The 121,896-nt window shown below is 41.8% G+C and overlaps 2 protein-coding genes across 3 annotated transcripts; one reads left to right on the top strand and one right to left on the bottom strand.

The window, feature by feature from the left end:
• Window positions 1-14,776: 14,776 nt before the first annotated feature.
• On the bottom strand, window positions 14,777-33,492 carry LOC106848803 (histone H2B 5-like). 2 transcript variants are annotated; one of them, XM_088165784.1, is made up of 2 exons: window positions 33,305-33,492; window positions 14,777-19,403 (listed from the first exon to the last, which is right to left on the bottom strand). In XM_088165784.1, the coding sequence occupies exon 2, from the start codon at window positions 19,372-19,374 to the stop codon at window positions 18,994-18,996; it is 381 nt and encodes a 126-aa protein (XP_088021910.1). In that variant the 5' UTR covers window positions 19,375-19,403; window positions 33,305-33,492; the 3' UTR covers window positions 14,777-18,993. The 2 variants fall into 2 exon arrangements, with proteins under 2 accessions (XP_088021910.1, XP_088021911.1); XM_088165785.1 differs by lacking the exon at window positions 33,305-33,492 and adding an exon at window positions 29,729-29,854.
• A 262-nt stretch (window positions 33,493-33,754) lies between these two features.
• GRAMD4 (GRAM domain containing 4) lies at window positions 33,755-109,050 on the top strand. Its single transcript, XM_014868954.2, has 19 exons — window positions 33,755-33,895; window positions 57,651-57,861; window positions 66,062-66,182; window positions 78,840-78,960; window positions 86,427-86,488; window positions 88,375-88,507; window positions 88,991-89,016; window positions 90,852-90,943; window positions 92,485-92,576; window positions 93,506-93,554; window positions 94,384-94,455; window positions 95,753-95,796; window positions 95,892-96,001; window positions 97,221-97,375; window positions 101,074-101,221; window positions 101,661-101,754; window positions 102,804-102,888; window positions 104,531-104,599; window positions 105,160-109,050. Exons 1-19 carry the CDS (start codon window positions 33,867-33,869, stop codon window positions 105,259-105,261), a joined length of 1,815 nt encoding a protein of 604 aa, XP_014724440.1. The 5' UTR covers window positions 33,755-33,866; the 3' UTR covers window positions 105,262-109,050.
• Window positions 109,051-121,896: the final 12,846 nt, after the last annotated feature.

Below are 121,896 nucleotides of genomic sequence, written 5' to 3'. Positions count from 1 at the left end.
CCCAACTGCATGCTGTAAAAAACCTGCAGATGCCAGAGATGTGTGAACATTTGGGTTGCTGAAGACATATTGCTCTGTATCTCTGTTCTACAGCCAATACTGTTTCCTGTCCTAATCCATGATCTCCAACTATTGTATGGCTATTGATCTCCAACTATTGAGGCAAGGCTCTCTTGGAAAGGCCTTGCCTTTTTCATATACTGTAACTTTTGATCAGATGGTTTGTCCAGCCTCAAGGCATCATTTTTCTAAAATACAGAAGTGGTTAGCCTTGCTAACCCATTGGTAGGAACTTTGTGGCTATTAGAGTTCTTTCAGTGAAACATCTCTTCTCAGGTGAGTCCTGCAGTGTTGCTCCCCTGGTCTTGTGCAATGGAGTGCAAAATGAGCTATGGGTGTCATCCCAGGCTGCACTAAGCAAAGTATTCCCAGGAGGAGATGTCAGGAGGATCCTGCCCCTCTGCTCAGCACTGGGGAGCCTGGAGTGCTGGGTCCTCTTCTGTGCTCCCCTGTACAGGAGAGACATGGACATACTGGAGATGGCTCAGGAAGGGCCATGGACATGGTGAAAGGGTTGGAGCACACTTCTGTGAGGAAAGGCTGAGGGAGCTGGGATTGTTCAGCCTGGAGAAGAGAAGGCTCAGGGGGATCTCATCAGGTTATACAGATACCTGAAGGGAGGGTGCAGAGAAGAAGGAGCCAGGCTCTTCTCAGCAGTACCCACTGACAGAGTCAGAGGCAATGTGCACAAACTGAAACATGGGAGGTTCCCTCTGAACAACACGGAAACACCTCACTGAGAGGGTGAATGAACACGGGCACAGGCTGCCCAGAAGTCTCCATCTTGTGGAGTCTCTGTCGTTGGAGATACTCAAAGGCCATCTCACTATAGGCCTGGCCAACCAGCTTGATTGGTAGATGACCTTATTTGAAAAGAGGCTTGGACAGATACTTCCGGAGTTCCTTTCCAAATTCAACCATTCTGTGGCTGAAAATAGGACAGCAAACGGGAAAAAAGCAGGATAAAACTGGGCAAGGAAGACAGCATGAGACAAATTACTGAGGCAGAACAGAAGAGAAGGATGCAACTGCCAGGAGGGAGCATCAATTAGTGTTCCCTCTCTTCTGGCCCCATCTGAAACCAATATCTTAGGACTTACTGAGACATAATGCTGCAGAAGAAAGTGGTTGCAAAGTGGAAAATCACAATAATCTCATAATTTGGCAGGCTTCCTACCTGGTACTGAACTTCTCAGGATGGTTGTCATGGATTGCAATTGAGCTGTGCCAAGCCATCCCATCCTCCTGTCGCACTGAGCCAGTGAAACCTGGAACTGCCAGAAGAGCTGCCCAGCGTCAGCACTGTCACTGTCATCACCCAGGTACCGAGGCTTCCTTTGGATCTGCAGAGGCAATGGCAGGGTGATCCAAGAGACATGGCTGCTCCTAATCAAGCATTTTTCTGTGGTTTTCCCTCTCCCTTAGAGTCTGAATCCCAGCAACTAGAACTTCCTGGGACATGAGCTTGCAGTACTTCAGTGGTCAATCAGAAGCAGATGGCACATCAAACACATGGAGTGCTAAGTGGACCTTCCTGGCAGCCCTCATTGGTGGTGTTCATCTAGATTGTCCTGTTATCCACTGACAGTTTTGCTAATTGAAATGTGCTGGGATGGGGTAGGCACATCTGCTGCGATGTCTGCTGGCAGGTCTTTGCTCGAGTTGGATTGCCTCTGTATTACTATAGCTAGCAGTTTCATTGCAAGGGTTTATCTGGTGCCATTGCCTTATCTGAAAGCCACACAGACTTGTTCTCTTCCTCTTGGTGTTGCTTGAGGTTGGCTGTGCAGTGAAGCCCGGCAGTTCCTTCCCTTCAGATGCAGGAGCTGGAGCTTTTCAGGCCTGAGTGTGTTGTTGTCCACTGGCAGAAGCAGTGAGATGCCGAGGCAAGAGTGAGCAGAGGAGAGCAGCGCCTTCGAGCTCAAGGGTGGAATGGCGAGGCAAGAGGGAGCCTGAAGGGCAGCAGGTTGGAGCTGAAGGGGGTGAGAGAGGCCCTCTGGGCAAAGGGCATTGCTGGCATGGCCAGTGCTGCAGCTGGCTTTGCGCTGGGCAGCCATCCCTGTAAGCAGGGCTTGGTCTTTGCTGTCATTGCCTTTTGTCATTGTGCTCCTTTGGCTGCCCGGAGAGAGGGGCAACCCTGTAAGGAGGGTGAGAGCCCCTGTCTCCACACCTGAGGGGGGGAAATGGAGCTCTGCCAGTCCCAGCCTGGCCTGTAAGCAGGCCAGGGCTTTTTCCCAGCCCAGCGGGCTTTCTGCCTGCTGCTGGCAGCTGGGCAGCATGATCCCCTCTAGTCGGGGAAGGAGGAGCTCTGTGTAGCCATTGGGCAGTCCCCAAAACTGCCCGTGTGGAGAAACAGCCTGGCCTCGCCCCTGCTTTGAGGCTCTTCTGGCTAGCTGTCTCCATTCCTGTTACAGACACTGTAGATGAGTCCTGCTGAGGTTTGAAATGTCATCTAGTGGGAGATGAGATGTGTTCCAGCAAATGCTTAGCAGCCTTCGGTGTTTTTCTTCAAATGTGGAATGTAATGGATATAAATGATACCAAAATATCAAGAATAAACAGACCAAAGAGCTTCTTGGCTTGTGACCCTGTCTCTAGCAGTGACAGGTCCTGCAGGCAGAGCAAAAGGAGATGAAAAAGAAAGTGCTGATGTTTCACGGAAGTGCTTGCAGACTGCATCTGCTTGTGGTCGAAAGACTTCCTGACCAGAAATAACACCTTCATTTTTAATAGTGTCAAATGGATTTTTCTTCCAGGAATTTGGCTGATGGCTGATTCCTTTCTGAACTTTGGCATCCTCCCACAAACTGCTGTGAAACTTCAGCAGTTATTGTTTATTTATTTATTTATTCCTTCCATATAGCATCTGCCACCTGCTTGGGATTGCAAATACCCTCAGACAATGTTCTCTGCTCCCGTTCTTCATCCTGCTCAAGATTTCATGCACACAGTTCCCACCCCCATCCCCTCCAGTTATTTATTTTCAGGGTTAATGGCTGCAGCTTTTTCTGTAACATATTTTCACATTTATATTTGCCTTGAAATGGGGCCCCAAAACTCTGCATCTTGTTTTGATTTGCAATAACTTGTTCAGGTTTTATCTCTGTACATTGGAACCTACAATTGGGTTTGCTAACAGGTTTGACTTAAACTACTATGTCTTGCATCTGCAATTTCACCTGCCATTTTATTGCCCAGTTTCTGTGTATTCTGAAACCCTTTTGCAACTGCTGAAGTAACTTTTGTCCTCATTATTTTGGGCAGCTGCATGTAGCTGACTGACTACTCAATATCCCAGAAAGTCCATTATTCACCTTCATTTATAGATTTTGTAGAAACTGATTGCTCAGAGGAGCTGCAGCATATGTCAGTGTAGAACTCCAGCTGGGACTCCCCTTCCCTGTGAATAATGCTGGTGTATTCCTGGGTTTTGCCAATTGCTTGCTCACATGAAAACACTCTCTCTTAATCCATGCCAGCTATTTCACAAACTGCTGTTGAAGGATTTCCCCAATGCCTTTTGAAAATTGAATTGACTGTATCTTTTGGGTTTTGCTTGTCTGTTAACACCAGTTTGTTGATGGTTTCAAAGGAATCTTACAGGTGAGTCATGACTGTTGATGCTAACTGTGATGAATGTCCCTTATTTATTCACATATCCACACGGACAGTCCTTTCCAATAGTAATTTGACCCAACTGTGGAGTGGGGAAAAAAGATGAGCCCTCAGATAGTACAAGTTTAGTGCTTTTCATGTTTATATATATATCCTTATCCAAAAATACTGCCCGCCTGCAACCAAATCAAACTCTGGGAATCCTGCAATTCATCTTCCAGCCACCAGGTAGAGGCAAAAGCCATTGCAAAAGAGCCAGCCTGGTGATAAAACGCCTATTTCCAAAATAGCAGTCTGATTGACATCAAAAGAAAGCTTCTGACCAATCTGCCTTCATGGTTCTTAAAATAGGTCTGGCCAAATTCATACATAAAAATTAATTTTGAATTTCATTAGCTCGGCAGTCATCTGCCTAATTAGAAAGCCACTGCAGTCAATTGGTGTGAAGCACACTCTAATTATCCCTTTCTACTCAATACATGAAAAATTAATCATGCTAGAATTGCTCTACCTTTTAATACAATGATAACCTTTGAATAATTGTTTGGTCTCTCAAAGAGTATCCAATGAAGCTCTTTAGAAGGAGCGGTTTTGTTTGGTTGGTTTTGGGGGATTTGTTTTTTTTAAGGAAAATTTAATAATTTGCCTGCAGTGTTTTCTAAATGACAGATTTTTCATTTGTGGCCTTACAGAAAGAATAATTTAAAAAGGGGCTAAATCTTGACACAATATACAAAAGTATTAAACCTTAGATATACACAACAGTAAATATATTAATGATCTTTTAATGAGTTTTTATCAGTTTTACTTACATGGAGCAGAAACATTAGCAAATGTAAGTTAATGGAAAACTGAGGACAAAGTTTACATATATCATTTACTCTCTGTACAGGAACAGCATCAGCCCTGAACTTTCAAAGATATAAATCTTTTCTGAACCTTACATAACAGCTGTACCTATTATCATTCATATTGCAGCAGCTCTTGTGGATCAGGACCCCAGTACACCACAGACCATGAACATATAAGCTTGAATAAGAGCACTGAGAATACACGTCTGTCTTGGCAGAGCAAGGCTGTAGATATTCAGCTGCTCCCCGTAATTACAGCATAAAGAACTGCTCATTCACCAGTGGAAAAAAAAAAAAGTCAAAGCAAACCAAAAACTCAAACCACACACCCTGGAACCCAAAGGGGGTGGTCCCACATCTGAACGGTGCTGTGGACACTCTGGGATCACTCTGACTGTGCCTTGCAGGGTGAGACCAGCTGGCCAGTCACTCCTCCCAGTGTTCTCACTGTGAGGTCTTTGGACCAGTGATGTACTGTCTTGAAGCTTTTTTGTAATCTGAAAGCTACACAAGAAAAGCAGAGACTTCTTTTTTGTCTGATTCATTAGTGGGAACAAACCAGAGAAGGGCAGGATGATCCAGCACTTACAGGCTTTGGCAAAAGAAGATACAGGCTAAATCTGTCTTTACAGATGAAGGAGAGAGGTGAACACATGATGATGAGGAGGAGGACAAGGAGGAGAAGAGCTGATGGGGAGTAGGAGCCATTTTTGGGACAGCCTGGGAGGCAGAGGAGAGTGCTCAAGGTCCTTGACAGCTGAGGAGTGAGTTGAAGGAGTGGGAGCCTGTGAGGCTGGTTCTGGCTCCCAGGGAATTTGAGCAATGATGCTTGTGAGGGGTGGGATCCTAGAGGAAAAATTGTAGAATAATAGCGATGTACAGGAAAGGCAGCCTGGAGGAAAGACCTAAACTTATTTTTTTTTTAATTTTCTGAAACTTTGAAATCTTACCTAAGTGATCAGAAGTATTGATTGTACACATAAATCCTTTAGATGTAAATCATTGACCAATTTTGGTACTAAGTCTGGATCCAGCCATCCCTAAAGTCTGTCAAAATAGGAATTTAGAATGCAAGAGGGTCATTTCTGAACCTAAGGACTCAAGAGGAGAGTGTCCCTGACAGTTTTATCTTACTCCGTCTTCTATGCAGCAAATAACCAAGTGTACCTTGCCATCGAGTTTGTTAAATCACTGTTGCATTTACTATCAAACTTTTAAAAATTGATGCTTTATATCAATAAAAATATTGATACTTCTTCATGGGAAGTGCACCACTCCATCTTCAACAAGGTGTGTCCAAGTTCTTCACTGTACTGAAAATAAAGTGCATGTTTTCACATTACAAGCCTGTATAGCCTTCCTGTCCAAAAATCAGCATGGATTTTATTTCTGTGCCCATTTTGCTCTGAGAGCAGGTGGTGTTGAAGCTGTCAGAGGGATGGAGGAGGAAAGCTGGAAGGAGCTGGGCACTCCTCCCTTGGTACACACATTAAAGAGAACAAATATTTGTCATTAACTTGTGACTCTTCAGCCTGAGTATGAGGAACATTTATACTACTCAAAGAACGGAGACATTAAGTGCTTCTAATCCACCAAACTTCCACTGTAGTAGGATCATGTTAGTTTTAGGGAAAGATGCAGAATGTCAGATTTTGTTCCCACAGCTACCTCATGAAGTAAACTGCAGTGCATGTGATTTGACTTGCAAGAAGAATCAAAGGAACCTAAATCTCTAGGATCTAAACACAGTTTGCTCTGCTGCATGAGGAAAGCACTGTGCTCTGCTAGCTAGATCCTGGCTCCTTCAGCGTCAGGAAAACAGACAGGCTTCAAAAATCTGTCCCTAATCCCCCTGCTGCCTCTGCAAGTGTAGAGGTTTGTCTGCCTCAGGGCATCTCCAAAGCAGGGTAGAGGAGAGAATCTGCAGTTACACCTTCAAAATTTTGGCACTGGATGAAGCTAACACCCACTTCATGGAAACAAAATTCTGCTGCAGAATATGCCCATGGGAGATAGGAGCACCATGGATTTGACCAGTGCTGTTAGGCAGAAGGAACACTGGAGGGAGAGCAGAGATGGCCGAATACAATGCTTGTTCAGTCTGTGACAATAGTTAACCACTCTCCATAAGCTTCAGGAATCTGTGCTCTCCTTACTCCTTTTCTTGTGAGTGGCAGGGTAAGAGGAAGGATAATTTTCCTGTTTTGTTTCTAACTAGAAGATGAAAGGATATATGTAGGCCATTCCATGCCCACTGTCACTGGATATGAGCTGGTCCCTGAGAAGGTGTTAGTTGAATTTGCCCAGCCTTGTGCTGCTCATGTGGCTCAGTGCAGGAGAAACCCTGCCAGATGGCTCAGTGACTTCCTTAGGGTGCCAGCCCCACGCAGTAAGCAGGTAAAGCTGAAGCTCCTGAAGTCCAAGACTGTTCTCAGGCTGCTGTGCCCACAGTCTTCAAACAACAGAGGGACAACTTCTTCCAGGACAGATATGGGAATGGCAAAAAACTTCTGGCAGCAGCTGCAGGCAGGGCAGAGGTGTGCAACTGATGTCAGGTGCTTGCAAAAGCTGTCTGCAAAACTTGCACACTCTCTTTCTTCTTCTTTTTTTTTTCCCTGCAGATGGATTTATCTTGCACTTTGTGGGATCCAGAAAGAGTCACTGAGTTTTCTCTTTCAGTGGAAAGGCTTCCTGTGGGGAAGGCAAGGCAGCTGTGCCTTGAACAGGTGAGTGAGAACAGATCTACAGGATAATCTTCTCAAGGGGCTCTCCAATTTTCCAACAAGTCATGACCCAAGTCCTTGACATCCTGCTTTCAGATAAACCCTGCTGAGAGGTGACTCAGGCAGAGTTTCTGCCCTTAACTACCCTATACACAAAGATGGTAAATGGAAGCCTGAAAGGGCTGGAAGGGGTTTTGGCTGTCCCTGTGAGTGTCAGGTCTGTGGAGAGGACATGTCTTTGCCAGCCTGAGCTGAATGAGCTTCATGCTGAGCTGAATCAGATGTTGTTCAGCATCTCTCAGCCCAGCAGCTTACCATGGCAAACAGTTAATAGCTTACACAACACTGCTGGTGGGAAGGTCAGGAATGTGACATCCTGTGGGATACACAGCCACCAGACACTGCTGTATGGACTCTTCATGATCTGTGTTCCCCCTTAGCCATGTCTTACCTACTATACCCTTGCTTAATTTCAAATATTGTTCTTCAAGGAAGGTTTTCCGGCTCCTTCCATTGTAAAAGGACAGAAGTGTGTACTCCTGGGGTATAGGTCACTTCCTCCTAGTGCATATCAGTCGGCTCACAGAATGGAAATTGCTCTTTATGGCAGTGATGAGAGATACCAGCACATCAGATACCAGGCAGAGAGGAGAAAAGGAAAATGATATTCCTTTATCCATGCTGGGTTTTTGCAGATGACAGCGTGTGTGGGGACTACAACTCTTCCCTCAAGAGTGAAAACTTACCTCCTCCATGTGGTGGCATGATGAGCAATCTTTTGAGGCCTTTTCATCTGTAGATTGTGGTTAGGGGGCTTTGAAATAGATAACCACTTAATTTCTTGAAGTTTAATCCATTTCTGGAGACAGGAGCTCAGAGGGAGAAGAGCTGGTACAGAGCTGGTACCTCCTTGCCTGTTAGGGAACAGCTAGCCAAAGCCACGTGCAGCGAAGAGCAGAAGAAAGAGGGGGATGCTTGAGCAAAGTGCTGGTGAGGGGAGGGTAGCAGAGCCAGGAACAAGCCCTTGCCTGCAGGGCACCTGGCAGCATCCCTTGGCACTCCTCCTGGCCGTGCCTTGCCATCCTGCCAGCCTGTCCTATGCCTGGGAGCAGTCTCTCTGGAAGAGAAGCTCTTTTCTTTGGTGTTGAGACTTGTTCTCCTTTTAATTATTTTAGCATTGCTAAGACAAAAATAAAATATTTGTGGTGAAACCTTTCAGGTTTATTTCAGCCCTGACACAAGTTGGCTGAGTTTCAGTTAACTGATTTATACCACATACTGCTCTGCCATACCCACAGCTTACATTTATCTATGAGAATGAAAACTGTCAGCAGCAGGTTCAAGCCAGCATATACAGGAGCTGCTGGAAGGAGCTGTGTGTATTGCCTTTCAGGGTCAAGGCTTTGGACTGGACTGCTGGAGAGTGTGTTTGCTGTGTCCAAGGCCTCTTCCTCTCTGGCTGTCTCAGTGACTCAGCTTGTCAGTATGTCACGAATGCTGTTTCAGCTCAGGGCTCAAAACCCAGATGATATCACCCTCATTCCTGCAAGGACAAGGTGGTACCATCTTCAGCTGTGTGACTCAGCACACTGGTGGAAGTGTCTTGGCTGGCTGACTTGAAGGAGAGAACTAAATCTTAGATGATGGAAAAGGACTTTCTTCACCTTGCTAGAAATAATTTAAGTTCTTAATGAAATCTCACTTAATTATAGCCTGAGAATCCAACTAGGATCTTTCACTGGAGCTTACTGAGCACAGCAACTGGGCCTCTAGCAAGACACACAGGATATAAGACATGAAATGGTTTAGTCTGTGCATGTCCACAGCTGAAATCTCAATTGTGAGGGCTCACAAAAGCAAGGGAGATACCAGCACAGGAAAAGAGTAGCCCTGCACAGTGAAATGCAACCTGACATGCTGTACCATGAAATCCCACAAGTGACCACAGATGTCAGCTTAACCACATGCCTTCCAATAAATTTTTTATAGCACCCAGTCAAACCTTGTCCCTGGCTGACTCCAGGGGCCAGAGAACACTGCCTGATCTGGCTGCTACCTCTTCTGGGTCATCATCTGACAAGTGCAGAAATGTGACATAACCACAAAACGGAGAGGACACCATTTTCAGTGCTTTCAGAAACAGTTTCACTGTCAAACTGTCTTCAAGAACAGGCAAAAGACCTTTTATGAAGGTTGATAACAGGAACAAGAGATGCAAGCACTACTACTAGTACTTGGATCAGACTCAGCTAATGTACCTGTTTGGAAACTAGAATGAGAAGCAGAGGTTGGATTTTCATCCATCGCAGGCACTTAGCTGTGGTAAAGAGATGTGTGAGAGATTTAAATAGTGGTATTCTTGTGTCTAATTCCCAAGGAGTTCTCACCCTTGGCTGCCTCCTAAACTGATCTCTTGTCCAAAAATATTAGAAAGCACAAGTGCACTTGATAGGAAGCCTGGAAGAGATGACGCTCACTGGGGAATGGATTTCTGCTCCAAGTCACACGCACTTCCTCACTAATAATCTATGTTATAAAAACAGTTTCTAGGGTACTGATCTGTTATCCTTTGCTTCAGAAATGCTTGCTTCTTCCTACATGTATTTCTTTTTCCAAATAGCAGCCCAGCCTCAGCAGGGGGCTAGAAGGGTGTGCCCCAGGTTAGGAATACGAATAATGGCAGGGCTAGGGATCATGTGTTGGGAAGCAGTTGGCTGCAGCCAGCATTTCCTCTGTTGCTAGCAGATAAGAGTCTTGTTTCCCACACAGACAACCAGATGGAAGAAATCAGGGTGCTTTTTTTCTCCCCTGAGCTATAGCACTGAATGAGCAAGCAGTGGCTCCCTGCTCCTGCATTTCCTAAGACAGCTTGATAGAGACAAACAGGAAGAACATCAGTAGAAAGTTGTTCAGCCCTGTACAGCACAGATGCTTTGGCATCTTTGCTCCCAGAAGCAAAACTGCTGATACTGAGGTTGTCTTCACATTTTCCCCAGCCACTTCCAGACCTATTGCCCGCTTAGGTCTTGACAGTTTGTGTAGCTGAGTGTAAAAGTTACCCACAGCCAGGTTAAACCCCAAAGAAAATATGAATATTTTATCAAAATGGTAAATTATAAACAAAACAAACAAATAAAAACAAAAGCAAAATCAACAGCAAAAGAAGCAGAAACAAAAAACCGAAACAATAAAAAGAGGAAAAATTTCCAAAATCGGAGTATTTCTTTCTGAGCAGTCTGAACTGACTATTCTTTCCTCACTCTCATGTAGTAGCTAGGACATAATTTTCTGTTTTACCTTTACCTGGGGAAGTCTCCTTGCCTGGACCAGCAGGTCTGGGCTATTTCTACGGATGCTGCAAGTCCCGCAGCAGCTGGCAGGGTGGGATAAGACTTCTTCTTGCACTTTCTTTGTATCTAGTGTAACTTTCCCATAAAGCAGAGAGCTACCGTTGCTTACAAACTTGCATCTATTTAGCCTTTTGTTATGAAAATCCTTCACACCGTCTCACTTCTAATCCCTTTAAAATATGGCTGAGCTTTTGGTTGCTGTGATACGTTCCCTTCGGCATGGAGGACCCCTTGGCTCACACTTCGAGGCAGCTGCTCAGTACCCTGAGCTGTCTGATGCTGCAGTTCAGGGCAGTTCAGGGATGCTCAGTGCCCTGGGCTCTCTGTGCTGCAGTTCAGGGCAGTTCAGGGATGCTCAGTGCCCTGGGCTCTCTGTGCTGCAGTTCAGGGATGCTCAGTGCCCTGCCCTGCAGCCTCAAGGTATCACTGCAAGTGTCCGATCAGACAGCCTGGGGCAGACGCTGCCTCTGAAAGAGAGACGGTGCATGCAATCCTGAACTCTATCTTTTCCATTTAAAGACACTTAAATGCCAGAAAGGGCATTTCAGGCGTATGTTCAGGGAGTTGACGGAATCAGGGGCTTGTAAGAACTTTTGTCCCCTTGTATTTAGAACCTGAGACGAGGCGTGATGCGGAGAGGCGCGGGATGCCTGCTGCTGAGCTAGAAAGGCTCCTTTGTGCTGAATCATCCGGGCTAGAAAGAGCTCGGGCTCTCCTGCTAAGTGGTCAGCGACTGCCTGCGAACCCCACTGAGACAGCTTTTGTTAGCCAAGATCAGCTGCAGCGTGAGGTGTCTCGGACCTTTCACCACAAAACAGGCTGCAAAAGGCACTGAGGGATGAATTCCGATTTTCTTTTGCTCTACCGTGGAGTTTTCCACTTAAAGCTGCAGTTGTTTGGCTCTAACCCAGGGCCAGAGTGCAAGTCAGTATGGGAGCAGCATGGACTCAGTGTGAGTATATGCGGATGTAGCATTTGCAGGGTGTGTGTGGAAGAGATGGGAGGATTCTGCATCTCTGAAGTCAATGCTCAGATGTGACTTTTTATTACCTTGATGGCAGGAGAAATTAGTTGTGAGATACATGTTCATCCCAAAAAAGTAACCTCCCATCAAAGCAACCCTCTTCCTCTCAACATGCTCAGGCAGCCCTTACTGTGGTAGGCTTCCCACTTTGCTATAGCTTAGTCATGCCTCAGAAAGCTTTGTGCACGGGTAGGTTTTATTGGGGTGGAGCAGTTCAATAGCCTGTTTCCATATGTGCCTGCAAGACCAGGCTTCCTTGAATCCCTTGAATACTATGGGAATTCAAACAAACCAAAAGCCTATTAAAAAAAAAAAAAAAGTGTGAATTACAATGCCCTCACAATTCCTTCACTTTAGAAAAATTCGGTGTGGTGCACTTATGTTCCCTCATTTTTTGTTTTTTCTTCCAGGCAGTCTCAGGCAAAGATTGGATATTGGGTGCTTGTATCAACTGCAGTCATCGCTCTCCCATCTGGAGTGAGTTTTTCAGAGGCAGGCATGGTACTCACCAGAATGTGTTGAGTCCATGGGGCAGATTAGGTCAGCAACATATCCTGGTTTATTTGAAAAGTTGTGCTGGACATTTTTCTGAGTCTTGGCAAATACGGATGTACTCTGTATAAAGAATGCTTTCCACACCTGATTATGAGGAAGTTTAATGGTCCATAAATGGGAGCAGCACCCAGAAGATGAGATGGGTGCCCTGAAGATGAGACAGTTTTCCTGCCCCAAGGCTGGATGTACCCAAATGATTGATGAGCAGCCACAGTGTATCAAACTGAACACAAATCCCTATAGGAGGGTGACTTCGTTGCCTTATGGGCAGAAGTTATGAAGATTTTTTACAGCAACACCCTCATGAGATGGCTGTGTCCAAGCTGTCTGACCAGCACACAGGATATGTGTGTCCAACTTTGCAATTGCTTTGAGCATGAGGGATGTTGCCCTCATGTCTACACCACATTTCCTTTGCTGTTCTTGAATTGGTGTCACGTGCTGGCTCTGGATATGCCTTTTGTACCTTTTCTGGTAGCAATTATACTGCCCATCCCGCTCCACTCCGGGAGTTACCAGGATTCACTCCCTGCCCTTCATTTCCTGTCTCCCAAACAGCAGCACGCTGTGTGTGCTGGCATCTTGGTGAGCTCCTCAGCCAGTTCCCACCAGCATCTGTCACTCTTGCAGCATTCACTTACAGTCTCCTGCCTCTGGTCCCTTCTGGTGCCTCACACCCACCCACTGCCATTACTTTCTCATTCCTACCAATCTTCCCATTTCTATTACTATTAGAATATTCTTCTTTTATTAGAAGACAATTAAATCTGTAAGATTTTTTTTTTCTGAATGAATTTCTGTAAGAGATTTTTTTTTGCCAAGGGATGGAATTAGCATTATGGACATTTAAAGGCAGGAAATGGTGTAACTGCTTTTTAAAAGCAGCTGCTTCAAGGGAGAAAATGAGAAATGTTTTTGAGAACAGCTTTCCATTATATGAGAAAGCAGAAGCACCATTTCTCATTCTCACACCATCTGTGTTTATTAATCCTAACAATTTTAGAAACAAAACATCTCTTACATCTTTCATGTAAGCCAGGGTAACAGAATCCACATAACCGTCAAAGCAAGTGCAGGAGCCACACAGGAAAGCCAAGTAAAAAACTTTCTGTTGTGCTTAGTTCTAAGCTCCATAGGCCTAAGAAAACTGCCTGAAACTCTCTACAGTTCAGGTGTGTATGGAGACAACCTGGATCAGTTCTTTGGTGCATTCAACCCAAAATCTTGTTTCCAGCTGTGGCTGTGACAGAATAGGCAAGAAAGACTGTAGGAATCAGACAGACAGATAAAGTAATTTCCTTTCTGTATTCTCTCAGCCTGTAATACTTTTTCAGCATAGCTTTTAAGTGTTTAGTAAAACTTAAAGAAATTTTCTCCCACTAGTTTGTCCTTGAGCCAATTCAAACATCTTCAACAGCCATTGGCAAAGTCTCTACAGGTGGACTACTCATTGCATGAATCTTAATTCAAACCTCATCCTCTCATAATTTCTTTTGATGTTCCTGAGTTCTTCTACCTAGTTCTGCCAATAGCCATATTCATCTGGCATCTGAGTCCAACTAATGGTCTTTGAATAACCAGTCAGTAAGTAGTAGATAATAACTGGATATTTAAAAATAAACAAAATGATCTCCTAGCATCCTGGAGAAGCATGACCTATGCTCTCCCTTTTATAACCTGGTTTGGTTTTTCCTGACACCTGTTTTGAAAGTGCACTGTGGGTGTGTCTCTGGAAAGGGGCATCAAAATGGAAATCAGTACAAGTAGCAAAGTTTATTTCCTTGGAAATAAATACTTCAGATCAGTTAGTTGTAAGTTGGGATTTTTTTCTCTAAATACTGATTTTCCCAATTATGTTAAGCTTGTATTTTTTTTGAAACACTAGAAACTTTTTTAGCTCAGATTTCTATCTGAAATTCTTAACTAGTTTCTCCAGCAGTGTCCAGCATGGCACATGCATTTCCCTCTCCAGTGAACGCATTATGATGATGATGTCCTGCAGGTAAGTGTTTCACTGAAGTGTATTTACCAATCATTCTTCAAAGGAAAGATCTTTTCCTTTCTGAGGTTTTCAGATGTTACATCTCATTCCATGTTTGTTGCCTAAAACTTCTTAAGACTCCAAGAAAAGATGTTTCTAGCATTAGCAGTTGTTAATTCAGATCAACATAAATTGTGAATGTGCATAAAACACTTCTTCAGCCACAGAATCTCACATTGCTCTGTTCAAACTGCTCCTGCCTGGCAGTAAATGATGGGTGTCAGGCAGAGCACAACCCAAGCAGGAGTGTGGCAAGGACAGGTTGCAGGCTCAGCTCTGTCTGGGACAAGATCATTGGAAGGGCTTGAGAAAAACACGTTTATGTTGCACTCATGTTTCGGGTGAGTGACTCCCCATGAGGACTCACAGTGGCAGCCTGTGGTATCCCTTCAGTGTGGGGCTCCTCTGGTTTTTGACTGCCCTTCTGTCAGGACCAGCTGTGCTCCATCTGCTGGAAGGGTCACCCCAGGTCTGGAGGAAATATGGAGAAGGAGAAATGCAGGGCTTGGGGGAACACAAGTGATAAGGGCAGAAGCAAAGACACCCCAACAGCTGGGTACCATTGACTTCCAACAGATTGGAAGTTACATTTTATTTAGACATTTAACAGAAAGCAGGTAATTAGCACTAAGGTCATAACCCAGCAGCAATATAACATGAATCATACTTGATGTAACACTTATTGTCAGAAAAACTCTGTGTACATAAGCCCACGAGATACCATGCATGGACTAAGCATGAAAGATTGCTCCCCAGGTGGTGGTCCCAGGAAACTCTCCAAATTCTGTCAGTAAGTGATTTTTATTATTCAGTTTCCATTCTTCCTTTCCTTGTAAACAAGTTGATCTGGATGTAAACCGTCAGGAAATTCTATGATGGAAGAAACTCTCAGGGCTGTGCAAAGGCCATGCCAAACTCTGCTCCAGGGGTGGCAGGACTTGTGTCTATCCATATGGCTGCCTGTCACCAGAGTGAAGGGTGCACAGGCCACACAACTCCACTGGGCAGGACTCTTCAGTGTCCCTTTGTGGGACACAGAGTTGTGTCCAGGACAGGCACTTGTCCTCCACACTTGTTTTTTCCTTGTTTTCCCCATGCTTGACTAAAAACCTGTCTGTCCTGAACACGAGCAAGCCTCCATGCAGGTTCAGTTCCTCAGTTCCTCTATAGATTGAACTCTGCTGTGAAAGGCAGGTGGACTTTAGGCCCTTCTAGGGAAGCAGGGAGGAAAATCAGAAGATCTAGAGCAGCTTGCTTTCTCTTTTAAATTGTACATGAAAACAAATAACTCAGTGCAGTGATATCCTTGGGGTTAACAAGAAGTTAATATCAAGGCTTTATTACCTTTTTCATCTTCCTTTCCAACTTTCAATCTATAGTTGATTTAATTTTTTAAAATTTGCCTGGCAAAACACATGCATAGACCAGAGATGCTTGTGGGACTGCAGCAGAAATCAGGTAGGGACAGTGGGGCTTGGTATATTACTTTCAGTTTCAAAACATTTTCTCAATTTCAGAGCTGGAAATATGTATTCTTTAAAAGCACAGATGCTGTAGTGCAGAATTCATCTTCTGCAGCAAACCTCCTTACCAAGAAACTGAAGTATGTCACACCTCAGATTATTTAGGGGACAATCAATCCTTGAACTTTTAGACCACCTGCTATTGCCTCTAATATTAAGGCTCAGGCCAAGCTCATCACATTCAAACTAATTCCCATTTAACTGCTGTGGATGGTGTCATGTACATTAACTTTCCAAATGCTTTGTGTGTCAGTCCTAGCTTATACCAGCCTTGCCTTTCCTAGACCATCCCTTCCCTTTGCTGGCACAAATGTCTGTACAACAATGACAGAACAATGCAGCCATCAGAACAGGGTTAAAAACAAACCTTGAGAGAAAGGAAAAAACCAAAAAAGGTTTGTTCTAACATGGATCAGTTCCTCAATCCTGTGCTTCATACTGTCAGGAGTGAGTGAAAAAAAAATACAGACAGTGAAGAGAAAATGGTGCATAAAAGGACAACCTAAACTATAAATGCATGGACATGATCAGTCTCAGTCACTTGGCTTTAGACAATATAAAAATCTTCTTTAAGCCTTCAAGTATTTTTGTAGGTTTAAATCACTGGTTCTCCTCTCTCTGAAACAATCTCCAAAAATGGAGAATGACAACATGGCAGAAGAAAACAGGACCAGTACTCTGAGTATGGAGTGAGCAGCTCTAGTCTGCCCAGCCTCATTCTTGGCTCCCTGAGCTGGCCAGGAGACCCTGGAGGGCCAATACCTCATTTTATTTTCCTGATTTCTTGAAGCCTGTGGAGACTAAAGTGGGAGTCTGCTCTGCACAAAGAAGTGAGAATCTAGGGGCTGTGCCAGGTAATCCAGGGAGATGTGTGTCCTGGCTCATACATACTACTTGGACTGGAGCAGGTTCATTCCACTCTGAATTACTGCCTTCAAGAGGACTCCTCAAGGAGATGAATTCTGACCTGCAGCTCATAAAGACAGAAGAAGAAAGCTCTAGCACTGCCATCCAGCCCTTCACTCCCAACAGTCCCTCTGATGCATCATCCACTGCCTGGATTTCTTGTGGTGGAGGTGTCAAGGATGGTGGCTCTAGGCCCACTGCAGGTACATGTTAATCTTTGGTATCTGATTTTGACTATTTGATTGAAAACAAAAGGAAGCACTAAGCTGTAACCTGCAAAGTGTCCTGGCCAAGAGGCCCAGGTTACCAATGCTACTGATACTGAATACAGGTGCTGCTGCAGGGATCAGCTCCTTGTGGGTGCTGGCACCCAGGGAGCTGAGTTTTGCTCTTTCTGAGAGCTCTCAGCAGAGACTCCTGCTGGTATTAGGCTATGAAACAGCTGTGTGGTATCGATGAGCAGAGCATGGGAGGAAAGCCCCTTTTCAAGTATGGGGTGCTCATACCTAAAGCAGGGGTGTGGGAGCAGCCCATAAACAAACTGACCTTCGCTCTTGCACAGAGACCACACGAGACTCCAGGCTGCTCTCAGGTTTTTGAGCAGGGCTATACAGTCCTTTCCTCAGATCAGCTGGAAAAATGACTGCAATGCAAATCTTCTGGAGCTGCAGTCCTACAGCTCCAAATGCAACATAAATTTGTCAAAGGTCCCAATCACTCTCAAAGTGTAGAGAAACAGGATAGAGTTAAATGCAGGGGAAAGACAGAAATGTACTGCATGACTGCTATTTTGGGATATAAATTTACCTTAATGAAGTCTTGAAGCTTAGGGAGAATCTGCACTTAGTTCTGGATCCTGTATCTTTGCTGCTCCTTTTATTTACAGATTAAGTTGCAGAAAGCTGTTGTTATTTTAGACATGAATATTTTTTATTTGAGTGTTACTGCCTACCAGAGACATTGATTTTTTTAAAAAATGTTGGCTAATTTTGTGTTTTGAGTAGGAAGCTTCAACTTCACACCAGTTCTACACAGGCCCTTCTGCCATCCAGCAGTCTGGGCAAGATAAACCTGTAACCAAGACATTCCTCCCTTAACCTCTATGGCTTTATCATGATTTTATTATTGCTCACCTTAGTGTGGACTTTGAAAAGATATGGAGAGTATCTGAAGTAGTTTAAAACTATTTAATCTTTTAAATATCTGGGATGCAGGCAAGTGTCCCTATATATCCACCCAGCCCCCAGTTTTGCTTTTGCTTTCTAACTGCTGAATGAATTAGGGAGGGCAGGGCCAGGCAAGCTGCCTGCAGTGACCTCTGCGGGGAGCCAGCTCCCTCCCACCCCTCAAAATGCACTAACCACCTCTGCTCCCACACTAGATCCTCAGTCCCTGCCCAAAACATCTGTGCTGTTTGTCCTGCACCACCCTATTGCTCACAGGAGAGGGGACCCCCATGGACACCACCCCATCTGGCCCACACTTACGGTAGAAGGGAGCACCCAGGCAGCATCAAGGCAGGAAAAGTCTCTGAAAAGTAGCAGAATTAGCAATGTCTTGCATGCCAAAGCAAGTCCTAAGGCAGGCAAAGCAGCAGCCAGGAAAATAGAGACCAATTCCCAACATCCCACCTTGTCCATCCCTCCACCTCAGCACAAGGTGGGAGGCAGTGGGCAGCTCCAGCACCAGCACCCTCATCTTGCTCCATGGCTCATCCATCAGGAGCAAGAAGGAGGATTAGTGCTTGGTATCAACGTGGGCATCTGCCTGCCTGCCAGGCTTGCTCTTTAAAACAGGCTGTCAAACACAGATAGCTGTTGAATCAATATGTGCCTAGTAGCTGTTGATGCCACTCCTGCCAGCACAGGGTGGGCTGAGCCACTGCACACCAGGAGAGATTCAGGCTCTGAGAGTGAGGATGCAGCGCTGACTCTTCAGTACCCATATCAGATGACTGTGAGAAAGCAGTCAAACAGGAAGACTTCAGTGATGGTGTCTCTGTGCTGCTGCTGACAGCCCTCCCTCCCAGTGCCAAACATGAATGTTTGCCAAGCACAGAGGAGACTGGATATATTATGGTTGGTCAGTTCTTTGAATGAGATGTGAAAGCAGGGGCCTCCACTACCAGCCTCGACAAATCCTTTCCACATCCTGAACGGACTATGAAAATCAGCTGACATCCAGATCATTGTCTCCTCTTCCTCTGGGCAGCTTCTCATGCCCATTCCCAGGTTGCAAATTGCTGTGGATAATAGCAGTGACCATTCGTCCAGACCATGGCTGCCTACTCGTGCTTGTGTGGAGGGCCCGGTGCTCGATGGTCCCATTGCAGAGGGGACGTCGGGCTATTTGGAGCTGGTGTACTTGGTGACAGCCTTGGTGCCCTCTGAGACCGCGTGCTTGGCCAGCTCTCCTGGGAGCAGCAGGCGCACGGCGGTCTGGATCTCCCGGGATGTGATGGTGGAACGCTTGTTGTAGTGGGCCAGGCGGGAGGCTTCTCCAGCAATGCGCTCAAAGATGTCGTTGACGAAGGAGTTCATGATGCCCATGGCCTTGGAGGAGATGCCCGTGTCAGGATGGACCTGCTTCAGCACCTTGTAGACATAGATGGAGTAGCTCTCTTTCCTGCTTTTGTGACGCTTTTTATCACCCTTCTTCTGGGTCTTTGTCACAGCTTTCTTGGAGCCCTTTTTGGGGGCTGAGGTTGACTTTGCTGGCTCTGGCATCCTGAGAGCTCTTTTGCTGAGTCTTGGAGCTGCTTGGAGAGAACATCAAAAAAATCTAATTTTTTTTTGACCTTCTACAGAATAATTGTACTGCAAGATGAGAGTCTGAGTTGGAGGCAAGCAACAGCTCAGAATGTGAGACAAATACCCCATGACCCCGCACGCGCATTTTTGATCTGCCAGCAAGAATTTCTCTGTTTTGTGTATGGCTTTTTGTTGTTTTCTGCTTAAATATCTACAGCACTGGCCTTGTCAACATCTCTGAACACAAACCTAATTGGCGTCTACTTAGCAAATATGAGATGCAGCCAGAACATCTTTCTGAGAACACTGCAGTTCCACAGCAAACACTAACTGCAGCATGGATTAAATCAAATCTTGCTGGAATGGGCCCAAGACTGTTGCAACGTATCACTGCAGATACCTTTATATGAGACTGGTCAAAATTATTTTATGTGGTTTACAATCTCCAATAAACCCTTTTTTATTTGCATGTAGATAGAAGTTTGAGTGTGCTTGCATTTCTGTGGCTATTGTTTGACACGTTTTCCAGTGAAATATAAAAAGTAATATAGTTTTAAGCTAGCTAGCTAAGCTACAGGAATATATCAGTATTCATATTTGCTATCAAAAAATACCAGAGAGTAGAAAAACTTAGAGGAGGTGGCAGGAATTACTTGGCCGAGAAACAGAAATGTGGATAGGAGTCAAAAAACAAAGTGCTTTTGAGCTACATGTTGATGGAAAAAATTGTTTCCTGCTATTTGATGCTTTTTGCTTTCAAGAGAACAAGCTTTTGCTGGACAGTTTACACCAAATATACCTGATCCTCTCTCTGAGCTTTTCTTCATTAGGTCACAACGTGCAGAGTCATGACCTGCAGCTGACTGCTCTCATCCAGAAGTGCAGTAACAAAAAACCAGTATGTAAACCCATTAAAAAACTATGTGCCTCCCCTACACTACAAATTTACGTATGCTTTACTTCATGGGTCAAGGGGAATAACTGTGTTGCAACCTGGTAAATAGTTTTGTGTTACAGAGAACACTTCAAATGCTCCCTTGAAAGGCAAGGCTCCTCCAGGTTTTGCTGGCGGATATGTTTACAGCATCACCCCAGCGCTTGCATTTTACTGCTCTGCATGTCCTTTGAAGATGACCTAGGAATTACAGTCTGCTGGCCAAGAGAGACTAGTAGAGAAAAAAGAGCTTCAGGGATGATGGCACATGGGAAAATGGATAGAAGTAAACAGAAGAGAGAAAGCTGGGATGTAACATATGGTCTGCACACTCTGAGTATCAGAGAAGGACCTAAACAGTGCCTGTGCCAAGGCAATGGCTGCATGCTCAGCCCTGCCTCTCCTCCTTGGGAAGCAGTGAGTGAGATTAAGATTCTGCAATCAGAGCCAGATGCAGCAGCACTGCTACAACAAAGTCTATATGAAGTTCCCGGCTGCTCCCTGTGGGAGAAAACATCTTTGATCCTGAGAGTGGACTTACGTGCCCACCCCACACCTCAGTGGATACCAGCTCCTGCTTCCGAATCATGGAGAAACCTCCACGGCTCCAGATCAGCCTGCGTGATGCTGCCTCCTCCCTGCAGAGAGCACCAGGCACTGCTGGCTGCTCTGCCCAACGAGGCACCAGGGCTGGGCTCCGGGACACACATGGTCTGGTCTGGAAGCCACTGGGCAAGGGCAACATGGGCATCTTGAGCAGGGCTATGCCCACCTGCAAGGGTAGGTTGGCACTGCTCGGGATGCTGTGGAGGGCGGAGGAAGGGTCTCCACCACAGCCCTCCAAAACACTCTCCTGTCTAGAAGCTGAAGTCAGCACAAGAATCCTTAGAGTTGAGTTTCTGCTCCAGAAAAGCAGTTTATTCTCCAAAGACATGATTTTCACGTGCTAAGTTTTTGACTCTGCCACCTCATGTCCTTTCTTATTTTCTCCTGGCATTGTTTCCAGTGGTGGCATTGGAAGGGCAAGTTCTGGACTGCCCCAAAAGCTCTGGACACCTTTCAAAACTGACACCTGCCCCCTTAAACACCGCATTTTCTTCTTCTGGTGAAATTACAAATTTTCTCCCTTTTTTCCTCTATTTGGGAAGCAGTATTGGGAAAATAAATCCCCTACTTCTCTGTTTGTAGACTTGAAAATATGTAGTTTCAATGGAAAATGATTTTTCTATGAGAAGAAATAACTGTGCACTTGCTTCTTTTTCTTTTGAGCTCATTTCCTGACTGAAAAACACCATAACCAAAAAACGAAAATGAGTATTTCTTAGGCTTTTTGAAAAGTACGTCCTTCTAAAATATGTATTAATTCTTGAGTGCACTTCCACTGCAGCTTTTAAAAAATGAATAGAGAGCCCAACAGGCACCAGAGTGATTTCATAGGGCTCCAGAACAGGTCACATCTACAGGACATCTCCATGCATTTGATCAGCTAATACCCTTGGGTAGCACGGCCTGGATCATGTGTGGCTGCAATGGGGGAAGCAATGATCTGAAGTTCAGAGATTAGCACAAAAACTTGTGCTTCTCTCCACCCATTTCTTTGCAGCTGACTGTTTAACAGGTAAATAACACCTTCTTTGAAAACAGGTTGTGTTCTTCGTGGTTTATTCAGGCAGTGCCTAGCATGCAGAGCCCGAGTGCATTTGTCAGGTGCTAAATAAATAATGTTAATAATGGTCAACAGCATCACCAATCTTTCTGTCAACGGTGCAACACAACCCACAGCACGTGCTGCTATAGTACAGAGACAGAAGCAGTGGGATTATTCTCAAAGTGTCCATGTAGCCAGTTTTTGAGGAAAAAAAAAAAGTGACCTTTAAAAAAATGTTTTCTTTATAAAAATAGTTGCATATCTTTGCTTCCTTAAGGAAAAAAAAAATAGAGTTGGAGAGAGAACCTGAAGAGGTTAATAATTACTGATTTTTATTTTGGAAGTGTTACCAGCATGTTTGACTTCTCTACTGTGATGCAGACCAAGCATTGGGTACAGGTTGCTCAGAGAGGTTGCAGGATCTCCATCCTTGAAGATACTAAAAATCTAACTGGACATGCCTCTAAGAAACCCACAGTGGCTGATCCTGCTCTGAGCATGGACTGGACTAGATGTTTGCCAGAGGCACCTCCAAACTCATCCATTCTGTGACTTTTGGAGACTGAAATGGGGTAGAACATGCTTTATGAGCTGTGTTCCCTTGATTGACATTTCCCATGGGATACTGCAGCCCAAGATTCCCACATGGACCCCTAAGAAAAGATGGTGTCCATTTCCAGGTCCAAGGCACTGAGGTCCCTCAGGGCTCCCCACAGGGTATGGCCATGCCAAGTCACTTTCAAGCAGCACATTTGGAAAGTTTCAGGTTTTTGAGGAAAATCTCTGGGAAAATTTTTTTCTTTATGACTTTGTATGCTCTGAGTTAAATCAGTTATCAGTGCTGGCAGTTTTTTCCTTCCTTAGAAAACCAACAATAAAACCAACCATAGAAATTTTTCCAGCCAGTTCCAAGCAGCAGCCTGACTGCTGCCAGAAAGCAGAGTGGTGCAGAGTGACAGATACATCTTCCTTTGTGTTGACGCTCCTTTCTTCAGCATCATTAAAAGGAAAGTGAATGGAAAAACATATTCAAGGATACAAATCACCACAGTCTCTCAGATCTGAAATGGGAGAGGAGCCCTGCTGAGAAATCCCACGTGGAACATGATGCTGTCTCTTTTCCCCAGGCTTGATATATCAATGGAAAAAGACAGGCAGGGAAGCTCCTGCAAGATTTTTGTTAATTTTTGGCCTTGCTGCTGAGTCTGTAGGACCAGTGCCAAGCTGCTGCCAGCAGTGTGCATAGGTGACCGTGGGTGGACTGTGAGATGGCCTTTTGGACCATGAGATGGCCTTTTGGACCTCTCCTCCTGCAGGGTTGGAAACAGCACTTGGATTTTTTACTTTGTTTTTTCTTTTGAAAGCTGTCCTTGCTATGATGAGCTCGGGGGCATTCCCTGTAAATTCCCATGCTATTTCTGTAATTTCCTAGTCAACAATGAAAGTTACATTTCTAGAATCAGCATTTTGTTCTTAGGAGGTTTTAGTGACAAATTAAACATTTGCAGAAAAACTCAAGCTCTCATCCTTTGGACATTTGAAATTCTGATATCTGTTGATCTTCTGATGTTCTACCTTAATCCGTGCTACAGCACATGAGAGCCAATGGGCACCTACTGATAGTTCTGCCCCTTAAATAGGAATGTCCTGGCCCTTCTGTATAACTATTGCCCCTTTCCTCATTTTCTCCTACTATATAAAAGAAAGAATACTTGGCTTTATTCCTGCATGCCAAAAAATACTAAACAAAATTTGCTGCTGCTTTTTATTTTGTCTGAAACACAAAACACAACAAACAAGAGAATGTTTCCACCAAAAGGAAAAGGCTTTCTAATGGATTCACCTGCTCTGAAATGCTTGTAAGATCTGGTAAATATAACTTATGAATTACCAGGTGCCAACAAATGACTGTTATTGAAAAAGAGAATTTCTGCAAACTGCAAATCCCCTTCCTTTTATTATGTATGGCCATCTACTATTATACAATAATTTGTTCATCTGTCAGGAGTCATTATATAGTAATAGTTGAGAAAACAAACAATATTTGTGATTATTTGGTACCAAGCTCTGCCTCAGGTATAAAGCAGATCAGAAGCACGATGAGTCATTGTGAGACGTTGGTGATGTTGCCTCGTGCAAAAACTGATAGTCATATTTTGGTCTGGAAAGAATTTTTCCCTTGGTATGTTGTCTAGCATGTGATGATGAGGTAATATTTGCTTTGAAATAAGGAGGAGGAGAATTTCCTAGAATAAGGTAAACTAATATAAAATGCCTGATTTCTTCCAATGGTTGAGGAGTGCAGAAAACTGCTTTGAGATCCTAGGTTTCCTCCCAAGTAATCCAGTACCAATACTAAGACCTCATCCTCAGTTCTACATCCTCTGGTGCACTTTGTATCTCTGTTCCTGTAAAGTTTTCATTTAAATGGCTTTCAAACTTGGATATGCACATGCAGTTTTCCAGTGAACAGGGAACTGTGACTATAGGTTAAAACTGAAGATGACCCCTACTTTCCTTGTGTTAACCCATTGCTTGGGAGTTCTGCACAGAATACTACAGGAATCTTTTCTCTTCTATAATTTCAATTTATGATTAGAAAACACACTTTTAATCACCAGTAACAGCTGTAATCTTTTGCGCTACTTCTGCCCAAGCTGCAAGTGCTTCTCAGGGCTGTAGGGGGATCAATCAGAGATTATATATTATTATTACCTACAAGGTAAGGAGCAGGACCCTACATCAGCGCTCTCTGCTGAGAAGATACATTGAAATTTTAAAGAAAATAAAACCTTACCCATTAATCAAGTAAGGCAACAGAGAGACAATGTTGCAAGAAGAATGACTGTCAGAAGACTAAATACTGCAGTCCTTATGCTGATTAAAAAGACTCTGAAGTCAATGGGGATTTAACACAGGTCTGAAAGCACAAGTACAATGTTTAGAGATGCTTAGTACCAACAGCTGACATTGATTTCCACTGGAATCCAAAAGGCTCAGTACTTAACAAATATTAGACTTCATATTTTATCAAGGTTTTGTTACTGTTAATAAACGAGTATTTTAAAAAGCTTTATTATCTGGTCTTTGTAAGAGTACTCATTGTATACTTGCCTTGGGATAGCTGCTATCTACATGCTTGACCAAGTATCCAATAAATACAAAAAGGAGAATGTTGTTTTCTATGGATAAATACCTGTCAAATATATGTGGGGTACACCCAGTACCAGCATCTGCTATAACTACACTCCAGTCAGCTTTCCAACAGTGTCAGGGTTTCAGAGAAACCTGTAGGAGTTAGATTTGATGACCCTTATGGGTCCCTTCCAACTTGGAATATTCCATGATCTGTATTACCACAACCATCCTCAGGAAGCCCAACAGAATCCAACAGAAAATACAAGCAGGCTCACTTCCTTCCTGGAGATTTATCAATAACTCAAAATGTCATGTATAAAATGCAGCATGAGCTTCCTCTCCAAGTTTTAGAATCATCAGGATTTTCTGTTTCTGCCACAAATCCTTTCCTCTAGCAACAGCCTTCTTTTCCCTTCATATCCCACTTCAACTCAAATGGATACACTGGGAGCCAACCTGTCAGCAGCAGCCCTGTGCCCAATTGTGGGGTTTAGCTCCAATCCTTAGACTAACTCAGCAAAATTGCTCTGGAGGCAGGGAGAGGTCAGAGCCTGCTAACCATGTAAGGGCAGCTGATATCCAGCTGACCTGGGACAATCCTGCTGGGCTGAAGGAGTAAGACATCACAGCAGCTCCACTTCTCAGAAGCATCACAAGCTCTATGTATCTTCTAGGTGGTTTGCAAAGTACAGACTATTGGCATTGTGAGAACCAAAATCATAGATGACTGGGGTCTGTAATACCAATGGAAGAAAGGTGCTTTACATGACACCCTATGCTATTGAAAATAAAAAGTGCAGATTTGAAATAAATTGCTCTGTGCTATATTATCAAAAATGAAAATCACTTGCTCTTTATCCACATCATTTCAATTTCTCTGGAAAAGAAGAGCAAAAACTCACCAAGGCTACTATATCTAAATAACTCCTTCTGCAGAGGAGCCATGGTCTCTAAACTAGTAATGACAATAAATCTAAAGAACTGCCATCACATTTAAGCAAACCATTTTTATGCATTTTATGGAGTAATGGAAAATTATCAAAATTCTAGACTATTTTCATAAGTGCTGAAAAATGCATCCATTAAAAATGTGCTAATTCAGCCATTCAGCCAAAAATAGGAGAGAAGCTACAGCCCAACACCTGCACACCGTAGGGGAGAGTGGGTGGGAGAGGGAGAAGAAGCTTCCCCAAGAGATGAAAGCTGCTCCTAGTTAAGGTAGGAGTTATGTGGGAGCCAAAGCAGACACATGCAGCACCTCTTCCTCCTACACACCCCACACCCAGGTTTTTAGCGGGTTCCTGTAACCCTTTTCCAGCACAGATAATTTATGTAGCAAAAAGAAACAAAAGCTGAGATTGTACCCCAAAATGTGTACTTTGGCCAAACCATACTGACTGGGAATAATAATTTGGACATAAACCCACACTGAAGTGGAAAGCTATGTGCCCATATTAGCCTGAAGACCAGACCTAGGTCATTAAGGCTTTTATGAGTGATGTGATAGGTACATCACAATGTAGGTGTTACCACATATTCTCAATGCCATGGATAAAATAAACCCAGCAAAACCTTTTAACAACCTTCAAGGTATGTATATGGGTCTAAGGGTGTATGCTCAACAGACCTGGATGTTACCACCATTAACTCTCCCCCTATATGGGGAGAAAGTGTCAGGCAAGGGCATAATGTGTGCAGCTGTAATCAATCATGACCAACACTCCTTCCAAATGAGAGTCTCTCACTTCAATCATCACTTCCCGGTTACATTACTCACATTTCAGCAAGTCCTGAAAATGGTTTCAGAAAAAATAGCACAAAGCATTCCATCAAAAAAGTCAGGGATATGTAGAAAGCTGCTTTATCATGGTGGTAAAGCCTGGGTGCCTGGGAACACAGAGTGTAAACACAGGAGGTGGGGGTTACCAGACAGGTATATCCTAAAGGACTGTGTGCCATGCCTCAAGCTAAAGGACAGCAAGTGGCACAGCATCTGATTTCATTGCTACAGGGTACTGAAAATATTGTAATGTGTGAATTAATAATTAATTCGGCATGGTAAATGCAATTTTACTGTAAAATAGAGACGTGTGACTATTACTGTAGGGAAACAAAGATAAATGTCCTTCCCCAGATTTTGCATCATTCAATAACTGGATTGGGAACATCATCCAAGACTGCTGACACTTTTTTCTCCTGCTGCCACCAGATCACATTACCACAGGCAGAAAGTCCTCTGAGCATTAGAGGTCATCTTCTGTAGGAAACAGGAAAATGGAGAGTCTGTAGATAGAAGGAGAGGAGAGAAGCATGGCTGGGACAGCCAGCTGTGCCAAAGCTCCCCTGAAGAGGCAAGCTGGCTTTTCTCCAGAAACAGATAGGGGTGAGCACTAAAGACACAAGAGTTATCGAAGGTAAAAGTAAACTCAGAAACAAGAACTGACAATAAACCACTTTAAAATGTTCATGAATAAATTTACACTGGAGATGAGAGGGAACCTCACTTTCATCCTTACTTGGAAGTGGGAAGATAAAGGCAAAGGAGGAGGGGAGAAAGACAAAGAAATCCATTCCTTCCACATTTCAAAGACAAAACTTGATATTATAAAAATTCTAGGAAATGGCTCCAGTATAGCAAGTAACTGCTCTACATTAACCAGGCAACCTTTTTCTATGGTGCTGTGCTACTGAAGAATTGTTATCAAAATGCACAGATGTCCTTCACTTTGTACTTCTCTTTCCTTTATTCTTTTATTTATTGTTCCTTCCTTCTTTTTCTCACATCCATTACAAGTGCCAGGAGTTTCAAAGCCCCAGCAGGTTTGCTGCCACTTGGTACTGTCTCACATGTGGTATTTGTACAGACCAACACACTACTTTGAACAACCGCAGGGTTGAAAAACTGGCAACTCTCCAGAAACTTTAAAAGAAATGGTTGTCAGGTTAGCCCATGCCCAAATTCCACATGGTACAAACTGCTTGTGCATAGTGTTTTAATTTACCTCTAATTTGTGATAGCATCATTACGACATGGATTTAGTGTGCTAATCACTATGCTGATGCAAGCTAAAAAACACCATCTCCCTTCCAGAGAAATCAAGGCATAGCTGGGGACACAACAGTATTTGCATCAGGTAAGGGTGCAAAGAGCAATATGCTGAAGACTTGGTTGCAACAACTAGACCAGCAGTGAAGAAAATGGGGGCTGCTGGACAAAATGACAGTGGTCCTGGATGGCAGTAGCAATTAGAACAACTACATGTAAAGCTTGCTTTTGAAAACTCAGAACGGTTTTCAAAGGGAGTAGGTTTAAAATGCCAGTGGAATACCATATTAGATGTACAATACTGTTATTTTTAATCATCCTTGGCTCCATCCTCTCATATTCACCTTCCTCCTGAGCTTTCCATGACCTCAGTCTCCCCACTGCTTTAGTCCAGTAGTCTCCCAAGCTATTTCCTCCTGAGATGAAATGGTCACCCTTTGCTCCTCTCTCTCCCTGCTGGTGCCTCTTCCAGCACACTCCTTCCACAGAGGTCATTAATGCCTCTGCTTCCAGAACCATATCTTTGCAGGTGACTGCAAAGTTCTTGAGTTGTGTCTCAGTTATCAGGCAGCTACAGTTGATAAGGAGGATGACTGGAGCTGGGCTAAGTACCCACAGCGCAGGAGAGGAGAGAAGATGGGGTTAATTCTGGCATGTGAGAAAGAGGAGGGTGGTACTGGAAGGTCAAGATAGCTGCAGTCTCCGTATCTTCAGGGCAGAGCTGCTACACCTCCAGTGCATTTTAAGACAAACACATCAAGAATGAAAACAACCTATATTTATATTAGGTATGGACAGACAGCTCCTTCTGGACAGGATGTTCTCTGTCTCCCGTCTTGTAGCACCCCACTTGTTACTCAGTCAATCTCCAGGTCCCCCAGAGGACCCAAAGAGGACTTCTGCCTTCTGTCAACATGGAAGCATGTTCCCTACGCTTCCTTCACTGATATTTACCAATGGTACACTTCAGCCCTTTTAGTTTCCCCCCTTCCTTCCTTGTTCCTTGCTTCTACCTGCTTTTGTGATGGAGAAATGAGGAGACTCTTACCAAATGCTTTCCCTGGCCTTCCTTCACACTAGGTTTTAAGTGCTGAGCTCCAGGGTACCTTCCTTTCTGCCCTTCCCCTATGTCATTTCAAGAACTCCTTCAGAAAAAAATGTCACGTTTTTCTGCTCCAGCTTTCTAGCATAACTCATGTCCTCTTTGTAACTCCCAACAACCTGGGGTGGTTCTGTTCTACCCTTTCTTCCATCGCCTCCTGTACACACTACCTATTGCAAAGCCACCTCTGTATTGTTTTCATTTTTACCTTGCAGTCTTTTTTCATTCAGTATTTTCTGCTTGACAAGTATCAGTCTACTTCATATGATCTCTCTCCCCACAAGAGGCGGTCACATAGGTTATAAGGAGAGATCTGCTGTGCCCAAAAGCATGTCTGTCTTTCCTGACTCTGTCTAATATAGACACTGCCTCTGACAAACTTTGCCCACTTACATCCTTGATCATTGTGGCTAAAAGCCCACAGTTTCCCCCACCTCAGCATACCCCACCTGCAGTGATTACCTGGGGGATCGTCCTCTACCTTCAGCTGATGGATTTCAACTCTCCAGGTGACATCTCGTGTCAGAGATGTGTTCTCTGCACATGGAAACTCTCTCTTCTATGGTCCTCAGGTAAAGGCTATTTTTTAGAAAAATAACACAGAAAACCTTGCTGCATTGGACCACCTACATACTTTCACCAAATTCAGGAAAAAGCCCTCACTTATTTTATAGGAAGTTTTAAGGCTGGTTTGAAAGGTAAAGAATTCCTACTCCAAGAAGGTCGATGAAATAATATGACAAGGGTGGTGATTAAGTCTCACCACAAAGGAAAATGTTGAGTTGATGTAGGTGGCATATAAAACCCCCCACTCTCTTTATGAGTCAGGTAAGCTGCCAGAAAGCGGAGGTGGAATCTGTGGGATGGAGCTGTTTTCATTCCAGCCAGTTAGTAGTAAGCTCTTTGAACAACAAAAAAAAAGTAGTTTAAATAATAAATTATATATTTTAAAACTCAGACTTTTATCTAAATAGCAGGTTCTAACAACTGCCCTTGATCCCCAATGATGGTGTTTGTAGCCAGTGACAAACAAGGGAAAAAATTATTAAACAACTCTTCCCCCCACCCTCTGAGGCTAATGTAGCATTTTTGGATTATGCCTCTATTCTTCCATCTCCCACCCAATGCATATGATCCTGCAGTCATAGCTCTCTCCTCTCCCTCTGGCTCCAGAAGAAATGGAGGCTGACAAGCTGGAGTCCCAATCTCACCCCACATAGAGCCCTTTTCAGAGGAAGACATTAGCTTTGCTGAGGTGAAAGCATTTATCTTCCAATAGGTGCACAAAAGTAGCTTAACAAATGCATAAAACAAAACAATTGGGGGGGAAAAAAGGAAAATGTTTTGTGAGGTCTTATTTTGGGTCAGTCCAGCATTCAAGAGATATTCCAAAGATATGGCAGTGTCCCTCATTTAAAATTAAAGTCTTTTCATTTACAAAAAACCCTCAAATTGAGAAATGTAAAATAATGTAATTAGGTCCTTGAGCTCAAGGGGCTCCTCTGGTACTGTCAGTGGGAACACAACATCTGTTCACAGTCCAGCCTGAGCAAGATACTCTCTTAAGTATACATCTGAATTTAGGAACATTTACCACATACTTAATTCTTCAGTCTACCCAATACATATGTTTGAGGATGGGCAGTAACACTGTATTTCAGGTGCTAAGAAAGGGATGAAATAGGATCAGACCATTAGCATGAGTAATTTCTTGTTTTCAGCTGGAGAGTGAAAGATGTGGAGTGTAAATATATGTATACATTTATATATGTAGTATTTAAGTAAAATATATGTAAATGTAAGGGAGGAAAAGGACAGTAACCAAAGGAACAGCTTGGAAAAGAAATGTCAAGAGGAAAGTAGAGTTAGGCAGTAGACAGAAGTGAGATGTCAGAAAGGAAAGTGCAAGAGAGGGTATAAAAAGAATGACAAAGAGGGGGAAAAAGAGATGTAAGAAGAAGATGTATGAAAGAGGACAAAAATGAGAGAAAAGACGTGAGTGGACAAAAAACAGAGAGAGGAGGAAGGTAAACTAATGAGCACAAAGGCAGAAATACTGATGTATAAATAAGACACAGAAGAGACTCATAAGAAGGGTCACAAGAAGAAAAAAAGACTTGTGCAGCAAAGAAGATGTAAAATAAGCAGTGGGAAAAAAAAACACCTGCTAGGACAGCACTTCTCAGAGTCATGGGTGAGAGGTGCTGCTGTCCCAACAAGGGACAGAGGCAAACCCTAGGAAGTGACAGGCTAAACCCAAGAAGAACAAAGGATGACGCTGGGAGAAGATAACGATACCCTTGTACTAGGTTGCTGCCTTTTGTCTGAAACGGAAATCACAAAGGTCATTGAAATTGCTGCTTAAATCTTACATCTGATACTTGAAAAAAACCTCTTTCCCAATACAATCATTCTACCTTCTCTCTCAACACTGTATTAAATTAATTACCGTACATGCCACAGTTGTACCTCCCTGCTGGGGAAGAAAACCCCAGACACCATTTTGCTCAAAATAGACCTTCTTCTCTGGCTCCCTTTGCCTATAGAGGCTTCTGTAGAAATCTTTCAGTAGACAAAGGTAAATTTCCTGCAGCTCCAAAATCACCATGATGGATTTGGCTATCATTAGTAAAATGAGGAAAGAAAGAGGAAAGAAACAGGGGTAAGTGAGCACTCAGGGAAAAAAAAAAAGTCTTTTTTGTTATTATAATTAGGAAATTTAAGCAGTACAGAGGGAAAGAAATTGCTGCCTGTAAATAAACTGTCACTCTTTTGCACATCAAATAATAGGAACAAGAGGGAGTGTGTGGGAAGTACAGTTCACATTATCAAATTATTTCTGATATTAACGTGTTCAATATAATGAAAACACAATCAGAAAAATAACATATTGTAACACAAATACTATGGAGGCTATTGAGAAAAAAACCCAGGAAGACCAGTGTTCCCAGGGTACCTCCAATCTGAGAAACCAGAGCGTTATTAGTAGTAACATATGGAGATGAATGAAACCATGTTTGTAAATGTGATATGCAATTGCACACTCTCACTTGGCTTTCCTTTTTCACGATCTGACTCAGCCTCCACACTCCCCCATCTTTTGATTCATAAATTCTTGATATCAAAAAATAAAGGAGTTACAAAGCCAGCATGCAAAAGGGCATGAGATGACGTGAAAGACAAGGATGCTGGTGAGCACAGAACGTGCCATCAATCTCCACCCTGCAAATGGACAAATCTGCTGGAGATAAGCAGTGGGGACAGGGCCACCCTCTCCAGGGGCTCGCCGGAGGATGCCGAGCAGCAAACCACAGCTCATCCCCCTTGCGCTAGAGGCGCATGCTGAGGTAGACAAATCTATTACAAAATCGTATAATATTGCTTACGCTGCACAGCAGCCCCTGCATCACCAAACCCGTGAGACTGGAGGTGAGAGGAACGAGAAATTTTCTTATGGCATATACTCTCTGTTTTTTTAAGCTATAGAAAAAAGATCAGGGTTAACCACAAGAAACACAAAACACAACAATGCATGAGCAAGGGTTTACGGCCCTATACGCTTACTAAATAATGAACAACCTCACTGAGTGGAGGTCTGTACACTGGATGATCCCTTCCTTCCCTGAGGGCTATCTGGGCTCCTCAGCATGTGTGCGGTCCGGCTGCAGACGGCCAGCCCAGCCCGTGGGCAGCGCTGGCCCACTGCAGGCAGTGCCCAGCCACGGCCGTGTCCGGCCCAGCCTTCGCCTTCAGCCCCCGGTTAACCGGAGCGCACTGAGCTCCGCCAATACGATTCCTACGATCGCAGCACCGGCAAGGCTGACACCGTTTCGGTGCATTCGCCAAGCCCGGAGAATGACGAAGCCCCGACTCCGCGGGGCTCAGGGTCCAGCCCAAGGCGGGGCAGGGCTGCCCTCACACCGCATCGCGGTACAGCGGTGCGGCAGCTCGCATGCTCGGGCAGCGCAGCCCCGCTGCGGCCACTGCGGTGCCCACCGCTGCCGCACCGCAGGCAGCCAGCGCAGGGGAGGGTCTTGCCTGCTGGGCGTCTGGACTCCTCCGCAGGCGAGCTCCGGGCGCCGGCGTGGCGCGGGGCAGGTGCGCGCGGCGGGGCTGGGGGGTTGCTCGCTGCCGCTCCGCGCAGATCCGGCGGGCTCCGCGCCGGGTGGGCCGCGGGACCGGGACCCGCCTCCGGTCCCGACCAGGCTGCGACCGCCGGGGCGCCTCGCTGTGCGCCGCCGCCGCTGCGGCCCGGACCGTGCCGCACCGCCCATAGCCCGCCCGCCGGCTCCGCCCGCCCCCGCCTCTGCGGGCTCCCGCCGCGGGGCCGCCGGGGGCGGGGCGGGCGCGCAGCGCGGCCCCGGCGAGCGGCTCGGGCGCTGCTGCGGTGGCGGCGGCGGCTGCGCGGGGCGCTCGGCACGGCCGCGGCGGCGGACGGGCACCTGCTGCCGCCTCGCCCGCACGGGGCTGCGCTTTGTCCGGGCTGAGCGGGCGCGCCCGGCCCCGGCGGCCCCCCCCGCCCGGCCCGGCTCAGCACAGCGGCCGGCGGCTCTCGGGGCGTCGCCAGCCTCCGGAGGCCTGGGCACGGCGGGGAGCGTGAATGAGAGTTTGCTCCGATTTCCGAGCAGGGTGAGTGCCGCGCTGGACGTCTCGGGGGAATAATAATAATAATGCTAATAATAATAATATCGTATTTTTTGTGTGTGTCCATACCTTTACATACTAGCCCGGTGCCACCTCCCTGGGGCAAGGTTGCGTTCGGGGCGCGGTGTCTCTCGCCGCCTTCGAACGAGGAACCCCTGCTGTCTTTTGGTCCCCCCGTTCCCTTTTGTTCGGCTCTCCCAGAGCTGGGGGCGGACCGGGAGGCTGGGGGCGAGCCAACGGAGCTCGGGGCCGGTGGCCCAGCTGCCCGGGCGGTTGCGGCAGCCAGGACGCTGTCCCCGTGCGCAGGGGGTGTCCGGCAGTCCCCTCCCTGATTCCCGGGCGGAGCACTGGCCCTCTTCTCCTTCCCGCGCCCCTCTGGCACGGAGGAGCCGCCCTGGGCTGCGGGGACAAGGCGGTGGCATCGCCGCCACCAGCCAGGAGGCACCGGCTGTAGTAAACACAGAGCATGGGGCGGCGGTGAACCCGGTAAAGGTCATATCCTTGTGTGCACACGCAGCCCGACCTATCTGGGCTCCCCAGCTGTTGTCTTGGGGACGGTGTGGTGGCTGCCGGTGGCTGTGGCTGCCGGAGCCCGCTCCCGGCCCTTGGCTCCCTTGGCCGCCTGGGCTGTGCTCGGCGGTGTTCCCCGGCAGGGGCAGGGATCTCCCTTGGCGAGGAGCAGCAGCGCGAGCTGCGTCACACCCTGCTTCACCTCCTCCCGCCCCCGGCCGGGATGGCAGCTGGGTGGCATCCGATTTAGCAATAAGAGCTGGGAATGCAGGTTCTGCTGTGAGGTTTGATTCCTGAGCGGTAGCTGTGCCTAGCCGAGTTCAGGGCTAGCCACGCGTTCATGGTAAATAGCAGCCACCGATGTGCTGATTCCTCAGAGCATGCAGTGTGTGGATGCATCTTGGTGTGGAGCAGTGAGGCACGGGAGTGTTGGAACAGTGGAAGCAGAGGAATGCTGCTGGAGAGCTTACTCGCAAGGAGAGGATGGCTTGGTAAATGGCTGTTTTGCAATTCAGGCTGTCAGCCTGGACTCCTTCAGACAGGTCAATAGGTATGTGTAGATTTTGTGGCCTTCTGCGTGCTCCTGTGGGTCATCATTGGGCATTTGTGCGCAAATGGGGCAAATGGGAAATGACAGCTTTTTGTCATGTTTTGTCATGTCTTGCCTTTTTGCTGCAGGTCAGGAGTTTTAGATGGGTAGATGTGGTGCTGTTAAGCTTGCGTGGTTATGGAATGAATGATGGAGAAGTTCTCAGTATCACATTTCCAGTGGTGGTTGAGACGTGGGTGGGGAGAGGAAATATTTAGTAAAGTAGGGCTCTCAGGTCCCTGTGCTTTGCATTATCTGGCAGTATCCTGCCTTTGCTTTTAACATGTGATAGTTTCATTCCACTGAATTAGAAGTGTGAGCTTAACTACTTTTTTTAATGCTGTATTTAGTTATCAAATACCACATGTAGTTATTCAGAAAGGGAGGGCTTTTTTTAGTCCTGGTCTGTGTTCTTTGGAGACTGACAGTTAAACTACTCGCTCTGTAACTGATAAAATACAAAATTGGTGTTGTTATGGCACTGAATTTATGCAAAATTCCATGAAAGCCTGAGTTATGTTTCACTCCTTTTCATATGGTGGCCACAAGAATGTTTGGCTCATCCATCTGCCCTAATAAAGGTGTTTTTGGGCTGAGATGCCAGACTGAACTGAAATGAGCCATGTCGTGCATCCTGCTCTGCAGGTAAGCTCTTGGAGCTGGTTTCAGATGGTGGTAGGTGGGGTGGGTTTGGTTTTGTTTTTTTTCCTCATTTAACTGTGGCACTTATTGAGTCTTGATCTGCTCAGCATGTCGTTGGTCAGGGGGTGGCTCTCAAGCAGCCTGGGGTTGTCTGCTTTGGATGTATGTTTGCCACTCCTTGGCATGCTACAGCTTCTGCTCTGGGTGAAGGCATCACCCAGGCTTTGACCTCCTGCCTGATGCCTTGCCAGCATTGCTATGTCCTGGTGACCTGACATCAGTATCTGTGGGGGGTAAGGAATTAAGGGCAGCAACTGGGGAAAGCCTGTCCTGGCTCTGCCCTTTCAGGGGACCCGGTTTTAAAGAGACTGATAGAAGGGCGATCCCAAATGAAGAGAAAAAATCAGGGGGCTGACTGGCAGCCCTGCTGTCTTTCCAGCTGGAAACTAATTCTCAGTGATTTACAGCAGAAACTGTTCCCTGCCCCTACCCCTTCTCTTCCCGTGAGAGATACTGAAAGGTTATAAGAATAGAAGTTCATTATAAGAATGAATGGCTGGAGCAGTATTATGTGCCAAAGAGATTCAGTGTTGTTTGAAACCTGGGGGAAAAAACGCCAGCTGTAATACTTTATTTTGTCAAGGGAACCCTTGCAGTGTCTGAGAAGTGATTAGTGCTGCTGTTAAGGGTCAGGAATAGGTCCTGGGTATGAAACATTGTCTGTGGATACATAGGAAGCACATACATGTGATACTACATATATGTGATGTGTTTTCAGCGTCATTCTGGTACTTGGGTATTCAATCCGTAATACAGGGACTTCAAAGCTAGGGAGAGGCATTAACTGTTTAACCCCCAAAGTGATGGCAGACCTGTTGGAAGAATAACAAAGATCCAATTTCTCCTTATTTTGTCTGCTGAAAATTCACATTTTATTTTTTGACCGTATCACCACCAAATCTATAGGGACTCTTGAACAACAGTGTTTTGTATAACATATGGTCCCATTAACAATTTTACAGTGAATAATTTTTTTATTTAAGGAGTAATAGATCACATTTCCTGATATTTTGTTTTTTATGGTTGTGGGTAATAAATACTGTTCAGGAAGGCTTGAGTCAAGGGCAGCATATACCTCACTGATTTTTTTGGGTTAAAGTTATGTAGCTATTCAGTGGTTTGTTGTGGTCTCTTCCTCTCTCTCATTACCACCAGTATTTATCAGGCTTAGCAGCGATATTCTCTAACTTAAAGGTCCTGCAAGCCCTGGCTATAACCAAAATACTCCACTATTATATTCAGAGAATTCTGTCCTCTTGAATTGGAGGCTCTCTTGTCCAAACCTATGTCAGGCCAAAATAAAGTACACAATTCTTTAGCTTTATCCTGTGTCACTCGTTTTGTTTCTTTCCTACATAGATTTTTCACAACTTAAGATTATCTGTATCCGTGCTATCCATCCTCCTAAGAAGTGATCACTTTCTCTCATGTGATATTTTTATGACACAGAGTTTGATCAGAGGAAAAGCTTTGGACAGTAAGTGCTATCAGGGTTTTTCAAAGCAGATTTTCTTTCTGCCCACTGCCGTTAACCTGGCAGGTTAATCCATGAAATAATCAGTACACAGAAATACAGACAACAAATACAGTGCTTCAGTAGTAATGTTGGGTGCTTTGAGGTTTTTATGTGTTTTGGACTTTGAAGTTTCTGAACATGCAAGTTTCCTCTTTGTGCCTTGTGTTCCTTGCCGTTGCTATAGGACACATGCTCACAAACCAAAGAAATTAGGCCTTTTCCTAGAGGTCAGAATTTACTAAAAGTTATAGTTTAGTTGTGAACTCCCCTTAAAATTTAATGACTTAGTACTGCTTCTTGTTATGACACAAGAAAATGAAGCAAAGAGTCTTTGAAGTGACTTCAGACTTCATAAATATTAACAGGCTCTGCAATCTTCAGAGAGAGTAGGTTCTGGATGTTTTTCTTCACCTTAATAGTATGGTTTCATTTGCACAGTGTATCTTCTTGTCTTGACTAAACTGAAAGAGCAGTTATCAGATGCAAATCAGAAATACTGTATTTGTGGGTAGGAGCACTCTTGCTGTGTTTCCCCTTCCCTCTTGAACACTCAATCCTTTCTCATGGTGCATGCTCTGCCATTCCATGGCTTACAAGATCAGAGCTTCAAAGATGCTTAAGTGATTGAAAATGCAGGGTTTTTTTTTGCTTCTGAGGAAAATGGAAGATAAAGATTCACAGCTTGTTCACTTGCATTGAAAAATTTGCATCTTGGGTCACTATATATGTTTAATATTTGCCTGTATGAATGAGGAAAAATACCCCACAGGAAGTATTCTCTAAACATGCCTTGAGAATACTTAGATTGTCTCTGTTTGAAAACTAATTTGCATTTTAATAAGAACTGAAATTCCGTTTAGTTGCAGCTTCCTATAAATCCCAGGTTCATGCAGAAAGTTTTCTGTGATGGTCCGTAAAGAGCACTTCACCTATAGGTACGTGTTAGATGAAGTTTGAGTATTCTTTTAAAATTTGTTCTAGGTTTCTTATCAGTAATTGAAGAAAACTTGTCTTTTTATTTCACAGAATCATGGAATGACTGAGATTAGAAGGGATCTCTGGAGATACCTGATGCAGCCCTTGGCTCAAGCAGAGCCAGCCAGTTCAGGTTGCTCAGGGACAAATCCAGATGGTTTTTGAATATCTCTAAGGATGTGGACTCCACAGGCTTCCTGGGCAGCCTGTGCAAATTCTCAGTCACCCCCACAGTAAAAAAAGTGTTTTCTAATGTTCAGAGAGAACTTCCTGTGTTTCAGTTTGTGCTTGTTACCTCTGCTTCTGTCACTGGGCACCACCGAGCAGAACCCAGCTCTGTCATCTCTATACCCTCCCTTCAGATTTTTATATACATTTATAAAATCCTCCCCTTGAGCGTTTTCTTCTCCAAGCTGAACAGCTCTCCCAGCCTCTCCTCACAAGAGAGATGCTCCAGTCCCTTTGGATTATCTGTGCTGGGGCCCTCAGAACTGGGCACAATACTACAGTTGTGGCCTCATGTTTCCCAGTATACTTGAAAAATAGGAAACTTCTCAAGTAAATTGTATATTTTTTTTTTGTGGTTTTTTTTTTTTGGATGCAGGTCCAAGAGGTCACTTTGGTCCTGTAAATCACTGATGCACCTTCTGAGTACTTTGACCCTTCCATAGGAGCTAATGTTCCTTGTTTAAAACACTTCAGCATTTTCCTGATCCCATCAGTGCAGGCTTTGACATCTCTTTTGACCTGTGATTAAGGGATTTTAGACTAGGTTTGCTGGCTATGCATGCCGAATAAGTGTAACCATTGGATGCTGAGTCACATGGGGACGTGTTTTCGGGGTGTGTTGATACAGACTCGTGTCTGAACGAGAGCTCGTTGCAGCTTATAATGAATGTGCTCACATTTGTGAGGCACATTCCTGCTGTGGACTGGTTTGTTCTCCAGCAGCCACCCTCATACTCTGCTGGGGCTGACCTGCCTGGCCTGTGGGCACCTCCTGCATTTCCGCAGAGATGAGCCTGGAGGTGAGCAGCTGTCTGTAGGCTAAACCGAGGGAAGCCAGGATGCTGTGTGCATATATGGGTAATTCCGTAGTTGATGTTAAATACAGAATTCGTAAACTTTTGTAAATTTGTAAATTTTTTGGGGGTTTATTTTTAGGTCAACAGGGTTTCTATTATTAGTTGAACACTTCTAGGTGGAGAATAAAGATTTTGGTGTAATGCTGCTAACACATGGACAGGAGGGAGAAAGAAGAACAAGAAAAAGGCATGAAGCACAAAATATCACTTTATCCTTGGGTTTTGCATCAAATGCCTTGAGAGAGGATGCTTATTTCTTTACCATTAAGTGTCCCCTCCTGTTAATGTAGGTATGAGTTGCTGGTTAAGATAGTATCTTTTGAAGGTTCTTTAAGGATACAGTAAAATCTTGTGGAAAAAGCAGTTGGGAGCTGCTTGCCTTCTCTGTGTCCAAATACAATGGTTAATAGGCACCTTTCAAATTTTCTTAGTATCCCCCCAAAAGTAACTTCACAACATGAGAGGGCTGTACTTACCTTAATTGGAAAGAACAAAACCATACACTTCATGCTGGCCTGAGGCATGCAATTAATGACTGAGTGCAGTTAGTTTCCAGCTGCTAAAACTGTCTTAACCACATCTCTTGACAGGACTATCAGCAGTTTGTATTGGTATCTCCCATTACTAGTGCTTGGCATTTTACCATGTAGTAAAAGCCACTTGTCCATCAATATTCATGTCAGGTATCAGGGTTACTGACATTGAGAATACATCGAATTCACTGGTTTGGAAACTGACCAATTTTCAGAGATCGAAAATTGGTACCAGGTTTTTCAGTGAAGAATACACAAGCATCTTTAGATGCTCTCAAAGCAGGGTTTAATTCATAAACTAAAACTTATCAGTGGGTTAAATTTTGAAAACTGACTTCTTAAGTTAGAAAAGTGTATGAAAAATATTACTTCTTAAGAGAATTTTAGCTTTGGAGATACCTTCAGAAAAAAGTCCTCCAGCCTCTCACTGTGTATTTTACTACCTCAGGCTCCACATTCCTTCTACATTCAGAAAATGGTTTGCATGTTTTTATTTTTTTCTCTCTGGGTCTGTTTTCTGCATTCCCAGGTGTGCACAATAACTGCTTTAAAATACCTTGCTGCACTTCTCAAGGTTAAAAGCGTGTTATAATTCCTAGGGAAGTGTCACAGGGCTGCAGAGAGGTGTGCAGATTTCTAACTGTCAGCAGTTCTCCAGCAGTGTCACAGCCATAGGGGTGGGGAAATATGAGGTGTCTGGAGAAGGATCTCTTAAAATGTAGGCGTTTTTTGGACTTCACCTTGAGTAGTCGCTGCTGCTGTGTTGCAAGCCTGATGAGGATATCTTTTTTTTTTCCATGTTGTTTTTTAGAGCTTGGTGATGTCTGTAGCTGTACAGGTTCAGGGACCCACCTAGTTATGTTAGGACTGATGAAGGTGTCTAAATCCTGTAACTTATTGTAATTTACTCCAGATCAGAATCCAGGGAACTGTATGGTTGTGTGCTTTGGATAAGGCTGCTTCCCATGACACTGCTGTAGTAGTGGGACCACTACCAGTGTCAGATTTTGTTCCAGGGATAACCCAGAAAATGGGTGAATTTATGCTTTCTGCATTGTCTGGAAAGAATGGGATGTCCAATTTGAGCCTTAGAGATCTTAGCAGCAGAGACCAGTCTGAAAATACCTGTAACCCCATTCTGGGAGTGCAGGGAACAGTAGCCTGGGCTCTTGAGCGTTTTGTGAAATGCACAGGTATTGCAAGGAGATACCAGGTTGGAACAGGAAAAAAAACCAAAACTTTTTAAGTGCCTAAAGGTGAAATGCTGTGTGCCTTCAATGTGCTACTCCTTGCAGTTACATAGCCCCTGATGAATACAACATTTCCCTGATTCAAATAAAGTGCAAGATTATCTATAATCCACAATCCTATCTCTGAACTAATTTTTGTGTTAGGAGCTTTCTTCATCTTCTCTCTTGCTCACCTTTTCCCTTGTGAGACAGGGAGTAATGCTGAAGGAGTCAGCTGTCTGTAGCTGAGATGTTTGATTTCCAGCTGCTGCCGTCCTGTTTGTGTGGAGCAAAGATAGCTGTGAAGTGTGGAACTTGGAAGCAGCTAAACATCCTCAGGAGACTTACACTAGGTTGTCTTTGGACTGACGGGGTGGTCAGATAATAGTAGAAACCATCTCTGTAGACTGCTGTCTTGCATCACCCTGCAAGGATCACTGGAAGGAGTAGGAAAAAGGGCAATCTGTCTGAATATATTCTTTATGTAGTCTGACTTTTCAAAGCATTAAACCACTTGCAGGTGTTATTAGATTAAGTTTACAATTCTTTGCACTTCTGCAGTGCTTTTATCCAATATCTCAGGCTCCTTTAAAAGCTAATCTACAAAGTAACCCAGAAGATACCTCCAAGTGTCAGAGATCACTATTTGTACAAAAATGTAGTGTGGCTTGATTTTGTGTAAAACCCTGCATGGTCTCAGCAGCTCTGTGGGATCACCTGTGATTGTGCAGTGGGGAATGCCTTTCCCAACAAGCCCTGAACAGTGTGGTTGGACATGTTGATCCTTTAGAACTGCCAGCTGTTACAAGGTGTCCCTGCAAGATTTTCGTCAGATGCAAGAGCTTCCTGGAAACTTGCAGTAAATAAAACTAATGTTAGGAGTTTTCAAAACACTGCAGAAATGAGAATTCTGTTCCCTTCCAGATTATCTGGAGCAGGCCCTTTTCTATTTGGAAGAAATGTTCTGCATACAAAAGCTTTTGATATGTAAGAAGAAGGGTCTTGGCCTATTTTGAAAAACTTGGTCTTCCCTCCCTGGCAGAGTTGCTTATGGGACTGATGATTGTGCATGCATTCAACAGCTCTTTTTACTTTCAGTCATGGGAATAAGCAGCCAAAGGGGGATAGTTCTGACTTCCCCAGAAAACTATATTAGACAATATTTTTACAGCAAATATGCTTTTTGTAAATCTACTTCTGCTTCTTTCCTGTTTCTTCCAGTAGCAATCTTTCCCTAGTCTGAGGGCTCTGCCAACAAAGATTCCCTCTAATGCTGGATCACTTATCCCTCTTGAAAATAACTGAAGCATAAATACCATTTCAATATTTTACAGGAGGAATGTGGAGTTTACTTTGTTTAGCAGTTTGAATTTGCTTGGCAGTTTGAATTTGAAGCTCTCTGGCCCTTGCAGTCCTCTGTTAAAGGAGAGCAGAGACAGTATTGCTTTTTGAGTACAAAACCATGGCTGATGTTTTCAGTCTGGTTTTGCTGGTGCAGTGCAAGCCTGGCTGTGTCCAGTGCCCACTCTGAGTTTCTCTTGGATGCATAGAGCTAACCTGGTTTGTGACACTACAGGAATCTATTCAAAGCTCATTTTATGTTTTGTTGTTAATACTTTGAAATTGCATAAATATTTTTTTTCTTTAGCAATAAGCTCTAAGTATTAAGCTGTTGTCTGTGACTCATTAGTCTGTTGTTGGTGACAGTTAAATCATGGAAAATCCTTCCATGCAGTTTGTATTCCTTATTGTCTGAAGCAAACTATAGCTGTTTGTTTTACCCTGAAGGAGGCTTTCTTCTCATCTGGCTAAAAGTTCATAATAACATCTGAGAGCTAATATGAAAGTACAGCAGACCTCATTCATTGAACGAAATATTTCATGTGTATATTTGCACACGAAATATTTGCATCTGTTGAACAATTGTGTTAGATGAGTTTTGAAACCACTACATAGACTGACACAAAAACCAATGTCTGTTTCCATGGTTTTTTTAGTTCCTATTTTTATTTCAAAAGCTCCAGCAAAGCTAAGTGTTGATAGTTACACAGAGTGATGTTTTCTAGAACTTTTTTAATCAATGGTTTAGTTGCTATGGGTTAATACTGCATTCTTGTAAAAGTCAGAAGAAAAGTTGGTTAAAGACACATATACTTTCTGGAAACACTAGGAAGGGATTTGACCTTAAAGATGACTGAACGACCACAGATTGCTCATTATCTGAAATGGGACATGGGAAATTGTGTTTAGAAAACCAATGCATTGCTGATGTTTCTGAACCACAGAGGAAGCACCAAACTTAAGTTCTTGAGGTAGATTAGCTACAATCATGCAGGTTTTCTTTCTTACAAGTTGAAATTTGAATAGCTTACTTGTATTTTTAAATAAGGACTTATTAGTAGATTCAACTTTTAAAGTAAAAATTGTTTTGAAAAATGCAATCATAGCTAGCCATGTGATTATAGTCCAGTGTGCACACTTGTGTAAGAATGCCAGTGTGAAGTGGTCCGACCTCCTCTGTAGGCTTGTTAACTATATACCAAATCCAAAGACTCTTTTTTCTGTAAATATGTGAGCTCTTGTTCAAAGTTCTTAGTGCTGGTTATGTACAAATTGGACCCAGCTTTCTGATCCCAATGTCAGTTGTGATTCCTGGGTGCTCAGAAACCTTTGCAGTTACTACAAAACAGTCTTCTAATTCGGAAAAACTTGCTTTCATGTCTGGATTGTGTGCCTGCCCCTTCTGAAGGAAGGGTTTTAGTGAGGAGAGGTTTTTATTTTGCTTATTGCAATGCATCTTTTGAAAAGCCTGATGCCCCTGGTATGCTATGGGGGCATCAAAGGTGAGTGCAGCAGTTAAAAGCTAGAACAGTCCCTGATTAAAACTACTGTTTAGTTTCTAAGGCTTTTGTACTATCCAATAAATAAAAAAGTTTGGCAGGAGAACCCATAGGAGATGAACTATCCTTTCATTGTGTATTTACAGCTTTTCTTTTCACCCTAAAGACAGCCGGTCCCTGTTACTTGTCAGCTCTTCTTCCAAGTCTAAGGTGTGGTTTGGAGCAAACTCCCATTTCCAGCCATCCAAGCCCCTGCTCAAGTTTAGTCCCTCTGCCTAGATCCTGCAGCTGGATGGAGGCTCCAGATGTCTACAACAAAGAAATCCAAAGATATCATCTTTCTTTTCCTTTCTTTCCCTTCCCCAAATCTGCTGTTTTGTATTTTTCTTTTGGGCGTATTTTGCTCTGGAGATCCCTAAAATATTCAAGAATAATGTGGTGTAACTTTCTCATTTTTCATTTTTTTTTTTTTTATTTTTTAACTTTTATGCTAATCATGTAAGCAAATCAGAGGTTAGTGGGAGTTCAGTGCTAGCTGCTGGTTCCATCATATTCTGCAATCTTGAGTATACTTCTGACATTAATGCAAAAAGTCTCAAATTTCCAAGTTTCCATGACTTTGAGAGACTGTATCTGTTAAAACATTTTTGTAGTGTAAAGAAAAGGCTTGGTATCCCTATACTGGAATTTGAGCCTGACTTGTAATTCAACTTTTGGGATCCTTCTTGTGAAAGTGAAATCTATGGTTTAAGTTTTAAAATTCCAAGATTTAAATATGTGAATATTATTTAAGTAATTGGGAATAAATTAGAACTGGAAGAAATCCCAATTAAGAAACTGACAGAAGGACCAAAAATGTCACTCTCTGCCTTCATTTATCCTCCATGCCCACATGCTTTATGGAGTTTTCTGCGTTTGGAGGTCTGTGGGTGGTCTCTGGTTTCAGCTGGTGACCTGGCCTCTCAGTTTTAACATGTGGCACCACTTGCTTCTCTCTGGCTTTGCTTTGGAAAAACACATCATTTTGTGAGAGTGGTTAGATGAACAAGGGTGGGATCTCTGCAGAAATCTCCTTTGTGGACTGAGGAAGCTCTGAAATGGGCACAGGTAAAGTGGTTTTAAGATGCAGGTGGGTGGATGAGTGCACGGACTATGGCTCCCTGCTCCTTGCATCCCCACCCCAGACATGACTGCTTGGAAAGATACACTGGTGTACACGGCTTCTGCCTCACAGTACTTTGACCTTTGGACCTTTATCATTGCCAGCTGGAGTGTCAGCATGGCATAAATAAGTCAGATCAAGGAGTGTAATTCTGGCCCTCATCCCAGCCTCAGAGGCAGATGGAAATGCCGTCCTCTAGCTGGCTTTTAACTTGTTTGGTCTGATTGAAATGATGACTGGTATAATCTCATTTCTTCTCCCTTGATTTCTTCACTTTGTTACTAAACTCTTTCCTGCTATCTTTGTGTTAATTTAAATCTATTTTGAGCCTGAAGGCTCAACATGTGCCAGGTTGCTATTTGCTGTCATTGGATTTGGATTATCTTAGCAGCCTGACAGGCTTTGCGTTGTATCTGTGACATTTTGAGACAAGAAAGTACTGGAGTTTTTTTTGTAATAGAGCATGCAAAAAGGTTGGTAATTTTGAATGCCTTTACAGGCTTGGTTAATAAACCAAAAAGCTGATCTGTGAAGCACAGACCCCATTGGATTCATGTGTTACCCCATGTTTGGGATCAAACGGACCAATCTGGCAGTGATTTATTTTTCCTTTTCCATGTGTTAAGTACATCTCATGTTGAAACTTGCTAATACAGCTGTGTCAAGAGAGGAGCTGGCTTCTCTTGGGAGAAATGCTAATTAGCATATGTGTATAGTTTGGTGATCATGCTAACAGCAGGCTCCCCCTTTGCTAAGAAGCTGGGTTTGTTGATAAGCCTTGCTTTATTTAAAGACTTTCTCTAAGATAATCTTCTTCCAGTTGTTTCAAGCAGCTTCAGAAATGTGGTTGTTAACTCCTATGCATAACTTTTTGTCATCTGCAGTTATGAGGCAATAGAATCTAAGAGGCACCCTTAAAACATTGATTTTTTACAAATATGGCCAATAGTATGAACTGGGCAAGCTTATGGTAATCATCTCAGTTGTTTGGTTTATTGTCTGGAAGAGGCTTTGTATCTTCCTTACAGAATTATGTAAAGCATAATTTCTGTGTTTCCTTGAAGTTTTGGAATTTTTTCTTTAGTTTTCCTTGACTCTATTCATGCTTTATGGAAGCCTCAAAAATGCTTGTAGAATGTGGCTGCACATCTCCATCTTTTGTCCCTATGCCTGCATCCGCCATGTGTGTGTGCCAGGCTGCTGAAGGTGGGGAGCTGAGCTGCTCTGTGTGTGTGTGTGTGTGTGTGTGTGTGTGTGTGTGTGTGTGTGTGAAGATGAGTGGGTTATCATTGCTGGCTAGAGCTCGTTTCCAGCACTATTGAGTGTCTTGAGTGATGAGTTATTTTGGTTTTGTTTGCAAAATGAAGTAGGTTCTGTCAGATAATAGAATTTGGGAGAAAATACAAGAATGCATGGGAAAGTTGAGTAATGTCTTTTTTTTTTTATTTCCCCTCCGTTCTCCATCATTCTTTCTGAGGTTATTCTACTTCCTCATAGGCTGTGGTCCCCGTCTGTATCTGTTGGTGGGGTGAGGGGATGTACTTTGCTCAGCCTCACCTTTGTACTTCTCCATCAGTTGCTCGTTTAACTCTCACTGCTACTAAGCATGTATGGCAGCCTTTTCCTGGGCTGGACTGGTGTCCATCTTCAATCCTCTTCTTAGAGCAGTTAGTGGTATCACCCAAATTGGCTTTTTTGAGAGCAGTTGATACTACAGGCAGAGGTTGTTGGGAAAGAGCGTGGAGGAGATATCCAGACAACAGCTGCTTCTTGAGAGAATCAGATTTAATAGTGAAGCTTTCTACTGAGTTTTGCTGTTCAAAGCATGTTAAAAGACAATGTGTGAAATGAAAGATCTGCGGTTATGGCAGAAGACCTGAGCAGTTTACTGAACAAAAGAGTTACTTTCAGGATTGTGGTTCTATTCCTTAGGGATCTAATTTCTCACAGGACTGTACCCTCTGCTCCCTGGTATGACTATACTAGCTGTTTTTTTGTTGTTGTTGTTGTTTTTGTTTTTTTTTAATTTAGGATTTCTCTTGTAAGCATGGGGACAAAGACCAGATATTCTGGCTACTGTGGGAATCATGCAGTTTGAAATGTGAGAGAATAGGGGTTTGGTCCTGTAAGGAAGATTACCTTGAGCAGCAGGGCCTTTCAGTCTGGAGCCTGCCATTTCACTAGGTTAATTATTTAAACAAGTAATTGCAGTTCAGATATCAAAACGGTATTTCGGTACAGTGATTTCTTTCTTTTTACAGCCAGTGTACCAGCAGTGCAGTTGGACTTACATAAAGGGTTGGAGTCAGAAGAAATGCAGGAGGGGTCTGTGATAACTAGAGACCAAGTTCAGTGCTTTCCTGTGTCACACAACTTCCTCTGCTGTTTCCTAACTCTTCTGTGTGGAGTAAAATATCTCTCTCATCTTTTGACAAGCTGCGTGGGTGGAATGAAGGAGGTTCTTTTCCAGAGTGCTGCTTTCTGTCAGTCTGGTGGGAACTTGACCTTGACTTTTTTACTCAGTGGTAAGATTTCAAGGAATAGTTTACATGGCTTTTACAAGTGACTGTGTAGTACAGACAGTGCCAGAAATTAAGCTGATGCCTGAAGCCAGACTTGCTGTATAAAACTTGATCTTTCTGTGTTATTCCTTTGTTTAATTAATCTGGGAAATACCATCTTTGTGTATTGTGTCTGTCCTTTTACATATTATTTATGCAAGTTTTTACACAATATATTATGTCCCTTCATTTAGAGATTGACATGATGAGCAATTATAATACTGCAAACTTGTGTAATCCATGATATGTTAACTTTTTTCCTCCCCCTTCCTTCGCTTGTGTTTTGTAGAACCATCTTCAGAAGCATTTTAAGGTTTTTGTTAGGAGAAAGGGAAAAGGAATAGAATGAACAGCAGTTCTGCTTCTTGCATGGAAATGTCTGATTTGGGGATTATATACATTTTTGTAAACTCAGGGCCAGTATATAGGAAGGAAATAAAAGATTCTGAATTATAGTGGTGGTTGTAAATTGGCATGTGCTAGCTATGTCTTTGTAGTTCTTCATGGAACAGCAATGTTATATTTAACCACAAGGGGAGAAGTTAAAATCTTTAATGCATTAGCATTATTTTTATAACTTTGTCGCAGTTGGAGAGCTACTGGTGTTTGGTAAAATGCTCGGTTCTCTTCCTCAGCCATGTCTGTCTTTTCATTTTTGTAGTCAGCCAAACTGAAACACTTGATTTTTTTGCAACATTCACATTTCAGAAGGTTAATGAATTCTCAGATCAGCAGTAGGATAGTTAAAACTTGGAGAAACGGGTTACAAATTGTTGTACACAAAATTACTGCATCTTGGGAATCTTTTCAGTGAACACTTGCATCTGGATGGTTTCATGTTAACTAAATACTCACAAAGTTCTAGTGTCAGCTTCTACCGAATTGTCTCCCTAAATGGAGGGAAGACCATCAGAATAGACCATCTTGCTGTACTCTGGCCCTTAGTCTTGTTCTTGGTGAGGTACCCTGACAGGTAGTGATTTGGAAAGTATGAACCTGGCTCTGTGGTTTCTTAGTGTCAGAAAGGTAAGGAGGTTCATTTTATCACTGCATATGTAACACAGCAGTTGTAGGTCTGTGGTCTTTTGCCAATTAGCTTGAAGGATTCCTTCTGTATGGCCTTGTCATAAGTAACATGGTAATGCACAGGAGGCTTGGCACTGTTGCTCAGGGGAAGTTATTCAGATGTGCGAGGTGCAGAGGTTGGTGAGGGCTGGGGCAGGCTTCTCTTCAGCACTGGGTTGTGCTCTTGGCTGTGCCTGTGTGTGTACATGCACAGTGGAGATTAGTTCAGGCTGTGAGCTGTGTCCTGCTTCACATGGGCACATCTTTGTTTATAGACATAACAAACAAAAAAGGAATGCATAGACATTCTTCAAAAGTAGATGATGCTATGTACCTTTGCTCTGTTTTCATGAGTTGCTGATTGAGCTGTGGTCAGACACCCTGAGCTGATGAGGTATTTGCTTCTGAGAGTCCTCTCGAAGAAATACCTGCTAGGACCAAGCCAGTCTGTGTAGACCTTGCAAGGCTGTTTTCAAAGAATCTTTTTTAAGCTTGGATTGCAGCTCATTTCTATGGTGTCTTTTTTTCTTAGCAGTACCTTCATTCTCTGATTTATCCGTAGTTACCCTCTGAAGATGATGAACATGCCATTGAGATGATGAAAAGCTTGGCATCAAAAAGGTCTCCAATAACTTGCCCTTTTTTAACTCGAAGGGATAGGATCAAAATTCTTCAGGGCTGGCAGGCCTCACACTTTTTCTAAAATGTCAGTGATTACCTTCTTAATAAACTTACTGGTCTACATAAGATACTCCTGCCATCATATGTACTTCTGACTTTAAATATTTATTTTAAAGTAGACTGTAAAAGACCAGCATTATTCTGAGTGTTGTCAAGTTAGACTTCTTACAGTTTCCTTACAGTGACAGCTTAATCTTACCCTGTGTTAGTTGTGTCCTGTGCTTCTCCCCCATTTGTCACCCCTGTATTTCTGTTTTTACTGGCAGAAGTTGTGCTTGCTTAGGGCAGCACTTCTGTGCCCCAGCTTCTTACCTGTTGGAAGCCCATCCAGTTCTGAGCTGCCTGAACCTTCTCGTATGCAGAGGCTCTTGCTAAGCTCATGCTTAGCAAGGTCTTCCTGTCTTCACCCTCAGTTCTCCCCTGACTAGTAGATAAAATTGAGAGCAAGGAAGCAGAAAAAAGCCTTTTGTCAATGCCAAGCTGTGACTAACTCTTCCCTGTCCTTCAGAGTAGGGACTGAAGCTCTGGTGTCCAGTTTCTGAAATGTGCCTTGTGGCAGCTTCATAAACACTGTCTTTAGGGTGAAGCTTTGCAGTTGTTTAACCTCATTTGAGTGCAGGTGGCTGCTGCTGTACAAGGATGCTTTCTCCCTCTGCTCACCACGACAAACATTTTCTGTGTGGGAGTAGCAAAATCTCCAATAGTCTGTGCTTCCCCGAGTCAGACTGCATCCCTGTCTGCTCTGATTGGACTGACCTTGCCAGAAAACAAACACAAAAAATTAGTTGCTCAGCAGTGAGCTGATAAATTGCATGAGTGATCAAATTACATAAATACTGTGGCAGAAATGAATGGGGTTGCTCCCTTTGCCTGTGATCTAGTGGGCTTCAGGCTTGGCTGGGCTCCTCTGGGATTGGGATAGGAACACAGCAGGGGAGAAAGGAGAACGCAGTGGGTGACCAGGAAGGGAGAAGTTCATGTCAGCAATAGCCTTTATCACGACATGCTAACCTTTTCACAGGATATCTGCCGTGGCTTGAGCTGGTGGCTTCTCCACTCCATGCATGCTGCTGGAGGTCCTCTCTTCAGGCAGTCTTCATGCAAGGCTTTTTGTGCAGCTCTTCTGGTGGCATCATCAGTGTCTCACTTTTATTTTCTCCCACACAGGTGTCCTGAGGAAAAATGAGTTTTATCTTCCTGTTAGGGAGTTGGAGTTCTCAATTTACAGACAATTTAACTAAGCTTGCTAATTTTAGGTTTCACAACGAGAGACAGAGGTTTCACTGATGACAGACAGAAGTGTGTATGATGGCTCTGTGTTAGTGGAAGGTGTGTTAGGGTAAGTGGGGAGTTAAGGACAAAGTGCAACTCCCACAGATACTCAGTGGAAGCAATTACTGCCTTTTGTTCCTTGACACAGTGGGGTGCGACCTGGATAGGTGCATGTGTGTGGTTTGGGTTTGGGTTTTGTGGTTTTTTTTGTTGTTGTTGTTTTTTGGTTTTTTGGGGGTTTTTTTGTGTTGTTTTTTTTTTTTTTTTTTTTTTTTTGTTTGTTTGTTTGTTTGTTGTTGTTGTTGTTTGTTTGGGTTTTTTTGTTTTTTTTTGGTGAACCAGTCCACCCACAATTTTCCAGTGGTGGAAAGCCAAGGCCCCCAGTTTCAGCTGTCTTGGACGCTGAGCAGCAGCTCCCCCTATTCCATCCTTCTGTGAGGGTCACTGGTGCTGCTGCCTCTGGCTGACTGAAGGGTCAGTCCCCAGGTGCTTGGGGGATTAAGGTCTGCAACTCCACAGGAACTGAGCATCTCATTTTGGTAATGTCTTAACATTTTTGCCAAATATGTGGGAAAGACTGTCTGAGGAAGGTACAGAAGAGAGCCCTACAGCCGCAAGCCACCATGTTCTGTGTCTCCCCTCTTCCCCCAACCCTTTTGTTTGAAGCAGCCAAAATAAAGGTTTTGAAGACAAGTCACTTTTACTGTGCAGTCCTGATTTGTCTCCCAGGGAGCTTCATGTTGTGAGCTGAATGACACATTACTCTCTTTTAGGGAAAAAAAGAGATTTTAGTGTAATGCATATTCATGAAGCTGCATTATGGTTGCTGTGACAACTTCACCAGTGGCAGTCGAGATCTGTATGTTGAACTTTGTTTCCAGTCCCCATATTGAACCATAGAATATGTTACACAACTTTCTACTTTTTTCTTCCTCCTCCCAGTCAGTGAATAATTTAAATTGAGTTGCTTAATTAATGCATCTGTTTTAGTCTGCAACACCAAAGCACTACTTCCTATTGGTTTCCAGACTGTGTAACTGAGTGTTGGTTCTGCTGGGAGTCTGTAACACAGAGGAAGTGATTGTGGTGGGATTTTGTTGTTCATCTCCTTTTAAACTTAAAGGCAGAGTAATCCTGAGTTACTAAGCATAATGTTTCTTCAAAGGTAGCCTGATAACTTCACCTATCATGGAAAAAATACCACCAGAGTCCATCCCCCTAATCTATCCCTGTCTAGTCTACTTTGTTCCTAGAGTTTTAAGGACTCCTGACCATGAAAGGTAGATGTTACTCAAAACCAGAAAGGAGTTTGTTCTGGGTATGTTATGACCTTGAAACCAAGGGTTATGCAAGTGGAAGAAGGCCTGACAAGACCTTGACGCTGAGGCAGTGAATATTATTTCAGGATGAACCTGTTGTGATGAGTGTGGAGGGAGCTCAGTTTCAAGATTTGTTTGCATGTTTGTTGATGTCAGAAATTGAGGGCACTTGCACAATGCCTGTAATTTTCAGAGTGTTTGTAAGCTGCTCTTGGCCAATCCAACTGAATGTTTGGCCCAAAGTACTGCAGTCTTGGTTTCCGATGACAAGTGATGACATCATTCTATACTGAGAACGTGAGATACTGTATTGTCCTGGATGAGCTCAATCTCATGTTGGTGTTGTTCATGAAAGGGCCACATTGAGTGTTTGTTGTGCCCCTTCTGTGTGCTAAATGTCTTTGTTGAGTTGAGCTTAAAGTTTTCTTGAAAGGTGCCAACTTCACTTTACCAAACCACTCCCTGTTGTTCAAGAAGAGATGCTGTGGGTAAAGTTTGGTTTTCTCAACAGATGTGAGCCTTCTGGAGAGTAGTTTGGGAGAAGTCTGTGCACAGGGGGAAGAAAAGTGTCCTTTTCTTTTATCCTGTCCTCTAGGATGATCCTGCTTGAGTAGGGAAGTTGGACCAGGTGACCCTCTGTGGTCCCTTCCACTCTGACCCATTCTGTGATTCTGTGAAAAGCTGAGCAGACAAGGAGCTCTATAGTGCACTTGATCTTTCTCTGGTTACTTTCTTAAAATATTAATAAGTACAAAACGTTCAGAAATTGACTGGAAATGAGATTCCATTCATTAAAATGAGACATTGAGGGGAAAAATCATGTAACAAGAGGGAACTTTTCGCACAGAATATTATACAGAGGACTCTGAATCTGTATTAGGCTTAGATATACTCACTGTTCCTTCTAGTTTTAGTTAGACATGTCTAGAAAAGAATACACCAAGCTTAATTTTCAGTGTATGTGGATGGATTGGATTTGTCTTGTGTTACTACTCTCCTGTCAACTCTCAGATATTATTCAGGTGTTTTTCAGTGTAGAAGTAATAAATACCAAATTCAATCCTGATACTTTCCACTCTCTTAGTTTGCACATCCCTTCCTCATGATAAGACCAAAATGTCCTGGTGTTGACAACAATGTCTGTATTTGTTAATCCACACACAGCCTGGCTTTTCTTGAATACCAGGGCTCTTACACTGGACTTTTGCAGAAATGTATTTTGAGAATGAAAGGAGAATATGAAGGAGATGGAATATAGTGATGAGAACTAGGGGTATGCTAGATTTGCAGGTCATCTTCAGCTTTCTGAAAAGCTGTTTTTCTAGCAAAAGGAACATGGATGCTTTGAAGGTTACTGTACTGTGTCATAGTCTTAATGTAGGGCCTTTTTGACCTGGGATGAAATTCATCCAGGATATTTTAAGTGGTTTCTTTGTTTGTTTTCCCTCAGGCTCCAGACTAACACTTGCTGAGGCAGTGCTGTTGGACTTTGTGTAGCAGGTTTGTGTTTTGTTAACAGCTAAGGAAAACCGTCTGAACCCTCTGTTGTGAAGCAGAGCCCTTTCTCTGAAAAGTGCACATGAAGATTTAGCTGCTCAATCCCTGCCGGGTCTGCCAGGCCACAGACAATACTCGTGTAAAAACTAAATACAACAACAGAAAAGCAGAACAAAAAAAAAAAAAAGCAAACTTCTTGTAGGAGACTCTGGGGTGAGTTCAGGGAGGTTTCTGACAGCAGTCGTACATTGGGTTCTGCATTTCCCTGAGTTCCCTCTGCATCCCAACCTCTTCCATGTTGATGCAGGAGTAGAAATGGGGTAGCAGTGGCACGAAGGGGTGGGAGGGTTGTCCATAGGAGCACGTTTCATAAACAAGTCCCTCCACATGGCAGGGGTGCCTGTCAGTATTCCCTGGAAGCTGGTTGTCTGCTTACTGAAGCCTCTCTATAAATGCAGGCTGAAAAATTTCTTGTACATCTGCTTATGATTTTTATGTGAAAGTGTGGAAGAACTTGATTTTTCTTTTCTTAGTATAAATTGGGAATGTGAGTGTATGTTGGTTTTAGTTTTTGAGTCTTGATATATTCATTTAAAATAAAGGTCTGAGAGTTGTTTGAGGGGTTTAGATATTAGGTCAAAATAAAGGCATCTCTTCCCTGGCCCTCTGTAAAAGAAATAAAGTTTCAGGCTTGAAGGATTTGCATTAGCTGGTAGATATTAATGGCAATTAAAAAGAAAAAAACCTTTAAAGATTATTTTAGCTAGGGGTTTTTTTAAGCATGGAAAAAATATTGTCACATGTATGACAGTGTTGGGAAATGGCAGTGTTTAAAATGCAGAATTGAGTAAAAATACTTATATTTTTCTTAGAGTGTTATAGTATTTGTTAATGGTTAGTTTGAATGCAGAGTGAGATGTGAGTGCCTTTGCACTCTGAGCTCCTCTTGTACAGATTTGCATGGTGGTTTTGATGTAGTGGGTATGGAGAGAAACAGCCTGAAACTTACAGCTGAACCAGCTGAGCTCAGAAAGGATGTTTGGGTAGGGAAGAGTCCAGGAGAGGTAGCTGGGAGAAGGTGAGGGATTAATAGCCATGATGGTAAAGAGAGTGTTTTTATATTTAGTTATTTAGTTATTGTATTTTACAATAAATCTAATTCTAGATCAAATTCTGGTCTATCATTTTACAAAAAGCTCCCTCAAGCTTATCTAAATTTGACTCAAGTCAGTTGGAATACGGAATCTCCAAGAATCTTTTTTCCTAGTGAAACTGCTGAAATGTCACCATAAAAAAAAGTTGCTGGTTGCAGAAGCAGGCTGCTGACATAAAAAGCCTGTCTTAGATCGAGCATTTGGATGGAGGCCGGATAATGAGTTTTCATAGGAGCTTGTTGGCAAGCTTACATTTCTGCTTAAGTTAATGTAATGTAACTGTAAGTAATTTGGGAACCTGGTACATGCAAAACAATTTTTAGACAAAATGGTCTTATTATTTTTAAATTTTAACTGAGAAGATATTTTTATAAACCATCTTCTTGTACTTCAAGCACTTTAGAAATGCCTTGGAGTGTGGTTCTTTACTGTGTCCTCTTTTAACCTACTGCATAATTCTTTAAAAATATTGACCCTCATGACATATCTGTCAAATCAGAGTTTATGCTGAACTTCATTCAGTGGAGTGATTTAAAGAAAGGTTTGCATTTTTAAAGGGCTAGGTGGTAACATAGGTAGGGGTAACTCATCAGTTTTGTGAGTAAAACAATACCTTAAATGTGTTCATGGGTAATCTGTTGGCCAGGTTATTCTGTGACCTAGGGCAGAAGTGCATGAACTATAGGATGAGAATGGAGCTCAATTTCCCAAAATGGTGCCTGTCCCTGGCAGTGATGCCAGTGGCCCTTTTCACTGTCCTTGTGGCTTTTTCAGTCTTCATTCAAGGCTTGATGGTAAGGGTTGGAGATTACTTTGTCTCAAGATGTTTTTTGATGCTTCTCATTTCTTACGTGTGATAAGTGAATATGAATTTATGCAAAGGGGAAAGAAAGCTGAATTCTGATCTTGAACCATCAGTGGAACTGTTGGATATGCTGGGCTATAAAAGATGTTCAGATCCAGCCCTGGCCTTTGAGGAGCGGTGGATAAATGTGGTTTTCACAGGAGAGTGCTGAGGACTCCTGTTTCTGTCCAGGACAACAATGCTCATCTGCAGTAGCTGCTCCATCTTTAAAAGGGATAGAGAAGGCATGGGATGCATGCTTGTCCTCCATCATTAGGGGCTGATGGCTGCCCAGCCACTCCAGAAAAGGAGTAACAGTCTACCATACTTTATTATTTCCATGCATTGCTGTATCATTAGCAGTGAAAGTGTGGATGATGAACAGACAGGATTTGGTTTACAGCTGCTTTGCTTTAGGTCTCTAATGGTATGGTTGAACATAGATGGAGATCATTGTGATGGGAGAGAGAGCAATACAATTGTGCTGGAGCTTATCAGAGGTTTAAACTTCCCTCATACCATTTGTTCCCTAGTTGCTATTAATAGGACCTAGAGATATTTCTGGATGTGATAGCTGACAAGTTTCTTCATCAAATAGTCAATGAATGAGCAAGAAGTGTTTCTATTTTAAACATAGCTCTGACAAGTGAAAGAACTTCAAAGAAAAGCTGTTCTTAGAAAATAACCTTGGTGTGAGTTACCACAAGTGTTTCTCTATAAGTGATAGATTAAACACAGGGTTGCAACTTTAAGCATCTCTGATAAAAAGACTTTCATGGGGGGGGTTTTTGCCAGCTGTACTGTAAGAGATTTGTACTAGTTTAAAACTTCTATGTTTAATTGAAAGGTGCTAATAAACCTTGGCAGAGATGTGAACTAAGACATATTTGAAGGGAATGATCTGAGTTAAACTTGGTGTGAGTAGTCACTGCCAAAGTGTTGGGGTAAGTGGAGAATCCATAGGGAAAGCTGAAGAGCTCTGTTGAAAAGGGATTTGTCCTAGGAGGTGAGAATTGCCTTAGGTGCAAAGACTGTGGTAGCAAAAGGTTTTTCTGTTTTGCTCTTTATTTTTACTTCTAAAGTAACGTGTGTCTGAATTTGCCTTTGAACTTTAATCTCATACCGGGGTCTGGGATGATGTGCCATGAAGTCAAGCATGACTTCTAATGAAGAGGATGGCAGTGCTGACCATGGAGGGCAAAAGGGTAGTACCAGGAACAAGTGCCTCAAAATAAATTTTTAAAAATCCATGTGCTAGAGCATGGCATCATCCTCCAGATGAATTTCTGTGTGTTGAGATAATTGTGGCTGTTTTGTTATAAACTGACAAAGCTTGCTGGAATGACAGGATCAAGGAACTAACTGTTGGGTTTGGCTTTTTCTTTTTAAAGATGAAGCTTTGGTACAGAGTGTGATTCATTGAATGGGACCAGTTTGGCAAGTCTGGTTTAAATCAGAAATTATACAGTGCAGTGTCTTGAAAAGCTGCCATTACAATGAGTTTACTCACATAAATTAAGCTTTCTTCTGTTGTCTTTTAAAAAGCAAAATGCTTCTCCTAGTATAATTTCAGGGGTATACAAGATTGTCAGTTGTGGTAATTTTAAGGATTTTGGCAGTGTATTTGAATATGATTTGTTGTCTGTTTCAGCTGTCTAATTTTTGGTGAAATCTTCTGCATAGATCTGTCTATGGCTCTTTTTAGTAAACCCTTGGTACTTCCTGTTTTTGTTAGGTCGTAAGTGAGATATGATAGCATCCTTACTCTTTTGCTCCAGTTTGGGAATTTAAAAGTTGGTTGTGAAGCTTGTTGGATTTGCCTGTCTTTGATTAGAAGCATCAAATTGAAGAATGTGGACTTATCAGCTAAACTTTTTTTTTTGTATCAAGTAACCTGTTAGGAACTGACTTCTAATCTTTATTTGGAGAGCAGATTGTTACTTTCTGCCTATTCTGACTTGCTTTAAAAACTGCCAGGAGAGGGAGGCCGTGATAGTCTGGGAAGAAGGTAAATGATCAACTACTGCAAACCAAACTATGCATCTGTTACACTGTGGAAAAAGCCCCTGTTAAAAAGCTAAGCACGTTTTTCCTCCAGTGGCAGGAAGGCACTTGAAAGATGGTTGGGAGTAGTTAGAGATAAGAATGTGCGTATTTAGTTTTATTGCAAGCTTTCTAAAATACTCTCGATTTCTTGATCTTGCAGAGACTCCAACCGTCATGTTAAGGTAAAGCAGAAAAGTGCAGTGCTGAACATGCTAAAGAAGTTGGACAAAATAAGGTTCAGAGGTCACAAGAGAGATGAGTTCCTTGATTTAGCAGAGTCTCCAAATGCTTCAGACACTGAATGTGGAGATGAAATCCCGGTGAAGATACCTCGAACGTCAGCTCGAGACAATGAGGAGCTGAGAGACCCTGTAAGTACTCAATTTAGGTATTGTCATGTTTTATAGTTTTCAGGCAGAAAAATAACAGAAATGATTAGTTCTTTATCCTTATATTTTGATTGTAACACTTGGAGATTTTTGGGCTAGGAAGAAGCTTCCCAACAATAGGCTTGCATTTTGTGGAAAGATCAATTAAATTCTCAAATATTAGAGTTCCCCGTCCCTACTTCTAATTTTAGATACTGTGAGTTGACAAGTTTGCTAACTTTGGATGGACTTCTGAATGTTCTCTGGTTTTTATTTGTTTTGTTGAATTACTAATGCACACGTGGAAAAGAAATGGCAACTTTTCAGTCTGAGTAGCTCAGATCTGCTCAAATGACACTGTCCAGGACTTTAAGGATAAGATTTCTGCTTACTTCATTAGTGTTAGAGAGTCACCCCATCTCCTTCTCCACTGCAGTGTTGTAACCAGTAGTGCTTCCATGCAATTAGAGCTGGTTTAAACCTGTGAAGGTGGTGCTAAAATGTTTTGATGCTTGTAAGCAGAAGCACCAAAGCAGACCTACCTTTTTCAAAGACACTGCTTCGGGAAAAGTTAAATATGGGTTAAAAAAGTAAAATAAAATCCTTCTTTAACTGTTAAAAAATGGCTGTGCATCCATGAGCTTGGAGTGCTACAGTCTTAATTTAGATTTATCTATATAATTGTATTGTAGAAGTGGCTTGGAATTCAGAATTTATATTACCCTGTGAAAACTTACTGTGCAGTTTTTATCCCCAAAATGTGATCAGACTGTTGTCTGAAGGCTCATTTCTAGGAATGTGGGGCTTGCTACAGCAAGCTGTAACCTAAAAGATTTAAAACTGTTTATGCTTATGCATGTCCTTTGAGGTTGGCAGCTTATATCCAGTTCTGTAGCTATTAACTTTTTAAAATTTAAGTGGGCTTTCATGATACTACAGACATTCCTGCTTATGGAAAGTTTATTTTGCCACAATGTTTTTCCTGTGATCATGGAACAAACAGGTGATAATGACAGAGCATGTTTTGGTCACAAAAAGTCTGTTATATGTAAATCCTCAAGCTTCTCAGACAAGGAAGTCTGTTAAAAGCTATTCCTTTGCTCTTATTCTACTGAAGACACTTGTTATTTGTTCAAATGTGAGTATTGTGTATACTGGGACTAATCTCTGCTGCTGCCCTTCCAACATGGTATTTTGTGAGTTATTTATAGGGAAATACTGGCTTATTTTCATTAAACTTAAGGCTTTGTGTGTTTTTGTGGGTATGTATTAGATGCCTTTTGTATTTAATCAGAAGTATCTGGATGGCAAAGCTAGAGGCTACAAAAAGATCTGCCTTAAACTCCAGGTACTATTTTCTGTATTTCTTCAGGGGAATAGTAGCTCCTGGGTGGTATGGAGGGTAGCTGAGGGCACAGCAAGGTAAACTTGTAATTTTGAATAGTTTACAAAGCCTTAATAGCTACACATCTGCAGGGATGGTCTCTGTTTTCTCAAAATGTTGAGCTCTGTGTGGTGAGAAGGGAGCTTACAGAAACACCTTGTTTTCTGGCTGATTATGTAGTGCACTAAGCTCTTGTGGTCCAAGTCTTTGGGGTACAGTTGAGGGCAGTTCTTTAAAATCAGGGAGAAAGAGAGAGAGGAAAGCAGAAATGGCATCAAACTTGTTTTGCCCCACTCCTGATGTTTGGGAGCTTCAAACCCAGTGTGGTGCTGGAACAGCAGCAGCTGTGTTACAGATATGGGCAACATAAACGTATTGGTATGAGGAAAAAGGTCTGACGTATGAGGGATACATTTCAGATGGGAATTTTGAGGAGTTAACGGTTGGCCCTTGCAGGCATCTGCACACTAAGCACTGCTGCCCATCCATAAAATGAAGGGAGAAGAAATAATCCCCTGTGCTGCAGAGGTGCCAAGAGTAAAGAAAATAGTGCTTATGTATTTAAATCAATATTAAAGTAGTGGTGTCTGAGGTTGTGTGAACAGTGCAATTCTGAATTATTTGTCTGTTTCTTATTGAGATGATATAGATGAGTTGTGCCTGAATTGGTTTTAATTCAGTGTCTAAAACTCATAATTTAAATTGCTTGTACAGAGTGTTTTTCTGTTATAGGCTCTGTAAACAACTTAGTATTTTACTTGTATTACACTGATCATGGCAAGATCAAGTCTTTTTGGTTTCTTCCTATTTAATACCTTTGGGAAACTGTTGAAAGCACACAAAAACCAATGCAAGTCTTCTGTGCAAATGGAAGTTCGGCTACCTGTCTTCTCAGATAGATGTGAGCTTTACTGTGCTTCCACTTCTGTTCCTTCATTGTTTCTATTGAAATCTGGGTACAGACCCATGGTCTTGAAAGAGCAAGATTGGTGGCTTGGAACTGAACACAGGCATGCAGAATTAGAGTCCTAGTCCCCTTATCTGCATCTTCACTGTCAACCATTCCCTAGACAAAGACTTCATCTCTGCCCCTCTCTACTCCCCTTCCCTTGACCCTGTCTGGTGTATTAATCATTACGGAGTTATTAAGGAAAGATCTCTGTCTTTTAGAGCAGCACAATGCAGTCATATGAATGAAGGATCCTTCTGTGCTTCACAGATTTACAGTACACTTAAAAATGTGCCTCTTCTTTAGGTATGCCTCTGAATTTGACAAACGTGTGCAAAAACTTAATACGAATGGAGGTTGCAGAGTGAAAAGCCTTGTCATAAAAGCTTGTCATAAAGCCTTGTCATATGTGAATGCATAGCCCTGACCATCTGCCAGAAAGAGCATCATCCTCTGTTGCACTTACAGCAAATGAAGTGAATGTTCAGTCCCAGGCCACAGATTGCACAGTAGCACTTAGTCCCAATACTTCACATGCCTTACTGAAGTTGCACATATAAAATTTACTCACTGTGAAAAGAGAAAGGACGGCCAGATGAGGTCATTTAGTATTCTTTATCTTTAAACTGAGCTTTACCTATTTAATTCAATAATAAACATCCTAACCTGTGTTTGGGTAAAGTGCACAGCTAGCTCCTGGTCGCAGGACTCTGGAGATGGAGGGATTTATATTTTCCTTTGAATTCTCAGTGGCTTCTGAGAGTTTTTGTTCAAAAGAAAAAAAAAATTGTCTTAATTTGAACTAGTTTGGATTCAGCTTACAGGCTTGCTGCTAGCTTGTGTGGGTTTCCCCCTCTCATTTCAGTGCCTCAGCTACCAGATATGCCTTGAATAGGAGATACTTTCTTAGGTCCCTGTGATCAGATCATTAGCAAGACAGAAGTGCTAGTTAACAAATTTAACTCTCTGCTAAACATCTCTTTCAATTCCTGAATCACTTCCTGGATTTCTTCCTTTGTTCCCTCTTTACCATAGCTGGTTACGTGGCTTTTTTTAAGGGAAGGGCATTAGACACTGCATGCAGCACTGCTATTTCTGCATTGTTTTGTAAAAACACCACAATTGCAAAATAGGTAGAGGGAATAACCCGGTCCTTTCCAAATCAATTAGCATTTGATTTGTTGTGACATTAGAAATTGAGGTAATGTTGCTTGCTCAGTAATTAAAGTCCCCTTTATTCAGGGCTACCCTTCCTATTTGTCAGAAGGGGAGACAAGATCCAGTTCTACATGCAGGTATTTGAGTGAATGTGGTGCAGAGATCACATCCCCTTCACAGAGTGGAGAAAGAGCAAACTGTGTTTAAACCTGTAGAGGCTGGCACTAACCTGGCAGTGAGAATTGCTAGTAAAGCTCTCTTGTTTCTGGCATATTGTACTGAAAGCAGCTTGATCTACTTATACAAGTTCTCTGCCAGTGTGCTAGGACTAAATCTGAGTTATTGTGGTACAGAAAACATTACTTGCTCTTGCAGTACAGCTTGGATTTTCCTGACACATGTCACTTAAAACTTTAAATGCTACTCTGTTGGTCATCTCATTTACAGTGATTGGAAAGTATAAAGCATGATGCAAAGATTGCATTTAAGAAAAAGTCTCTAAGCCTGGCTAGCACTAGTTTTTTAAAAATTTATGTAGAATATAGCTGTGTTTTAGGAGCATGCCAATATGAGTATGCTTCCAAGAATAGCTTCTAAGGATTAACTATTCATGCAGATACTTTCATTCTTAAGCAATGTTGTTGAGTTTTTCCTTTTCTTGCAGCAGGTAATTGCAGCATTCATGGGAAGCCCTTTCATAATTTGAAGTAAGAAAATGCACACGAAGTGTCAGATGAAAAATTCAGGAGGCTAGAATTTCACAAGACAAGCTGTGTAGTTTGTTGTATTGTGGAAGACTTCCCCCCTCCTCTTTTTTTCCTCAAATGAAAGCAAGTTGAAATTTTCGGTTTTAAACTACCTCTTCCCTGTATTGTGTCCCAACCACTTTCTGGGCTCTGAGGAGTGGCATGAGTGGATAGTTTTGCCCTTGGGGTTGGCATATTGTGTCCTCACTGCTCCCCATCCTTCATGCTTGAGAACAGCTCTTCTCCAAGTTAATGACAAACTCGGAAATCAGACCATCATTTTGTTAGATATTCCTAGAGAAAAATCATCCACATACATATGGTGTTGTGGAAGGAAATCAGAAGCATAGGGTTGGGCAGCTGTGTTTCTGTGTGATACTGAAGATGAGCTGTGCTGCAGATGGAGGGGACAGATCCACAGCCGCTCAGTTGGGAAGTGACCTGGACCCTTTCTGTGGCTGTGCAGCGGCAGTGGCAGCACACAGGACAAAATCCCAGGGCCTTCAAGGATGAAGGGGTTTTGGAGAGGGAGGGCAGAGAAGTCTTGGGCTGGGAAGTGCTCTTACAAAAAGCCTGAACTGCAGATGGCTTGAAAAACACTTTTGTGGGGAGATGTGGGTTTCAGATATGGAGCTGGATGTGGTTTGGACAAGCAACCCTGAGTTCTGCTAATGGGTTACAGGCAGTCTGTCCACATCAGAAATATTCCTTTAACCTCTCTGTCTCTACCTTCACCTCGGGCATTTCTCTGTCTTCCTTGGCACTGCCAGGCTTTGCTCATGGTCTTGGCTAAGTAATAACAATTTAACAGCATTTTAAGAGGGCTCCTGTGTCAAACACCGTCAAAGCTAGAGAGGCAGAAGGAAAAGCAGAAATCTGTGGAAGCCTTCAAGGCTTTTACTGTGAGTCAGAAACCAGAAAGGACATCTGTACAGTGCAGTGTAGTTAATCCAGCCTGAGTCCCAGCACTGTCCTACAGAGACAGCAGAGAAGAGAAACCTTTACCCAGATAAAACTGGAATTAATGCAAGTGTTTTTTTAATTTGTGACTGAGCCAGATATGCTGTCTTCAGACAGAGGGACTTTTTTGAATACAGAGGCAGGCAGTTGACCTTCAGCAAATGTAGAGACCTTATTTCTTGTTTTCTTAGGTATGTTGGTGTGGAGAAAAAACTTCTGTGACAGAGACATCTGCTTAAATGTTTTTCGCATATCACTGTCCTGGGCGTCCTCAGTTTTTATGAATCTTTTTAAATGGTAGTCATAAAACGTTGTGGTGATGTTAATATTGGAAATTGCGTGCACCACCAGATTTGTGTCACTGTGTATCTTAATAAACTGTTTTATTATTACATATTGATTACATGATCTTGCTCCTAGTATTCTAGCGAGCAGCCTTATGTTTTAACTCAATGGTTTTTTTTTTCTCTTTTTTCTCCTCTCTTAAGTTAGGAAGTCATTGTAACCTTTTGTAGCTAGTTTAAAGATGTGTACCTTCTGATTTTTTAACCTATCATTGGATGTCAGGCTACTTGGATCCAATGCTTTAGCAGATAAAAATATTTGGACACTCTAAGAATGAGTCATATTAACTGGTATCACTCTCCCCAGTGCTATGCACCTCTTGCTCTTTCCTTCTTCTTTAGAGGCACAATTAAGATATCTTGGGCTTTAATTATTGACTCAACATCTCTGAAGAAGCAAAAGCAGAGCTGGTTCTCCATAGAGATTTCTGAAATGTAGCACATCTTTGGGTAAAATACCTTGAGTATCTTCAATGAGGATGAAAATGAATATGCTTAGGTACTTGCTAGCCCCTTTCTTTTTCCTGTCCTCCCTCACCTGGGGTAGGAGCCACCTGCTGTCTAAGCACGGGGCTGATGCCCAGAGTCCAGGCCCATTCCTTTTGCGTACAGCACTTTGTTCTTTGTCCTGTATGTGATTTTATTTATTTATCAATAAAATATTTAAGCAGTGGCACTGTTTCTTCAGACTGTTTCTTCCCTGTGAACTCCTGCATGCTGGGAGCAGAGATTGTCCCTATGTGCTAGATGTTGGTATACAATACAGAAAGTTGTGCATTAACACCTGGGCAGCAGTGTGTATTTTAATGTGCCTGCCCATGGAGTGTGTTGTAAAGGTGCTGCTTTTCAGCTTCAGCCACACCATCCTCCTTGGGCCTCTCCTAATGTCTGGCAAGTGATAGCACTAGATCTTGCAATGTAAGTAGATACAACCCAGCTCTGTAGATAAGAGATCTACACAGAGGTTAACTCACATCCTGTGCTCATCTGAAAACAGCCTCTGATAATCTTCTGCAGTGGCTGGAGCAGCTGCAAATGGCATCTCTCACTGCACCTGCCTGTCAATGGCAATGTGGGGCATGGTGAGGAGGATGCTGTGCTGCAGCTCCCCGTGTGAGGACTGCCCTGGGGTCTGTTCCTCTCTGCTGTGGTGTGATTCGTGCCGGCTCCAAAATGGGAAGTAGCCCAAGGCTGCTGCTGAGCCATCAGCTTCTGCTCCTCGTCAGGGCCAGCAGTGCTGACAGAGTGCTGTGTGGGTGGGTGCTGCTTAGGGGACTGGAAATAGCATCTCTCCTTGGCACTGTATTGAGCAAGCCCAGGTGGGGAGTTGGTGCTAGGTAAATACTGGGCAGTAACTGCCTCCAGAGTGCTAATATGCCTGTATCGACAAATTCTGGGGCTTAAACTCAGCATCAGTTCAAACAAGAAAACAGATGTTTAATATGTATTTCCACACTGTTTTATCTTGAAAGTGCAAATCAGTCCTAACTGTGAAAATGCCTTGCTATCAGTAGCTTTCTGCACATCTTTCCTAAAACATAGAAAATGTCTTAATTTAATGTCTCCTGTAGATTACTTGAATTTATATATGTATGTAATTTAAGCTGTCATGGTTAAATGTATGCAAGCTGGTGTTTTCAGAGTTCAAACAAGGAGTGGGGAATAGTCAGAATAGATAAATAAATTCCTTTTTGTCTTGAGATAATTTCTGACTGTAGGCTTCTGTAATCTATCACTTTGTTTTTGAGTATAAGCTGGTAGAGAAACTCCTGTAGTTCTCATTGACAGATTTTTCATACCTGGGGGGACTGTACACAAGTGCTGAGCAACCATTACCCAGGAGATGCCCTCACCCACCTTTTTCCCTGCTGTCTGAAAATGCCCACTCTTTGAAAGAAGGCATCACCTGCTGTGTGGACTTGGGGTTTTTCTGTGTTTACTTCATGGAGGTGGTAGTTGTCAGTGGTCTCACTAACTAATCAAATTGCTTTTTAATTCCTGCTTTGTGCAGTATTTTCAGTATTCTGCTGAGTTCATTCAAGGGGTGCTGGTAAATCAATTTTCTGATTTCCTGCTCTCGTGGCCTGCCAGGATGAGCTCCTGGGCATCAACAACATCCTCCTGCAGTAACTGGGGTATGGGGGAGTGGGGAACCCCTTCCTTGCTTGAGAGACTGTGGTCTTGAAAATTACATATTCCATAAATGAATATTAAAATATACAATATGTGTTTCCCAATAGCTCAGTAATTATCTAGAAAAATATTACTTTTGTTGGCTTCACAATTTTATGTTTAAAGTGTGTAACAGTGGCCATTCATTCCATGGGAAGAGGAGAGGGGTAGTATAAATAAGGCTTTTCAATCAGCAGAAGAAGGGCTTAAATGATGATGCAGTAGAACTGCTAAGGGTGGTGGTGGGAAATACTTGTTTTCTGTAGCTTCCCAAGGTTTGTAGAAGTGTGTTCTGTAAACTCACATTTGATTAACTATCCTTCACTTATTTTGGTAATCTGATGCTGAAAGAGGCATGTCGAGTTGTTGATACTTGGATGTTTCTCACAGACTTGTTTCTTTACTGCCCCAGAAATCAGTTGATACATTTAAATGACACAAAAGAAAAAAAAATCTTCTGAACTTCCAGTATGTTCTGGCTTTCTTATAGGCTGGTCCAGGGACCATCATCATGGCATCAGGAGTCCAGGATTTTAACAGAACAGAGTCTGACAGACTGAATGAGATCAAAGGTCACCTGGAAATAGCCTTACTGGAAAAACACTTTTTACGTAAGTATAAAATGCTCTGTGGAGAGGATTAGGTGGTTTAGGCTTCTGTAATAATGTTTCTCTAACTGTGGAAGTTGGCATCAGAATTTTGAAATGTGCTGATGTGCAGATAGTACATGGGTTTATGCTTCCCTAAGAAGCACTGAAAAGCATTCCCAGGGTTTCTGGGTCACTTGGGTATTTTTTTCCTCATAGCATTCCTCTCAACATATTCACTATGTGACAAAAGCTGCGCAGTTGAAATCTTGATGTTGACATCTGCAGGTTGTCTTAGAACTAAGTCAACCCTAATGTGCCTGCAGTAGGTGTTTTTCTTTCTAGTAGTAATTGCTAAGAAGAGAACCAGTTCATTTTTGTAGCAGCTGTTTCAACAAATTATGCATCTTAAAACACGTCTCTTAACATTATATGTATTATTGTAAGAAATACAGAGAAGAATGTCTGTAGATTTCAAGTGTTAGTTGTTTGGATTTATGCTTATCTATATGTACATATGCATGTATAATGAGAAAAAGTTGTCATTCATGGCTAGAGGCAGCTGCAAGATTTTGGGGATTTTATCTCAACAAGTCTGAACTGTTGAATTTTAAGGCAGGATAGTTAAAAACAGAAAAATGGAAAACAAAATAACTTGATAGAAGTAGAGATCTCTGTAATAAACCAATGAGAATTCTTGCTCAGTTGCTTCCCAAAATGACCGTTTTAATATTTTGGTTTTGAACTTCAGAGTATTAAGGTGGTTTTCATCTGTTCAAAGCTTGTTAGATATTTTCTAAGAAATAACAAGACTATAGATGCTGTTCAATTTCTAGACTATAATCCAATGACAAGACTTAGATTTTATCTTCAGCATGTTCTCAAGGATTTGTCATTAATTTTCTGTGACTTGTTTTTCACTTAGCAATGTTTCTTTGATGCATTTTCCCCCCGATGTGAGGGAGGCCTAATAAAGGAGACTGGGCAGGAATTTATAACTTCCATTGATACCTGGAAGAGGTATCATGACTGGAATGTCAAAAGCATTATTAGAAAGCAAAATTAGAAAGATCTGTTTGACTTGCCTTATTAGTTTCAGTAATTTACCAGATTTTTATTTAACTATTCGGTACAGAGTTACCATAAACTCCTTCCATCCCCAGAGATACATTGCTTAAGCTCCTGTTATATAATGGCTTTTTAAACTAGATGGGACACACATGATTTCTTCATGCAATCTAATGTGCAACAGAAACTGTAGAACTTAGCAGAACTGATTTCTGATTTGAAGTAGGATGTGCTTTTTGATGTAAAAACAGGATAGGGCTCCCAGGCACTTCCATGGCTGGTGAATTCATTCTCCTCCTTAGTATGTTCTTACAGTCGCTATATGGGGCACACAGATTTGTGAATATTGGTAGTCTTCAGGTTCTTGCTCTAATTTGAAAACCTTCTGATCGACTGTTACTTGTAGCTGAATCATTTTTCCTTTGCACAGAGCCTTGTAGTAAACTCCAAGGTGGAAGATAAAGTTCACCCTTTTGTGTAAACTTGGAGCAGATGTTTGGGGGTTCAGGCCAGTGGGGTGGTTCAGCTGGCTTGAGTCAGCCAGGGGTGTCTCCAGCCCTCACCTCTTCACCAAAGCCTGATGTTTGCTATGGCTGGAATTATAGCATTGTCCTGGCAAATTGTTTGTAACTCTGTACATAAAAAACAACAGTAAGAATCATAAACTTGAGGAACAAGTGAGAAAAAGCTTATCCTTTATTTGGCCACTTTCTATTCAAAATTTTGGGATGAAATAGGTCACCATGTTTGTCAGTTGGAGTGAAGTAGGAGTTCAGCTTTTGCATATGGCTCCTAAGTTCTTACCTTTCCTTTTTCCTTCTCTTTTGAGTTATTTGGGGATTTTTTGATACTAAAAATGCTTCATTATTGTTTTCTTCCCCAGAGTGAACTAATGGTGTGCAGAAAAACATTATTGAAATGTGCAGTTTGTTCACTTCAGTTTGCCCTTGGAAGAAAGCCTGACCATGATTTTTTAAAAATCCTGTTGCTGCAGTAGGTGTTTTTTAGAAAGGCTAGTTGCTCTGCAGCATTTCCATACTATTTTTAACTATGGAATCCCTTAAGGACACCTTGCTATAATTGTGGTTTTGCATAAACCGTTTGCCACATCCATGAACTCTGTTTCCTCCAGCTGGGCATGCAAAAATCAAAGCAATTGCTAGGTAGTGAAGGAAATAGCTAATGTTTCATGCATTTGCTTTTTTATGTGCTGTGGTTCTTCTTGTTATCAGCTTGATTCTGGCTTTTTTTTGGCCTCTTCTATACTTCTATTTGTATTGGTGTTGTTAGCCAGGAGGTTTAAGGAGGAGAGATTTCCTCTCAGGTGTACATCGTGTGCAATGTACACATACATTACGCAGCTGCAAGTCAATGTGGGTCTGTAATTTAAGGAACCTGGATAAAGTTTTTTCTCTAAACGCCATTCAACCATTAGTAGGCACAAGCAATGGGTGGAGTTTGGCTGAGTAGTACATGTTCAGTAAAACACATCCCAAACCTAACTGTAGCCTCTACAAACTGCAGGGGAAATCCAGAGCAAGCAGGTGTGGAGCCAGGCTGTTGTCTCTAAGGGGAAAATATCTTCATCTGAGATGCCTGTCTTCTTTAGCAAAGTGATAATCTGCACTCCCAGAGATGTGAAGATGGAGAGGAATTGTTTAGCATGTGCAGAGCTGTAAATGCAAATAAAACGTGTCTGGAAATGCAAGGGATTTAAGCTGCGGACTGATGGGAGGATGAGGCATGCAGAGAAAGGGATCTTGGATAATGTCTTAAGCAAGGGGGAGGGATCATCTGATTCTCCCAGCCAAAGGGGCTAAAGTTGCTTTTGCTGTCTGTGTGGGAATGGTCTTAATGTCTTTGATCTAATGGCTCATTCTGAGCCTTATTATAGGAATGCTGAAAATGTGCCTGTTGGGTTTGTGATATTGGCGTGGGTTCCTTCAGAAAAAGTCTTGGAACACCAGCTGAAGGAAAAGTGCAAAGGGTTTATTCTGCTGGGGTTTCTAGTACATGTGGTTGGAAAAAGCTTTGTCTTGGAGCTGGGACAATCAGAACCATTTATTTCTAAAGGACTTTCTGTTATTATAACCTAGTTTTTAATACAAGTGAATACTGCCTTGGGCTAGATGAGGACTTAGTTTGGGAAGGCATCTACTGACCCAAGGCAGTTAGATTGATATGCTAAGATCAGTAGTGGTTTTAGTGTTTCCATTTCAAAACCTAGTTGTAGCTTAACAAAAAAACAAAATTATGATTGCTGCTCTTGCATTTGAAAGACAAAACAACCAACAAAACCATCTTTCTGCTTTTGCATCTTTTTTGCTTGAGGTAAACACCGTGTTTCCTGTTACTTCCTGTGCCTGCTTATAGAGGGCAGTTTTGGAGATATCAGCACTCTTGTCCTGGTGCCACAAGGTGCTTGTAAACACATGTAAACACACATGAATCCTGTGGTTGACATTAAGTATTAGCTAATTCCAATTCAAGGGTGTTCAAGCCCTTGCAATGCGGAATTCAGCAGCTCAGGAAAGAGGAGTTAGTAGCACCGAGGTGGTAGCTGAGAGTGAATGAACCAGGTGACTCTTAGACAAGAGGGTTAGTCATGAACTGGTAAATCAAAGGAACCTCACATGAGAATGAGGAGTACTAGAAGCATATGTAATCCTCTCCCACAAGGGTTTTTGCATTACACTCCATACAGCAGTCTGTGGCAGGAGCCTTTAAGGTGTTTCCAAATCAGTGGTTTCAGTCATGATGTTTATACCACATGACAACAGTCCTAGTAATTGTATGCAACAAATAGGCAGTGAAGCTGTGCCAGAGTCCAATTACCAACTGTGTCAGAATACCTTTGGTGTAATTTCTCCTAATGTGAGGGTACACCAGGTGCAGTAGACACAGCAGACCTAGAGAAGAGCAGAAGAATAGATTGACTACATTGGTTTTGCTGTTTTCTTACTGATCTAGCAGCCTGTAATCTGAACCTTAGGTTCAGAAATCTTGAAGCAGAATCTAGAGCTAATTTGAGCTGATTTGCTATGTAGATGAAGACCCTGGCAAAAGAGTAAGCAGCTGTTGTGTTTATCTGAGAGACCTAAATACCAGCTGGGTATACCACAATACCCATTCCTTGCTACATGGTCAGCCCTTGGCCAAGGGGTCCCAGTGTTGCACCATGGGCTCTGAAATAAAGTGTGCCCATGCTGATGAGTGCTGAGGGTGCTGTGGCACTGGCACTTACCCTGGGTTTCTCACATCCTTTACTCCTTCCTCTAAACTTCCTTTTCTTCAGTTTAAAATCCTGGATTCCCTAGCACTAAAAATGTGTCGCTGGGAGATTTATATATCTGTTTTGAGATTGTAGAGTTTGTCTGATGAAGACTGGTTTGCCTGTGGTGACTGGTGGGAAATTTTGAATGTTTATCCTGGGCACCCAGAGATGACACAATAAAAATGTGAAAATCCAGGCTTTGCTATAGAGCTGTCTCTTCATCAGAGTGCTCTCATTTGCTTACTAACAAAGTTAAAAATTTTTCTAGGTCTGATTTCTGAACTGGGAGACTTCTCAAAAACTACAGGAAGTTTCGTAAGAGATATAGGAAAGATTTTACTTATACCCAAAGATACTTATATAATATACTGTGTATGTTGAGTTAATTTCTAGCTTTCCTGGGCAAAAAAAAAAAAAGCCCTCCAAAACTCTGGCTTTGTTTTCCTGGAAACACTATTGGAAGAGGCAGTCGTGAACAGTGTAGAGCATTTGTCAGGGGGTCAAGAGGCCTCAGTACAGAATAATGAGCATTTTGATCTCCAAGGACTCTGCTCTTACTGGTGGAGGAGATAGGTTGGGCTTTTGCTTGCTCTCAACTTGGCTTCCAAGAGTATGAAGTTCCTAAGAGCAGGGGAGAGGGAAAGGATGTGACTCTATCCCAATGCAGCAGCAGGCTGGAATCCTGAGCTAATCCTTGGTCTGAGCCTGGCTTGTGCAATCTGCCCTTGTCATTGGACAAAGCATGTACTTGATGATGTAAGTGATGATGCTGTACATGAAGATGCCCAAATCCTGGAGGATCTTGTATTGTCACTGCCTTTTCATGAATCTGATGAACCAAAATGCAGCACAGTGCTCAGAGAGATGTATTGTTTGAGCTCCTCCAGTGCCTTGAACAGATACCACCTACACACTGTGTAATGTACATGGGCTTTGCCTGTTTCTGCCTTTTTTTTTGTGTGCCCAGCTTGGCTTTGTGAATTGCAGAGAAGGTGTGAAAATCCAGGCAGGGCAATGGTCAGTACTGTTGTGCCTCTCCCTTTTGTATAACTGGGACAGAGATTTTGGGAACCCCATGTGGAACCTGCATTTCCCTGCTCAGCTTAGTAGCACAAAAGCCTTGGAAGAGCCTGCTGCTATTCCTAAGCCAGACATTATTTCAACATTTATAGACTGTTTCACTTCTGCCAAAACCACAGAGTGAAAACTATTCCTGCAATAATGACGGCATTTTTGCAGCTCTGTTTATTTTAGGTGGTTTTGCAACACTTCTGGCATTTTTATTCTCTGAAATTCCTGAAAATTCATAGAGCAGCAGTATTTTTCATTACTTTTATGGCTGACCTTTTAAGTGTATCTAGCAATACAAACCTTTCCACTTGATGTTTTGAGAAGGGGGTCTGTCTCAATAAGCTATATTTTCAGGAAATGTAATTTAAAATCCTTCCCTAATGAAGGGGAAATGATCCAGGCCTGTGTCTAATACAACATGATAAAGCTCCACTGAAACCACTGAATGTAAATGTAAAGTTACTAATTGGTAGTTAGCATGAATATTTTGTACAAACCTTAGCAATGGCATCTTGGTTCTTTCTAACCTCACCCACTCCAAGTAGGATGTAACAGGAATGGTGAGAGAGGAGGCTGGAACAGTTTGCACAGAGGAAGAAGACTTAGTCAAATATGATGTGCTCTGTAAATCAGTCTTCCTCATCACATGAAAGAGAACGCAGTTTATATCAAACTCTTGCTGTTCAGGTGGGGAGAATAGTAGCAGTGAATATTAACTGATTGTGAGAGGATGATGGTTCAGACTTGGCCTTCCCTCCACTCTCTGGGTCAGAGTTGGCTTATTTCCTATCAGCAGAGCAGGAGCCCACGCTGCCCCCCGCCCTGTAGGCGTATGCAAAGAGGCTCAAAAGCTGGTCCTCTAAAGCTCTGCTTAGTGTAAGTCCTGGGGCAGGAGCTCTGTCTTTGGAAGAGCAAAGAGAAGCACAAAGGAACGATGGAAACAAAACCAAGCAAAAAACAATTGTTTAACTGCCAGACCTGTGTTAAAGCTTTTAAAGGATGACTGATTCGGATAATGACAGGTCACTTCTTTGTTTTCGTGTGTGCAGACTTAGCTGGAGAAAGGTGATATTGAAAATGTGGGGTTTATATTTATCTGTTTCACTTCTCCATTCTAACAAAATACCTATATAAAACAGGGCAGAGAGGAGGAAAGAATATGCACTCAATAAAGATGCTTAATCTTTAATGAGTCTGTCTGCTTTTGGCTTTTTAATGACACCAATATTCCTATTAGAAAATCTTTTTTGTTATGTTTTCTGTATGAAAGAGTCATGCAAATCTGCAAGAGGCCTTGACCACAAAGGAAAGCCATTAAATTGACAAATCAAGATGTTCACAAACACAAAAGAAAAGAAAAAATGAAGAGTTGTCCAGCTCTGGAAGAGCTATAGAGAACAACAATGCTGGTATCCATTTTGACAAAGGACATTTTTTGGTTCTTCCTTCATAAAATCCTCAGAGTAATCCTCCAAAGCAGTGAGCTTTGGGATTCCCAAGTGAAGTGTGGAAGTCCAAGCATGAAAGACAACATTACCTTAAGAGGTGACTTAAAGAAGAAAGGATAGTTAATAAAGTGGAGCTGATAGTGTGATGGCTTAAATAAGCACTTTGCCAAGCATCTGGCATGCAGAGAAGTGGGATATCTCACAATGTCTGGGATCAAAAGGTAGTGTTTTATCTGAAATCTTTTGGGTAGATTTATGATAAGTTTTTTGGCAATCTCCGTGGCTCTCAAGTCACTTAGGAAAAAACATATGCCCTGGAGAAGGGGAATCATGGATTAGAAGAAGAACAGATAATAAATTAAGCACAATTAAACTGTATCTAGTTATAGCTATGAATTGTGAACATGTCTTCAGAGGAGCATGTAAATTGCAGAGGAAGTGTAATCAAGAAAAAAGCAAGTTAAGGAGTTCCATTGTGGATTCTTCCTCCATGACTGCTTCTTGGTCAGGCAATGTTCTTTGTTTGTCTTTGCTTTATCATAAGTGATGGAGCCGTTCCATGTCTTTCACAGCACTGCCATTTGCTGCTGGTTTTTAAGATGAAGACTAAAAGTTCTCATTGTCTCTGAGGATAAAAATAGATCTGTTTTCAGACTCCTGACACGTTGTTAATAGTGTCATAGTCCGTTTACTTGGGACAAAGTTAACATATCAGCTTTCTGTAGGAAATGGGAGCCTGGTAAGGGTGGAAGGCACCTGCCCTGGAGACAAGTGTCCCAGTGCCTGGCTCCATCAGCACAACTGGTGAGATCCAGATTGAAAGTGTGTAGTTGGGATTTAGTGTGTTTAGTAACAATTAAATAACATACTTGAACTCCAGTAATGTTCAAAGAGTTGTAAGGAGATTTACCATGATTAACATAGATATAGAAGGGTTATTTTTGTCCTGTTAAGTACTGGTGTTTCCCCATGTAAATATGACAGGGTTGCACACGTGCTTTTTGCCTTTTCTAGTTTTTAACTCAGTTTCCTTAAACTTAACACTAAACTGGGTTCAGGTAGCTAGAAACAGTAACTGATGGTCTTTAGCTCTGCTCTCAAAGGAATTTTTGGTCACTTTGCTCCAGAGGAGGATTTTGCAACATACCTGTACGTCTGAGAAGAAGTGGTATTATATAAAACTGCTTCGAGGAGGCTCCCTAATCTACCTCCAATCCTGGGATTAGGGGAAACATCCGCTTTACTGTACAAGCTGTTTTGAATTAGAAATCCAATGTTCTGCCACGCCTTCTAGCCTGATGTACCATCCTTCTTTTCTAAACACTACTCACTTTCTGTTCAGTCTCACCAGAACTAAATACCTGGGTGTTTAAGTGCTTTTTATCAGAACATTTCTTACAGGGAAGTATTCTGAGGAGCAAATTGAAAGTTTTCGTTTGCTGTGGTGGCTGATGCTGTAAGATAAGGCAACAAAACTTCCGTCTTAGCAGTTACATGGTGTCAACTAAGCTTTTTGAAATGTTAAGCCTTTCAATTTCTGTTGTCAAATCCTTAGAGCTCAGGTGCGACAGTTCCATTATATCTCATAGAGGATAAAATGCTGTAGAAAAACTGAAATGGGTAAGTTTTTTTTTGGTAACCTGTGACATACATCACTGATGATGGTCTTTACTATGGGGTCAATTCTCCTAGGGTAAGCAGTGCAATAGTAAGTGCAATAATTACTGTCACTGAAACATCACTGTTGCCTTGTCTTACAGACTTTTATAGCTCATTTTAAAAGAGCAATAGCATCTAGATATTGTCCTGCTTTTCTACGAAGTTGACTTTGCTAGAGAGCTTCTAAAGCATTTTTTCAGGGTAACACCTTCTGTCACAACCTAAAGAATTACCCACTGTGTAGGTATTTAGATGTTTGTGTGACTGAGTTCATAGGCTTCTGTAAGACTCAAGGGCATGGAAGTTTTTTACTCTAAATTCTCTACTTTATTACAGATTGCCACAAAAATCATGAGTAGCAACTATACCTATGATTTATAACTCATATATGAGTATATATATATATATTGAGCTGTATAAATTCTTGGGAGCAATCAATAGTATGGCAGCATCCAAGTAGGTGTATACTGTTACAGGCTACTACAGACTTTTCACTAATGAAGCAAACTTTCCAGTAAATCCCCAGAAAATGTAATTATGATGGATTATTCATATTAACATATACAAAAGTTTACATTAATACCAGTATCAAGCTTATACTGAACAGATGTCAGAATGGGCCAAACCATCCCAGATGTGGAAGGACAAACCATAGTGTCCTGGGTGAAGAACCACAATCTCAGAAAGTTTGTGTGAAGAGTTCATCTTGTTTAGGAAAGGAAAAGGATGTGCAGCATGCAAAGTTCTTGGAGAGAGAAGTTTTGCTTTGGATGAAAATTAAGTTATATCAGAGAGAAATAAGGAAAGTAAGGACACTACCATTTCAGCAGCCAATAGATGCTGTTAATTTCTATATTTCACCCAGAATAGCCAAAAGATGTTGTTTGCTCTCAGGTCAATTATTATTTTTCTAGACTGTTTTCCTTTCCTTGCAGATGTAACAGCCAATGTCAGTTACCAAGTCTTACTTTCTCAGGATGTTTTCTGTTTTCAGACTATTTTTCATCTTATCATCTTTTCAGATGATAAGTGGCAGTTGTGGTTCCTTGTTTTTTGTGCTTATCAATGGCATCTCAGGGTGTCTCAGGTTTCTAGGTACCAGGCTACTCATTTCAGAGAGGCCAGCTGTATTTCTCAACAATGTTTCTGGTTCCCAGGCCTAGTTCCCAGGCTTGCCAGCATTTTCTCTGTCAGTATTTCAACGGACACTTTCTTCTTTTTGTAATTTCCCCCCTCTAACCAGGTCACCTTTATGGCTGCTCACCTCACCTGAATGTCCAGCTAAGACATGCATTGAGCCTCTAGCAATATTTTAATGTTTCTTGCCCTGGAGAACATAGTGAGCTGTGATGGATATGCCTGGGAAGGAAATTATAGAAACTGATTTATCTGGAAGCTTGAAGTTTGACCTTTTAGGTTTTACCCTTTTGTGTGTGTTCGGAGTGGGGAGGATGTTTGAATTTTGACCAACTGAAGATGAAATCCAAGGAACCCTCCATTCTCATCATCAAGGAAGGTACTCATCTGTAAAACTCAGTAGAGAGATACCATGGTGAAATGTTCTTATGGATTCTTCTCAGGGGTCCATGACCTCTGCTCTTTGTGGCCAGCTTCACTCATTCTGCAGGAGGACTTTTCAGGGATAGAGAAATTTGCTTTAAAAGTGTAGTTCAGCTTGGCCACATAGTAGATTATTTCAGGGGAGAGAGCAAGGAAGAACTTCCCCCCCTTCCCCTCTCTGTGGCTTCTGTTGCTTAGCAGACTTAAGAGTATTTAACTAACTGAACACGAAGGTTTTACAGTGCCAGACCACACTGCTGCCAAAGTAGCAACAAATACTGCTTTAAGGAATTGATGGGGTGGATTTGAATTGCAGTCATGTATGGGAAAGTTAGGAAATGCTCTGAAATGTGAAGCTATGACAGTCCTTAAGGATTGGATGTTGTATTTTTTTGTTTGTTTGTTTATAGGAGTTCTGCCTCTTTCACTGTGTACCCTTTAACTCTGCCTCTTTCCATGAAGAATATTTGGCACTGCTTGTCCTCTTTGGAGGACAAGAGGTAAAATTTCTGGAGGTTTTGTTTTGGTTTTAGTAGTACAAGATGTAGCACAATCAGAACAACTGGAATTAAGGAAGCTGGAAGATCTGACTTTCAAGGACACTGAGGTTAATTTATAATGTGTGTGGTTTTCTTGTGTACACAAAATGCATAGTCACTTCCTCTTTAATAAAACAAAAAATGCGTAATGAAGAATTTTTTCCCTTTAATGGTCTTTAGAAGATAACGTCTCTGTCAAGCTTTGGAACTTTCTGTGATATCTTCATGATATTGCACAAGCTCCAGTGAATTTAAAGTGCAACAGATGTTTCCCCTCAGCTGTGTGCAGGCTCTTGTTCTGAAACAAGACAAGCCCTTGAAAGTAGGGTAAATTATAAATGTGGTTTTCTTGTTGGATTTAAAATTCCTTGTGGATACGTAGTTAGGAACAGCTCCATGTAGAAGTCTGCCGTTACGTCCACATCTTTCCATTTATTTACAAGAGAGGCAATACCTGCTGCAACAGTGACATTTCCCTCCCTCACCCTTGAGGATTCTCACTTTTAATTGCTGGAGGATAACGTTCTGTGCTTCAGCTCTTCTTCTCAGCGTCACTGACCATGTCTCAGTGGGGAGATGTATAACAGCACTCCTTTCTCTTTGGTGGAGTCCAGCCTGTAGCCTCACAGTAGAAGCCATTGTGTTGTCCCCTTGATTCATGTATCTTCTTTCCATCTCTCCTAATTCTGTGCTCTTACTAATTCTAAATTCTCTAATTCTAATTCTCCTAATTCTAAAGCCCTTACTGCTGCAGTACAGACAATCTCCCACCAGCAGATGAAGTGATGGGACACACTGCACCAGGCTTCCTGCAGGGCACAGAGAGTGCATCAGTTCCTCTGGACATGTGCAGTACAGCTTCAGAGCTTCTCAAGAAGCATAGTGATTGGAGACAGAGAGGCTCAGATATCAAAATTCTCTGATTATCAAAGATTTAGACAGCAAAAAGAAACAGAAGAGATTGTGTAACGACCCTCTGGAGGATATAATATAGTATACCAGTCTTGTAAAACAATATAAAAAGCCTGAACCCCCTGTGTTTGTAATGATAGTGGAAATATCAGGTAGTTTCTGTCTGATTTGTTGTAAACTTGAAATACACCTGCTGTTCTACTATTGATTGTTCTGATTGAGCTTAAGAACCATCCCAGAGAACAAAATGTGGAGTAAATTTTGGTTTAAAAAGAAAAAAAAAGAAATTCCCTGTCTTATTTTTGCCATGTCTCATGTATGCCTATCTGGGAAAAGTTGTCAGTAATAGTGACCCCATTTTAGCTCTAGAATAAATAAGGTCATGAGCAAGGACATTGCCAGTGACAAAAATCAGGGCTAATTAGCCACAAAAAAGCCTTATGCAGACTTGATACTAACTTCTTGTGAAAAACGTTGTGAGAGTGTGTATGTGTTTGTGTAAGTAAATATGTGAGTACATTTATATATATAATTTTTACATGGAGGTTAGTAGGGCACACAATAACCTTGGAAAAGTGTAAAATTTTTAAGTTAGTTTCTTGTTTCACAGCCCTTTCTTAAAATTATGGGGTGCTGAGGCTCACAGAGGGACCATCTGACTTGGTGCCAGAAATTGATGGGAATGGGTTTATATGGCCTCATATAACTTCTTCTGATTTCATGGTTTCGTTTTTTCCCACCCACATGAGACATGAGGGAAGAAAACAGATTTTTTTTTTTTTTTTAAGACCACTGAATTTAGCAATAGACAGCCTTTCCTGCTGATTATTTCTTTGGGGAATGAAGAGTATGTCATATTTAAGTAACGATAGCTTGTACCAAGGGCTTATTTTGCATCTTGAAAAGAAAACTTTAGAGTTGTTTTCCTCCTTGCTTAACAATTGTAATGAAACATTTTTTACTTGATACATCTGTGTGCTCTTTATAAAATCTGTCTAGCTCTTGAATACTTGTTTTTTTCTGGTGAGCATATTTGGTATAGCACAGCTAAAAAAAATTCCTCACACCTAATCTGTCATAATTAGATTTTAAATTTCTTATAGAAATACTTCAGGGTAACTTAATCTTTGTCTTCTTCTTTAATTAACAGAGGAGGAGCTCAGGAAGCTGAGAGAAGAAACAAACGCTGAAACGTTAAGGCAGGAGCTAGAAAAGGAACGGCAGAGGAGATTAGAACTAGAACAAAGAGTCAATGAAGTACTTAAAGCAAGGTAAGAGAAACATCTTCACTGTAAAGCTGAAAGGTGAGATCTCTGACTGTCTCTGGGAAGTGTTGGTAAAAGCATATGTTTCCAGCCTAGGTGCTCTTAAAATAAAGTAGCAGTTCACAGTGAGTGCAGCTGTCTATGTTGTCCTGTAAAACTACATAATTAACATCCATGTACATATAAGTTACTTGGCCATACATGCTGCTGTGGCTACAGAAGTGCCATGACACTTTCTAGTTGAGATATTCTTCATTTCATCTCTTGTAATGCCCTCCTTCTGGGATCTTGCCTGGAACTACTGAATGCCAGAGCCTTTGCCATGCCACTGCATATGCTTATACTTCTCAAAACCTGTGTCTTCTCCAGACTGCCCAGTCCGTGTTATTCCTATTCTAGCAGCAGCAAGGATGTCCCAGTGCCACAGCAAAGCCCTAAATGCATGTGAGTAACTGGAATTTGATCCTTCCTTGCCACTGCAATGACAGATAGAAACACCTCCCCATATCCTTAGGTTCTTTCAGCCTCAAGGACATCCATCTTGATGATGCAAAGTACTGCATTTGATGTTGTCTCTCCTTACACTGCTTAGCTACATAGATCTTAAGACCATAGCAGTTACTTGGGGACCTGGTTGTTCTAGGCCACTTGTGTACATAGCTGCCTGTTTTATCTTCCCCAGCAGTAGCTGAGATTACTCGGCTGAGCAGCAGGATCTGTGGCTCACCACCAAGTGCTGTCATCAGGAGATGGTGCAGGCTGAGTTGGTGATCACATGCTAAGCACTGCCACTTACTTAGAGGTGACAAGCAAGAGCAGACAGGCAAAATGTTTTGCTTGGATATGCGGTTTTCCAACACCATGCGAACCCTTCCCAGCCTCCCACTTCCTTCTGTACTCAGGTGTAAAAATACCTTTCTGCTGAGGCTGGCAGTCCACGTCTGCTGGTGGCAATGAAAATAGGAGCAATTTATAGGAAACATGTGGACCTAGTTTCTTTCTGTTGTCTATCTACCTCATGCTCCTATGGAACTATAGAATTATTTAGTTTGGAAAAGACCTTTAAGATCATCAAGTCCAACCATTAACATAGCACTGCTTAGGCTGCCACTAAACCATGCAGTCAAGGGCCACATCTACATGTCTCTTAAATACCTCCAGGGATGGTGACTAAACCACTTCCCTTGGTAGCCTGTTCCAGTGCTTGAGAACCCTTCTGGTGAAAGAATTTTTCCTAATACCTTGCCTAAAACTTCCCAGTGCAACTTGAGGTGATTTCTTCTTGTCCTATAGCTTGTTACCTAAGAGAAGAGGCTGACCCCCACCTGGCTACAACCTCCTTTCAGGCAGTTGTAGACAGCAGTGTGATCTCCCCTGAGCCTCCTTTTCTCCAGCCTAAACACCCCCTGTTCCCTCAGCCACTCGTTGTAAGCATACACACATACTTTATTTATGGGTCAGAAGGTACATTGCTGTCTTTCACTTCAGTCACTGTTTGCAGATTTGTTATCCATGAATTTATTTAACACTATTATTTGCTTGAGCTATCTTCCACTGGAAACTATGGAGACAATACATTACAGAAGTCCCCTCTTAACTCTAAAGAAGCATTTTATTTGCTTTCCTTTTTAACAGATTTGTAGTGATTTCAAGAAGTGCCCCGCAGTTACAGAATTGTAAGATTTGGGGAGTTACTGTTCAGCATTCAGTTTATTTGCCATCCTTAATGACTCCTTTCTTCTCTTATATTCTCTCCAGTCTAAAGTGTTCCTGCTTTTCCACTGTCTCTTTAAGGGTTCTCCATCCCTTTCATCAGTTCAGTTGCCATTCTTTAACTGTTTTTGAGCAGTATTCAGAATGTTGGTGCACCAAGGCTGTAGATAAAAGATGAGGCTTTCCCTCTTATTCTCAGTACCCACTACAGTGGGATTTTTTTAGGTGGTATTTCACAGTGATGATTTTCCAAAATCCCTGGTTCTATGCAAGTTGGTCTGTACGAAGTCTGGACCTGTGGTGCCAGGTCAGCTCAGAAGGGGCTCTCGAAGGTCCTTGTGGAAGAGTCTTGTTCCCAAGCCAGCACCACAACTGTGCAGTGGGAAGGTGGCCCAGACTGCTCTGATCTCGACTATTTTTGAGTGACATTTTAAAGCTGCTCTTACAGCTGGGATGTGAGAGTGCATTTTTATTGCCTGTGCTGGTTGGTCTGGCTGTGTATCTAGACTGGTGTTGCCTGATAGCTGAAGAGGAGAAACTTGGTCCTGTTGCATGCTGAGAGTGTCTGGTAGCACAGTACCAGCTGTACAGAGCAGTGAGCATTGCTTGCTGCTGTTGGTAGATGAAACTGATGCTTAAGGAAAGGATGCTTCCTTGCCTGTGACTTGCTGCCTTGAAGGAGTTGCTTGAGATGCAAATTTGTCATGCCTTTAGTGCTGGCACGGGCCTTGGCTTTGTCCCGAGGGCTGCTCTGGCTGGACTCCAGGTCATGCACACAGAAGGGAAAAGAGATCTCATGGAGTCCTGGAGAAGGATGAGGAGCTGTCTTCTTCTGCAGGAAGGTGCTCATTATCCTGCTCTGTTTCACAATAATAAGGCTGACTCAGAGTCTGATCTGGCCCACTGCAGCTTATGAGTACAGGTTTTACAGAGATGAAAGATAGGTGAAAGGTCTTTGTTTATCAGTATTTGTGTCAACATCTGTGCCTTGTTGGATTCTGGACAACAGCAAATCTGTAGCAGGAGTGACATTGCTAAATTAAGGTAGGATGACATGGCTCCCTGACTGCCATCCTAAGGATTACATTAGTCCTGTCAGCTTGGGTATTGCACTTTGGGATTACATTCAGCCCATTATCCTCTCTACCCAAGTGTTTCTCTAACAAGTCTTACTACTGTTTCAACCTTTTTGTGACAGGCAGGATGTGTAAGGTGACAACAAATATAGGCTTTGAAATATAGTCAAAATAAGAGTTTGAAAAATTTTCGGTTTCTACCCAGGAGGGGAAAAATTTCTTTTTCCATTATTTTCTCTTAACTTGTGCTTCATTGTGTGAAATTCTTCACTGCTTACTATATTTTGCACTTCACTGTGGACATTTAAAAATACTTTTATTAGGACTATAGGTGAAATGTTGGCTTACATAGTTAAATATGTATTAGGCCATATTTATGCCTGATGGAAATTTAATTTTATTAAGCAAAGTAACTGCAGAAAGTCCTGTCTGCTTATGTCAAATTCACCCTGCTTCTAAGGTAATTGTTTGCAGTTTTAAAATAGATATTCATATGTCCACTTGTAGGGGACGGAGCAACTTTGTGGTACTTAGTCAAAGCCTGGGGTTTGCATGCACTGTTCTTTTTGCTTGCAGAAGTACACTGCTAATGAAAACCAAACTATGCTGTGGTATATGAAAAGTTATTTAAAAAGTTGCAGTATTCAAAAGTGTTTGTGAGGCAGATCAATACATGTAGCAGTATAAAACATGATGAAAAATGTTTGGCAAGGAGAAAGTAAGTTCACAATCTAATTTTTTTTTTCTTCTGAAGAACGTGAGCTTCATTTGTTGAGGTCTCAGTTGTACACACGGAAGAGGGTGGAGTGGAAGAAGAGGATTTTGGTGCTTTTGTTTGTCATGGTGTTTATTGTTGGTATATCTGATTATTGAGAAGTATAGTGGCATCAGCTGAAGTTTTCCACAGATACAGGTCAGAACATCACAGCATTTGGTATGGCAGCTGAAGCTTAAGACATTTTGCAGAATGCAGAATGGTGCATAAATAATCTGGAATAGTTTGTGTGAGCTGTTACTGCCATATTTTGCAAATTTTGAGCTACAATCATGCAGGAAAGAAAAATAACAAAAAGTTTTGCATCAATACTTAGCAGCCGCCTGTGACTTATGCAGCACACCTTGTTATTAGTATCATTGTGAACTATTTTTACAAGAACCAAATAGACAATGCTTCTCTAAGTCACTCTTCCTTCATTGTGGATGAGAATAGCAAGGGCTTCTGAAATGCTTGCTGTATTTTAATGGGAAGGAGATGGAAAACATGAAAATTAGTTAAACAGGTTTTTTAACAGCTCTTCAGGGTAAGAGGCCATGCATACGTGAAAGATAGGTTTTTAAACTAGTCTAAGAAAATACCTGCTTATTTTTGTGTGTTTGAGGTTGGAATGCTCTTTTGATAGAAGTACACACATATTCAGACTGCTTTGAGCAATAGGAAAGGTGTTAACAGCCTTGAATGCCTTCTACAACAGTGGCTGAAGAACTGGTGGTGGGTTGCTTGTGAACGTAGAGTTAGCCTGTGGGAAAATTGCTTTGAATATGTCTGAGAACATCATGGCAGTGACTGCACCTGTTGTATCCAGTAACTCTGGTCTGCACCCAGTTTTTTGGGAAAGTCTGTTGATTCACACACATCTCAACTTGCAGTTGTATTCAGGGCCTAATATGAACAAGCAAAAAATATTTATTTAAGGGAAATGGCCTTCAATGTCAAGGTTCCCTTAACTTTGGTGTTATACTTGCAAATAAATAAATAACACTTGGGTGCTGTTCCCTGGGGCAGCACTACATCAGAGTGTGCTAGTTGCTTTTCAGTGGTACATGTGTCCTGGTCATGAACAGCTCTAATATACATTAATATTGATGCTTCCCTGACCTCAGTATATTAAAAAAAGAGAGAAAAAAACCAAAAAAAGGCAGTTTGTGCTTGTCTCCACCATTGTCTGAGGTTGCTTTTATCTGTTTCAAATAGCCTGTGCTTTAAATGGCTGCAGTCTCTAGTTGCATGAAAATGACCTAGTTTCATGTTGAGGATGTGTTGGTGTTACCAGTTACACCCTTTTTCTGGGTGGAAAGTGTGGTCCAAGAGGAATTAATGCAGCTTGTTTTCTTAGGTTCAGGCTGTGGTTAGGAAGCCCACATAGGAGCACAATGTTGTTCTGGGGACTCTTTATGTTTTTCAGCCTTTTAAATAATCTCTGGCATGAACAGTGGTTCAGAAACTTGGAAAAATAATTTCTTCCCTCAGTCAGTGGTCTTGATGAATTGGATGGTTCGACATGACCTGGTTTTGGAATTGAACTTCTCAGTAGGTGTGCAAGCCCAAACAATGAATTCTGAGCTTCCTGTCCCGGATCTGTCTGAAGTGGCTAATTATAACCTGATTCACAGGTGCAGTAATGAGCTGTCATTAACCTGATGATTCATAAAGGTCAGGTTCTTCATGGGGAAGAAGTAACAGGCAGATGGCAAGAAAAACATTGCCAAAGAAATGAAACAAAAGCACCAAGAAGGGCCAAAGCCAACTGTCATATGCTCCTGATGGAGTCCAGTAAGGCTACTGTACAGAACTACTTCTTGATGAGATTTTCTTGATTTTTTGCCTGAGAAACATGGGGAGCAATGATGCTGTGCTGCTTCTGAAAATACATCCCGCATGTGAAAGGAAGACCCAGCCTGAAGACTGACAACTGACAGTGCTGGGATCTCATCTTGGCTCTGTCACAGGAGTTGTTCTGGTGTGACACCACTCCAGCCAGTGTCTCCACACAGCAGGAATGGGTTGAGTAACTGGCTCCTGCCTGCTTGTGAATGACCACCTCTTTTCCACCTAAATATGTCTTCAGCTTCAATGAAACAGTTCCAATGACAGATTTCAGATGAAAATGCTCAACTATATGGTGTAACCATCTGATGTGTGGCTGATGGGGAAAACAAGACACTGCTGTCTAATAGTTGGTGCAAATTTGATCATGTTTATTGCTATCTTTTGAGAGCTGGAAATGGAGGAGGTGCAAGGGTGTGGGAGAAGAAGCAAAGATAGGAGGAGTTTTTAGCTGAGGAACCCGTGGCTTATATAGAAACTGGAGGAAAATGGCACAGGAACCAAAGTTCCTAAAGCTAAAGAAAGAATGATATCGTTCCTATAGCTAAAGAAAATAAACTGAGGACATTTCAGGTGACTTCTGAAAGGAAGAGTTGCTGTAAATATAGAAGCCATGGGAAAAAGTCCTGACAAGTCATGAAAGCAAGTGTCTTTCAAAGCAAAAAACATTGAATTCAGCTCATCAACACCAATAAATGCTGAGCTGTAATTCATAAATCAGCAAATTGCTTTTAAATGTTCTTTTTAGAAATGAACAAGGATGTGGAAAGCTCATTAAGGATGGAGAATGCTTAGGAAGGGAGGGAGGTAACAAGTTCCATAGTTTCTCCATCATATTCATTGATGTATGGTAATATTGAGGCAGCACACATTAGTAGTGACCTTTTCTGCACACAGTACAGTGACATCTTTTCCTAACGTCCTTTCTAGAGGAACAGCAGGAGAGAGGACTGCATACCCACCTGTATTGCTGCAGTCTGCCCAATGCAGTGGTATCTCTCTTCTTGCTCTTCATTTGCTGACCATGTTTCACTGGATTCCCTTCCTGAGGAGCAAAAGATGAAAGGAACATTTGAAAGTACTTACATTGCCTGATAAATGAGTGATCATGAAATTGCACAGCTGATGCTTTTTTGTTTCAAGAACTAATCTTTTCAATCGTACAACTCCCTGTCAAGTAAAGCTTTCTGTGGCTGGTATTATGTTGTCAGAGCTCCTGGTTCATTAGAAAAATCTTTCCATATGATACCTGCATGGATGACTTTGGGACTGAAGCCTGAAGTATTCTCAAGACAGGTTGGCAGTTGGAGGTTGTGTACAAATTTAATTTGAAGCCTTGCACATGTACAGAATGCCAAAAGCATTTGTGTTTTTAAAAATCTGGTTCACTCTAAATGGACGAGAATATTCTTGACTCCTTTTGAAAGGTGAGACCAATGATGCCTGATACTTGACATATATATTTAGAACACTTTTGTTGTAGTTTTTCAGGCTATTTCTAGTTTTCAAGCTATTTTTCAAGTTGGTTGTGATGTGTCTATTTTGAGAGCTTACAACATAACATTTTGAATCATTCTGAACACCTGTTCCTCTTGTGAAGTTGAGTGATGTTTGACCCCAGTAGTGATGGCAGAATTCAGGATTCGTGCATTAAATTGTGGTTTTGCTCTACTGCTGTGGTTATCAACTTGTGATACGGAATCCCTTTTAATTTATTGCTGTGGGAAAAGTCACGGCTCTGAGGAGTTTTCCTGGCAGGCATTGCAGTGAATATACCACACAAAGGCATAAATAATGCAAGAAATTTGATACTACATTGTTGAGCAGTTGTAAGATGAAATTGAGCTGTTGGTGACAGGAATGGCTAAACCCTGCCTCTCCTCAGTGGATGATATTTCCCAGGATTCTAAGTGTAATGAATATTTTGAGTCTTGTGAAAGGGCATAAGCTGTGTTTTCTCTTGTCATGATTGTATAATCTCAGCTATAGAAACCATGGAGGTTCTGGTTCTTCCTTTACCTGAAAAGGAATAAATTCTTCCTCTGTAACATTTCACGTTGTTTCTGTTTTCTTTGTAGGGCAGAAGAGGTGCCTGCAGCTCAGCAACCTGCAAAGCCACAGGCACAAGCCAATGGAACAGGTGAGCTTGGTCAGATCTCTAACAGCACTTCAGTTCTTTTTTTTTTTTTTTTTTAACCTTAGAAGATCAAATCTTACTTCTGAAGAAGCTGAATATGAATGACAATTCAAGCAACTTCTCTCTCTGTACATGGTTCTGCATTTACTTTTTATAGTTGACTTTGCATACCTGAGCAAAGAATTTATTGTGTATTTTAAGGCCTTTAGGTATGTAATGGAACCTGTTGGCTCACTTCATCTTTCTTCCATGCCTTGCTGATCCTTGACTTACCAGAAAACAGGTGTAATACATAGAAAAAATGTTCTGTTTTGTTCTCAATTGCAGTAGTTCTGTTATGCCACTAGCCATATTACTACTTAATTCCTCTAAAAGAAGAGACATTCTGGAGAAGGAGTAAGCTTTAAGAGCTATTAATTTTTTGGACACCTACACTGTCATCTGTATTTCTCAAGCTGATGCTTATTATTAATTCAATAACGTACTGATGGCTGAAAGAGCTAAGGCAACAGTCAAATTCTCAATCTTTCAGTATTTTTACTTTCCTTCCTCGTGATTGAGACTTGGGCTTTTAGATCTGTGGGCTAAATCTGAAATTTCCCCTCCTCTGCTTCGGTAGTGTCAATGCTTTCTGTTATGTGAACTACAACCTGACATTTTTTCCTCTTGTTAAAATCTCCTTCTCAGTGTTTTCTGAAGTATTAGCGTGTGGGAAGCTACTTCCTATTTTTATTCTCAAATGGAAGTGTTATCTCAGCTGTAAACAGTCACTAGATACCTTGTTTTTCTAGATTTCATTAAATCGTTAATAGTTTTGATTCTGTTTTCTGAGCACTGCTGGCTTGTTTTTTCATGAGCTTAAATGCATCATTTTGGCTGTTGTAATTGGCTGATTGATCTTCTATGCCTCTGTTTAATCATATATTAATTTCATGGAGTTCTGTACTAAATTTGGTCCTGGAATAATTATGACCAATATCCTCTTTGTGACATTGCTGTATTGAGCTACGTTTCCAAATTGTCTGTTCCTTCTAGACCACAATTTTGTGAGTTACAGGTCATTGTTTTGTTCTCATTTGACATGCCTTAAGGCTTTTACCCTGATGATATTTCCATGTACCCCTATATTATATTTTTCCTGTAAAACTGACGTACATCACTTCATTATTTTGCTGTATAATTATTTATTCCCAGGTAGTATTATGACTGTATATTCCATATATAGAAAGTGGCATATGCAGCATCATTTCTGAAGACTGACTTTAGAAAAAAAGAAGCTGCATATTTTTGTGGGTTTTTTTTGTATAACTCTATAAAGACACACAGGCACAATCTTTATAAACTATCAGTGGCTGGAAAGTGGAAGTAAAAATGCCTCTAGCAGAATCTTGCTTATGCTTATGCTTCCACCTCCCTTTCTTGTCAAATCACTGTGGCTGCAAGGTGGTTGTCCAGCTCTCTCTCCAGGAGTGTTTTGCTTTGCACTTGCTTTTCTCAAGGTGACCCTTCAGCACAACAGGGAGCACTGAGATTTATGTCAGTCTTTTGTTTACAGAAGTCTCTTAATCAGAAAATTTTTTTACTGTGTTTGCTAAAAATTGTTTGTTAGGATGTTTTACTCTTTGCGTTTTGGGTAATAAGATTCTTTCAGGTACTGTCCTAAGAGCAATACAGGAGTCACCTTTAGTCTTATTTTACCAGTTTAATGCAGTTGGGGGTCCTGTGCAATGGCAGAAGTAAATTGCAAGTTTCTACAAAGAGTGTTGGTGAAGGACAGGGAAGCTGTACAGTGTGCTTCCCAATGAAGTACAGTGTGTGGGAACAGGGGCTGGAACTGGATAAAGAAGTCTTCTAGCATTATCCTGATACTTAGTGCTTCTCTTTTGTAGATAAGAGTAGTCACACAGTCTCTTCAAGACTCCAAAAATGGTTTGGTGACAAATTTGGGGAGTATGTTGAAGACTTCAGATTTCAGCCAGAAGAGAATACGGTGGAAGCAGAAGAGCCACTTAGTGCTAGAAGGTAAATCCCTAATGTCATTGTCAGAAACTGTTGGTGCCTTTACAAGTTGTTTTTTTCCTCACATTTTTTTTCTTTTTAACCAACCTTTTGTATGGTTTGAGCAAGTGTTTCAATAACAAATAATAACACCAAGAGTACAGAACTACCTCAAAAGTTTTGTGACTGCTTTGGATAAAACACGAGGTTTTAGGTTTATCTGCTGTTTGAAATAAAATAAGATTTGTATTATTTACCAGGTTTTGTCATATGCCTCCCAGAAACTGTGAACCAAGTCTTAGTTAGGCTGGAGAGCTTTTAAACTTCAGTTTTCAGCCTGATGCTAGGTAAACTATATTAGTTACTAGAAACACCTTTTGTAACAGGCAAGAATGAAGCTTTATGCACATATAGTTTATAACTGTGACGAGTATTTCAGGGATCCAATGTACACAAGTGTGCACTAGTTGTGTATTTAATAAGTTGCTTTCATCTATTATTTTTCAGGTTGACTGAAAATATGAGAAGATTAAGTAAGTACTTAGCAGTATTTTATTCCTTGTATTTGTTCTGGTTTCATTTAGGAGAATACCTGCGACTTGTCAGTGGTGTACATGCACTGCCTTCAGAATACCTTTTAAGGAACAGTATTAAGCTTTGGGTGATGCTTAACTCCCACTAGGTTAGCCACAAAATCTAGATCCATGTTGTCTGAGGAGCCTGAGTCAGAGCTCTCCAGAATGTTGTCACCAGTGATTTCCAAGCCTTGATCTGCTCTATGGGCTTGGTGTAGGCTGCTGGAGCAGAGCAGATGGAAGCAGCACTTGAGACCATGAGCTCTTCCAGTGCCTTGGGTGTGCTCTTCCACTTACTTCATCTGCTGCTTTGGTTGTGCTGCTGATGCTTGAAGAAATCTAGTGCTAATTGCTTAATTATTTCACATAGGAAGTATGTTTAGGATAGCTGAGTCTCAAGCCAAACAACAGTAAGTCAGAGGCTCTCTTGAAGAAAGACTTGAAAAGTTGTGAGTTCTACTGCAAAAGAGAGCTTCTGAGGCTCTCTGTGCAGGAGGCATCATCATTCTTCTCATCAGGAAAGGCAAAACTGGTGAGGTCCAACAGAGGTGGTCCTGCAGCAGCCCTCTCCTGTTTCCTTGTGTTCCCTAGCTCGTTTGCCCAAGTACTGAAAGGGCATAGAGGAAGAGGGTAAAGGATAAGAGGGTTTTAGGGAGCTGAGGAAGAGCTCCTCTCTCTTACTCCTGATGGCTGGGTGTGTGTGTGTGGCCCTCTCTCAGCCCAAGTCAGTCTCCCATGCAGTGACAGCAAGACCAAAGGTCTGCAGAGGTGGGAGACAGACTTCATCAGGGAGTCTTGTGCTGGGTTGCTTGGCTTAGGAAGAATTAGCAGCAAAGTGCTAGCAATGGGTAGAGTCCTGGAGAGACACAGCCAAGAGGTGTAGCCTGGCTTTATCTAGCTGGTGAAGCAGCAGTAAGGGAGGGAAGGGCTCTGGATGTTGTCTACCTAGACTATAGTAAAGCCTTTGATGCTGTTTCCCACGCCATTCTCCTGAAGAAAGTGGCTGATCATGGCTTGGACAGGTGCATGCTTTCCTGGGTAGAAAACTGGCTGATGGCCAGGCTCAGAGAGGGATGGGGGATGGAGCTCCACCCACCTGGTCACAAGTGGTGTTCCCCAGGGCTCAGTATTGGGGTCTGTCCTGTTTAATATCTTCAGCAATGATCTGGACAGCAGGATGGAAGTTTGCAGATGACACCAAGTTGGATAGGAGTGTTGATCTGATGGTGGGTAGGAAAACTCTGCAGAGAAAATCATTTAAGGACATGGTTTAGTGGTGGATTTGGTAATACTGGGTTAATGGTTGATGCAATGATGATTCTTAAGATCTTTTCCCACCTAAATGATTCTGTGATTCTAAGTTGTTCCTTGGTGGCTTGTAATTCAGTCAGGTTAATGTACATTGTTTAACAGTGAGACAAACTGACAGTGGTCTTTAGGGTAATACAAACATAGTTGAGTTTATGGATGTTTTTGGCATCCAGGGCACCCTTATAAAGGATGTTGATTTTTTTTTTTTTTTGTGACACTCTATGTCTCTGTACTCAAGACTTTAGACCTAATCTTTGGTAACACTTCAGACATGTCTTGGGGTAACACTTCAGATTTTGGAAATGCATTCATTAATTGTTCAGTTACTTCGGTGGGTTTAATTTTTTTTCATTTGGATAAGCCTTTTTATCATTACATGTCGTGAATATTCCTATGGTTTTCTAATTTGTTTGTAATTTACAAGTGATTTAACCACTGCCAGCTAATTCTAACATTGTGTTTTTTTCTCGACTTCTCTTTAGAGAGAGGTGCCAAACCTGTTACAAATTTTATGAAGAATCTTTCTGCCTTATTAGACTGGTATTCTATCTACACTTCTGCTATTGCCTTTATTGTAAGTTACCCTACTCCTCTGGGAGTAGTAAGAACTTGAAAAAATACATTATTTGCTGAAATTTATTGAAACTGCCATATCTGAGTAGGGGTTGTGCTGCAGTTCAAGTCAAATAGTGTAATTTAATTTGACACAAAATGCCAGTAGTGGTCACTTCCATTATATATAAAAGCACTTAAGTTGTGTTTCCTGGGTCTCTTGTAGCATAGTTCTGTAACTGTTAAAATAACTTAGAACTGTTCACTCCTTTCTTGTTGCTCATCCCCCAGTCCTGATAGTTCAATGGTTACTTCAGCCTCTGCGAAGTTTTTTGTTGTCTAGGGCTGAAATGCTGGTAGTGGTTTGATGGAAATGCTGATAGTGGCTACATTTGATGGGAAGCTATTGTCCCCATCAGGGCTCTTTGCCATTTGTTAGGATCATACTGATGAGAGGTAAAGTGCCTTGATTTCAGTAGGATTCAATGTGCAAGCATCAGGTATGTGAGCTAAGTTCAAGCATTTCTATGCTCTCTTAATGAGATTTGGATGCTGCAAACAGATTGAAGTACCTAGTGGAGATTTGATTTGTTTTCCTTCCTCCTATTGTTAGTTAAATGACCTAAATTCTTTTGGTCATAGTATATATGAAATGAATTTCTGTCAGAGGAGTTACCAATAGCTATGTGGTGAAAATGCCATCCACCTTTTTGTTAAATAATACCTCCCTGTAAGTTATAGAGCTTATGCTATTTTGCATGGCACAGCTGAAGGAATATTGAGGAGAAGACTTCCCTCCCAGTGTCCTCTGTCTGTCCCTTCTCCATATCTGCTGATTTTTCTCTTGCCTCACCTGGTAAACCCATTTTTCAGATAAAAACTGAAAGAAGAAACTTGAGCTGGTTTTTTTGAAAGCTCTGGGACCTGGGAGCCAAGAGCAATGTTTCACTTTAGGGTTATCAGTAAAAACCCTAGTGTCTCTCACAGAGAGACTTTAGTCTCTGCTTTCAGAAGCTGGGAACAGAATACCTTTTGAAGCTCTTTGTGTTTGTACTTTTTACATAAAATAAAACCTGTTTTCTTGCAATCTTTTTAGTCTTGGTAAAAATTTGAGATTTTGACCTGAAATAATAGAATGAGAGTTTATCCTGTTACCCGGTATGAGGCTAATATAACTCCCCTTCTATACCATGGCTTCTGTAACCATTGCTGACCATATCATGGTCATGTAGAAGATTCACAGACTTCAGGGTTTACCTCCTTTTTTTTTGCCTCCTACCCCTTCAGGTAATTGTAGTGTTGAAAATACTCAGTACTCTCTCTGAGGCAGCTGAGAACTAGTTAAGTGTCATCTCTGGAGATTTAGTTCATTCTTAGTTTGGATTTTGCTTTCCTGGGTGCAGGGCCATTATCAGTCATGGAGTGGCTAAAATTTATTAATTTTTGAAAATATTAATTGCATGATTCTGAGCCCAACATCACAGTGGGAAGTGGTATTTCATGTAACTCACTGTACCCCAGTTTGTAATCCACATCTCTCTGTTTTTTCTTCTTAATCTGCAGATTTACATCAATGCTGTATGGCATGGCTGGGCCATTCCTATGTTCTTATTTTTAGCAATTTTGAGGTTATCCCTAAATTACCTCATAGCCAGGTATTTGCATAAATACTAGCTTACTCTCTTAAGTAATGCTTTGTTTGAAAGATGTTTTGTGATTCTTGCACTGAGTTGTAAAACTGCTACCATTTCTAATATTTTGAGGTACATTTAACACAGTGAAATTCAAACTCAAATATCCTTAGTGTCATTGTTCAGTTTCTGTAATCTTCTACGATTATTGGGAATTATCTTTGTATCCTGTGGCTTGGATTATCATAAACAATTTTGCATGCTCTCAGACAAATCCTTTAGCACACTAAAATTCTAATATTTCTAATTCTGTGATGTTTAGAGTACTTGAAGAACATCACCTTCAATATTGAAGCTTGCTGTTTTGCCCAGCAGAGGAGGTGTACCTAGGCCTAAAATGGCAGTTTTGCCTTTTTCCATAGCTCTTGACATACTTTATTCAAAGTATCTTCCATTTGTAAATTCAGTCTCTTCTAAAAATTAAGTCTGGGTTTTTTTTCTAAATGCACCTTAAAATGGTGTAGAGGACCTTAATGTGCATATTTGTGAAATAGTTTTCTAACTTCTTAATTGATACTTTCGGTTTGACATTGTATTCCCTGGAAAATTCTGGTAGCAAATAGGCTTCTGAATAAGTTGATGTAATTTTCTTCACATGAAAAATAAAAATATTGAAAAATATTCCTAGTCCTTTACTCCATACACACCATTAACTTTTGTGGTAAAACCCACAAACAGTGATTCTGTTTAGTATCTACTTAAATAATATTTTTAAAGCTGGCTGGTTTTGGCCACTTGTGCTTCTGTTATGTTGTGGGTTCTTTGTTAATTTGGGGATTATATTATTTACTTTTAAGCCATAAGTGCTTATTGCAGAAAACTGCTTTTTTAACCTTTTGCAAATAATCCGTGTTGATGGATGGAGTTATTTTAACTATTTCCATCATTTCTAGGGGTTGGAGAATACAGTGGAGCATTGTGCCTGAAGTTTCTGAACACATGGTAGGTCTTTGAACAGCTTCACCTGTAAGCCTGCAAAAAAGTTGCACCTTTCAGCCTTTCTCTGTGTTTGTGTGGGTAGTTGGAAAGGAAGAAAGAGCAAGCAAGCGAGTGAAGATATTGCATTTTTGTTCTTTCTCTTGTAATTAAAAAGTCTTTACTAACAGCACACTTAGGTTCAGATGCTTCACCCTAAAATATTCCAAACTTAAAACACTGAAATATGTTTTAAGAAATTTCGTTTCTGAAATGAATTTTAATTTATCAGCTTGGGACAAATTAGGCCATGAAGTCTTGCATTCAGTTTTCTTTAAGAACATCAAGTCCGTCTGTTTAGTATTGCCAGCCCCATCACTAGGTGTGAGTGCATGTCCATAAGTGACAGATCTAAGTGTCATTTAAATACTTCCAGGGATAGTGACTCCACTTTCCTGGGCAGCCTGTTTTAAGGCTTGACAACCTTTTTAAAGAACAAATTTTTTTTTCTGAATAGCTGATGTGCGTCTCTCCTGACAAAGTCTGAGGCCATTTCCTCTTGATCTGTCACTTGTTACCTGGGAGACTGACCCCCACCTCATTACAACCTCCTTTCAGATAGTTGTAGAGAATGATAAAGTCTCTCCTGAGCCCCCCAGATTGAAAACTAAAAATAACCAGCAATGAAAGACATAAAAAGTAGATCTGAAACAAGGGAGGAAAATGGTAAATGTAGGCTATTAAGAATGAGATGAGTATTGCCAAGAATGTTGGGCAGTCACCTCGTTCTGATGACTTTTGTGAAATACATTTTATCTGAGCTGCAAATCAATGGATTGTCTCTTTCTTGCCTAAGGAGCACCCAAAAGAGGACCTGACGGTGTCTGAGAAGTTTCAGCTTGTTCTGGACGTGGCTCAGAAGGCGCAGGTACTGTGCTGCTCTCCAGCTGCCTCCTTAGAAACAAGGGGGCTCATAGTCCAAGTAGTCAAAGGAGGTTATGCAGCATGTGAAAACAAATGCCTAAAGAAGATACACTTTTCTTGCAAATATAGCTTTACCTATGAGCAGTGGAGATCTCAGTAAGACTCCTGAAACTTCTGAAATGGCATGATGCTTCAGAGGATAGGTTGAGGTTCTCTGACTGCAGCTCTGAGCAAGCTCTGGAGGGGAGCAGAAGCAACTTCTCACAGTTTTCTACCTTGTATATGCATTTAAGCTTCTGATAATGTAGAATGGGTGGTGAATCTTAAAAATGTACTGGAGTGTGGATCCCTATCCCAAATCTGTTAGTGACAAAACTAATGTAGGAGACTCTGTTCCTTTAAGATTTAGCTGAAGGCTGTAGTCTGTTTAGCTGTGTTAATTCAACAGTTTGCACCGCATATCTAAAATAGCCTATTTTAAAAAACTCCACCTCCTCCAAGCTTTGAAATCTGCTGATGTTGGAGAGGCTGAAGGAAAGTTTTCTCCCAGCTCCATGAGTTGGATGAGGTAGCAGCTGAGTGACTTCACCATCCAGTTGAACTGCAGCCTTGTGCCATGCCTGATGATGTGTTGCTGTCAAAAGGGGTTTAGCCTTCCCTTGCTAACTGTAAACGCTCAGCTCCTTCCTTCTGCTGGGGGTGGTGCATGTTTATATGAACACCTTTGGAAGTTGATTGGGAAGGTGAAATTTTCAGGTGCTCTGACAGTAAGGATTGGTCAGAGAGTATGGCCTGAGTCCTGAGCAGGGATCAGTTGCATCCCCATTTGCTGGAATTACTTGAAATCTGCAGTCTCCAGTGGTTTATTATAAAACCTGATAATGGTCTATTTCTAAGAAGAGAATAGTCCTTTTGATGAACTCAGTTACCACTTCCTGAAATTTTGTTACCTACTAACAGAAGCCCTTTATTCTTATATTGACAGCTTAATCTAAAATATTTGCAGTAATGAACATGCTTTCCAGTCATGACAGTGGTATCAAATAGTTTCTTCACTTATAACAATCAATCACAAGTTAGAGAACAGGGTTAAATGAGATGGAAGTCATTAAGTATTGCTATTCTGTTCTGTATTTACTCAGTCGTGAAGTATATAAATGGCTAAATACTAGTTTTTAAAAATCACTGAGATTTGAGAATTGCTTACCAACAAAGTCAGAAAGCTATTTGTTTTCATTATGTGGACAAAAAACTCCAAAACAATGCAGAACTTGGTTTTAATTCTCTTGCTTCTTATGCAGAACCTTTTTGGCAAGATGGCAGACATACTGGAAAAGTTTAAAAAGTAAGTTTTCTGATGTGAGATTTTCTTCCCTTTAAAAATAAGACTTAACCAGTATCTGTAACACTGGTAATAAAATTTTGCTTTTTTGTTTTCAGCTTGTTCATGTGGGTCCAGCCAGAAATAACACAGAAGCTCTACATTGCTCTATGGGCAGCTTTTATTGCATCCTGCTTTTTGCCCTACAGGATTCTTGGGCTTGCATTGGGTAAACACAATAAATAATTCACCTGTTACAGTCTAGACTTAATGGTTAAAACTTACATGATCTTTAGAGGGAGAATTTTAGAGTTTAAGAGAGAAAACCTGCATTAATAAATCATAGGATGTTTTAATGTATTTTCATTGTGCTTGCCATCATTTGTCATGACCATTTTGAAAGCCATCTCAGTGCATAATACAAAATGACTGGAAAATGCTTTTACTTCTTGAAGATGAGAAGTCTATGATGAGCTGTTAGCAGAACTCAGACTGTCAGCTATAAAGCTTCTGGAAAATCCTATGTGTTGAGGGTTTTTTTCTCATACATCCTTGTAAGTGAAATATGTGGCATGACACGGGAGGCATGAAAATGGCAATGTAGGAAAAAAATAAAAGACTTAGTGGGATTCCTGGTAAAACTTCGGAGGATGGGCTGGACAAAACGAACAGATTACTGTGGGTCTGTTACAGATACTCAGACTCAACTGGGAATTGAGAAAAGGGTTCTGACTGCATCATGAGACTTTTTGCTAAGATACGAAGCTCTATGCCGTGAAACAAGAGCTCTCATTTTTTTCGTTAAAGTAATGATACAATCAAATGAGTATTACTTTTAGTGGCACTGAACTTCAAATTCTGTTAGCCTGAACATAAATGTAAGTTTGCTTGACACAGCAATTGAATTTAGATGTGTGAGGAATAATTGTTTTACTCTGATTCTTAGGAGATAGGAATTGCACTCAGTGAAGTTTTGAGAGAGTGTTTTAAGCCCATTTTGAATGGCAGAATGCAAGGAAATAACTTGTGTAAGATAAGAGTTGGGACTGGAAAGATAGAGTTTTATGCAGTACGTGAGAGCCCTCTGTTGCCGTTAAAATTCTTGCAGGAGCTCCATAGTTGAATGCTCTGGTATGGTTTTGTTTTGGTAGTATATAATATTTTCAGAATGCTTCTGGTAATAAGGAATCTATATATGTTTGAATTATTCAAATGCTCTTCTGCATAATAGTGGCTATGTAAATGTTTAAAATGGGGATGGGAAGGAAAGAAAAATAATTTCTTGCTGTTAGAAGAAGAATCAAAATAGTGAACCCAGGAGAATGGTTTTAACACTGTGACTGAATATACAGAATTCAGTTTCATTTATGAACATTTGAAAATATGATCAAAACAATGATGTTCTTAATGCCTCTTCAGCATTCAAACTGAAGTGACCTTTTTTCCAGGGCTCTATGCTGGAATCAAATTTTTCCTTATTGATTTTATCTTCAAACGGTGCCCCAGACTAAGAGCTAAGTATGATACTCCCTATATTATCTGGATAAGTCTCCTGACAGATCCTCAGCTCAAAGAAAGATCTAATGCTACAGTGTCGAGACGGGTAAGGGTAATGAATCTTTTTGTTCCTATGTTCTCAGCCTCTGAAAATCATATCCCTTTTCCTTTTCTCCAGTGACTAGAGCACATTAAAGAGAAAGTTAATTAAATCCTTACAATCAATGTTAGTTGATTTTAATATAAATTCTTTTATTATTTTCAAGATTCACGGTTTTCTATGGATTCTGTTTCTTGTATGAAAGGCATCAGTTATCAAAAATGTGTATATATATATAGATATACTGTGAATCATGAAGCTAAATACACAGATATAACGCCATCCATATTCATACCAATTTCTTTAGCATTCGTTCTGTGTAATTCTGTTGTCAAATACAGTCTTTTTGTATCCGCTTTCTCTATTCTTAGACATTCTTTTTCAGTGAAAATTCACATACTTAGGTAAATTGAAATGCAGTTAGTTAAAAAATAGATAAAGGCTTGAGTATAATATGCAGTCTACTAATGGGATAATCATTTACAAAGGTAGTAAGGTAGTTTTATTTAGACATTATGTCTCATGGTTATTTGTATTAGATGACCTTTTAGCATAGTGATGATCAATGACTTCACCATGTTCGTACTCCAACAGTACGTTTTCTTTTTGTTAAAATATCATCGTTAAATCACTAAGTATTGCTTTTTGTGCATCTTGGTAAATTATTTTGGGGCCTGGCATGTTAACTGAGTCAGGGTTTCCATATCCCTGGATTTGTCAATGTTTATTAGTTTAAAAATTGAAATAGTTGTAGTAAATCTTGAGCCTAATCCCGTTTTAGCATTTTTTTAATGCCTGTTAGTACAATATCTAATTGCATTGATGGAGTTTCTGAGTACTGTCTGAATTGCACAGTACTGAGCAGTAATTCAGCCTGGCTATACAACTGGAGAGCAAAAGGAATAAGCACATGAACCCTCAGTGGTTAAGAACAAATCTGGGACTTGAAGGGGGGTGGTGGAGCAGAGGGTGGTAAAATAAACTGCAGCACAATTGAATATTTCAGAAGGAAGTGGACAAGGACAGTCTATTACAGAAAGTGAGTCTTCTGTTCCTGTTTTCTAAGGGATGAGTAAATAAGCACTTGAATGAAGCCATTTATGGCTTCTCTTGCTTGCAGAAGATGATCTTAAAAGCTTCTGCGCTTCTCCCACTTACAGATTATCTTTCACATACTGTGGTAGATGTGACATCATCTCTAATCTGCCTTAGAGGTGGCAAGATTCTGAACTGCTGAACTTGAGTCCACAAACTTAGAGAGTAATTATTCCTTTTGTCTTTTCTTCATTGCTTTAGCTTTGCAAGTAGAGACAGGGTTTTGTAGTAACAGGTCTAGCTTGGTGGCCTTGGCTTGTCTTCCTGGAAAGAATGTGCAGGACTGCATTACCTGCTTCCAAATGTCTTTGAAAACTTCAACTTGATCTCAGTAGTTTTAGAAAAACTTTCTTGCCCCTTGAGAGATTTCTGCAAACCTCATGGTATGAAAAATGGATTTTTGTCCTAAAAGGTACAAACTGAAGAGGTTTTTTCCTTTTTTTCATAGAATAGGCAGAGCCCAAAAGCATGTAGTGTCAGCATGTGTGCATTTGCTTAGACTTCTTATCATTAAATAGTGTACAAGACAGAGTAAACTTAGACACAATGCAATATTAATTGCCTGTACCACCACTCTGACCTTGTGTCCTTAGATAACTGTCCTGACAACAGTATCTGATGGGTAAAGGTTGTATATCAAAAGCTGATGACAGATCAAGTGAAACGGAATACCTCCAGGTTGCTGGTGATGTTTTTAGACAATCAGGATTCTTCCAGTGTTACAAATCCAATCACTTCCAGTTAGATTTAGGGCTTATCAAAATGCTTTTCTCTTGGTAAATGACCATTGATTATCTCAAGCCTGAGTGGTAAGAGGAAACATTTGCATGTGTTAGGCAGGACTAGAAGTAAGGGCAGAACTACTCACATTTTCAGCCACCAGATGAGTAATGGTACTGAAGTTTAAACTCCATTTTTGAAATCTCTTTATGTAACAGGTAGGTAGGAAGTGGTGTAGCAGAGAGAAGTAGTAGTCCTTTTTCCAGCACAAAAAGCTTTAGACCTGTTGCTCTGGTCATTTTTATGTTTTGGACCATGGCGCTTCACCTGGTTGTGTGCATGTGCAGCCAAATAGTTTGTCTAAGAAGGCCTTCAGAAAATTCTTTTCATCTTTAGTTGCACGCAGATTGTTGAAGGAGCTGTGATTATCTTTGGTTCCAGGAACTCAGCACTGCAGAAGTGAGACAATATTAATTACCATCAGCCATTTGCCTTCCATGTTAACTTATTTTTCCCCAAGGTATCATTGTCTTACAGGTACCCTAAAAAGGTGGATGGCAAATCCCTCTGCTGTGCCTGTTCTGTCAGTCTGGTTTGTAGTTAGTGATTGCAGTTCACACGTTTTCATTTGCTTTGGATTTCTTTTCTTAGTCTGTAAATCCTGTGAAGTGTTGAGTGCTACCAATTTCGTGTGAAGTAACAAAAAAAGCAGCTGAAGGCTGGTTGGCCTTCAGCAGCATTGAGCCTTTACAGAAGAGGAGCTTAGTCCTGAGCTTCCATGCTGTCAGTTTGCCAGTTGTTTGTTTAACTGCATGTGCGTGGTAGGGCTAAGAGCAGAGCTGCTAGTGCCAGCTTTTGGAATCGTGTGGTGCCCCACCAAGATGGAAATGAAAGTGCAGGCAAGCTTTCCAGAGGAAACTGCCTGCTGTCCTTCCAGAAGCAAGGCTTGTTGCCAGGGCAGTCTGCAGTGGTTAAAGAACTCTGTTTAAAAGTAGATTTTACTCAAGTACTTTGGTTTCCATATTACCTTTTTTCCTTCCCAAGGATGCTGACAACTACTCAGATTTTGTTTTATGTGTCAAAACTCTCAAAATTCACTGCAACTTCAAAGCACAGGAAAGATCAATGGTTCTAATGCAACCTGAATAAATTGAACTGGTGTGCTCTAACCACTCATAACTTTTTCTTAATTGCATTCATTGTATGTAGTGTCTTGATTTGTGAGCAAGATCTTGCAGTGCCACTCGGTTCATGTTTTATTCTGTGTATTATACTGTTAAATAGATTTCACTTTTTTTTCTTTTTTCACTGTCACATTTGTGTCGTTTGTTTCTTTTCCTGCTAGCTGTCAGGGCATGAAAAGGTATGGATCATAGTGTGGAAAACTTCCTTTCATATTCAGCATTTGTATTCATAATGAGCTTATGCAGTTCTGTGTGGCTTTTTTTTTTCTTTTTTCTTTCTAAACTTCTTTTGTGCAGTAATACTTTGTTTATATCTTGAAGGCAAGCCAAGTACTAATAATATATTGTCTGTTAGTAGTCCTACTAGTTACAATCCTTGAGTCTGTTTGCTGTGACTTAGTTGTATCTAATAAGACATAGCCTTTACTGTAGAAAAATGGTGGTTTAAGATAGGTGCATTTAGCACTATGTGCTTCACCCCAGCAGAGTGTGTCTCAAAGGGCAGCACTTTGAAAGGTTATGTTCAGGTACCATATTAAAGGCTTGTGTTCTAGCAGCAGCATAGTGCAGTAGTCCAAAGTTAATTTATGGAAGTAGCATTATAGTTTTGGGTTTTTTTAGAAAGAGTAGTTAGCTAAATTATTTTTAAGAGTGTAGCTTAAATTTTGCTGCTCAGATCTTGGAATCGGGTTTCTTTTTCTGCAGCTTCAAACAGCAGCCTCCAGGAGTTATGTGGGTACAAGTGCCCCAACTGGAATAAGCAAAGATGAAGACACAAGTCGTTTTCATACCACCAAGAGAGGAAATTTCCATGAAGTTTTTAACCTGTCAGAGAATGAACGTCCTTTGCCTGGTATGATGCTACAGGAAGCCTACATTAGTAGAATACTTTGTAAAAAGCCAAGGATAGTTTAAAGTTGAATTCCTTTTCTGTGCATTGTATAGGTGTAAGCTTTTGATATAAAAGTCCTGCTTTAAATTAGGATGAATGGAGATGGTCTCTTTCATTCCATATCGTGGCAGCTCTTTGAAAGAGTAGACAGCCTGGTGTGCCTTTTATGGTTATGCAAATCCAATTGTCAAGTTAAAGGGAATAATTGTGTGGGTGGTTTTTATTTTGTGGTTTTTTTCCAAACAAGTGTTAAAACAGATGTTACGATGTCTAGAACACCTGATTTAGGCTTTTCTTTCTAAGCACTTTTAGGTATCTAAAGTTTAATATTCAGTGTTTTCTATGGGGATAGTGCCCGTCTCTCTTCTTAAAGCAAGATTTCCTGTTACAACTTTTTCAGTGTGTGAAAATGGCTGGCGCTGTTGCTTGATCAACAGAGATCGGAAGATGCCTACAGATTACATCAGGAATGGAGTTCTTTATGTCACAGAAAAGTGAGTCACTGCACTACACACATTTCTTGGGAGGGAAATTGGAGACATTAAAGCGTTTGAATCTACAAAAGGGTCCTTTAATAGTGTTTTGAAACAAAAATGCCATTTCAAGATGCTTTGCAACCTCAAGGAAGCGTCATAGGAGAGGAAGAGCTGAACCTGGTGTGTGGCTGTGCTTGACAGATTTTGCCTTGGATGTGCTTGCATAGGAATGCAACGTAGCCCTATCTAGACAGTTGTTAGTAGCTGCAGTTCATGTGGATAATATGCTAACTGTACAGATACTAGAAAAGAAACCTAAAAACCTAAGTGTACTTTGAAAACTGTGATCAACAGCAGTTTGACAAATATTCTTAGTTTGGGGTTATTTTTAAACAAGCTGAATGTATAGCTTCCTTGAAATACAGCAACAAATGAAAACGGAAAATTAGGCCTTGGTTTCCAATTTTTATGGGTGAGTGGTTTTTTTTTTAAAATTCCCTTGCTTGTCTCCCAGGACTGAATAACTGGTCATTACTGTTTGGTTCTTGCACTGAAATTCCTTTGGAGTGTAATGAAAGGAAGTAAAGCTCATCTGTATGCAATGTCACCTAGTGATGGAGGCCACTCTCCAGTGTTTAGAAACCTGAGCTTTTGTCTGCAGCACAATAACATGAAACTAACACAGTGTTTCTCATTAATCTTCTTTTAGGATGGTGAAAGATGTATAAGCCTTTTGAGAGTTGGTATTTCAGCTGTTTAAGGATATATGTCCCTTGTGTGTCTTTAAAATGCTTGTCAGGTTTAACCATTCAGTGCAATAATATAAATGCAAGAATTTTTGTGTGTGTATGCATACTGTATGTTCTGGGCTTTCAGACAGACCAGCCAGTTGCTAGAATTTATAAATGCTTATGCTAAATTAGAAGGTGTAACTGAACTGAATGTCTTTTATTTTGAAAGTTATTTTAAACCATGAGATTTCAAACTTCAGAAGAGACAAGAGGATATTTGAGAAATTTATTTTAAAACACTGTATCAAAATGAGCATTTTCTCTTCTTGTTTTCAGTTACTTGTGCTTTGAAAGTTCCAAATCTGGCTCATCAAAAAGAAATAAAGTTATAAAGCTGTCGGACATAACAGATATCCAGAAGGTATGTCTGGTTGGTGTTGTAAATAGGGGAGAAAACTGGTTTTCTGTTCAGCTAGTCATGTTTTGCATTTGTGCTTTTATTATTTTGAGAAAGCATGCTATTGATAATTTGGATAAGTGAAATGTAATTCTTTGATTATGAATGTTTCCTAGAACTGCTTTTTCAGACTCAGCACAAGCAAACTTGCTATGAGCAGGAAGACAAACTAGTTTACTAAACCCTTACACTCCTGCATTTTTTTTTTATTATTAAAGTTTTGTTGTTTACTAATTCCAGTGTTGACCAGAGCTGTGTAGGCATTAAGAAGATCTATTGGTAGCAGGAATTGTGTATTACTAACTTCAGTTTGGGTGTGGGTATTAATAGATTCACCATCTCTTAATCTAGGTACCTTAGAGGGAGGCAGAATTGTTGTCAGTAGAGAAAGTTAAATCATTGGAATAGTGAAACTGGGATGGGCAGGCATTTCATCTAGTTGGGAGCTATCAGTAACAGAGGCAAGAAGTGGAAGATTGGAAGCCTGGCAAGGGCAATGTCCTTCCTCTGGTTGAGGAAGCCACACAGACAGCCCTGCTTTCTGCTACATCCTGTACCACAGATTAAATCATGTTGAGCAAAGAAATACCTCAGCCTAGTGTTCACTACTGTATAAGCACCTCCAGATTTTCAAATTAATCCTTCTGTTTCTGTGACATGTCTATAAAGCAGACAGCTTATGCTCAAATTGAACATTCCTACTGGAATTAATAATTCATATTAATGGATTTCATACATCATACTTCAAGTAATGTTGGTTTGTTTAGTAGGCCTTTACTGCCATAAAGTTTCTTTGGCATCTGTGTAGTATTTTTAATGAAGATGAGACAAGGATCATGCAGTCAAACATAAAAATGTACTGTGCCTGGTTTTATTTGGGGGTGGTCTGACTTGGATGTCACTTTGTCCCTGTGAATACTCCCAAGTTCAGCCAACTGTATTCCTCCCCATCTTTATGGACTTTCTTTCTAAAAAAACAAGCAAACAATCCATGTGTGGCACTGGGTGCTATTGTTTAGTTGACCTGGTGGTGTTTAGGTGACGTGGGTGGCCAAAGGTGGGAGCTCTTCTTCAACTTCAATGATGCTGTGACTCTGTGATACCCTGTTTTCTGTCTAGTTTTGAAAAAGAAGCTTTTTCTGGTGTGCTTGTTGTTCCTCTAAAGAGTGGATGGCTGTGACCTGTAGGGGAAGCTGTGGGTGATGCACACAGGCCCATCTCAGGTGTGCACAGAGCTGGGCTGTGCCCTGCCCACCCCATCCAGCTGCCTGCGGTTCCTGCACCCCGGCTGGGTCAGCTCCTGTGTGCTGAGCAGGACTGATGCTCACTTTGGGGCTGGGGCTGGTTCCAGCAGGCTGGGCATTGCTGCAGCACCTGGGAGGAAGTGGAGAGAAGGGTCCTGGGTGTCCAGGTGAGGCTGAACCCAGCGAGCCCAGGAGAATGAGACTCCAGAGAATGGCAGCTGGCTTCATCCTGGTTTTGCTAGAGGTCTCTTAGTTGTGGCTGGGAGGACATGCCAGTGATGAATTGTGTAACCTCTGCAGCATCTTGTGCAGTTGTTCAGTACAGAAGGTATCTTATGTCTTTGTGTGTGGCTTTTTTTTAGTATAAAGTGCTCTCTGTTCTCCCGGGATCAGGGATGGGTATTGCTGTATCAACACCATCTACACAGAAAGTAAGTAGCTGGCTGTATCTGTATTGCTGTGTTGGATTTCTTACTCTTTTTTTCGTCCTCTGGTTAGCACCAGCATAAAGGCTTTTTTTATCCCCTTATGCCAGTGCTGGCTTTTTTTCTTCTTTTTTTTTTTTTTTTTGAAATTCACTTGACTATTATTCAGTATGTTTGTTTTCAGAATTTTAATGAATTAAATATTCAGCTTGTTCGACTGCATCTGTAGGGTTTCATTCTAACACTTCAGAAAGATTTTCCCCACCATCCTACATCAGGAGTATGCAGTCTGCTATGTAGTCTGAAACAAAAAGCTGTTGGCTTGGGAGTATCCATGGGGAAGGAGGCTTTGAGGTGGCCTGACCCTCAGATGAAGTTTTTAAGGAAGTGAAAAACATTAGAGAATAAGTCACATAATCAATGATTTAATAGAGAAAAGGATTATTTTGTTTTTATCAATGCTTTTCTAGTACAGTTAATCTGTTCCTAGTGACTTGACAAAACTTACCTAGAGGAAATTTTTTTTTTTTGTGGACTGACATGATGTTTTTTCTTCTATCATTTAGCCTTTGGTGTTTGGTGCCATGGTACACAGAGATGAAGCTTTTGAGGCAATTTTCAGCCAATATGTGAAAATAACATCTGCATCATCCAGCAGTGAAAGCTAGTGTCTTATCTTGGAAGAGCTAAAGGAAACTTTCTTATTGTATGACTTGGTAGTGAAAAAAATGAACATCCTCATCTATTTTGCAATAATTTTTCTTGTCTGGTGGTTTATATTCTATCTGTTACATAAACCAAGTGTATTTTATATATGCCTTCATGTTTGTTTTTAAGGTTTTTGTAAAAAAAAGACAAAAAAACCAAATGAAAACAGTGAAAGTGCTATCATCACTATTAGCCTTGCACATTAAGCACTTTTAATGTTTATTTACTGACATTAAAAGCTGGGAAGATGCTCGGAGACCTGACTATATAACAGATTGATCCCTTTATCTCCACTGATGTCACTAGGGATACATTCATCCCTTTATCTTAGTTGTTTTTCCCTGAGATGTGAGAATGATGACTGCAGCAGCCTGAAGTCTCCTTCTTCAGCTTTGAGATTTTAATTGGGTCCTTTATTAAAACTGATGGCAACACCAAGGAAGTATTAGCTTCTTAGTATTTTCATATCCATACAACTGCATTTAAAATAACTCCTCCTTTCTAATTTTTGCATTGCAGAAGGATGTTTTACTGGTTTGGTTAACTTCAATTTTTCCTGCACAGAGATGTTTAAATTACTTGTACAATGAATTGGAGGAGAAAGTTTGTAATAATATCTTCCTTTCCTCATTAATCAAAGTAAGAGGAAGGAAGGCAGGCAGATACTTTTTATAAAAGAGGGCACCAAAATGTTGTTCCTAAAATGTTAGGCATCTTATAATTATATTTCTATAGGTACTTGTCCTAGAAGGGCTCAGCTGTTGTACATGTTGCATGTACAAGGTGTTTGTATGTTAATGCATCAAAGACTTGAAGGGTTTTTGTGTTGGGGAGGTGGGAATGATTAAACTAAACTCAGATATGACGTTTTATAATTTGACTCTTCTTTTGAGTTACCTTGTGATTAAAAAAATGTTATAATACAGCAACTGAAAGCACTAGTTCCTCTCAAAGCATAATTTGAGGAGCGTTGGTGTTCTTCTGTCTTCCCCCTTGCAGAATTAAGTTTTAGTAACAATTAAACCCAACTGCCAGGTAAAACAGGAAGGCTGCACTCCTCTAAACTCTCTCAGGCTTGTCTAGCAGCAAAGCACAGATTGACCTTTGTCTTTAATATTAGAAATCTTTTATACTCTGTATAATAGCACCCATCTGAGAGGTTTAGAATTTTATTTGCATTTTCATGAAAGCACAGTAGGAGTTATGCCAAGCCTTCCAGAGTGTCTTTTCCTTTGCCATGTCTTTTGAGTTGAGTACTGTGGATGTCTACAGACATTATATGAATGGCCCTAAAAAAAGCAATGGAGATGCAAATTCTTATGTAAAAATGGGACTTAATTTCATGGATTTTTTTCTCTGCTTTTTTAAACAGGAATTTCCTTTCTTTATAGGGAAAGGGGTAAAATGAAGGAAGAGAGAGGGGTAGCAAACACCAAAGGGTGTTTAACTCTTAGCACAGTTTTAAAGTGTGTCGATAAATGCAGGAGTAATGAAGACAGTGGAGGCCAAACTGTCCAAACTTTATTTTTAGTCTGGCCATGAAGAGGTAGGATATGAGAACTTGATAGAAATTATATGACAAAGTACTGTTGAATACCGTAATTTGGGTGAGTGTTGTCAAGTGAAACACTGATGGGGTATGCCCTGGGTGGAAATGTAAGCAAGAATAGGGGAGAAACCACTGTAATGGCTAAAATGCAGTTTTCAAGTTCTCACTTTCGAGTAGCACTTGAACATGACCTGAAAAATGGGTGTATTTCTAATACCACCTTTGGTATGCTGAAACTCAGGGCGTGGAAACTTCAAATACAAGTGAAGCTGGTGTGAAATCCATTTTGCCACCGTTTTAAGTGGATTGTAGCTTGACAGTTTATGGTTTCATAACTTTACACATTCAGATTATATGTTTAAGTAAAAATTCTTGATTTAAATCTTTCTCATCAAAACTACTTCAAAATCAGTTAATATTTTTTTTAATAATTGCTACATATTATAATTTGGTTTTTCTTTATAGAATCTTCCTTGAATAGCAAGCGTGGCTAAGAAATAGGCATTAAAATGGCTTAATGTTACATAAATCTTAATCAGATTCATTCATTTTGTCTTAAGAAAAAGTCCCTTGGATGTGTTTTAAGGTTATCCTTTTTTTTTTTGAAGAAACAGAAAACTATATTTTTTACAGAGAGCATGCTCTTTTTCTTATTTTTGTATCATTTTTCAAGTGTAATTTATACCTTCACTCTGATCACAACAGCAGTTTCAGTAGGAAATCGGTTGACTTGCACTTATTACCTCCTCCCCCTCCCACCCTTCACTGGTTGACCCTCGTGTACAGGGTTGTCCTAGATTCTGGTTCCTGGAGGAGCTATTGGATCTATACTGATGGTGCCAGGAAATTAACCATACCTGGGCTTTGTAGAGGGAGAAGAGATATCATTATCCTTTTCCCAGACTGAAATGCCTCATATGTACAATATACTCTTAAAATTTATTTTCTGAACAAAGAAATTAGAAATGTCTTATAAAACCTAATGTTCTGACGTTGGAAATGAATGCACACTTTGTGTGAACTTAAAAGTTAGCGATCCTTAAAGCAGCAAACCTAGTGCAAACTGCAATGCAACATTGGTTCTAATACAGAGAAAACAGACTGGATTTCTTTCATTTGTTTGTTTTGTTTTGTTTTTTTTTTAAATAGAGTTGTAATATAATTGACAGACATCTGTGTACATATTTTGCAATTTCACTTTACATTGGGTTATCCGGTTTCCCTGCTGCACCCGTGGTGTCCGTGACTTCAGAGACTGAAGGAAACCCTCGTGTGTTTACTCAGCTTTTCTCCTGCTGCACCCTCAGGTCTGGAGGGCAGGAGGGGATGGGCAATGAGTGAATGTATACTTGACTTGTGTAATTACACTGAAGCTCTCACCTTGAATTCCAATCTTCCTACTTAGCTTTGCAGTACAGCCTGGTGCACTTTAGAAACAGGCTGGGTCGGAACACTTAATGTAAAGTGCTTCTAAATAGCTGAAAATGTGATGTTCTTGTCATTCTGTCTGTCTGATTGCTGTTTATATTTGCAATTCTGTTAGTCTGTGGATGTCTGGATCATTCACACATAATTGGATTTAACTTCTTCAGAAGTTCTTTGTTGGTTTGAGTCCCTTTTAAAGACAATAAAAAAAGGGAGATGAAAACTGACTAATTCTTTATCACTGACCATTTAAATTCAAAAGCGAAACAAGCTGGAATATGAAATCATGCCTTTCTGTGCACTGTAGCTTTCGTGAGGCAGGATTGAATGAAACAAGCTATGTATTAGTAGCAACATCACACAGGATGCCAGCAGCAAAACTCTACCTTCGTTCTGCAGACAAAGAGAAAAGGAATTTTACCCGACTGTGAAGAGATGAAAGGATGTACCTGTTTTTTGGCTACTTAAACCTGTTTGAAAACATTGGTAGTTTTTATTGAACTCTGTACATTTTGGCAGATGTTTAATTTCTACTAATCATTGAAATATAATGGATGTTAAAATTTTTATGTCTGAAGTTTGAGTCTATATTTTGAAAATGTAAATAATCCATTATCAGTGTAACTTTTGTTTGACAGAAGACTTATACTGTATGAATAATTGAAATAATGAAATTATTTGCCCTGTACATTTTTTAAGAAAATCTTGTTTGTTTAAAAAGTCTTGTATAAATTATAATTTTTATTTAAATAAACCTAAAAATGCTTTGTGCTAATGCTTCTTGCAAACTTCAGTTATTTATTTATCAAAACTACACCTGATTTCTTGGAATGAAGTGAGTTAATGCTTTTTGGCAGATTCACAGCCACAGGTCGGTCTCGGGATGGAGGCAGTTGGGTGTTACTGCTTCTGAAGCCAAGGAACTTGTATTTTATTTTAAATAATTCCATTACTTTCTCGGGGAGTGTATGTATGTTTTTGGTTAGGTCTTTCTGTGAGTACATCAGTCACTTTGTAGATACATTTTTAATTTAGTGAACGAAAAAGCAAGCAGTGATTTCTAAGATGCCCCTGCAGGAGGGCATGGATGACCCAGGACGGAAAGGTGGGAGTTGTACGAGCTCCATCAGCCAGAGCTCCCCTTCCCTGCTGCAGGTGGCCACTGGAGGAAGGGATCCCGAGGGTGCTGTGCTTAGCAGAGCATTCCCTGATCAGGAGCAGCTGTCCTGCAGCTTCTGTGTCCTCTCAGCTGTCTGGTGACACAGCCGTCCCTGCAGTGCTGTGTCTGTGTCACCTGTACCATGTCACCTGTAGCCCTGCTGGGGCGAGTGGCCGGGCTCCCTCATCCCGGCTGTGCTCCAGGGAAGCTGTCCCGCTCTCCTGCTGTCCTGCGTGCTTCTGCAGCATTCCCAGGCTTTGTCTGCCCTTGGCAATGTAATCCCAGCGCTGAGCTGCCCAGTCACCTAATCCACACCCGTTTGTTTGTCTCTGCAATGCTCCTTTCTGGTTTGGCTCTGCTGAAATAGATCGGTCTGGGATGGATCCTCCACACATGAATGTGTGCTGCTCCCCTTACTTCAATATTTTGTTTTCTCCTGGTGGCAGCAACCCGGCTGGTGATACAATGGTGTTTTACACTGTGTTTAAGTGTTCTGACAATACTTGTTCAGAGAATACTTAACTTCCCTCTTGTACTGCTTTAATGTCTTGTTAAATATTTGTACAAGATGAGTTGCACCTGCAGCAGTACTTGCAGAGGTTGGATTCAATCCCACCTGCCTGAGTCTTGTGGAAGGAAAATGTGGAGGCTGGAAGTCTGCTTTTGGCTATGGACTCCATGGTATGTGTGGGGGGACATGGTCTTCCTGAGAACAGTGATTGCTGTGTCAAGGTCACCTTAGCAGCCCATGAAAGACAGAATTGAGTCGAATGAGTTGTTCACCTGCTCTCCTGGAACTCCAGTTCCTACTGCAGGAAGGAGGCTTTCCAGCCACAGCCTGCAGTGTCACCCACACATGGTGGCTTAGTGCAAGTGAGCAAGGCATGGCCCTGTGCAGTCCTGAATTAATGATAAAGGGCAGAGCATTCAGCTCGGAGAAGCTGAGGGCTTTTGTTCTTTTTCTTTTAAGTAATTTTCAAATTCAGTTCTTCTACTGAATCACTGGATTCACTAAATTTTTCTCCTTAGTTTTAGGTTGCGTTAAATGTTTAGTACATTAATTACTGGCTCATCTTAGACTTTTGAATATTTTTATTTCAACAGTCAGAAATACTGAAGATGTGAGAAGTTAATTTTCTGTCTTAGAGGGGTTGGATATTGCAAAAGGATCAGTCCCTTGCAGAACTCCTCACTGGGCTGTGGATGCTCCAGAAGTTAGGTGGGTGTAATGCAGTGCCTGAAGGATGTAGTTATGAACATGTCTTTAATACTAGATTTAGCCTGAATTGTTGCTGTATTTGGTCAGGTTGGCTTTGACTGGGAAGCAGAAAGATGAGGGGTAGATAAATACCTTTTTCTGATTTTAAATATCTGGTGGTTTTCTGTACCTTGAAAGCAGCACAGCCTAGCTGAGATGTGCATTAGGCAAAATTTATGCTTTTGCGTTCTCTATGGAAGTTCCTTCCATCTTTGCCAATTTCTGTGACCTATAGTTGCATATAGATAATGATCTCCTTCAGCTTTCCTTGTTCACTGCTTCCCTATTAAGTACCAAATATTGATAAAGTTGCTCTAAAGCTGCAAATATTGATAAAAGTTGCTCTTCTTTTCATTCCTAAATTTCCCAAATTTCTCCTTTCCTATCTCAGAGAGTTTTGACTTGAGAACTTTCACTGGTTCCTCTGACCTTTGTTTTTCTTCTTCAGTGTTGTTCCAGTTTTCTTCCTCTCACAAAAATAACCCTGTGATTTCAGTCCTGATTATTTAGAGATACTGACAGACCATTTCCTGATGAACATGTCACAAGTTCACTAAAGCTGCCTTCACCTCTTACATCTTCTATTTTGTATAAATTGGAGCTAAATTTCTATATCTGCTGTTTTGGATTACTCAGTGGCTTCCATTTTCTCAAGCTAATTTGTCAAGTCTTTGCTCCTGATCATCTACAGGACTGGGAAAGAAGATGCTTCTTGGACCTGTTGAGCGAGCGCTTTAAAGCAAACCATCTCTTCTTGGCAAAGCCAGTTTTACTGGTGTAAGCCTTTGTTGAGCAAAATATGTATCTGCAGAGGTGGAAATGTAGATGTAGATGATTCTGCCTGCTGCAAAATGTTGTTTGGGAAGGAATGTTTGAGCCTAAGCTATTTGCTGAAGCACCTCCATGCCAGTCTCTTGAGCACAGGGCATGGGGTTTTAACCTGTCATGGCTGACTCAGTAAGAGCTTCTGAAAATCCTCTCCCCAGGTTGTTTATGTCAGATAAGTATTTGGGAAGGACTCCTAGCATAAAGTCTCTATTCAGTGTTGGTTTTGCTTCGTGAAAAAATGTTGCCCCTGACCAGAAATGTCATTGGCCAGTCACAAATCTTAACCAGCCACACAGCAGGAATAAGAGTCATGAGTTGGTTCTAAACCTAAGAATCCATAAAACACCATGCAAGTTTTATATTTTTAGAAATAGGATCTGTACAAGAAGTATTTGGGGCCAAAAAAAGATCTTTGCCAAAAAAAGAGAAAAAGGAAAAAAGATTAAATCTGCTAGATGTTATTTGAGAAAAAACTGTTGATGGGTCCTGGAGTGTGAGCTAACAGCAACCTCCATTAGACATTTCTTGTGAAATGTGTGTACATATATATACCTTTCTTTACTCTCATAATGCAAGGCTTTCCTGTGTTTCTGATGTGGTTTTTTTTTTGCAATGCCCTGCATTTTGGATGCTTGCAGGAAGTGTGTTATTGATGTTGGCTAGTGGACACGCTGTAGAAAGTTTCCAAAACTACACAGGATGTCACCATTACTCTCCCAGCACTCACCTAGCAGGGGAGATGCCTTGGAAAGCCTTTTTCCTGCTCCTAGAGGGAGCTTCACGTTGCTCTCATGGCATGTCGACCCCTATGACTTATCAAAATAAGCAACCCTGACTGCACAGCTCACAGTGTGGTGGCAGCTGTGTCTGTGCTCAAATCCTTCTGCAAGATGAGTGGCTCTGGGCACTTTCCAAGGAAAGCAAAGCACAGCTAAGCCCTGAACTTTACCTATGTGACACAGGACCGAAATGGTGAAGGGAAGACAGATGGGATATGAGGCAGAGGCAGCTTTCAGTCCAAAACTGGACTTGTGATGACTGTGGGTGCTCCTCACACCATCTGTGGCTGAGCAGGGTTCAGGAAAGCTTTTGGAAAAAGGGGAGATGATGTCTTCAAAGCTGTATAAATATTTTGAGACTCTTAATTTAAATATGCCAAAAAGTATATAAAGAATGTCTATATGAAAAATGTAGATTTACTGCATTGCTCTAATATGGCCATTTTCAAATATGACCACTATGGTCATCATGCAGGGTCACTTTGTGGCAAATACCAGTTGTATTTGGTGACTTCTCGGGAGTATAAACACAAAATAAAATCATCTTAACCTCAGCAAATATCTTGAACTTGCTGCTCTACTAACTTGTGTTTAAGATTTATTTCTAATGTTTGAGTAACTTAACTGTTTTATATTCCTGACCATGTGGACAGCTTAGTGAAGACTTACTGTGCATCTCCTGACTTGGAGATGACAGGAGCCTCTCAACACCTGCTTCTACAGGTGTGCCAGGCTCCACATTAACACCTTGAAACACCTGAGCTCGGGTCTCTGCTCAAGCAGACATTTTAAGGTGACTGTGGTTTCATGCCCAACTAAGAGCTCTCTGCCTCCTGCTTTCTATCTTATGCCAATGCTGGGGCTCACCAAACCTTCCTGAAATGGCAGGAGCCCAGCACAGGATGTGGGAGCAGTGAGAAGAGCAGTGCATTATCCACCTTTCCAGAAAGCACTGGAAGCTGTTACAGGCTGGCTTGCTGCCCCTGGATCTGCAGCCCAGGTATGGTTTTCGTGGCCATGACGGATCTGGCATAAAATTACCTCTGTGTTCCCCTTTTCAGGTTTGCAATGTCTGTCAGATTTCAGAGGTAACTTTTGAATAAACTTGGATAAATGTTAAGGGATAATCCTGAGCATATAGTGTTAAAGAATCATGCAAAGAAACTGAACTAAAGTGTGTGTGTGTGTGTGTGTGTGTGTGTGTGTGTGCAATCTGCACAAAACTTGATTGTGCAAATATTTAAACAGTTGCAATGCTGTTGTCAGAGATATGTTTAAGGGGGTGGTCGTTGCTCATCAAATTTTTGGAGCCATTGCAATAAGAGCAGGGATGGTTAGAGAGGAGCAGGAAGCACAGCCAGAAGATAGCATGGGCATTTAGTTTGTGCATGTTGTCTCAGGGGCTGTGCTATGTTAGACTCATCCCTCTTGGAAGCAGGAGCAAAGTGGGGATGGCTGATTTCACTGCCTCCATGCAGAAGAAGCAGAAGGCATGTTATCTGATGTGTGGCATGTTTTGATCCTAAAAACCATGAATAAGGATATTGGATTATATTAAATTTAAATTTTAAAATATTTTGATATAATTTGCATTTTTAGCCTGTGTTACTCTTCAGTTTTACCTTCTTTCTGCGTGCGTGCCCTGGACATGTAGCTGTGTGCACTGACAAATGGGGCCAAAACCTTAACCTCTCTGTGCACAGCAGAGACATTCACATGAAGATTGGAGAAGCTTAGCCCTCTTTTTTCCAGGCCCTTAGCCCCACCCAGCCATGGTGCTCCTGCAGCTTTCCCACTTCAGCTCCCACAGCTCCTCCAGCCACATCATGGTCCCACGGGGGCCAAGGGCCACTGTGTGCCTTGGCAGGTGGTGGCACTGCTGAGGTGGTGTAAAATGCAGATAGATACAGGATTGGGTTGTTAAGCCATGTAAGAAAAGTGCTGTCCTGTATCTCTGAAAAAAATCTTTAAGTTGTAAGGTGTGCTGTGGGTTGTAGCAGCAGGGACAGCTGCTGGGAGAAAGCTCTGTCTTCCCAGATCCCAGTCAACAAATGCCTGAGCATAAACTTTTTGCAGGTATACAGAGTTTCTAACACTTGCTATTTTTAAAACCAAGATAGGACTAACTCACATTAGATGGGGATGTCCTGCTCCTGTTACACTCCATATCCTCAGCCTGCAAAGAATTCTATCTTGCACTTAAACACCCTCAGATCTGTGTCCCTGCACTGGTGCCAGAGATCCCAGCATTTGCTGTGGTTTTTTCTCTGTCTTTATGATTTTGTTCCCTTGCTTTTTGAGAACGTGAGCTGCCCCAGCTGTGGAGCCCCCAGCAGCAGAGCAGGGTTGGGGATGTTGGGCTGGCTTGTCTCTCAGTGCTGCTGAGGCTGAGGGGTTCCTGTGACAGCTCTGGAACCTGATCTGTAAGCCCCACATCGAAACACAGCACACTAAGTCCTTTGTAAGCTATTCTGCTATTCTATGGCTGAGATACTTTATAACTGTATTTTAATCCTCCTTGCTGCTAACACTTTTGGTGGGGAATATATTATCAAAATATAGGTGCCAGGTTTCAGTTACTTCTCAATTTTTGCTCTTGTTTTTAGGAATTATGGTGTTGGGTTTCTTTGTTACTGTCAGAAAGCCCTAATGAGAGACACTTTTCCCCTGCTTTCAGGAGTGATATTTCAGTGATTGCATTGGGTTGCTCAGGGATGAGTCGATGAACGAAGATCTGAGCACCTGACAGAAAAAGACTCACTGTGATAAGAGGGGAAGGTGGTGACAGACTTGCTCAGACTTCTGATTTCTGGCAAAGCTGTGTCTCCAAGAGGTATTAAATCCAAATATTGGTGCTTTAAAGTGCCTTTGGTGGGTTCTCAGCCCTGCAGTTGTCCAAACAGACAGAGCTGCTGAAACCTTTTGGCCTGAAGGACCCTCACTGTGACCACGATGCCCCCCCAAGCCCAGTCTGTGCTGTTCTGCTGTCCTCAGCAGCTGGTTGGAATTGCCTGCCCTGGGCTCCTGGCTCCCACACAGCTGCAGGGAGAGATGGAATGGAGCAGCTGCCATCTCCCTGTGTCTTGGTTTGAAAGAAAGGTTTCTGCTAAGAAAGGCAGGAGCCTCTCTTGAAATGGAAAATGTAAATCCTTTTCCTCCAAATTATTATCATTTTGAAATTAAGGGGCTCTCGGGCAAAGGTATGGGAATAGGAATGACAGTTCTTTACTAGGAAAATTTCAAATAGAAATACAGTATTAAAAAAAAATAGCAAACGCAAACCACTGTCAGAGTCAGAATACAACCTGACACCCCATCGGTCAGTCAGTGTTGGTAGCAGTCCCATTAAATGATGGTTGCACCCTTTCTGGATGACAGATGTGGTTCAGTTGAAGGAGTGCTCCTGTAGAGGGGTGCAGTTTTCCTCTGAAGGTTCAGTGATGATGTGGAAAAGTCTGGTTTCCCTCTGGAAAAAGGCTGCTTTGGTGTTCCAAATCTCAGTTTTTATCTAGGTAGGAAAGGCTTGGCTCTTCCCCCTGGCTGGAGCATCTCCCAATGGGATGATGTAATTTTATCAGTCATACAATGACTCAATGGCCCATTAACAGAAGATATCTCCTGGAGGAAGGATGGGTTGTGGAAAAGATGAAAAACACTGTCCCACCTGGTTTTTTAACAGATGGCCCATTAGCAGAGGGTATCTGCCACAGAGATAAGGATCACGGCCCCACCTGGTTTCAACAGATGGTGATAAAATACATACTTTGGGCACATCCTGTATTGCAGCCCAAGACACCCTGCTCAGCAAGCAGTCAGAGCAAGGCACTGTCCCACTGCAGCTCCAGCTGAGTACAAGTCATTGCTTTGTTCTCTTGGCCAGGAGGGTCATCACTGCCCATGCTCCAACCTGTCCCAGCTGGGAGAATTACAGAAATGCCTGAGCTTTGTGCCTCTGGCTGGGGGCATGTTGGGCTGGTGCCATCCCGAAGGCACTGATGGATGGGCAGAGGTGGAAAAGAGTCCTGCTATCGTCTACTGCATTTACAGCCAAAAAGGTTTCAGGCAAAGCCTGAGCTTTTCTCTTAGCAAAACAGAATTCCTTTTAGGCTGTTATTCTCATTCCCACTCGTTGTTCCACAATTTATGGTGCCCATTATGTTTTAATCAGCCAGTGTGAGAGGGACTGTACTGCTTGCACTGTGCCTTGTGTCAAGATCGTGAGAGCAGCCATGGTGAAGAGAGGGGGACACATCACGAGAAGGGTTTCACCTGCCCCATGTCTCTTATCCTCTTCTCTTAGGTTAACTTTCTGTCTGGTTTCACACTGGTTTGTATAGTTCCTGAAGTGAAGGAACTACCCAGGCTCTCCTTTTGGAGCCTAAGCCTGCAGGTCAGAAGTATGGCTGTCAGAGCCAGGTGGACTGTGCTGTGCCAAGCCAGTCTGGGCTTAGGGGACCCTTGGTCTCCATTTCCTCTTGCTATTGATGTGGTCGGGGTAATTTAAATGCCCTTTCCCTTTGCTAGATTTTTGCTGAAATATAGCTACTGAGTGAGGTTTCTAACCAGTTTAAAGAGAAGCCCCTGTGAGAAATGAAGTGCACTTATGAGATGTTGGTTTTGATGCTCTCTTTTGGAAAAGAAACATTGTGGTCTGTCTAATTTTATGTTTTGAATAAGCAGAGTCACTATTGTCTGTTGTGATGGTTAACATGCAGGAGCCTGCTGAGCTGTGGGGGGACGTCCTCTGGGCACAGAATGGGGAAGAGCTGCTCATCCCCGTGGGGTACAAGGATTGCACTGTGCTGAAGCTGGAGGTCTCCATCACCCTCGATATTGCTCACCTGGCCACCACTGAGACCTCTGTGTGGGTTTTTACAATGTGTTTTCCTCTGAGCTGTCTCCTGGTGGGTCCTGCTGCATTCAGTTCATAGTTGAAGACAACCTGCATCCTCCCTGAGCCCCGGGGTGGCTCCATCTGCTAGTATTTAAAAATGAAAGGAAGGAACTTGGAGTAAGTGTGGTGCTTTAGATCTCATTGGCAGTTTCTACTTGCTCATCAGCAACGAGGTGAAAATAGCATCTGGCTACAGATCAGTGTGCAGGTCTTGGAAAAGGTCCCTGTGCCTAGTGACTGCAGTGCCATTGAGGTGCAAGCTTTTGGCATGCACCTAAGTCCTTTATAAGAAGAAAATTCTGCCCATTCCAAGAAGAGCAACAACACAGCAGCCTGGCAGATGTAGACAGAGGAGGGATGGAGAGGCCTTAGCTCCAGCAGGATGTGCGCTGGTTCCATAGGCTCCAACAAAGAAAACAGGTGGAAAGTTTGGAAAAGGCCTTGCCCTCAAGAGTGCAGTAGCTGTTGTCTTTAATAGGTACCTTGATCAGCCCAGGGGCTGGCCAGGGTGGCTGGGGGTAGGTAGCTGCCTACTGCTTCTCCAGCCACCCCCACCCACAGCTCCATCCTGGGCTCGGAATCCCTCCAGGGTTGCCCTGTGCTCTGGCGGTCAGGACACGGTTCCTGGGCTGTGTGGCACTGAGGCACAGCAAGGGGCAGCCCCTCCTGAGCAGAAAACACTGTGTTTTATAGGGCTGGAAGGAGCTCTGCACTGCAAAACCCTGTTGCCTAAGGCTGCTAAATGACCTGCATGTAGGCAGGTGTATTGCCTGTACCTGCTGTCTATATTGCCTATTTACTGATGTCAAGCATTTGGGGAGGAAGAGCAAAATAATGTAAGTAAAGGTAAATATCTGACCAAGCATAAACTGGCCTCTGGCTTCCCTCCTGCTTCCCAGTCCTGCTGCCATGCTCTGGTGAAGGGTTCATGAACATCCCAGCACTCCAGCCTCAGCTGCAGGTGGGTTGATTTTCAAAGAAGGGGTTTTTATTGAGAGGGTTTGTCAGACATATATGCAGATCTGATTCAATATTTTAAAAAATACAGTAACAATTTTGCAATATCTCTGACTCAATTTACTTTTTCCTGAGACACATCAAGTCTTCCAGAAAACAGGCAAAGGTAGGAAAGAGGCAATAGACAATGTCATTATTGATCTAAACATTTTTAGCCAGGCAATAGTAAACATTTAAAAAAGATTTAGATCTTGTCTCTAATATAATTAGCTGTGGCTGCCAGTACCTAAGGAACAACTAAAATAACCATGTTAGACTGTGCTGTATACTGTGACAAGTAATTTTAGGAGTTCTTGAATGTTTAGCAATGGAAGGAGGAGGTAGAAGAAGGAAAGGTTATTATAAAAAAATCCCTGAAGGCTGAGGCACAGTAAGGCACTTCTCGCAGACCTCAGTTATTTGCTTTCCCAGGTACAACACTGTCTTTTTGCAACTGGAATGCATTTTTTACCCCAACACATACTCGAATCCTTCCTGGTGGACTAGTTCCTACTTGCTTCCTTATTCATGCCCCCTAAACTTTGCATCAAGAAATAAGAAGTGTAGATTTGGGGATATTCAGTGCTATTATGAAAACGTGTGTATTTTTTTTTTCTGTCTGTTTCAGGTCTGTTATCTGGTTCAAAGTAAAAAAAAAAAAATCCAGATTTCATTGAAAAGGTGTAAAAGAAAACATTCCCTTTTAAGACATCGAATTCTCTTGATAGTAGTCCCCCTGAGTGCTGCTTAGTTGCTATGGTGATTACTAGTCCATTTAAGTCACTTTAAAATTGTAATGATGAGCAAGAAAACCAAATTCATAACAATGTCATTAGAGTAGCTATTTTTGTGTGTTCCATGAGCTTAGGAAATGACCAAGGGCTGGGGAATAAAAAATTTTCAATTTTTATTGTCTGCTAACGATTTAATGGCAAACAGATCCGATGCAAGCTGCTATCAAAGACATCAGCTCGGAGCTCTGAGATGATAAAGCTAAGGAGCCTTTGTGATCCACTATAGTAGTAATTAAAATGCCTTCAGGGGCATCCTCCACCACTGGTGCCACATCAGGCTCGTGCTCTGTGAGGAATCTGGTCCTGCTGAGGCAGGGAAGGGAAACCCAATTTTAACTCAGTCCCCAAACTTTTTGGTCCCTCAAGTCCTCAGAGGCAGTCAGCTGGATGGTGGGATTCCATGAGCCACCACCCTTGGTTCAGCTGAAGAAGTGATGCTGTGCTGGTGTGCCAGGAACTTTGAATGGGAATGGGAAGTTAACTGGCAGATCTGCAGAGGGCTCAAGGACACCTCAGCTGCAGTGTGTGCTCTGGAGGGGAGCAGACAGGGAGAAAAGTCCAGCACCCATCACAGGACACCTCTCTAGCTGCCAGGACAGTGCTTTAGCTGGAGGACTTGGAATGAATGAAAGGCTTCACACATGCTGGTTTGGGAAGTGCCAGGTGAGCTTCCCTGGCCAGTGGCTGTGGAGGGGATGTGGAGGATGGCCCACAGTGCAGGGGCTGGGGCAGAAGCAGGAGAGGGACCTTCAAGCAGCACTGATGAGGCTGCCCAGGCACACATGCACTTTTGGAGACTGTTTCAAATGACGATTCACTGAAGGGTATTTAAGGGCAGTTTTGGTGTTTGATGCTAGTAGGAGTTGTGATGCCCTCCAGCACTAGGAAGGATGTTCCCACCCAGCTGACAGGTCCTGTGTGAAGACAAAAAACACTGGATGCCATACCAAAGAGGCACAGTTGACACAGGCAGGTGGCATACATCACCCCCTGGCCAGCAGCAAGGTCTGGTCCAGGGACGGGGGCACCCTGCAGTGCCACCCCCCTGCAAACTGGGTCCATTAAATATTTGTCCTCGCTAAGGTTATGCATCAAGGATATGACTCCAAAATCTCTTGTTAAGTAAAACATGCTCTAAAGGATATTTTAGTGACCGAAAAATCTTAAAAATATTGACCAGCTGGCAGGAGGAGGGGAAGAGCTAAGATAAAATAATAAAATAGATGAAGTGGCAGACTCTGTGCTGCTGGTGTCGCTGGTGCTGCTTTGGTTTAAGACTTGTATGAGGCAAGAGGAGTCTGAAGTCTCAGATTTGACAGAGAGGAGTTATCAAAGTAAAATTACTGTGACTATTTTTATAAGGTTCCCAGAAAATTAAAAGCCTCTCCTTTCCCTGTTAAGCAAAAAATTTTGAGCTGAAGTACAAAAATATCACCTGCTGTTCAAGGCCGAATTCTTTTTCACTTCGGAAAATGTGGAACTTGTTATATCCTGATCACCCAATGAGTGATGAAACTCTAATTTCAGAGTCAGAGGCTGGTGCTTACAGTAGCCTTTCCATGGCAGGAGGCACAACAGGTACAATTGGAAATACTCTTGTCTCAGCACCTGGCTCTAGAGTCTGTCTGCCACTGGTTCCAGCTACAATGAGTTGTTAAAAAAAAATTAAATTTAGAAAAAGCGAGGTATTGATTTTATGATATTTTTGCCTGACCTTCTTCCCTTTACCTGGGGGTAAATGTGTTACTTGTTGATGCACATACAGTGCTGACAGCCTATGTCAGCATGTGATGTAGTGAGAAGTCCCTCTCCTGAAAAGGTGGGAGTTGGGCAGCATGTTCCTGAAAAACTCTCTGCTGTCATCATGGCCCAGCCGTGCCTTGCTAATGCAACACCTGCTGCATGGTCCACCTTCTGCAGGAGACATGTTTGAAGTAAATCCAAAATTTTAGTTCATCCAAAATTGACATCACCACCCTTCCCTTATTTTATACATATACACACATATATATGTATTCTTTATATATAACACCTGGTTTGACTGGTTTGAAGAAGGTAAGCCAAGGTACACTGAAATCCTGAACCTAATATATCCTTATAATTTAATAGCAGCCCAGCAGGCTGCTGCTGACCCTGGTGAGCCAGAGACATCAGTGTTTTGACTCCCACTTGTTGGTGTCATGGAGATGCCCATTGCTGTGGCTCAGGCACCACAGAGGATCTGGAGCTGCCATTTGGAAATTGCCATAACCAGGGGGCATATTTAGATAAGAAATCTACTTTGTAGACACCAAGAGATACTAAAATTATTGAACCTGTTCCACTCCAAAATTGTTGCTGCTTTCACTGGTAAAGATGAACTCACTGAGTAATCCCTCTTAGAAAAGTGGAAGAAATGCAGGAGCTCTTAAGTGTTTTGCTCCATGAAAAAACTGTGATGCAAAAACTATATTTTAATTCAAAGCCTGCACAGTGTGACATTTTCCTTTATCTCCTCCGTCCATATGTGGTTTCTGTGTGAATAGCAACGCAAGAAAAACAACATCAAAATTAAAAAGAAAACCATAATATTTTTGGCCTGCAGAAATTTCATCAAACAATTCATCACAGAAGGGACTGAGTGAAGGCAGACTCAGCTTGTCATTTAGGATGCAGGCAAATGGAAAGGTAAATGAAAGGCAAAAAATGAAGGTGTTGGGTCACTATCTCTAATAACACATCTAATTCTGTTGTTATTCCATCTCCAGGTTGATCTGGGGAATTTGTTGAACTGTGAATTTCTGTACACATATAGGGTTCATGCTTCAGTGCACAGTGCTGATTGCTCATCAGAGGCCTGTGAGCAAAGGTAGCTACTGCAGAAATTCAGTTTCTCCTTCTGTAATGAGCTTGTCCAAAAGAAAGAATAAAAAG

Source organism: Sturnus vulgaris, chromosome 5 (assembly GCF_052056855.1).
Source record: "Sturnus vulgaris isolate bStuVul1 chromosome 5, bStuVul1.hap1, whole genome shotgun sequence".
Classification (NCBI taxonomy): domain Eukaryota; kingdom Metazoa; phylum Chordata; class Aves; order Passeriformes; family Sturnidae; genus Sturnus; species Sturnus vulgaris.
This window is presented reverse-complemented; position numbering and strand designations above follow the sequence as displayed.

Bases quoted from the DNA above. Each gene is read 5' to 3' on its own strand.
- GRAMD4 (XM_014868954.2), top strand. From the start codon at position 33,867: ATGAGAGTTTGCTCCGATTTCCGAGCAGG. The intron at 89,017-90,851 runs GTAAGTACTTAG...ACTTCTCTTTAG, and splicing joins TGAAAATATGAGAAGATTAA to AGAGAGGTGCCAAACCTGTT. The intron at 92,577-93,505 runs GTATTTGCATAA...CATCATTTCTAG, and splicing joins CTAAATTACCTCATAGCCAG to GGGTTGGAGAATACAGTGGA.
- LOC106848803 (XM_088165784.1), bottom strand. From the start codon at position 19,374: ATGCCAGAGCCAGCAAAGTCAACCTCAGCCCCCAAAAAGGGCTCCAAG.